The sequence below is a fragment of the Melanerpes formicivorus genome, unplaced genomic scaffold (assembly GCF_026170545.1).
Source record: "Melanerpes formicivorus ecotype bairdi unplaced genomic scaffold, bMelFor1.0.p_v2 SCAF_20, whole genome shotgun sequence".
NCBI classification, from domain to species: Eukaryota; Metazoa; Chordata; class Aves; order Piciformes; family Picidae; genus Melanerpes; species Melanerpes formicivorus.
In genome coordinates, this window is record NW_027142372.1 from 10,827,285 (window position 1) to 10,943,738 (window position 116,454).

Consider the following 116,454-nt stretch of genomic DNA (forward strand, 5'->3'; position numbering starts at 1 on the left):
TTTCTTTCTTTCTTTCTTTCTTCTTTCTTTCTTTCTTTCTTTCTCTCTCTCTCTCTCTCTCCCCCTGTGAAATAGGGCATTCTTATTTATTTATCTATTTATTTGCAATCACTTTGCTGTGTTTCCCCTCCAGCATCTTTGGGCACCCCCAGGAGCTGCCTGCAGTTTGCGAGGTCCTGCAGAGCCCTTCTGCTAGTGCCAAAACCCCCATCCTCCTCTGTGGACGGTGGTCTACTGAGTTGAGAAGCTCTTGAATTGCATCTCCTGTCTGGGCTCAAGGAGGCCAGCACACCATCCCTCCTCCTCCTCCTCCTCTCCCCATCCTCTGTAGTGACTCACGGGGCCAAATTCCCAGAAAAAAGCTGCCCACCTCCTTGGAATGCTGGGGATGTTTTTCTGGCAGCTGCACTTTTGGAGATACATCCCACTGGTCTCATGCTGAGGATGCAGCAGCAGTGTGGATTCCTCCAGCTAATCCTCTCTCTCCCTTTGCTCTGTGGCAGGTTTGTTTCTTCTCTTTCTGAAGCAGAGCCAAGCTTCCCAGCAGTTTCCCAGGGAAGGCTGGGTCTCCCAATGCCCTGCTCTTGTCTTTCTGGACCACCTCTGTACAGCAAACCCCCACTGCCTTCATCTCTATCCCTCCCTGAACTGCTCCATTGTGCCCCAGATTTCTGCATGCAGGGACAGGATGGGCTCCACCAGAAATCTCTGCTTTCCCACCATCCTTTTTGTCTTCAACTCACACCACAGAGGCATGTGGCTTTTATTCTCTATGCTTTGCATGGCTCCAACTGCCCAATGCTATTTTGTCTTCTCCCATCCATGCTCAGTCACTTACCAGAAGCTAATTTGCTTTTGATTGTATATTTTTCGGAATCATTATTCCCTTTTCTCAAACACTGCCTCACTCCCCTCATCCACTCAGGCTCCAGTTTATTAAAAACACAACCTGACAGTGCCATCTAACACCACTTGTACCCTTCGTGGAGATGTCTGCAGGATTAGCTGAAATCCCTCTGCTGAGCCCAGTTTTGGCCCCAGCATGACAGCACCTGTGGAGGTCACCACCAGCAGCAAGAACATCATCCAGAGGGAAAAACCCAGTCCCATCCAGGTCTGGTGTGAAACCTAATCTGGAATTTCCTCTCCCTCAACCTCCCCTACGTCAGCAGCACCGAGGAAATATGACCTGGTCTGGAAAGGACTCCCCAGGGCAGTAAATACTGCAGATGATTTGGGCATGACTTTTGCTTTAAAACTAAATCATAGAATCACAGAATCATAGAATCAATAAGGTTGGAAGAGACCTCAAAGATCATCGAGTCCAACCTGTCAACCAACACCTCATGACTAGACAATGGCACCAAGTGCCACGTCCAATCCCCTCTTGAACACCTCCAGGGATGGTGACTCCACCACCTCCCTGGGCAGCACATTCCAATGGCTAACAACTCTCTCTGCAAAGAAATTTCTCCTCACCTGGAGCCTAAACTTCCCCTGGTGCAGCTTGAGACTGGATTAAGTCTAGGAAAACCAGATTTATTTGGGTATAGGCTCAGGGACAGCAGTGTGGCTGCCTTGGGGTAGGCTGTCATGTCAGTATCACCCTGGGGCCGCTAATCATCTATCCAGCCCTTTCATCTGGTATTCCCACAGTCTTCTTTTTTAGCTGCCAAGGTAGATGTTGGCAATTTTTGGAGCCTCCTGAGCCAAGGTGGTTCTCTTTCAAGAAGGCCAATGCATCCTGGCCTGTATCAGGAATAGTGTGGCCATCAGTGAGCAGGGAAGTCATTCTGCCCCTGTGGGAGAGGCTGAGGGAGCTGGGATTGCTTAGCCTGGAGAAGAGGAGGCTCAGGGAGACCTTCTTGCTCTCTACAACTACCTGAAGGGAAGTTGTAGTCAGGTGGGGGTTGGTCTCTTCTCCCAGGCAACCAGCACCAGAACAAGAGGACACAGTCTCAAGCTGCACCAGGGGAGGTTTAGGCTGGATGTTAGGAAGGTGTTCTTCACAGAAAGAGAGATTGGCCATTGGAATGGGCTGCCCAGGGAGGTGGTGGAGTCACCATCACTGGAGGTGTTTAGGAAGAGACTGGATGGGGGTGCTTGGTGTCATGATTTAGTTGATTAGGTGGGGTTGGATGATGGGTTGGACATGATGATATCAAAGGTCTTTTCCAACCTGGTTAATTCTATTCTATTCTAGTCTAGTCTAGTCTAGTCTAGTCTATGCTATTCTATGCTATTCTATTCTATTTTATGCTATGCTATGCTATGCTATGCTATACTGTTCTGTTCTATTCTGTTTACTGTATCTTCCACTCCAGCCACAGGGCAGGAAAACAGGCTATAGGCACACTACAAAGCCTAAATGAGGTCACAAGGAGAAGATTGCTTGTAGTGATATCTCTGTCCCCAGGTCCCATTAAACATGCTGTTATTTCAGACCCCTCTTTTATGAGGAGCAGCATCCTACCTTGGTTGAAGGTGTATCACTCCTTGGGGTGCGTTCAGGGCTTGCCCTCTAGTCTCTACACCCAGTTAAACTCCACAGAAGGAAGAGTTGGCCATAAATTGGCATGACAATTAACATGTAAAACTACTAGAACTGTGTAAAAACACTGAGAAAACCACAGAAGGAGGATGGAATGCCTTTTTTTCCCCCCCCCACCAACATTTTTCTATGAGTTGAAGCAGCTTCAGTTGTAGAGTTTTTCCTTGGAAACTTTTGGGGTTTCCAACCAAAGCCTCTCTCCATGAATGAAAAATGGGAGTTGGCTGTTGCCAAAAAAAAAATGCAGTACCTGAAGGGTGGGAATCTTTGGACACCCCCCCAGACTTTCCAAAGTATGATGAGGACAGTGCTTGCATTCCTGAGGGACTCAGTGTAGTTTGAAAAGGCATTTTTCAACTGACAGTGGGAAAACTTCCACCCATTCTGGTTGCATCTCTGCCCCTCTGCCCTCCAGCTCAGAGAGAGAGGAAAGTATTCACCTGGACAAGGCTGTTGATGTCTTTCAATGGATGGACAGTAAAATACATTGGGGGGGGGGGGGGGGGCTGGAAATGGAAAGATGAAGCCTGAAGAAACTTCCTAATAGGAGGGCAAGTGAGTCAAGTACTGAGTGCAGCTGTGCCTTCCAGTGGGGTCCATGTGCCTAAACCCCACAGTTCTGCATCACAGGGCTTCATACAGCTCATTTATTTGTTTATTTTCGCTTGGAGTCCTGGCTGAGCCAGATCTTGAATCCAAGTGGATAGTCCTGGCTCAAAACAAGCTCTCCAGTAACAGCAGAGGTGATGGCAGGATGCAAACACGAGCCAGTGCGCTACCGGAGAGTTTGGGGAAGCAGCTTGCTTGCCTACAGCTCCCAGATTCTGCTTTACAGGCACTTGTCAGCAGCTTTTTAATTGTTCTTAAGCAGAGCTCCCCCTTTAATACTTGTGCATTAACACACTGGTGTGGTAACATAAATATCTCTGTGTGTGTGTGTGTGTGATGCAACCATTTGGCACGTTTAGAAGCAAGGCGAAGCGTGGCAGGACCAGGACCCTGCGTACTCTGGAGGCACAAAGCCAGGCTGGGTGATGGTTTCACATCTTCAGCCATCCCAGGAGTGAAAAAACAAAGCCTAAGTGAATGTATGGATAAGCTTGGCAAGCTCCTTCTGCTGTTGTGCCTTTTTCCTGATGGATAGGAAGGACCCTGATGAGATGCTCTGTGCTGGAAGGGAGGGATGAAGGTTCAGGGCAGCCCAGCCCAGCCCAGCCCAGCCTTGCTGTCATAAACCCCGAGCGACAGCCACGGCCTTTCCATGAATAAATAATCGGTGTTGCAGTTGCAGTGTTGCTGGAGCAAAGTCTGCCCAGAGATTTGGCGTTGGTGGAGCTGAACGAGGTGTCTGGCCCTTTCCCATCGTCTGTTCCCCTCCTCAACCTCCACCCCCACCCACCTGCAAATGGAGCCTGGCAGGGGACGGCAGTCGGGAAAAAGATGGGAATGGGGGGGAGGGAGATAAAAGGATAAACAAAAAACCGGGGACCACCTCAGTGAGGTCCCATCGTTTGTATCCACCACCACTCACCCACCCAACCACCTGCAAACGGGGGCTGGAAGAAGACAGCAGCAGGACAGTTATGGGAATGGGGTTGGGGGAGATGAAGGGATAAATAAAAAATCAGGGAGCGTCCCAGTGGGGCTGCTGGGGGCTGCGGGCCTGCTGGGGTGGGAAGTGAAGGCGACGCAGTTCCTGTCTCTTTAAATCCACCCTGAGCCAGGAGCAGGGAGATGAGGCAGAGCAGAAAGCCCAGGATCATTAATAAGCAGGATTTATTCCCGTAGGGAGCCGGGAAAAAGGAAGAGGGGGGTGGGGGGGTGGGGAGGACGCCCCTCTACCCGACCCTCAGCCCCTCGCCGCAGCATCCAAACCTCCCTCCGAGCATCCTCCGGCAAAAGATGCGGGATCCGCTGGGCGAGGCGAGCGGGTCCTCCCGGGAGTGAGGTTTGCTGGAGGAGGGGAGAACGGTGGTGTTGTTGTTGGGGGGGGGAGGAATGTGGCTAACGGAGGCGATGGCGGGTTTTTAGGGCGCGGGGGTGGCGTGGGAGAGGTTGGGGGAGCCGAGCGGGAGGGCGGCGGAGGCATCACCGCATTGCTGCTGCTGCTGCTGCTACCGCTGCCTCTGCCGGTGCCGCCGGTGCTGTCGGTGCTGAGCCTCCCGGCCGGCCCCGCCATGCCACCGCGCCCGCCGCCCCCCCCGGCCCCCCGCCCGAGCCAGCTTGGCCGGCCGGGGCAGCCCGAGCTGGAGGGCAGCGAGGAGGGGGCTCGGAGCTGAGCGACCCACCGCCCCTCCGGGCTGTACCGGGCGACTGCTCCGCTTCCGTTTCCTTCCTGCTCTTAGCGTTTGGCCTCTTTTTTACCTAGGGGTTTTTCCCCCCCCTTTTTCCCCCCTTTTTTCTTTCTCTCTTTCCCCCCCCCCCCTTCTTTTTCTTCTTCTTTTTATTTTCTTTTCCCTTCCCCCCTTTCCACCTTTTATTTCCCTTCGCCCCCCTCCTTTTTCCCCCTTTTATTTTCCTTTCATTTCCCCGTTTTTCATTCTTCCCCTCCCTTTTTCCCCCCTTTTATTTCTCCCTTCCTTTCCCCCCTCTCTCCCCTTTATTTTCCTCCTTTCTTTTTCTTTTCTCCTCTTCCCCCTCCCTTTTCCTTTTCCCTTATTCATTTTTCCCCCTTTTATTTTTTCCTCCCTTTTTATTTTCCCCTCTTTCCTTCCCCCCTCCCCATTTTTTCTTTCCCCTCTTTTTATCATTCCTTTCTTTTTTTTTTTACCCCCTCTTCTCCTTCTCCCCCACCCCCGTTCCCAGCCTCGGATGGTTTTTAGGTGGAGTCGTTTGCACCAAAACCCAATAGCTGCTGCTGTTCTTGCTGCTATTCCTCCCCCCCCCCCATCCCCCCCCCCTTTTCTTTCCTTTTTTTTTTCTTTTCTTCCTTTTTTTTTTGGTTTTTTTTTTTTTTAATGATACTGTTTCCACAGCAGAGGAAGAGCGAACTGAGCCTCCACATACTCCCCGAGAATGAATAATCACGAGAAACTGGCTTAGAAAGCAGCTCCTTGGATCTGGTGCATGATTTCAATTGAGCTTGATTTGCTTTGAGATTATTTTTTAAGACCTATCTATATCTATATTATATTTTTTTCATTATTAATTCTAATTTTTTTTTCCCCAAGTCATCCTTCTTGTTTCATTTTCTGCCTTTTTTTTTTTCCACCCCCCCTTCTCCCTTCCCCCTCCCCCTCCCCATCCCCTCCCCCCTTTTTTTTCCCCCCCTTTCTTTTTGTTTTTCCTCCTTTTTTCTGTCTCTTCTGTTTTTTTTTCACCTTTTGGGGGATTTGCAAACCGAATTACATGCATGTCCAGTGGGGGAAGGTTTAATTTTGACGATGGAGGGTCGTACTGTGGAGGCTGGGAGGACGGAAAGGCTCATGGCCACGGAATCTGTACCGGCCCCAAGGGTCAAGGTGAATATTCGGGCTCCTGGAGTCACGGCTTTGAGGTCTTGGGGGTCTACACTTGGCCCAGCGGCAACACTTACCAGGGCACCTGGGCGCAGGGCAAGCGCCATGGCATTGGCATGGAGAGCAAAGGGAAGTGGGTGTACAAAGGAGAGTGGACCCATGGATTTAAGGGACGGTATGGGGTCCGAGAATGCACTGGAAACGGGGCCAAGTACGAAGGCACCTGGAGCAATGGATTACAGGATGGCTACGGGACAGAGACCTACTCGGATGGAGGTAGGTGCTGCTGCATTGATACCTTCTTGGCTGGGGTGGGTGGTGGTGTTGGGGGTACAGCCTCGGAATGGAGGGGCCTCTTGCTTTGGTCTGTGAGTTTGCAGCCTGCTAGCTTGAAGTGAAGGATGCTCGTACCCTGCAGGAGATAAGGAACCAGCCCAGCACGGCATCGGTCCAACCCCTTGCCACAGGTAGCCCCATATGTTCAACGGGTCGCTGGGCGCTGGGTCCTACCTCCTGGCCCCTCCTTGACCAGGCTTTCTGGGGAAGGGACTGGGCTGCACTGGTGAAGAGACATTCAATTCTGGCTCAGGGGAGTGGGAGGATGAGGTGGGCCAAGGCGTTGGGAGACAACCCAAGTTGCACATGGGATTCACAGTTGTGACCGCACCACTGGAACCTGTAGATTTGCACTGAAGCAACCCAGGGCAGAGGGGAAGTGAGATTTGGTGGCGGGGGGAGACAGGGCAGAAGGCTCCTGCTAATGCTACCAATGAGAGGCTGGGGGCTTTGCATGCCCAGCAGCCCTTCCAAAGGCAGCCCCATGCTTGATCATAGCAGGCACAGGACTTTAATTCAGACAAGAGTCTTACATTCCTAGTTTACGGCTTAATGCTTAACGTTGGGGCTCAGAGGGATCACCAAAGCTCTTCTCTGCCGTCAACACGGCTTAAACGAGATGTGGAGGGGAAACTGGGATCAGATTAAAACCAAAACAAAACAAAAACCATGAAAACCCAATTGGAACAAAAAAACAAAAACCAAACCCCAAACAAACAAAAAATTGCTGGGCTAACAAGCTTAAAAGCCAAACTGAGGGGAACAGCTGGTGCTGTGCTGTAAGTGGCTGTATCATCCCCTCGCTCGTGTTCTGTGGCCACTTCCATCTGAATTCCCACCATAATCCGAGGCAGGCCTACCTGCCTGCTGGCAGCTGGGGGTTTTTGGTGGCCCTGCCTGCCTGGTTTTGCTGCTGAATGCCTCCATCCAAAGCAGGCTCACTGATTTTAGGTATGGTGTTTTTCTTTTTAAGCTGTTGTGGGTTTCCAGGATGGGCCCTGGAGGGAAATGGCAGCGTTGGTGGGCTCCGTGGCAGCCTTCCTGAAAGGTGCTGCAAGACCTTTCTGTGCAAACCCCAGTTTGCTGCTTTGTGGATTACACAGGGAGGGAAGCATGCAGAATCCCAGCACGGCAGAGGTTGAAAGGGACCTCTGGAGATTGTCCAGTCCGATTAAACCTCACCTGCAGCTGCTTTTTTATGCTCTTGAGGGGAGAGGTGGAACGAGCTCTTGATTTTGAATGATAATCTTGTGCTGGTGGCTTTCTCCTCTGGGAAAACAGAGCTGCAACCTTTTGTTTCAGCTGCCTGGAATAATGCTGGGCTCTGAGCTGGAATCTGCTGGGTGTGTGTTTGCAAAGCCATCAATAAATCCCAGCAGCTCTCTAGATGAGAATAAACCTTGCTCAGAGAATAAGCACAGTCTCCCATGTTCAGAGCAGTCTGGGAGGGATGTGGGGGGGGGTTCTGTGTGCTCCCAACATGGATGCCATCACCCCACTCCTCTCCTGGCACCCAGCCCCTGACAGGGAGGTTTGCAGGCGGGCAGACAGAAGTGTTCACAAACCACAGGTCTCTGGGGGTTGGGTGTTGCAGGGCTGGTCTCGTCCTCAGCCACACATGTGCCCACACCCCATCATGCTTCCCCCTCAACTGCAGTGCAGCAGTTCTGGAGGAACCCGAGAAGCATCTCCCCACTGGGGTCCCTGACCACTGGTTTCACACTTTCTGAGAACCTACCAGAAGCAAAGAGCTTTTTCTTCCATTTTGTCAGGCCAGGCTGGCTTCTTAAGTGTTTGGGGACCAAAGAGCTGTATTGCTTGTTTGTCGCTCGAGGAGGAGGAGGCAAGAGGAGGAGGAGGAGGAGGAGACAAGGACAGGGGCTGTGACACAACGCTCCCCACTAGGGACCCTCCAAATTGTCCTGGCAGGAGAGGACAGCCATGCTGGAGAGTGATAGTAACTGTGGCCAAGCCCATCCTGCTACTGGAGCGGGGACAGGCCCTGCACACCCCAACCAGGCTCCTCCACACCAGCTTTCCCCCCATTTTGGTTGGACAGTCCTCCTGGAGTGACTGGACCCATGTAAAACTGCATTTCCACTCACTCAGTTGCAAGTCCCTAGAGGCCATGACCCCTCCTCAGTTGCCTATCTCCGTTCTGGGTGGAAAACACCAAACTTGGGCATCTTGAGCCTTTTGGACACCAAACCTTAATGAGCTCTGGATGCAAGAAGCTGGTGTGTGGAGGAGCTCAACTGGAAGGGTGGCTACGTAGCTCTGGCACAGGGGAAGCAATGGTTAGGAAGGATGTTTCTCATTAATCTGTTCAAGTTATTACCTCCATCAAACTGAAGTATCCTAGAGCCTTCGCCCCAGCATCTGTCACTTGCCACCCACAGATAAATATTCATCCCTTGCATATATATATTTCTTTCTTTTTTGGAGCACATCAAGCTAGCCTAGGGGCTGGGTCTCTAAGTGCACAGCGAGGCTCAGGAAGCAAAGTGCCCCAGAATTCATGGGTTTCACCCCAGCTTTACCATTCCCTTACAAAACAGCAGGGAAGGGCAAATCTCAGCGTTCCACCCACCAGCTCTGTCTTGGGGAGAGATACTTTGTGTGGCTCCCGAGCACGTGGTGATGCGCTGGGCTCGGACGTGGGGTACGGCATGTGGTGACCTCAAGTTGTATTGCCACCACCCCCTCTGCCATGCCGGCTCTGCTCGCAGCCCCAGGTGCCATCTCCCCTCAGCAGCAGCAGCAGCAGCAGCACAGGCTGGGGGCTCACACGTGCAGGCTGATTCCCCCACACGCAGCTTGCAGAGCTCACACCTCCCACGCGACACGCTCATTGCCATGCACACACACCTCTCCTCCTCCCCACACGCCTCTCCTCTCCTCCCCACACGCCTCTCCTCTCTTCCCCACACACCTCCCCTTCTCCCCACACTTCTCCTCCTCCCCCCACGGGTCTCCTCCCCACGCCCAGACACCGCCCAGCCCCTCCGCTCCCCTACCCACGGGCACATGCTCTGCCCCCATGCCCTCAGCACAGCGCCAGCCCTCCCTGACCCACGCACAGGCCCCATGAATGCCAGCTGGATTCCTCAAGCTGTGCAGATCCCTGTTCATCAACTCGAGCCTGTGTGCAGGCACAGCTTTGAAGCCCACACTGCCGAATTACCCTGGCACTGCTGCGTGCCAAACCCGTGGTCCTGCACCTGTGGCACACCAGCCTGTCTTTCCCCTCCTCTTGGACCCCCTCTCGAACCACGCTGCTGCTGCCATGTCCTTCCTTTGCTGCTCCAAATCCCTGCTACCTCCTGCCCCCAGCCACCAACACCCTGATATTACATAAACCACACTGCTGAGGATTGCTTCAGTCAGATGCTAGAGTTGCACCACTTGTTTGCTGTGCCCAGTTCCAGAGCAAGGAGTGGGATTGCTCCCTTGATCCGGGCAAAAGGGGATGAATCCACCTGGATCAGCACCTGTGTGAGCCCAGGTCACAGCTGTGGTCCATGCTGGAAGTGGTGGAACCTCTGAAGCAGAGGATTGGACACCTCCTCCCATTGAAAACTGTCTGAGCAGGACTGGTGATCAGGAGACATCTCAGGTGGTTCCTGCTTTTCTGGAACTCCTTGGGTATTTTGGGAATATTCAGGGACTTTACCCTGAGGAGAGTTTGAGTTGTATCTGCAGGACTGGCATGGAATCCTAGGGCTGTGCATTGGGTTTGGGCTTAGCTGCTGGAAGCATAGTTGTAGATCAGATGAGCTGAAGTCAATGGGCTGGGTGAGGTGAATAGTGTTGGTTTGACAGTTGGACTCAATGATCTTAAAGGTCTTTTCCAACCAAAAAAAAACCCAAAACACCAAAAAATAGTTGTGTCATTCTGTGATTCTCAGAAGGCCTCAAATCTGCTTATCTGCTCCTGCCAAAGCTCCTTTTCCTTCTCCCTCTGCCCCTCCCCAGCTGAGCATTTGGCATCTGAGACAGGACAGAGGGGCTCAAAGAGGGGCTCAGCCCCTCTCCCAAGTCTCTACTGCCCAGCCAGCCCTCACAGTGGTTCCCTGGGCTGGAGGTATCCAGAGTGCATCGAGGCCATGCCAGATCCCTCCTGCAGCCACCCCCTCACCCCATCCTGGGTGCCCACATGCTCCACACAGCCTTGGTTCTTGGGAGGGCTACCCCAAAAGGGACAGGCGGTCGCATCGCTGTCTTCATCTTGTGTAATCCTTTGTGCCCACTCACCTACATGAATCATCCCTTTGATAGGTGAGTGAAATATAATTAGTGTTTTCATTGTTAGCACCGTGTGAGTAGGCAGGTGGGCTTTCTTGGCCCGGGTTTGGAAGCGTTCATGCCTTGGGAGCAGTGGGGAGAGGGAAGCGGTGCATTGGGAACTGCTGGTGTGGGTTCTCCCACAGCCTGACCTACCTGGGAAGGAGCTGTGGCAGCTCCATGCCCCACTTTCCCCACCTCTGTGATGGCATTGGTGACACCTCCTGCTGCTCCCTGAGCAGGTGCAATCGGGAGCTACCAACCCAATGATTTTGAAATGGCTGAGGAGATGAAAAACCTGAACTGTTTTGCAACATCAAGCTCCTTGCCAGCATCAGTGCTTTCTCCAGGAGGATGGACTGGGGATGCTGTGGGGGTACCTGCCTGCCTGCCTGCCATGGGGCTGCACCACCCTTGCTGAGCAAGGAAGTAGTTCTGAACGAAGCACCATGACCAGGGCCGCTAAGGGCAGCAACATCGCCGAGGGTTGCCTCATGCCTTGCTCCACACCAGGGCTTTTAATGGGTTCCTCTCCAGCTGCAGGGAACCAAGCAGGGAGGGCAAATTTCCGTGCTGTCTATTCATAGCACGGATGTCAGAGTTACCTTAAAAGTATCAGCTCTCCTCTTATTTTGCTGCCAGGAAGGAATTGTTGATGCACTTCAAATAGTGGGTGGCAAGAAGCAAATACAAACGCGCCCTGATCCCCGGATCCTCCCAGTTCCTGCAGCATCCAGCCAGAGCCTGAGCTGCTGCTGACAACCCCCCTGAGAACCTGCTAATTATTATTATTAATAATAATAATAATAATAATAGTAATAGTAAATCCCACCAAGTCAGCAGGAACTTTGTTTACGAAGCATCTCGCTGCACAGGTTTGGTACAGACGATGCTTTGCAGTGTGACAGCGGCTTACAGGAGAGCAAGAAGGGAACCATCAGGACCTGCTCCACATAGGAAAATGAATCAAAATACTAAATGAAGCTTCTGACCAGCCTCATTAAAAATAAATGATATGAACTCATGGTAATTACTTCGCTCCCTGGAACATGCTGCTTAGTTTCAGGTACAGCTCAGGACAGAGGAAGAAGGATTTCTAACCCCGGGGGAAAAGTACATGAGAGAGAAATTGGCAGACAGGCTCAGACCCTCACTCTGTCTTCTCCACCTTTATCCAGCAGGTGATGCTCCAGGGGATGATGTAAGACCCCAGCCTTGGGCCAATCTGACCCAAAATAGAGGGGGACTAAAAACCTGAAGCCCCACAATAATATCCTCTCACTGGGTGGGTTTCTCATGGCTTTTCATGCAAGTCTCAGGACATTTGCATGTGATTTGATATCCCATGGGGCTCCTCGTGGTTGGGTGACATCTGCTCCTGTAGCTGAACGTTTGGTTTGTTGTGTTTTTGGGTGTTTGGGTTTTTTTTTTCCCCTTGAAGCTCCAGCTTGTGGAATCATGTGATTTTTGCAAGGTTTTCAGCTTCAGTTTTGAAGCAAGGTTTCCACCCAGACTCTTGCAGAAAAGTCATTCTCCCAGGCTTGGAAACCAGCAGATGAGAGCTAAAAATGCCTTCTCTTTAACAAAAAAAAAAAAAGAAAAGCCTTGATTTTTCAAATGAACCTGATGAATTTTACATGCTTTGAGCCAGGTAATGCTGACAACGATGAATGAGCTGTATTAACGCAGGCATGGCTTGAAGATGCAGCAGCTGGGCGGGATGGGCTTGGGGATGACCTTATAGGGCCCAGCGCTGTGGTTTTGCATCTGTCTCCTGAGATTCTGTAGGTTTTGTCTGTTTGGGGTCTGGCTTTGGCATCTTTGGCACTGGTTGAAGTCCTGAGCGAGAAAGGGGTTGTTGGGTTTTGGCTGTTGGGGTGTTTTTTTTGCAAGCTATTGCAATAGTTGCAGGAAAGCCTTGCTGCTGGCTTGCCCTTGCAATAAGCTGGTTAACTTGTGAATAAGTATTGAATGACTTGACTCAATGATCTTGAAGGTCTTTCCTAACCTAAATGATTCTATGATTCTAGACCTTACTGCTCTCTACAACTACCTGAAGGGAGGTTGTAGCCGGGGGGAGGTTGGTCTCTTCTCCCAGACAACCACCCACAGAACAAGAGGACACAGTCTCAAGCTGTGCCAGGGGAGGTTCAGGCTGGATGTTAGGAAGAAATTCTTCACAGAGAGAGTGATTGGCCATTGGAATGGGCTGCCCAGGGAGGTGGTGGAGTCACCGTCATTGGAGGTGTTCAGGAGGAGACTTGATGGGGTGCTTGGTTGCATAGTTTAGTTGATTAGGTGGTGTTGGATGATGGGTTGGATGCAATGATCTTGAAGGTCTCTTCCAACCTGGTCTGGTCTATTCTATTCTATTCTATTCTATTCTATTCTATTCTATTCTATTCTATTCTACTCTACTCTACTCTACTCTACTCTACTCTACTCTGATTCTATTCTATTCTATTCTATTCTATTCTATTCTATTCTATTCTATTCTATGTTAACAAAAAGGGGGAGCTTGGAGAAAAACCAAACCAAACCAAAACCTGAGTGGCAAGTGTTTGTAATTTGGGGCTTGATTTTGGCTTTTCAAAGACAGATTCTGGCCTTTGAATCAAAAATCCTTAAAAATTGCCCTTGATGCAGGAGCATTCCCTTAGAACAGCCACTCTTTCCCTCATATCATTCCCTGAAGAGGTTCTTAACATACAGCGGAGCATCATGAATTTTCATGAATGAGTGAACAGCCAGAGCAAGGTCCCAAAGTTTTTGGATATCTCACCAAGATGATGACTGTAAAGACACAATTTCCTGCTCAGAGCATCATGTGTCCAGTTCTGGGCCACTCAATGTAAGGACATTGAGACTCTTGAACGTGTCCAGAGAAGGACAATGAGGCTGGGGTGAGGCCTTGAGTGCAAGCCCTACGGGGAGAGGCTGAGGGAGCTGGGATTGTTTAGCCTGGAGAGGAGGAGGCTCAGGGGAGACCTTATTGCTCTCTACAACTACCTGAAGGGAGGTTGTAGCCAGGAAGAGGTTGGTCTCTTCTCCCAGGCAACCACCACCAGAACAAGAGGACACAGTCTCAAGCTGCCCCAGGGGAAGTTTAGGCTGGAGGTGAGGAGTAAGTTCTTCACAGAGTTGTTAGCCATTGGAATGTGCTGCCCAGGGAGGTGGTGGAGTCACCACCCCTGGAGGTGTTCAAGAGGGGATTGGACCTGGCACTTGGTGCCATGTCTTAGTAGTCATGAGGTCTTGGGTGACAGGTTGGACTTGATGATCTTTGAGGTCTTTTCCAACCTTATTGATTCTATGATTCTATGATTTTGGACCTGCAAACTGATTCCATGGACTAAACAAGGGACTGATCATTTATTTCACAGGGAATAAATAAACCCTGTTCTTGCCTCATCTTGTCCTGTGCCATCCCCACTCCTGATCCAGACTCGTATCCTGAGGCCATGGGGAGCTCAGCATCTCCCACGCCTCACATGAGGTGCAGCCCCCCAAAACCTGATGCTGGCACACAGCACCATTTGTGAGTGCTGGAGAATTAGCCCTTACTCCTGTGAGCTCTGCTGAGAAATGGGGTGAGATCAGAGAGTTTGTGATAAGGATTAGAGTGCTGGGGGATTAATGGGCTAAGCATTAGCCTGATTTCACTCTGCTTTGTGAAAGGAGCACATTAGCTGGAATAAAGGTGGTGAGTGACACATTAATGTATCCCACACCCCTTGTGCTAAAGCCTCATCCTGGTTCTGACCCCAGACAGTGGCCAACCCCAGGAGGATTCAACTGTGCTAGGCAAAATGAGGCACCCCGTTTCACCAAGGTACTGATGCTCATTCAGCTTTCCCTCTTCTCCAGCAAACCCAGCAAGACTGGAAATTTCTTTAGTACTTTCCTCTTGAAAAGCTCTATTTCCCCTGACTCCAGGACCTGCTGCTTTAAGAAAACTGCCCTGAGATGCATTATGTGTCCCCTCAGAGTTAGTGATTTGATTGTCATTGTAATGGGCTGAAGCGTTCCTCCAAACGCTGGCTGCAAAAAGCAATTACTAATGAACTCGGGGAAGCAGCAGACAGAGAAGGGGGAGGGGATGGTCAGGATGGGCTTGTGTTTTCCTGTGCTTGGTGGAGAGCAAATTGAGTTTTTCCCCCTTGGAAGCCAAGCCTTGCCATGGGTGTGTGGGGATGTTCCTCTGACAGATGTTATCTGAGCTGAATCTCCACCTGTGAGTTTTCTGGAATGGCTTCTCCTTACCACCATAAGGTCACTTATTCATCACTGTCCATCCCCTGTGGGAAATGGCTTCATCCCTGCAGCTTGGCTTATCTTCAGAGGTAGGACATCAGCTTTGGGTTTTGCCCCATTCCCTGTCCTGCTGTAGGTTTGCTGTAGGTGGTGCCCACAGCAGGAGTCACAGACCTCATTTTGTTGGAGGACCTCATCCTCCATCTTGCTTTGTGCTTCAGTTTCCCATCTGCAGGTGCAAATATCCAGAGTCTTTGCAATACCATGCTGCAGATCAATGTCTGCCAGTGAGGGAAGTGGCTTCATTCTGCTGATCTCCTGGTTGCAAAGTGTCATAGGGCTGGGCATCACGGCAATGAGAATATAAAGGACTCTCATGCTTTGGATGAGGCTCATACTGCCCAGATGAGCATTCTCTCCACATGTGAACCTGCCTTTCAGATGGTTTTCCCTGTGGAGCACAGCTGAGCAATCCCTGTTCTGTGCTATTTCAGCCAGACTTACTTTATGTTGTTATTTGCATCCACAAAGGAGGAGGCAGATTCCCAGGCTGTGGCATGAGGCTGGATAAATCCATCTCCTTTCTCCAACCCCCAGTTCTTGCTCCCACAAAGGTGCCTAGCAAGGCACCTGTCTCTACCTGCTTGCAAGGTGGTCTCCTACATCACATCATCCAAACCCAGCCAACCTCACTGGTTTGGATGGAGGGTCCCTACGCTTTAGCTGTCAAAACCATGCTGATAGGAGGCGCAGATTTGCAGGGATGTATTTATTTACCGAGCCCCAGCAACAGACTTAATGCTACAGAGCACCCAAGCAAAGCAGCCCATGCCAGCTCTGCTCCAGTCATCCTCTTCTCCTCTCTGCTCTGCTCTTTTCTCTTTTCCTAGCTGCCTTTCTCTCCTCCACAGATGCCCAGACCTCGCTGTGCCCATCGTGCCTCTCTGTACCCAGCCCCGCATTCAGCGATATGACTAACATCCATCACGTGTTCCTGCCTGCAAGATTATATTTGCATACTCAAAAATCCATACTTTATTTCTTCCCCTGTGTAAGCAGTTACCAGAGCATATTTTTGGCAAATTAGCAGCCCCAGCAGAAGCATCTGACTGTGTTTTCAGCATGGCTTGGTGATGGTCAGAGCCATGGAGAGCCTCGGAAGGGCTGTGGGGGAGATAATTTGCTGCTGGAGCGGTATCTGTGTGGCACTGCACACATGCACCAGCACTGATTCCCACCTTTTGTCATGGGCAATGCAGCTGGCAAGTCCTAGCCCTCAAAACCATGTCAGTGTGGGATCTAGGTGAGCATCTGAGGGACAACTGCTGCTCTCCAACCAGCAACTTGGGACAGGGCAGGGAATGCAGTTTATGCTCTTTGCTCCTTGTCCTATTGCTGGGAACAAACTAAGAAGAGTCTGGCCCCATCCTTTTGCTCTCCACCCTTTAGCTCCTGCTGAGCATTGAGCAGATCCCCTCTCAGGCTGCTCTTCTCCAGGCTCAACAGCCCCAGGTCTCTCAGCCTTTCTTCCTTACAGAGGTGCTCCAAGTCCCCTCAGCATCTGCACGGCCTTCACTGCACTCTCTCCAGTAGTTGCAAGTCAATATTGAACTAGGGGAGCCCAGAACTGGACCCAGTATTCCAGATGTGGCCTCAGTAGTGCAGAGGAGAGGTGGAGGATTCCTCTCATACATCTTCTCTTTGGGATGGATGCTTCTGAGGTGCTACACAAAATCAGTGCCTGAATCCTTCCTGGGCTCAAAAGTGGTATCTGTAGAACAGGCTCCTCCTGGTGTATCACAAAATACCAGCCTAATTACTGCCACTGAACATCCCTAATTAACATGCTGCAGAGTTCAGAGATAAGAGATCTGGGGCAGGGAGCATACCAGGAAGGACCCTTCAAAAGATGGACAAGCAATTTGCAAGGCTTAATTACTCTGGCTGGGTTTGGAAAACTGGACAGGCATGTTGGACACCTCAGCCCTCGTTCCCAGATTTCACTGAGTGGCAAAAGCAAGCTGGGAGGTTCAGCTATCGCTGCCAAACACAGCCACCATAACAGGTGGATCTGGCTGTGCTTCAAGGATGGGACAAAGCCTCCAGAGAAACCTGCCTTTTGAAGCCTGCTGCTCTCTGGAAGCCTGTTCCCATGTCACTGATTATTTATCTAACCTGGGAAGACCTTGTGTTTACCTATGACAGGGGGTTAGCTGGGGAGTTCTTCAGTGGGAGAGATGGATAAGGAGTATTTTCCTAAGCACTTGACTTTTCTTTTTGAGGCCATGTTGTGATAATCATAGTATCAGTGTGTCCATAGGGCCTCAGAATGCTTTACAGCATCCTAAAGAACCACTTCAATTTCTCCATATGAGAAGCTGAAGTAGAGAAAGGCAGAGCAGGGCTGTGCAAAGCTCCCTGTGTGCTTCACCCCCTGTGCTTGCCAAAAGTTTCATCCTACAGGACACAAAATTGGCTGTCTTGGTTTGTGAGCTGCCTGCAGTCCCTAAAGCTTTGTACTTCATGGTGTGCCTGGGCCCAAGCCAAAGGGGTCAGCAGCCTGCAAAATGCCAGATCCTTGGGTACAGGGAGAGGGAGGGAAGAAAATGCAGCTGTTTCAACATCCCAAATCCTGACCTGTCTCCTTCCAACGCTATGAAGAAGATGGGTCAAGTCTGTATTCAGGTGCATGATCCCACCTTGGGCCAAGGGAAGCCCCATGCATGTTGCTGGGCTGTGAGCAGATCATCCACATCCCTTGGGGCTTCCTTCTGGTATCCTCAATCCACCTGCTGCTCCAGTGAGCCCTAAGGAAAACCCTAAGATGTCTCACCACCCTCAGTGTAAACCATTTCTTCCTTCTCTCCAGTCTAAATCTCCCTCTATTAGTTCAAATCCATCACCCCTCATCCTGTCACAACAGGCTTGGCTAAGAAGTCTGTTCCCAGCTTTCTTCTCAGCCCCTTTAAGTACTTAAAGGCCACAAGAAGGTCTCCCTAGAGCCTTCTCTTTCCCAGGCTGTACAACACCAACCCTCTCACTTTTTCTTCATAAGAGAGATGTTCCAGCCCTCCATCTGGGCCAGAAAGGCCATTTTCTAGATGTCCCAGGTCTCCTTTCCCTCTCCATCACTCTCTTATGTACAAAAGGCACCTGGTATGGAGCCAAATGACATCAATGTAGTGACTCTTCTCAGCCTGGTGTGCTGTGTGTGGGAAGAGCAATCCATAAGCTGATTGCCTCTTCCCAGACATGAGGAAGGCCTTATCTGGGAGAGCAAGAAGCTCTCTCTGTGGTCCTGGGCCCATGAGCCCCACCACAGTGGCTGTATCCTGGGGAGATGGTGATGATGGAGATGTAGAAGATGGAGATAAATGGAGGTGGAGGTCATCTTTCTCTGCTCCCCAGGAAAATCACCCAAAACTCTTTGGCAAAACCAAGGAAATGAATGGAAACTTGTCAGTGTTCCTGGTCTCTGTAATGCCTCAGATCCTCCTGAAGCACTTTGCAAACAGGAGCTAATTAGCTTTCCTAATACCCAGCTGAATTGCTAGAGTGCCACCACATGATCCCTCTTTCCAGCCAGGAGCATGGAGGTGCAGAACTTGCACCAAACCATCTCATCACCAGCTCTGCACAAGGTCCCACTCACATCTGCAAGGTGCAAACCAGGGTGAACCCTGATTTGGTGGATTTGGGGGACAACAGCAGCAGCCCCTGCAGACTCCCTGCTCTCTTCCCAGAATGGATTTCAGCCTCCTGAGCCAAATGCTGAGGAAGTGCTGAATAATGGCAGCAAATGAGATTACTTTGTGGTGCTTGTCATTTCTCAAAACAGATGCTGGAGCATCAGAGATGATGCTTTGGAGGCCAGGGACTTCCTGACTTCTGCTTTCAGTCTGACTGGCTCCAGCCAAGAATGGGGCTCCACCTGGTCCTCAAGGCAACAGAAATTCCTGCAGGGGTTTTAAAAGCTATTTGGAAACAAGCCAGCCTTGCTCCAAGGGGAGCAAGACAGAATACCCCTCCCATAACAAGGGAAAGTGACCAGCAACCACGTCAGTCATTTTCTTCTCTCCATCTGTCCATCCCATCCTGGCTTTCCTCATTTTCCCACTGCCCCATTCCCTTTCTCACTCTCCACCTACTGTTTCCAAAAGAGGAATATTCTCACTCATCCATCCTTTGGGATGACTTCAGTTATTTTCTCCCAGCCTCAGGCTGTGCCTGCCCCTTATCTTGGCATCACCTTTATCTTGACCAAATCCTACTGGAGCAATCACACCGGGAGTCAAGAAATCTTCCCTGTGGTGAGCAGAAGCACAACCTGCTTATTCCTTGCAGCAGATTTCCCATTCCCAGGGCAGGATCAGGCCACCCTTTCAGCAGGAACCTGGTGGTGGCTGAAATTTCATGGCTAGACTGTCTGGTGCTCTCCTGTCATGGATCTGCTTTTGTCCACAGCTTCCACCCAACCCTACACTTGTCTGCAGCTGCTTGTGTGGTGGTGCCCTGACCACCTCATGGCTGCTGCATTTTTCCTGATGGGATCACTCCATTAATCTCATGCAATTAATGCTTCAGGAAGCATTTGGCAAATATGGAGAGTAAGGAAAGAGCTATGAAGCAGAAATGGCTGATGCTTCCCTTCTGTACCATAGCAAGTCACAAATTACCAGCTCAGGAGGATTTTCATTCCACATTCAAGACTTTCTTGCTGCTCTTTGTCTTGCATTCATGAGAGTGACCTGCATGGCTAGAAGTTGGCACAGGCTGCCCAGGACTGCAATGCCCAGGCAGACTGGGAATCTCCACAGCCTTTCTGGGCAGCCTGCTCCAGGACATCAGCACCCTCACAGCAAAGAGGTTTCTTCTCCCCTTCTGATGGAACAACCTGGCTTCCAGTTTGTGCCTGTTGCCCCTTGTCCTGTTGCTGGGCACCAGTGAAAAGAGTCTAGCCCCATCCTCTTGCCTTCTGCCCCTACCTTTAGCTCTTGCTGAGCATTGAGCAGATCCCCTCTCAGGCTGCTCTTCTGCAGGCTAAACAGCTCCAGATCCCTCAACCTTTCCTCCTCGGATGCTCCAGGGGTCAAGGCTGGACAATGCCATCAGTTTGTGACCACGATTGCAGTGGTGTTGGTTTGCTCCTTGCTTCCCATGTCCATGGAGGCATGTTTCATTCTTGCACACAGTTAGAGAGGACATCTCCTCCAGAGTGCTCAGCACTCTGAAGTCCTTGAGAACCTCCATTCAGCACCTCAGCAGATCAGCCTGGGGCTATTTCACATCAGAGCTGCTTGTCCCATTAAACTCAGCCCCATGCTATGGTCCTCACTGCAAGGACTTCCTGTTGCACACTCCCTAGCTCTGAGGCAGTTGTAGATGCTCCATCCTGGCATGCCAAGTGTAAAACCATAAAGTTCTGTTCCTCTGCAGGGAGAAGCAGTCTCCCAGCTCCTTGTGAGATTAAGCTTTGTGCATATATCTGCAAATGTTAGGGAGCAGAGGTTAAACTGAGCAGTGCAAGGGGAGGTGGTGATGGTGCTTAGCAATGCAGATCAGATGGCTCTGAGACCTTCCTGTACTCATGGACAAATCCTGGACTGTTCAGGGGTTTAAAATGTGATGAAGTCAGATGAAGGAAGAAGTGCTCTTTGAGTGAGAAAGGATGGATGAGTTCCACTCCTCAGAAGGAAGCTCTTTGATCTGCTGGTGGCCAACAAGGTGACCAGATCTTTTGGTGACCATCAAAGACCAATCCCCAGAGGCAATTCATGCTACAGCATCCAGCAGAGAAGCAACCAGGAGAGCAGCAATACCATGCAAGCAGACCTGGGGGGTTGAGGTTTGCTCTCTGCTGAGCATTTCTTCATGGCTGAGGCCACATCTGGAGTACTGAGGGTACTGGAGGACTGTGTTCAGTTGGGCTCCCCAGTTCAAGAGTGACTCAGAACTACTGGAGAAAGTCCAAAAGAGGCTAAAAAGCTGATGAGGAGATTGGAGCAGGTCTGTGAGGAGGAAAGGCTGAGAAACCTGGGGCTGTTTATCCTGGAGAAGAGCAGCCTGGGAGGGGATCTGCTCAATGCTCAGCAAGAGCTAAAGAATGGAGGGCAAGAGGATGGGGACAGACTCTTCTCAGCAGTGGCCAGTGACAGGGCAAGGGGCAACAGGAACAAACTGGAACCCAGAAGGTTCTATCTGGACATTAGGAGAGAATTCTTTGCTGTGAGGGCGCTGGAGCCCTGGAGCAGGCTGTCCAGAGAGGCTGTGGAGTCTGCTTCTCTGAAGAGATTCCAAACCTGCCTGGACATTGGGATCCTGGGCAAGCTGCTGTGGGTGGCCTTGCTTTAGAAGGGGGGCTGGACTAAATGATGTCCAGAGGTCCCTTCCAACCCCCATCATTCTGGGATTCTGGGATACTGGGAGGGAAGAAGCAGGACAGCCTGGCTGGCTGGGGTGGCTCCTCAAGTCCTTGCATCCTCTGCTTAGAAAGATCAGCTTTGCCAAGGAGATGCAGAGATGACTTCTGGCACCTGTGCAGATCTAGGAGTAGACTTCTAGGCCATTCAAAGATGACAGCTTCCCAGGAGCCTCTGCCATACTGGGGACAGCACAGGCACTGGCTGCAGCTGTCACCTGCTGAGACCAATTTGCCATCTCTGTTCCAGCTCAGACATGGTCACGTCTGCTCCAAGAGCCCTTTCTTCTGCTCTTTGCTGCTGTCCCTGGTTTCCAGCAAGGGCTGTACTTGCTTTGTGGTGCTTCTGTTTAATCTGCTTGGGGTTTTTTTCAGCTGCAGATTTGCTAGGAGATGGGGAGGTCAAGGGATCTGCCTGAGGGCAGGGATCGAGTCAAGAGGTTCAGCCAAGGGACAGGGATTCCAGGATTTGGGCAGAGCAGATTGTGATGAATCTCATGCAGGATCTTTCCTTCCTGTCCTTTTGCCCACACTGGCATCTTTCTCTGAAACCCATTGGATCCATCTCTAGGAGAAACAAGAGGTTGAACACAGGCTGAGGAGCCAGCTTGCAGGTTCCCTTTGCACAGATGCTCAGGATGTTGGAGGCTATCTCCCTCATCCAGCTGCCACGCATCACCCCCAAGAGGTTATCATGCTGAGATACTCTGGGATGGAGCCAGAAAGAGGAATGACAGTCTTCTGAAGGGCAGCTGGGAGAACTGGGGTTGTTCAGTCTGGAGAAAAGGAGGCTGAAAGGAGACCACCTGTCTCTCTGCAACTCTCTGAAAGGAGGTTGGACTTAGGTGGGAGTCGGTATCTTCTCCCAGGGAGCAAGGCATATGACAAGAACAAATAGCCTCAAGTTGTGCCAGGGGAAGTTTAGGCTGGACGTGAGGAACAATTTTTCCCGTTGAGGGTTGTCAAGGCCTGGGCCAGGCTGCCCAAGGCCCTGGTGGAGTCCCCATCTTTGGAGGGGTTTCAAAGCAATGGAGAGATTGCTAAGGGACATGCTTTAATGGTGACTTGGCAGTGCTGGGCTGATGGTTGGATCTGATGATCTTAAAGGTCTCTTCCAACCAAAACAATGCTATGACTCTGTGCTTTCACAGTGCCAGGTCTGCAAGGATGGCCAGATGGCTTGATGGGCTCTCTCCTGCCACAGACACCATTCCAGTTTGCTGCTGGGCACAGGAAGAGCCGTGGGTGTAGATCATCAATCGTTACCCGTTCTTTAGGACACCAAAGTGGGCTGCAGTAGGGCAAACCAGGATCACTGCTCAAATTCAACCACAAGACATGCCAAGCTGTTTGCCATCCATCCTGATGATTGTCCCCCATCCTTCTCCCCACCAGCACTGCCACTACCTCCTCACTCTGCCCACCAGCGCCTGACATAATCCCAGTGCTTGCCTCCCTCCCCCATGCTAATCCTATAAACCCTCGGTAAATCCTTCCCTCCTGGCCCTGCCTCTCCATGTCCCTTCTCTGAAACAGTCATGGTGGGGTCCCTCAGCTTGAGGCTGGCATGTTTTTGGGGTGTTACAAGGCTGCCACCCAGATAATGTAGCACCTTGGGGGACTGCCTGCATCGGAGCGCTGAGAAGGGTGATGGAGCCCTGAGGGATTTGTGCAAAGCACTGGGAGCCATTAGATAACAGCTGATGCACCCTAAAATGCACCCTAAGACATGACAGGTGCTGGTTTCTTACCCCTGGGAAGCAGTTCCCTTGCTCAGCATGAGCTGCTCCAACCTGTATCTGTATCCAGAGCAATCACTGAGCTATGGGGACTGGGTGGTGGAAAGCTCTAAGGAAATTCTGGAGGGTAGGATGGGGATGGAGAATTCAATGGAGTAGAAGGATGAGTAGGGTTGGGATGACAAGAGGAGGGCTCCTCTGGGTTTGGGGAGAGGCATGGCCAGCACAACTCATTTTAATAATACCTTCTGCTGTGCTGCTGCTAAGTGGTGAGAGAGAAAATGCTGCAGCAAGGCAGACAGGTCTCAGGGAACAGTATTTTTGCAGTTCAGGTGGACCTGATGGGTTGCTTATGTCTCCAAATCCTGGCCTGTTTGCAAAGGCCAAAGGGCATCTTGTGCAAAAGGGCTGTAAAACTCTATCAGATGGAGCCAGCAACCACCATCCAGGCTGTTTTCATCATTCCAGTGTGACTCTCACAGGCTTCACTGTTTCAGCAAGGCTGTTTTAAGACTCCCTTGGTGTGCAAGAGCAGGACTGGGGTGAAGGGAGGCCCCAGTGCTTCAAGGTGCTTCCTGCTCCCATCCTTGCTCTTTGCATCTCCAGGGCTGGGAGAGAGCAGGGCAGCCTGGGGTTGGGATCAACCACAGCATCCCAGCAACACCAGTGCCAGGCAAGGACACATCCTCAGTCTGACCAATCCACCCTGAGAGGGTTTTGGTGAGCAGTGAATTCATAGAATCATAGACTTGTTTTGGCTGGGAAGGAGCTCTAAGTTCATTGAGTCCAACCATCAACCCATGCCCACCAAACCGTGTCCCAAAGTGCCATGCCTACACGTTTTTTGAACCCCTCAGGAATGGTGACTCCACCACCTCCCTGGGCAGCCTGTTCCAATGCCTGACCACTCTTTCAGCAATGGCATTTTTCCCAATATCCAGTCTAAAATGGATGCATCTTGAGCTAGTCCAGAAAAGATTAACTGACCTAAGAATCAGGACAAGCCCCACAGGTCACTGGGCTGGGATAAAAGGCAAAAGGGTGTCAATCCCAGGAGGAGAAGGGATTATAAAGCACTGCAGTTTATGGCCACACTTTGTGCTCCACTTGCACACCCCAGGCTGGATGGATTTCTTGATGCTTCCATTCCCAGTACTGTGGAGAGGTCCTGTGTGTGTTTTGTCCTGCTAAAGACCAGTGAAGCCAATCCAGTGTGAGCCCACACAGATGTAGGAGTGCAAGCAGGGGCACATTCCTGAGGAGAATCTCCAAATGGATCTCTCTCTGTGAGGCCTTGATTCCTACAGAGCTGATCCCTTCTGCTCCATGCCAGATGAGCAGCTCTACGAACAGAAACAAACACCACAGCGGACAACCACTGCCAGCCCTGCCAGCAGCATAGGCAGCAATGGGATCTGATCCCTCATAACAATTCCCTACCCCATCTCCCTGTTCCCTTCCCTTTCAAGGTAGGGGTTGATCTAAGGGACACTACCTTGAAGCGAAGTGATGTCTTAGCCAGCTTCTGACATTTCCATTCTGCACCTGGAGAACATGCCTGCAATGATCTAACCAAGATGTTATTTTGTCCTCCTGTAATGTGAGATTCCAGTCCGTGTCACACAGGGAGGCAGAGCTGCACCTTGCTGCTCCTGCTAAGGAACAGGCTAGCAGAGGAGTTTGGTGCTGTTAGTCACACAATTCCAGCATGGTGGAGTTTGGAAGGGACCTCTGGAGATCATGTCCAAGCAGGGTCACCCACAGCAGGTTGCCCAAGATCACAATGTCCATTGGGGTTTGGATGTCTGCAGAGATTCCATAGCCTCTCTGGGCAGCCTGCACCAGGGCTCTGGCACCCTCACAGCAAAGCATTTTCTCCTCCTCTTCAGAAACAACCTCCTGGGTTCCAGTTTGTGTCTGTTGCCCCTTGTCCTGCTGCTGGACACCACTGACAAGAGTCTGGCCCCATCATCTTGGTCCCCACCTTTAGCTATTTTGGAGCACTGATCAGATCCCCTCTCAGGCTGCCCTTCTCCAGGCTAACCAGCCCCAGCCTTTGCTCCTCACAGAGATGCTCCAGGCCCCTCAGCACCTTCATAACCTCCACTGTGCTCCTTCCAATGTGCTCCAATGAGGAGATTGGAGCAGGTCTGTGAGGAGGAAAGGCTGAGAAACCTGGGGCTGTTTATCCTGGAGAAGAGCAGCCTGGGAGGGGATCTGCTCAATGCTCAGCAAGAGCTAAAGAATGGAGGGCAAGAGGATGGGGACAGACTCTTCTCAGCAGTGGCCAGTGACAGGGCAAGGGGCAACAGGAACAAACTGGAACCCAGAAGGTTCTATCTGGACATTAGGAGAGAATTCTTTGCTGTGAGGGCGCTGGAGCCCTGGAGCAGGCTGTCCAGAGAGGCTGTGGAGTCTGCTTCTCTGAAGAGATTCCAAACCTGCCTGGACATTGGGATCCTGGGCAAGCTGCTGTGGGTGGCCTTGCTTTAGAAGGGGGGCTGGACTAAATGATGTCCAGAGGTCCCTTCCAACCCCCATCATTCTGGGATTCTGGGATACTGGGAGGGAAGAAGCAGGACAGCCTGGCTGGCTGGGGTGGCTCCTCAAGTCCTTGCATCCTCTGCTTAGAAAGATCAGCTTTGCCAAGGAGATGCAGAGATGACTTCTGGCACCTGTGCAGATCTAGGAGTAGACTTCTAGGCCATTCAAAGATGACAGCTTCCCAGGAGCCTCTGCCATACTGGGGACAGCACAGGCACTGGCTGCAGCTGTCACCTGCTGAGACCAATTTGCCATCTCTGTTCCAGCTCAGACATGGTCACGTCTGCTCCAAGAGCCCTTTCTTCTGCTCTTTGCTGCTGTCCCTGGTTTCCAGCAAGGGCTGTACTTGCTTTGTGGTGCTTCTGTTTAATCTGCTTGGGGTTTTTTTCAGCTGCAGATTTGCTAGGAGATGGGGAGGTCAAGGGATCTGCCTGAGGGCAGGGATCGAGTCAAGAGGTTCAGCCAAGGGACAGGGATTCCAGGATTTGGGCAGAGCAGATTGTGATGAATCTCATGCAGGATCTTTCCTTCCTGTCCTTTTGCCCACACTGGCATCTTTCTCTGAAACCCATTGGATCCATCTCTAGGAGAAACAAGAGGTTGAACACAGGCTGAGGAGCCAGCTTGCAGGTTCCCTTTGCACAGATGCTCAGGATGTTGGAGGCTATCTCCCTCATCCAGCTGCCACGCATCACCCCCAAGAGGTTATCATGCTGAGATACTCTGGGATGGAGCCAGAAAGAGGAATGACAGTCTTCTGAAGGGCAGCTGGGAGAACTGGGGTTGTTCAGTCTGGAGAAAAGGAGGCTGAAAGGAGACCACCTGTCTCTCTGCAACTCTCTGAAAGGAGGTTGGACTTAGGTGGGAGTCGGTATCTTCTCCCAGGGAGCAAGGCATATGACAAGAACAAATAGCCTCAAGTTGTGCCAGGGGAAGTTTAGGCTGGACGTGAGGAACAATTTTTCCCGTTGAGGGTTGTCAAGGCCTGGGCCAGGCTGCCCAAGGCCCTGGTGGAGTCCCCATCTTTGGAGGGGTTTCAAAGCAATGGAGAGATTGCTAAGGGACATGCTTTAATGGTGACTTGGCAGTGCTGGGCTGATGGTTGGATCTGATGATCTTAAAGGTCTCTTCCAACCAAAACAATGCTATGACTCTGTGCTTTCACAGTGCCAGGTCTGCAAGGATGGCCAGATGGCTTGATGGGCTCTCTCCTGCCACAGACACCATTCCAGTTTGCTGCTGGGCACAGGAAGAGCCGTGGGTGTAGATCATCAATCGTTACCCGTTCTTTAGGACACCAAAGTGGGCTGCAGTAGGGCAAACCAGGATCACTGCTCAAATTCAACCACAAGACATGCCAAGCTGTTTGCCATCCATCCTGATGATTGTCCCCCATCCTTCTCCCCACCAGCACTGCCACTACCTCCTCACTCTGCCCACCAGCGCCTGACATAATCCCAGTGCTTGCCTCCCTCCCCCATGCTAATCCTATAAACCCTCGGTAAATCCTTCCCTCCTGGCCCTGCCTCTCCATGTCCCTTCTCTGAAACAGTCATGGTGGGGTCCCTCAGCTTGAGGCTGGCATGTTTTTGGGGTGTTACAAGGCTGCCACCCAGATAATGTAGCACCTTGGGGGACTGCCTGCATCGGAGCGCTGAGAAGGGTGATGGAGCCCTGAGGGATTTGTGCAAAGCACTGGGAGCCATTAGATAACAGCTGATGCACCCTAAAATGCACCCTAAGACATGACAGGTGCTGGTTTCTTACCCCTGGGAAGCAGTTCCCTTGCTCAGCATGAGCTGCTCCAACCTGTATCTGTATCCAGAGCAATCACTGAGCTATGGGGACTGGGTGGTGGAAAGCTCTAAGGAAATTCTGGAGGGTAGGATGGGGATGGAGAATTCAATGGAGTAGAAGGATGAGTAGGGTTGGGATGACAAGAGGAGGGCTCCTCTGGGTTTGGGGAGAGGCATGGCCAGCACAACTCATTTTAATAATACCTTCTGCTGTGCTGCTGCTAAGTGGTGAGAGAGAAAATGCTGCAGCAAGGCAGACAGGTCTCAGGGAACAGTATTTTTGCAGTTCAGGTGGACCTGATGGGTTGCTTATGTCTCCAAATCCTGGCCTGTTTGCAAAGGCCAAAGGGCATCTTGTGCAAAAGGGCTGTAAAACTCTATCAGATGGAGCCAGCAACCACCATCCAGGCTGTTTTCATCATTCCAGTGTGACTCTCACAGGCTTCACTGTTTCAGCAAGGCTGTTTTAAGACTCCCTTGGTGTGCAAGAGCAGGACTGGGGTGAAGGGAGGCCCCAGTGCTTCAAGGTGCTTCCTGCTCCCATCCTTGCTCTTTGCATCTCCAGGGCTGGGAGAGAGCAGGGCAGCCTGGGGTTGGGATCAACCACAGCATCCCAGCAACACCAGTGCCAGGCAAGGACACATCCTCAGTCTGACCAATCCACCCTGAGAGGGTTTTGGTGAGCAGTGAATTCATAGAATCATAGACTTGTTTTGGCTGGGAAGGAGCTCTAAGTTCATTGAGTCCAACCATCAACCCATGCCCACCAAACCGTGTCCCAAAGTGCCATGCCTACACGTTTTTTGAACCCCTCAGGAATGGTGACTCCACCACCTCCCTGGGCAGCCTGTTCCAATGCCTGACCACTCTTTCAGCAATGGCATTTTTCCCAATATCCAGTCTAAAATGGATGCATCTTGAGCTAGTCCAGAAAAGATTAACTGACCTAAGAATCAGGACAAGCCCCACAGGTCACTGGGCTGGGATAAAAGGCAAAAGGGTGTCAATCCCAGGAGGAGAAGGGATTATAAAGCACTGCAGTTTATGGCCACACTTTGTGCTCCACTTGCACACCCCAGGCTGGATGGATTTCTTGATGCTTCCATTCCCAGTACTGTGGAGAGGTCCTGTGTGTGTTTTGTCCTGCTAAAGACCAGTGAAGCCAATCCAGTGTGAGCCCACACAGATGTAGGAGTGCAAGCAGGGGCACATTCCTGAGGAGAATCTCCAAATGGATCTCTCTCTGTGAGGCCTTGATTCCTACAGAGCTGATCCCTTCTGCTCCATGCCAGATGAGCAGCTCTACGAACAGAAACAAACACCACAGCGGACAACCACTGCCAGCCCTGCCAGCAGCATAGGCAGCAATGGGATCTGATCCCTCATAACAATTCCCTACCCCATCTCCCTGTTCCCTTCCCTTTCAAGGTAGGGGTTGATCTAAGGGACACTACCTTGAAGCGAAGTGATGTCTTAGCCAGCTTCTGACATTTCCATTCTGCACCTGGAGAACATGCCTGCAATGATCTAACCAAGATGTTATTTTGTCCTCCTGTAATGTGAGATTCCAGTCCGTGTCACACAGGGAGGCAGAGCTGCACCTTGCTGCTCCTGCTAAGGAACAGGCTAGCAGAGGAGTTTGGTGCTGTTAGTCACACAATTCCAGCATGGTGGAGTTTGGAAGGGACCTCTGGAGATCATGTCCAAGCAGGGTCACCCACAGCAGGTTGCCCAAGATCACAATGTCCATTGGGGTTTGGATGTCTGCAGAGATTCCATAGCCTCTCTGGGCAGCCTGCACCAGGGCTCTGGCACCCTCACAGCAAAGCATTTTCTCCTCCTCTTCAGAAACAACCTCCTGGGTTCCAGTTTGTGTCTGTTGCCCCTTGTCCTGCTGCTGGACACCACTGACAAGAGTCTGGCCCCATCATCTTGGTCCCCACCTTTAGCTATTTTGGAGCACTGATCAGATCCCCTCTCAGGCTGCCCTTCTCCAGGCTAACCAGCCCCAGCCTTTGCTCCTCACAGAGATGCTCCAGGCCCCTCAGCACCTTCATAACCTCCACTGTGCTCCTTCCAATAGTTCCCTGTCTCTCCCACGGTCCATAGGATGCCGTGTCATGAAACCCCTCTTTGCTTTTGTCTCCTCCTCCTAGGGACATACCAGGGCCAGTGGGTCGGAGGGATGCGCCAGGGTTACGGCGTGCGGCAGAGCGTTCCCTACGGCATGGCTGCGGTTATCAGGTCACCCCTGAGGACATCCATCAACTCCCTGCGCAGCGAGCACACCAATGGCACGGCGCTCCACCCCGACTCCTCGCCGGCGGTGGCCGGGAGCCCCGCGGTCTCCCGGGGAGGCTTCGTCCTCATGGCCCACAGCGATGCCGAGATCCTCAAGAGCAAGAAGAAGGGCATCTTCCGGCGGTCGCTGCTGAGCGGGCTCAAGCTCCGCAAGTCTGAGTCCAAGAGCTCCTTGGCCAGCCAGCGGAGCAAGCAGAGCTCTTTCCGGAGCGAGGCCGGGATGAGCACGGTCAGCTCCACCGCCAGCGACATCAACTCCACCATCAGCTTGGGCGAGGGCGAAGCCGAGCTCTCCGTCATCGAAGACGACATCGACGCCACCACCACTGAGATCTACGTGGGCGAGTGGAAGAACGACAAGAGGTCAGGCTTCGGGGTGAGCCAGCGCTCGGACGGGCTGAAGTACGAAGGAGAATGGGCCAACAACAAGCGCCACGGCTACGGCTGCATGACCTTCCCCGACGGCACCAAGGAGGAGGGCAAGTACAAGCAGAACATCCTGGTCAGCGGCAAGAGGAAGAACCTCATCCCGCTGCGGGCCAGCAAGATCCGCGAGAAGGTGGATCGAGCCGTGGAGGCTGCCGAGCGGGCGGCCACCATCGCCAAGCAGAAAGCGGAGATCGCGGCCTCCAGGTAAGGTGCTCCCCGGCCCGAGGTGGCTGCGGCTGGGTGGAAGAACTGGGATAAGACTTTTTGTGGTAGCAGGTGCTGGAGGGGTAGGTATTTTACGTGAGCTGCTGGGAGCAGGCAAGCCTTGTGGTGGGCATCTGCTAGCATAGGCAGTGGTCAGTGCTATCTGAACCCTAAAGCAGGGGTGAGCGGCATCCTGGAGAGCCAAGCTGCTGGCCTTGCCCAGGCCTCATGGGTGGTGTTCAGAAGAAGGTAGATCCAAGCTGAATTGTCCCTCTGCTAACTCTGAGTGGCCTTTGTGAACCAGCCAGCGTGGACATGTGAGGCCATCCAGAGCAGTGGTTGCACCTCAATGGGACTGCACTGCATAGAATGATAGCTGTCACTCAGGAGGTGCTGAGTCTTCTGCTCTGTTTCTGCCTAGCCTCTTTAGTAAGCAGGATGATGATGCCCTTAGCGGCAGAGCTCCTGAGATGCTGCTCGCCCATATCATCTGTCTGACTTACCGCCAAGGGGAACCATCCCTGGGTTGGCCTGTGCTGGGAGGATTCCCAGCTATTTGTGTTCCCAAAAGAGGTTTTGAGTGGAAAAGCAGTCAAATCGCTGGCTGCAGCTGGTGGATGCTTGGGGAGAGTTTGCCCTGCCTGAGGCTCTGCTAGAAAGCAGCAGATCTAGGTACCCAAATAATCCCTGCAAGCCTCAGGGAGCCCCTGCTCCCCGGGATGTCTGTAGCCATCATGGAACTGCTCAGTGATTCAGAGCTGGGACCTGATCTGGATGAAAACCAGAAGGATGGAGAAGGGAAAGGGGTCAAGTCTAATTTAGGTTGAAATAGGGACAGACTCCAAGCTCATGGCCAGCTCAAACACCTTCTAGTAGGCTCCCAAAATGCACCTGGAACTTCTTGACTTGCAGTGAGATCCCAGACAATAGGTGAGTGGAGGAGGAAAGGCTCCTCTGCCAAATTCTGGACTCTTTGTCTCACTTTTAAGGGTTGGTTTGACAGAGCATTGTCATTCCTCTCTGGTTTCTGAGCTACTGCTGCATACAGCAGCCAGGCTGGGGTTAGGGGACAAACCTAGGTACCTCCTCCTCAGTCACTTGTGCTGGGTTAATTGCTGACTCTGGATCATTGGTATGCAGAGTCACACTCAAAATCTTTATCAGCATGTCTGCTGATGACTTATCTGCAATGTGAATGAGGCTCCCAGGCTTGCTTTTGGGAGTGTATTTGGGTTTGATGACATTTTTGAGTTGATATTGTACCCAATTGTTGTCAAAGCTTTGGGTTAAAAATGAGAAATCCCACTAGACTGCCAGGTAGGAAGCAGACTGCAGAGCAGCAGAAAGGTCAGATCTTTTCCTGGGATCTGGGGATGTGAACACCTCAGTACAAAAGCCTGAATCATGGAAACATGGAATTGTGATCTACTGTGAAGTGACAGATCTGAGAGCCTGAGCATTCTCCATCACCAGGTGGTTATGGTCCTGGTGCACTGAGGTGGGATTTGGAAGAGATATGATCCCCTCGTGGTGGAAATGCTTGATGAGCCATTGACATGTAATGGCCCACCTTCTCATTATGAGAAAGAAGAAGAAAATCAAATCTGATAAGAAAGCCATGGTATGAATAACTTCATCTCCTGTACTGGCTGGGGTGACATGGTCCTGAGCTCTGCAGGAGAGCTGGGAGGATGAAGCCCATGACCACATGTGCACAAGGAAGAGGAGAAAATATATGGGATTTGGGGACCACTCAGAGCCCACTTCAGTCATCAGTGAGGATGCAAAGAAATAAATGAATGGAAGTGCAGACAGTCCATCAGATACTCAACACAGTCCCATTAGGAAGTGCTCCATGAGCAGCCTGGCATCTCCATCCCACAGCTTGGCTTCTTCCACCATTTGTGTTTGGTCTTAACTAGTCTGTCCTTGACTAGACACACGGGGGAGAAAGCATCACCAGGAACCCAGGGCTTGGCTCTTTCTATGTCACAGCCACTGCCTCCAGAGCACAAGGGCTGCTGGGATGTTGAAAAGCCCTTTATTGATCTTCTGTGTAGCTCATCCCTAGGGCCGGGCAGACTTCGATTTGACTCGTGCTGTGCATTAGTGCAGGGTTACCAACCACAAGTGACATCTATCCCAGGAGCTTTTTACTGCCTGTGTTGATGGTTTGTGTTGAGATCACAAAACCTACCAGCAAAGAGCCAAACCATTTGGGTGGGATTGCAGGATTTAGGCTTTACCAGGCACATGGAGCAGGTGGCATGGGATTAGTTTCGCTCAGCCCCAAGGAGCATGTGTTGGGTTTGCGATTTGACTGCACACAGAGGAGGCCTGAGGACCTGACCATGCAAGTGAGGAGAACCTGATTTGTGTGAAATCCATGAGCATTCATCTTGAGGTTTTTCCTTTTATAAGGGATAGGATAGGATAGGATAGGATAGGATAGGATAGGATAGGATAGGATAGGATAGGATAGGATAGGATAGGATAGGATAGGATGGGATGGGATGGGATGGGATGGGATGGGATGGGATAGAATAGAATAGGATAGAATAGAATAGGATGGAATAGAATAGAATAGAATAGAATAGAATAGAATAGAATAGAATAGAATAGAATAGAATAGAATAGAATAGAATAGAATAGAATAGAATAGAATAGAATAGGAATTAACCAGGTTGGAAGAAACCTTTGTTCTTGCAGTCTTTCAGTGTGCATCACAGAAACATGGAATCATATAATATTGGGATCATGGAATTAGGGAATCACAGAGCCACAGAATCATAGAAACATGGAATGATAGATTCATAGAAGCACAGAATCACAGTATCACAGACCCATAGAATCATGGAATCCTAGAACCATGGAATCATAGAACCACAGCATCATTTTGATTGGAAGAGATCCTTAAGTTCATCATGTCCAACCATTACCCCAACACTGCCAGGTCACCACTAGACCAGAAGCAGAAGACAGCAAGGTTTTACAAGCCTACAACCAGCTAAGAAGTCTTCCATATATTTAGCCTGATTAATTGTAAAGCTTCTAAACGAGTAAACACTCCCCTGCAGCGCCCACACCAAACTGCATCATCCAAACGCAGAGAAATGCTCCACACCGCCAGTGGGTGCATTGGTGGAGGCCTCCTGGTGCTCATTTTGGTGGCTTTGGGGCTCAGGGGGGCAATTTTCCCCCCCCCCAGCACCAACATGAGCTCGGGTTTACCGCCGCCTGGGGATGCGATGACAGCACCGGTGTGTGTCTATCCGTGCGTGCGAGTGTGGCGTTCCCTTCTGTCTAATAATCCGGCTGAGTTCACGCTGCAGCCTTTCCCTTGGTGGGGGAAAATCTGTGCCCACCCACGGATTTCATTAAATTTGTAGGAATCCAAGTATTTTTGAAATCTCTGCCTCTCTGTCAGAGTCAGTTGGAATTGGCCAACACGTTCAAAAGTTATTAGTGTGGGAGTGATGGCACAGAGATACATAAACAGCACAATCACAGAAGTGAGCCCCATTTCCTGAGGAAAGCAGGCTAAAAACAGTGTACTGGAGACAAGGAAATTGGATCCTCAAAGTCGTTTGAGTCTGAGCACGGAGCGGCGTTAGCCGTGGCACAGAGAAGGAAGCTCTTCTAAGGAGCAGTTTTTAGGTTCAGGAGCTGACTCTCCTGGTTTGCTTTTTCTTTTCCTTCGTAGAAGTGAAAATGAAAATGCAGAAATGGAAATGAAAACACTTTCTCTCCCCCTCTGTCTGGCTGAAATAGCTTGTGCAGAGTCAATGGGCAAGGAGGGGGATGAATCAGGTCTGAAAACCTGCTGTTGATATCAGCTCTTGGTTTTTTTGGAGGTAGCCAGGGAGCCTTTTCCCAACCTGTTTAAATTAAGGGGAGCAGTGTCCTCTCTGTGCTATGGGATGCTTCATTCCCTTCTCCTATCAGCCAAGAGCCATCACTCTTTCTGCTGCTACCCTGGAAGGATGAAGGATGCCCTGGAGACACTGACTCCCATCTCATTGGTGCTAATGTTCATAGGTTCATGGAATGGTTTAGGTTGAAAGGGACCTTAAAGATTATCTAGTTCCAACCCACCCTGCCATCAACAGGGACACCTTCTAGTAGAGCAGGTTGCTCAAGGCCCCATCCAACCTGGATTTGAACACTTCTAGGCTCAGGGCCTCCACAGCTTCTCTGGGCAACCTGTTCCTGTGCCTTGCCATCCTCATGGGGGAGAATTTATTCCTACTGTCTCATCTAAATCCATCTTCTTCCAGTGCGAAACCATTACACCTTGCCCTGTTGTTCCATGCCTTTATAACAAGTCCCTCTCCAGCTCTCCTGTAGCCCTCCTTTAAGTACTGGAAGGCTGCCCTAAGGTCTCCCTGGAGCTTTCTTTTCTGCAGGCTGAGTAACCCCAGCTATCTCAGCCTGTCCTCATAGGAGGGGTGCTCCAGCCCTCAGATCATCTTTGTGGCCTCCTCTGTCCCTCCTTCTGCTTCATACCTCAGGCAAATAGTCCATAGGCACTGGTGTGTCATGGTATACTAAAATATAATGTCCAGGCAAGTGAGCTGGGCCACAAAGCTCATCCTCTCCCCTTGACTTTCAGCATAGCTGCTGGACATGCAGGATGAAAGCATGTGGAGCATCGTGGAGTGCTCAGGACCAACTCCAGCTCACTGAGATGTATGATTATAGCTTTAACACAAAGCAGGCAGTCCTCCATTCTCTCCAGGGCTTCCTTCTGCTACCACAGTTCAAGGTTTTGTAATTACTGGCTGGACTATTTATGAGAGGACGGGATGTCACTGCTGCTGGATATAGGAGTCCCAGAGATGGGCAGCATTTGGCAAGTGTTCAGCTCTTCTCTAGTGCAGGCTTCGTGGGACAGCACCTGAAATAACAGCTCCTTGGAGCAGCCTGTCCCCAGCACCCTGGAGGAGATGCTGTCCTCAGGTTAGTCCTAACTAATGCTTTTGCAGGCATAATTATAGCCAAGCCCTTCACCAACGATGAGAAAAATATAATTAAGCTCCATAGTCTCAGGAGGAGTCAGGCTACAAATTAGCACAGTGTCATTCAACTTCAGAAGGGGAAACTGGGGAGGTAAAGGAAAAGGAGGTGGACAAAGACAACCCAGCAGTGAGGATGAGTGAAGGGAAATGTTTGGACTCAGTATGGATGCTCCTTCAGACCTTATCACTCTCCACAACTACCTGAAGGGAGGTTGTCATGAGGTGGGTGTTGATCTCTCCTCCCTAGTGAGAGAACAAGAAGGCAGGACCTCAAGCTGCACTCGGGGAGGTCTAGGCTGGATATTAGGAAACAATTTTCATTGAAAGAGTTGTTGGGCATTGGACCAAGCTGCCCAGGGAGGTGGGTGAGTCACCATCCCTGCATGTGATGAGCTGTGTAAATGTGGTGCTTGGGGACATGCCTGAATGGTGGACTTGGTAGAGTAGGGCTAATAGTTGGACTTGATGATCTTGAAGGTCTATCCCAACCTGAATGATTCTATGATTCTGTGATGCTGCAGTGAGGGCAAAGCATCCATCCAGCCTTCGACACACAACGGGGAGCAGGAAGGCAAGAAAAACCCAGGAGAGCTGAACAGCAAAGTGCAGAAGGTTGCTGGGGCCGAGCAGGTGTTTGTTGTTTCAGAGAATGGAAATGCAGCCTAAGCAACACCCGGCGGGAAGAAGGGATTCTGCAGCCCTGCTCCCAGGGGCTCTGAGCTGCGGTAATGTCACTGCCGGCAGTACGCCCAGCCGGAATAATGCTGCTTAATGCTCTCGCAGGCCTCTGCCTCCAGCTTCCCAATTGTACTCGGCTGCCTTTGATTTCGGGTTTCTGCTGGCTTCTCCCATGCCTGCAGGAGGTGGCTGCGGGGCTCCCGCATTAGTCTCACCCTAGTCCCCGCCTCGTCCTGCCGGCGGGGCTTTCACTGCGGATGGGGAGCGAGGGGGGGCGTGGGGGGTGTGTAAGGGGAACACCGTGGTCCCAAACGGTTGTGTGACCTCTTCCTTGGGTCAAGATAGGAAGCAAAGAGGATGAGAAGGGATGGAGGGTGTAAGGGCAATGCTTTGGTCCCCAGAGAGTTGTGTGTCTGCTTTATTGGGTCAGGATGGCAAGGATGAACTGGCAGTGGGTGAGCTGAAACGTTCCACAACTGAACTGGGACTGAGCAAATGTTTCAGGGATCAGACCAAGCCTGTCAGTGTCTCCCACCACCTAGTCCATCCCCTCTTTGGGCACTGCATGGTTCAGGATGGGGTTCCTCTGCCTAGGACCCCTTGGAGAAGTCCTGTCCCATTTTCCCTCTCCAGCCATCTGGAGCTTGGGGCTGTCAGGAGCCACCTCTACCCATTCTCTGGGAACTGATGGGTTCACTGATGGCATCACACTGGGTCTGGTGCATGGAGAGCATGCCCTGTCCTTCCCTTCCCAGCAAAGAGACAGAGAGAAAAGCACAGAGAGGATGGCTGGAGGTGACTCAAAGGGTGGAATCAGCTGGGGCAGGAGGTAATTCTCGTTAGGGCAGCATTATCCTCCTCCTTCCTGCCCTCTCTCCCCCCAACAGTCCCTGTGCAATGCAGACAGGAACAAACCCCGGGGCTGGCAGCCTCCAGCAAGCTTCCCCGTGGATGGGGAGTGGAGCTGAGCTGCAGCAGGGCACTCAGACTTTCCCTCCTGCCAGCTCCTTCCCTCTGCCCCCTCCTTCCCCTCCTCCTGCCTGGGCACAAGCTCCAGCATGTTGACAGGGGCCAGGTGATCTCGTGGCAGCAGAGATGAGCATCAGCTGTTATTGCTCCCGTCCCTGCGTTGCTGTCAGCTGGGATGACACAAGGACCTCTGACTCATGGCAAGCACAATTCCAACCTCCAGTTCAGGACACGGTGGCAGATCCTGGGATGGCATCCCAGGACATGGCATCCTTACCCACTGCCAGCTCTCGCAGGATCTGCTGTCTGCACCTTGACTCTTTAAGTCTTCCTGCAATACCAATTTAGTAGCTTCCTGCTCAGACAGGACTTAGGGCATTAAGCCCTTCTCTGGCCATGCCAAACGTCAAGAGCAGCCTCACGCTCACGCAGGGCCAGCTCTGTGTGTCCCCAGATGCCACCCCACTGCCTGCACTGCCATGCAGAGGTGGAGAGGTGCATAGGCACCAACAGGTTAGGAAATTCAGTGTCTGTCATGCACTGGAAGGAATTATGCTTTACAAAATAATCCAGCAGGGTCTTTTTCAGATTCTAGGAAAGCAGCTCAGTGCAGGTTTTGTTAGCCACTCTCCTTTCATTGCTCTCCCATCCTTCAGCCACGGTGGTTGCTCCCATTCTGGCGTTTCCCACCATCTTCCCTCTCTGCTGAGCTGAATATGAACTAAAGCACCCCAGCTCCCTGTCCTAGGGTGTGATGTGGGTTCATAAAATCATTTCTAACAGAGTGGGCTGAGGGCAGAGTCACACAGCCCTTTGGACTCACCCTGCTGCCAACCAGCTCTTCCCTTCTCCCTGAACTCATCAGGGAAGATCTCCAAAATCCATATGCTCCTGGCAGACATAGTTTGTGCTGCAGCTGGAGGGGGTGGTTTTGCTGTGGAATGAAGCAGGAGAGGGCTCTTGGGATGCAGGAGGAAGCAAAACACCCAGTGGCAGAGCCAGGATGGGAGAGCTGTGTTGTTGTTGGGGTGTGATGTGCTGGTGCCTGCTCCATGGTGGCTTTTGCAGCAGAACCAGAAGGAAACAAGCAGGGATGGCACTGGCTGGCATGAGGCAGGAAGGATGGAAGGGTGATTCACTCCTGGCAGCCACCATTTCCATAGGAAGGGGCTGCCCCAGAGAGCTGGGCAGGAGGCTGGGGCAACATGGGGGCCAAAGGGGAGGTTGCCTCCTCCTCCTCCTCTCCAGCATCACACAGCAGCCCATCACAACCCAGATCATCTGCCTGGTTTCTAATCCAAGCCTTTTACCAATTAGCACATGAGCTGAGCAGCCAGTGCTGCTGTCCTGCTGCAGACCTGGCCCTTCTCAAGAGATGGCACAGGATGGTTTCAGCCCCTTGAGTTGTGCTAGATCCATCCACTAAGACAACAACCTCCTGCCTGCCCTGATGGCCTGTGCAAGACAGGGAAGGAGAGAATGGAGAAGAAGCAGCTGAGGAGAGATCAGTAGTAGGGAGGTGGGGGTTGATCTCTTCTCCCAAGTAACAAATGATAAGAGGAAATGGCTTTAAGTTTTGCTAGGAGAGGTTTAGATTGGGTAGCAGGAAACATGTATTCACTGAAAGAATGGTCAAGCCCAGGAAAAGACTGCCCAGGGAAGTGGTGGAGTCCCCATCCTTGGAGGTGTTCATAAAGCATGTAGACATGGCACTTCAGGACATGTTTCAGTGAGCATGGTGGTGTTGGGTAGGTGATTGGACTTGGTGATCTTTTCCAACCTTCATGATTATGATTCTGTGGTGAAACCTCATCTTCTCCACGCTGATGCCTGCAGGAGGGGAGTGGGCTGCTGTCACCCACTAGCTTTTGGGGGGGGAGGGGGGAAAGAAAGAGGAAAAGCCAACAACAACAAAACCCCAGCCCCTGATTTTTCCATTCTGCTGCTTTTCCTATTCAATGAGCAGAAACTGCAGCATTGCTTTTCTCAGCAATCTTCAGGAGGGAAGGGATCCATTCCCCCCGCAGCCTGTGCAGCTGCCTGCCAGCCAGGCTGGCTCACAGCCCCACCGCTCTCCTCCGTCCTCCGTGGGGTGCAAGGAGACTGGTGAGGGTACACACAAGCCCTAGGTGTGGAGGATGCTGACTATGCCATCCCAGCCCCCTGCCACCATGTCCCACCACCTAAAACCCACAAGATGTGTCAGTGGGAGCTATGGTGCTATGTCCCTTCTCGCTCTGGTGCTGCACCATGGTGACGCTGCACATCAAAGCTTGGATAGCAGAGGAGAACCAAGGGGGAGGTTTGGGGTCCCTACACTACAGCTGTGCTGCCTTCCCATCTCCTGACACAGGTCTGAGTGCTTTTTCCTTCTCCCAACTCCCATCTTGGGTTTCCTGGCATGCATTCTTCCAGCTGCACTGCTCCCACCCCAGCTGCCCACCCACTGACTACCCTGCAGCTACAGCCCTAACACCCCCATGCTCCTGTACTCCCACTAAGCCTCTTTTTCCCTGGAGAGAGCTGAAATCAATATCAGGAGGTGAAAATGCAGAGCTGAGCAAAAATGTTGAGTATTTTCCTTGCTGATGTTCACTAGCATCATATCCTACCACAGCCAGGGATGAGGATGCTGGGGGGACAGGCACTGCTGGGAGGGGAGCACAGCAGCTGGACTGGAGACTGCCGGTGTCTCAGTGTTCTTGCAGTTAGTTTGAAAAGCCTTGAGCAGTGAGGTTTCTGTGGCATCCTCCATGCAGGACAAATGACAAGCTGCCCTGCCTTCCTAATCCAGGAAATTAAAGGATTTGACTATAGACCCTGCTAAGCAAATTTCCCCCCTGAAAATCCCAGGGGGATTTAACCCATGGATCCGACTGATTATCCCTTTAAAGTTGCAACTAAGAAAGGTCCCAATTCTTCAGGGTGCTGAGCACCCTAAAATCTCATCATGACAGCTCAACTTGCCACCCAGTAAGACCTTCTTTTCAGTTTTATCCCACTTCCACCACCCCTTTACCAGGGTGGGCAGCAGCCCTTTGCTGCCAACTGAGATAACTGCAACTACAACCTGAATCCATCTCCTCCTGCCCCCGTGTGTCACCCCACAAGGATATGGCTCATTATTAGGGACTCTTGGTTTTCCCAGGGATAAGATATTTAGAGAGGAAAGAGGTATGGGGCTGGAGTCAGGCAGGGGCTGGTAGCCCTCCAGCTCCCCTAAATGGCCTCTCTGTGGACAGAGGCTGCAGCCTTCTCTCTGTTATCTGGCTGTGTCTCTCTGTCTGATTGGTCTCCCAGCACCATAACACGGAGGTGAAGCATAAATAATTAAAAGCCCAGATTCTCTCCTGGCAGAACCACCCTCTGAATCCCTTTCCCTGTTGTGCTGCTGGCTACTTAAGTGGAAATTTTCACAGGCTTTGCCTTGGAGGCACTGCAGACCTGAAAACCCAGGGCTGTCTGCAGGCCTCAGGGCATGTCAGCATTTGTGGACTAGAAAGGTCACTCACTTGCCCCATCACCTTCCCGGTGGCAGCATTCCACCCAGGGGACCCCATGGGATGTTGAGGGTGTGCTGGGATGAGCAGCACCACCAGCTGAGGATCAAAGCTGGGTGCAGGTAGGCACTGCAGACCCAGCAGCTCCTGCATGGCCCCCCTGTCTTGAGATGCCTCATGAGAATCACAGAATCATTTTGGTTGAAAGAGACCTTGACGATCATCAAGGCCAACCCTTAACCCAGCACTGCCAGGTCACCACTAAGTCATATTCCTCAGCACCACATCTACACAGCATTGAAGCCCCTCCACTACTGCCCTGGGCAGCCTGTTCCAAGCTGTGACAACCCTTTGGGGAAGGAAGTTGTTCCTCACCTCCAGCCTAAACCTCCCCTTGTGCATCTTGAGGAAGAGGGATCTTTGGGGGTCCAGGCTGGTTTGTGGGCTCCTGGGTGCTCAAAAACCCTGAGGTGTCAGGGAGGAGAAACCCATGCAGGCATCAGGGGGTGAGGAAAGTAGCTCCTTCCAGGTGAACTCTGAGGCAGGTAGGAGCTGCTCATTGCTGTGGCAACTGGAATGATACATGCATGTTCCACACTGCCCCTCCACCTCTGTCAGCAGGGCTGTGGCCAATCCTGGCACTTCAGAGCAGTCTGCCCACCCCAGGCTGGCCACCCAAGACTGAGCACAGCCTCACAGGCACCCACAACCCCTCTCCCTCCTGTCTGTACCCATCAGGGCTGCGGAGGATTGGGGGAAACGTGTGCCACAGGACCAGGTAATCACCAAACACTCCTGTCCCCTCCACCCCTCCCCATGGGGACTGGAGCTGCAGAGACTGGTGACAGCAGCCTGGCAGTAGATGCATTTCTGCAGCACTTTAGCACTTGATGTTGCTTTTAGTAGGGCAGGTTTGCTGGGTACTGTTTACAGCTGAGATTTCTGTGCAGGTCTGTGTCCAACCAAACTCCATGCAGGGCTTGGTTGTGCTAGTGGATGGTGGTACCCAGGACACAGCCAAGCAATGTCCTCATCCCCACTTGGCACCTTCCAGGATGGTGTTAAGCAGTGGGGTTAAGGGGATGTGTCTGTGGAATGCTGTCCTTGGGGAGCATTTTCACTCTGGGTTGGCATTTTGACATTTTCTCATCATTCCTGGAGCTTGTTGCTGTGCAGACACGGAAGCTGAACGTGGTAGTGGGGGATGGAGGTGATGCTTCCATGCCCCACATGTGGCTGTCTCCAACCAGCTGCTTTGGGTCCTGTGACCCCTTACAGCAGAGAGAAGCTTCACTGTTACTACCAGGTCCATCCTGGTGAGGCTGAATGTGAGAAGAGGTGGGTGGACAAAAGGGTGTCCAGCACCAACATCTTGCTTCAGGCCCAGAATCAGCCTCCTCCAAGCTGTCTGGAGCAAATCACGGCTGCATTTGCTTTCCTAGAATCTCTGGTGGTAGAAATTAATTCTTCTGTCACTCAGAGGATGGGATCATTTTAACCCATCCCTTAGAGCTCTGTTACATCATCCAGAGAAATGTCTTGTCTCCTACTCCTCAATGCTGGAGGCAGCAGAGAAGTCCTAGAGGGTGAGGCTGGATACCAACCATCTCTCCTCTGACAGCTGGAGAGCATCCATCCACACTCCTGAGGCCATTTCGGCTCCATGTCTTGGCCTGAGCCCAGCCTGTGCTGGAAGTGAAATATCAAATTCAGTTAAATGAGTTTGTTGTTGACTCTGGACAAGGCTCTTTTGCAGTTTGCTCTGAACTGGGGTGGCTTTGGCTGTTGGGTGTTGGCTGGTTAAAATGGTGCGTGGCCAGAGGTACATCAGGGATCATCATGGTCCATGAGCCCATCACCAGGGGAAAGGAGAACCATGAGCTCACTATCACACTGACTCTTTCCAGCTTTTGTGGCTCCAACAGCAGGGGGTGGGGAAAAATATTGCCTGGAAAGTTCATTTGCTAAATGTCTGATTTGCTTTGGGTGACCAAAACTTGTGAAAGTGCCAGAGTGTTTCAGCCAAACCCAGAAGGGGTGAAGGGTCAGGAGAGGGAAAAAAGACTTTGCCTTGCGGTTCTGTCGTGTTTTGCTTCAGAGTTTGGTTTGACTCATTCTTTCTCAGGCATCAAAATGAAATTGACATTAAATGCGCAGGTCTCCTTTGCTTCCTTGCCCTCTCTTCCCTCACCTGGAGTTTTTTTGCTTGAAGTCTCCAAATTCTCTTCTTCTGAGTGCTTTTCCCTTGGCTGCTGGGCAAAGCCCCAGACAGTTCCCAATGGGTTAGGCTGTGCTGATGGCTCCTCTAAGGGATTTGAGGGCTTCCCTGGAGGCAGGCCAGAGGCTCCCTTGGCTTACTTTGCCTGGTTGAGGTTCTCTGTGCTGCATTTTGGGGTTGTTCAGCCTGGAGAAGAGAAGGGTCCAGAGAGATGTTGCATCTTTACAGTGCTTAAAGGGGCCGATCAGAAAGCTGGAGACAGATTTCTTAGCAGGGCCTGTGTGACAGGATGAGGGGTGATGGCTTGAGGCTAAAAAGAGGGAGATTCAGACCAGACAGAAAGGACATTTTCAGTCTGAGGTTGGAGAAAGCTTGGCCCAGGTTGCCCAGAGATGTAGGAGATGCCCCACCCCTGGAACCATTCCAGATCAGGTTGTCTGGGTCTCTGAGCAACTTGCTCTAGCTGCAGATGTCTCTGCTGACTGCAGGGGAGGTGGACTCGATGAGCTTTAAAGGTCCCTCCCTTTCCATCAAAACCATTCTATGATCCCACAAAGACTGCTCCAAATTTGTGGCTGGACTGGGGATGACTGTGTCCAGACCAAATCTTTACCCACCTCTCCTCCACAAATCCAGGAGGACAGGTAGTTACACCCAGCCACCTATGGCAGACCCACCACAGCCACACCTCCCACCAAAGCCCTGCCATCTCCTGGGTGCAAGACTCAGTGCTGGGCTCAGGAGAGTTTTGGCAGTTCCCCTTTTAGAGTCAGCTCTGCCTGGAGACAGAGCGATGCAACCGGAATGCAGGATCCAGCCTGAAGTCATTCCCCTCAGCAGCAGCCACAGCCAAACTCAAGGCTCCACATGTCCAGGCAGGCTGAGTTATGGCTGCTTGGGGAGCTAGAACTTGGCTTGTGGTGCATTTCAGAATCCCCACCCGACTGCAGCACTGATGAAGGGCTTTTCTGCTGCTCTCTCTTTGATTTCAGCAGGAGGGGATAGATCTGCAGTGTGTGGATGATCCAGCAGGTTCCTTGGAGATTTTTGTGCCTTTGCTTGCTATTTCCTGGGCTTTTTCCTCCTCTTCTTTTTTTTTCCCTCCCCTTTCCCAGGGTTGTTGGTGATTTCTTCTGACCTGTTTTGCCTGCTGGTGGAAGGCTCGTTTCTAATGCACTATTTTTGCACAAGGGTTAGGGAAGCTTTTTGTGCCTCTGGGATGTGTGTAGGGAGGGCTGTCTGCTGGCAGTCAGGGAGAGCAGGAACTGAAGAGGGAGGCATCAGTGTTTCCCATCTCCATTATGGACATTTTCTGTGATGTACAGGACAATTACCCAGTAAAATCATGGAAACCTGCCCCATCCAAACCATGACAGCTGGACAGCATTCCTCCCTGCTTGCCCCTTTCCCTTCCTGGAAGATAACTCTTCCCAAACCCTTCTCCAAGTGGGTTCCTGCAGGTTTTTCATCACCACCCACCACTTTCCAGAAGATAAGGATGCTCCCAGCGTTTCTGCAATTGTCTCATGCTTTCCAAACTGACAAGAAAATGGGAAACTCCATCCCTGGAGCTGGAATTTGCTCTTGCTGCCTCCATGTCTTATTTGGGGTGGCAGTTCATTGCTGCCCATCACTGACGTGTTTGAGCTAGCAAAGAGCTGGAGTAATGCCAAATCCTCCTCCTGTGGTCAGTCAGGCTGGGACAGCAGTGGGGACAACAGCATCAAATCTGTCTTTTTTCCACAAGAAAGCCTTGCTCCTGCTCTGGCAGGCACCAAAACACTAGGATGGACAGGTACTGTCTGGCCACATTGCTCACTGTAGCATCCTCTGTAGCTTCATGTGACAGATGGCAGGAGATGAGACTCCCTCTCCAGATGTTAATTATCTTGCAAGCTGTAAATAACATCTCAAGGCAGCTCATGCATCGTCTCTGGTACGAAAGATCCATCAGCTTTGCCCTTGCTGGGGGGCAAACAATTAAAAGGCAGGAAGGAAAGCCACCGGGAGGGCAAGGCATGAGTCTGTGCGGCTCTGCTTAATCTGTTTGTCCCTTGGTCAGAGGGACATGCTGGCAGCGTGCTGGCAGATGTGCTTGCAGGTCCCAACTCCACCTGGCCCAGCCCTTTGAAGTCAATGGAGTTGGATTTTCTTGTGCCTGGGCTGGATTTTGTTATCTGTCTGTTTAGCAACAATAGGGATGAATGAAATCATTCTAAGCAATCCCATGACCAGTTTGGGGTGATGGCAATAAGGTGAGATGGAAACCATTGTGCTGCTATGGCACTTTGGTGATTCTCACCCTTCTCTACTGGGAAGGACACAGTTCAGAGACCTGAGGGATGGGACATGGGCAAGATGCAGCTCGCTGCCTGCTGTGTGCTGTGGTGTGGGCCACGTTTCTCCTAGGATTTCGGGGGTGTGATGTTTGGCTGTGGCTCATCCCTGTCCCCCAAACCACTTTGTGACTTGGCATGATTCCATGTCGTGAATTTGGTTTCCCAGCACAACTCATCTTGCCTGCATGTTCCTGAAAGGCATGGAACAGAGGAGACTTTATTGCTGTCTACAACTACCTGAAGGGAGGTTGTAGCCAGGTGGGGGTTGGCCTGTTCTCCTAGGAAACCAGCACCAGAACAAGAGGACACAGTCTCACGCTGTGCCAGGGGAGGTTTAGACTGGATGTTAGGAAGAAGTTCTTCCCAGAAGGAGTGATAGGTCATTGGAATGTGCTGCCCAGGGAGGTGGTGGAGTCACCATCACTGGAGGTGTTTAGGAAGAGACTGGATGGGGTGCTTGGTGCCTTGGTTTAGATGATTAGATGGTGTTGGGTGATAGGTTGGACTCAGTGATCTCAAAGGTGTTTTCCAACCTGGTCTGTTCTATTCTATTCTATTCTATTCTATTCTATTCTATTCTATTCTATTCTATTCTATTCTAACAGAAGGACACAGGCCAGGGTATCTAGGTTAGGCATTTAACAGGTTGCCCAGAGACATGGGAGATTCCACATCCCTGGAAACATTTCTGGTCAAGTTGTTTGGGGCACTGAGTGACCTGATCTAGTTGAAGACATCCCTGCTGACTGCAGAGAGGTTGGACTAGGTAAGCTTTAAAGGGCCTTTCCAACCCAAACCAGTCTCTGATTCTAGGATTCTCTGGGTTGTTTTTTTTTCCTTACACAGATGTACAGAAAAATGTGTTTCAGAGAAAAATGGCAAATGAGGCCTTGGTGAGTTTGCTCTCTGAAAATATGAAAGTAGAGGAGGATCTGGCACAGGTGCCTGGAGCAATGAGCTCAATGGGAACTGGCTCCATGAATTTTGGAGACCTCCTGTATGCCATACCCCAGCTGAGACATGGCCACCTGCTCCCCATGAGGTCTCTCAGCTGGCTTAGGAATGGTTTCCCCATGCTAAATGACATTTCCCAGTGTAAAACCAGGAAAACTCAGATTTGGCCTTCTGACCACACCATTTTCCACACCTCTCTGTATTTCCCTTCATTGGGCAATAACAAACACACTCACAGAGGTATTTTTTTCCTCAAGATTAATGAGATTTACTCTTTATGCCTTTTCAATTCAAACCTAGAGTCTTGAAATGTGACTTCCTGAGCAATTTTTTCAGAGCCTGCAATAACCACCCCTTCACTCCATGCCATTCCAGCCACCCCCAACCCTTCTCTCTTGCTGTCTCACTGATGGGAGGTTTCCCACTCCTTCACCCAGTCCTCATTGCTAGTACACAGAGCTCAAGGAGGGGTGCTCCATCCTCCCACCCCCCCAGAAATCTCCATCCAGAGCTGGGAAATCTGGAAGCAGGCAGAGGGAGAATAGCTTTTTCTCTTTGCTATGCACAGCACCTGCTTTCTGTCTGGCTGCAAAGAGCCAGAGCAGACGTTTTTGGCTGCATTACATCATGTCAGAGGTCACATTAGAAGCTTTTTTCTCTTGATTAAGAATTCCAGTGCTGGGGGGGTGGGGGAAAGTGGGGGAAAAAGCAGACAGAGGAAGTGGGCAAGGCAAATATGCCTGTGATAAGCAGGTAAATGGGAATTTATGCACAGATAGCTAATTGGTGTGTCTAATATTCCACCCCCTGAGCACCAGTACTGTATTACTGCCTTCACAAATCACTCAAGGCAAGCCTAGTGCGGTAACAACCAAGCCAGGAGAGCTGTGGAAAGAGGCAAGCTGAAATTAAGAGTGGGTTTTATCGGGGCAATAAATGCCAGATAGGGAAAATAACAAACAGGTTGTTAATTGCTGCCACCTCCTCACTCCCCGAAGGAAACGTCTAGACAGGGTCGTGCCTACCCCAGCCCTCGCAGCCAGGTTGTTCCACCTGTCTTTTGGGACCAGAGGGGTGCAGGATGTGGGATGCTGCTGAGCATCCTGATGAAGGCTGTTGAGCTGAAGCCCATGCTGGGGGCAGAAGGAGGCAGAATGGACACTGCAGCTCTCCCCAGCTCTGCCCTAAATCAGAGATGCTCCCGCAGAGGTAGAAGCCAGACAGTCTGCAGCGGCTATTAATAATTCAGTCCCAATTTGTCCCATCTAGGAGAGCATGAAGACCAGCCAAGCCTCCCCTCCTTTCAGGCAGGGTTTGAGACACTGCCCTGAGCAGGCAGAGCCTCTTCCCAACTCCCCATCCCTCCCTAGTGCTGGTTGCAGCTATCGAGCCCATGCCGGCAGGGTTGGGAGCTGAAGCACGTCGCCTTGCGTGCGGGAGTGAGCAGGTAGCCATGGGAGACGGTTGCATCAGCATTGCTGCTCTCACCTCAGCTCTGGGCTTTGGTTACCAGCATCCATCAACTGGGGACTTGTGCTTTGTGTTTCTTGGAGCATCTTGGCAATCAGGGCCAGATTCTGCTCTCTGTTGTGCCGGGAGGAGCATAAAATAGCCCTGGGTGAGTCAACACAGTTGAGGGACTCAGCCTGGTTTTTGGCACATGGGGTGGCTGGACTCAACGGCTCCTTTTCCTTGCCTCCTCTTTCCATCCCTTCCCAGGACAAAGTGCATCCACCTCATCCAGCCATCCCTTCCCAGGATGAAGTGACCCCAACACTTCCCTGGCCAAGCAAAGCACTGAGTCTTCGGTGCCCCCTCTGAACAGTTCCTGGTGTCTTTTCTTGCACCTGGCCTCTGTTTTAATTGAATTTTGCCATTTGAAAAATAGATGAAGCCCTGTAATGGAGGGAGGAAACCTTCCTCCTGGAGGAAGATAAAGATGCATTAAAAAAAAACAACAAGGAGACAACCCCCAAAGCTGCCTGATTACATATTGACCTGTGAGACAAAGTGTATCCAGTGGAGCCAGCCTAGCCCCTTAGGAGAACTTGAGGCTGTTCATTATGAGCTCATGAGCTGGTTAACTCCATCCTCACCACTTGTGAGGGCCAAGAGCAAGCAGTGCTCAGCTGCTGAAGCGAAGCCTTCAGCCCCTGGTGGTTTTCCATGTTTTCCAGGAAAATATGGACCTGTCAGACGGTAGGAGTTAAAAAAGCTGCATGGAAGAACCTTTTCATAATAGATTCTCCTTTGATCTCATCTTTCTTAGTTCATTTGTAAGGCCTGGAATGTGAGAATAGCCTTTCCATCACTCCTGCCCCTTCATCTGAGCTATGAAATGAAAAATAAAGGGGAGAAGATGATGAATCCCTCTGTAGTTACCAGGAGCTGGGATTTTTGAGCTCCCTTGCAGGTGGGTTGATTTGTACAGGCAATATAGAAAAGACCTACTCATAGACTCATGGAAATGTTTTGGCTGGCAAAGGTCTTTCAGATCACCAAGTCCAACTGTTTAACCCAGCACTGCCAGGTCACCACTAAACCATGTCCCTCAGCACTGCATCTCCACAGCTTTGAGAGCCCTCAATGGTCTGTGCTAACAGACATGCTGCTTAGAACCCAGCTCCAGTCAGAAATATTTCTGGTGCTCTGTAAACTTATTTTACCTCCCAACCCAGTTTTTAAGCAGTTTCATAGAATCCCAGCACGGTGGGGGTTGGGAGGGAGCTCTGGAGATCATCTAGTCCGGCCTCTCTGCTAAATCAGGGTCACCCACAGCAGCTTGCCCAGGATCACAATGTCCAGGTGGGTTTTGGCATCTCTCCAGAGAAGGAGACTCCACAACCTCTACGGCCAGCCTCCAGGACTCCAGCATCCTCACAGCAAATAATTTTCTCCTCCTGTTCAGAAAGAACCTCCTGGGTTCCAGTTTGTGCCCCTTGTTCCTTGTCCTGTTGCTGAGCACTGCTGAGAAGAGTCTGGCCCCATCCTCTTGCCCCCTGAGCTTTATCTCTTGCTGAGCATTAAGAACATCCCCTCTCAGGCTGCTCTTCCCCAGGCTAAACATCCCCAGGTCTCTCAGCCTTTCCTCTTCACAGAGATGCTCCAGGCCCCTCAGCATCTTTCACCGGACACTCGTGAACAAGGGAAGATCTAGCCTTGTTTTGACTGTGGTTTCCAGGATGGCTTCTCTGTCTAGGATGGTAGAGTGCCCATCCTCGGAGGGGATGTAGTGCTGAGGGACATGGTTTGGTGGCGACCTGGCAGTGTTGGGTTAACAGCTGGGACTTGTTACACTGAAAGGTCTCTTTCAACCAGAACAATGCTGCGATTCTATGATCCTAAGATTTATGACAGCACTCGGGGCAGGAGGAGAAGAGTGATCAGATCAGGCCTGGGAGAAATACCTGCCTTCCTGGGAAATAAACTCCAGCAATTAACTGGGGGATTAAGATTGAGTGCAGGCTCCGAGCAGCAGGCGTGTGCGAAGGAGACAGCTGTTAAATTCCCTGTGTGACACAGTCCTGCGAGCACTAACGGGATTACTTGCATTTATTTGGGGATGCTCATGTATTTTATTATGCCACCTATAGATCACCATAATTCTGCTTTTCACTCCCAGGACGTCTCTCCTCCAAGCATCTTAGGCAGCATTACAAACAATTAAGCCTCCCTGCGCCTCTGCCTTCTATCCGCTTTGTAGGCACTGAGTGGAGTTTAGATGGGAGATGGCTTCATTAATGGCATTGATTTGTCACAGAATCACAGCATGGTGGGAGAGAGAATAGCATAGCATAGCATAGCATAGCATAGCATAGCATAGACCAAAGCAGGTTGGAAAAGACCTTCGAGATCATCAAGTCCAACTTATCACCCAACACCATCTAATCAACTAAACCATGGCACCAAGCACCCCATCCAGTCTCTTCTTAAACACCTCCAGTGATGGGGACTCCACCACATCCCTGGCCAATCACTCTTTCTGTGAAGAACTTCCTCCTAACATCCAGCCTAAACTTCCCCTGGCACATCTTGAGACTGTGTCCTCTTGTTCTGATGCTGGTTGCCTGGGAGAAGTGACCAACCCTTTCCTGGCTACAACCTCCCTTCAGGTAGTTGTGGAGAGCAATAAGGTCTCCTCTGAGCCTCCTCTTCTCCAGGTTAAGCAACCCCAGCTCTCTCAACCTCTCCTCATAGAGCTTGTGCTCCAAACCCCTCCCCAGCTTTGTTGCCCTTCTCTGGACACCTTCCAGCAACTCAACATCTTTCCTAAACTGAGGGCCATCAAGTCCAGCCCCCCCTGCAGCTTGCCCAGGATCATAACATCCAGGTGGGATTGGAATCTCTCCAGAGAAGGAGACTCCACAGCCTTTCTGTGCAGCCTGCTGTAGGACTCCAGCACCCTCACAGCAAAGAATTTTCTCCTCATGTTCAGATGGAACCTCCTGGGATCCAGTTTGTGCTCATTGCCCCTTGTCCTGCTGCTGGCTACCACTGGAGAGATTCTGGCCCCATCCTCTTGCCCCCTGCTGTTTAGCTGTTGTTGAGCTTTGGTCAGATCCTCTCTCAGATCCCCTCTGAGGCTGCCCTTCCCCAGACTAAACAGCCCCAGGTCACTCAACTTTTCCTCATATGAGAGATGTTGCAGTCCCCTCAGCATCATTTACTGGACTCTCTCCAGTAGTTCTCTCTTGCACTGGGGAGCCCAGAACTAGCCACAATACTCCAGCTGTGCCCTCACTAGGGCAGAGTGGAGGGGGAGGAGAATGTCCCTTCACCTGCTGGCCACACTCTTCTTCACACATCCCAGGGGACTTTCCCTTTTTGGCCACAAGGACACTTTTTTGCCTGGAGAGAGTTTTCCAGAGATGGAAGACCATCCATTCCCCAGGGATGGTGATTTTGTCCCATTTTGGTGAAAAAAAAAGGGAGGTGATGATTGTTCAGGAGGAGAGCAGGGCTTAGCTGGTGGCTCCACATATGCTCTTCCAGCATAACCTCCTGCTCTGCAGACAGCATTGTATGTCCTCAGGACCCTTGGATGTGGCACAAGCTGCTCCTCAGCACTTCCAGCCTCCTTCCCTGGCAAGAAGCGACAGATAAGTGCCTCCAGTGGCATCTCCAGGGAGGAGTTTAGGGAGGCAGTGTGTAATCCTGCCTGCTGAGTTTGGTCCAGACACTCTCAGACGTTATTAATCCTCCCTATCAAGCCAGTGGGGACCCAGGCTGCTGTCACTGTGCTGCACTACAGGAGGGTGGTCTCTTCCCCAGACAGTTTTCAGTCCGAGGAGATGGCAGAGAGATAGATGGATGAAGGATCTTTGTGAGCCAACATCCAGACCATTAAGAAGATCCCATGGAGGATGCCAGACCTTTCAACAACATCAGAGAGCCAGCATGTGAATTCTAAGCCTCAGATGGCTCTGTCCTTGGCACTGGGGTGGTTTAATTGGCAGGTTTGATGCTCCAGCCTTTCCCACTGACCATGTTTGTGCCAAAACAAGTGATTGTACCTCTGTACTCAGCACTGGTGAGGGCACACCTAGACTACTGGGTTTAGTTTGGGGCCCCTCATTCCAAGAAGGATATTGAGGTCCTAGAGTGGGTCCAGAAAAGGGCAACTAAGCTGGTAAAGGGTCTGGAGAACAAGTCTTTTGAGGAGTGGCTGAGGGAACTGGGGATGTGCAACCTGGAGAAATGGAGGCTGAGGGAAGACCTTCTGTCTCTCTGCAACTCCCTGAAAGACTGGAGCCAGGTGAGGGTTGGTTTCTTCTCCCTAGTAACAAATGACAGGATGAGAAGAACCATCCTCAAATTGCCCCAGGGGAATTTTAGGTTGGATATGAGGAACTATTTCTTCACCTTCAGGGTTGTAAAGGCCTGGATCAGGCTGCCTGGGGCAGTGGTGGAATCCCCACTCCTGGAGGAGTCCTGAGGGACATGGCTTAGTGTTGTTCTGGCAGTGCTGGGTCAATGGTTGCACTTGATCTTAAAGATATCTTCCAAACAGAACAATTCTGTAATTCCCTAAAATACAAAAGCAGTTTGTGTCTCCTTTCCCATGAATTTGCTGCAGCTCCTGCTCAAAGCACCCCTGCTCCTCCTAAGAGAGCTGAATCCCCCTGCTGTGGCAGCAGGGTTGGGCTCGATGATCTCTGGAGGGCCCTCCCAACCCCCTAGCACTCTGTAATTCTGTGAACTGGGATACCTACCATGCTTGTCTACTCCTCCAACCCTGCCTGAGTGTTGAGCAGAGTGAGCACTGAACCCAGGAAAGAAAATAATGTAAATCCCATTTTTAGTTGCATTGCTCACAGAGGAACACTGCATCCCCTTCACCACCTTCAACAGCTAGAAGGGAAGAGGTTGGATTTGCTCCCTCAGCTACTCCAGAGCATCCAGTTTATGTAATAAAGCATTTATTAGAGCAAAGACAACTTGTGCTGCACAATGCCACGCTGGGCAGGCTATTGGCCCCTGTTTTCCATCTCTAGGAGCCTGTCAGCAGTGACACTCCTCCTCGAGCAGATGTCAAGAAATTAGAGGGAATTCAGCAAGTGACAGGGAAAAAAACAAACCAAAAACAAACCAACATGATTAAAGGAGATGGAGAGCCTGGTTTTGGAGGGAAATCAGGGGAGCTATTTATAGCCCTGCCTGCACCAGGGTGGGTGAATACAGGCGTTCCGTTAAAATGAGATTTAACAAGACCAAGTACTGGGTTCTGCATTTTGGTCACAACAACCCCATGCAACACCACAGGCCTGGTGGAGAGTGGCTGGAAGTAGCCCAGTAGAAAAGGATGCGAGCATGCTAGAGGACAGCTGGCTGAGCACAAGCCAGCAGTGTGCCCCGACGATCAAGAAGGCCAACAGCATCCTGGCCTGCATCAAAACAGCATGTCCAGCAGGAGCAGGGAAGTGATTGTGGCCCTGCACTCAGCCCTAGCAAGGTCACAGATTGAGTAGTGTGTTCAGTTCTGGGTGCCACAGTATAAGAAAGACATCGAGGTTGTGGAGTGTGTCCAGAGAAGAGCAATCAGCAGAGCTATTCATAGCCTTGCCTGCACCAGGGTGGGTGAAAGCAGGCATCTTGTTCAAATGCCTCCATAAGGTCCCTCACAATTTTGGGGCCTTCACTACAAGAAGGACACTGAGGTGCTGGAGTGGGTCCAGAGAAGGGCAACAAAGCTGGTGAAAAGTCTGGAGAACAGGTTCTGTAAGGAGCAGCTGAAGGAACTGGGAGTGCTCAGCCTGGAGAAAAGGAGGCTGAGGAGAGACCTTCTGGCTCTCTGTAACTCCCTCACAGGAGGCTGGAGCGAGGTGGGGTTCAGTCTGCTCTCCCTAGTAACAAGTGATAAGACAAGAAAAAACATCCTTACCTTGTACCAGGAGAGGCCTAGTTTCAACACTACAGGAAACTTCTCCCCAACACTGGAACAGGCTCCTCAGGAAGGTAGTTGAAATCCCCATCCATGGAGGTGTTTAAAAGACACAGAGATGTGGTGCTGAGGGGCATGGCTTAGCACCAGACTTGCTAGAACTAGATAATGGTTGGACTCAATGAGCTTAAAAGTCTATTCCAACAAAAACAGTTCTATGATTCCATGATTTTGTGATTCCATGAGTCTGTGATTCCATGATCTCTCAACCCAGGGAAAGGGGCAAACCACCCTCTGGAGGATGCTCACAGGAACACTGTGGAGGGGCTGTATGAAGGTGTCAGTCCTGAGAGATGGGATGAAGCACCATCAAACGCAATTGTCTTGGGAGTCAGTGGTAATGGGTGAGTGCAGGTGACCACTGCTCATCCAGAGTGGAGAATAGCCCTGAAAAAGGTGTGCTGGGGGTGGTAGAGGCAGTACTGATGGCTCCTCAGCTACTTCTGCTCTCGTTGACCTATTGCACTTGTATTCACATCCAGTGTTCTGCACGAAACATATGGTGAGGGTGGAAATCTTCACTTTTTCATCCAACAGCAAATGGTTTTGGTTAAAAAAAGCTTGTTGACTTTCACTTTAGGCCTTCAGCCCCAGAGACTGGCAGGTGATGCATGCAGAGGTTGCTGTAGATGTCTGCTGGGCTGTGGTCTATGACAGATGCGGGACGGAGGTGACCAGCCTGCTTTGGGGTGATCCTTCTCTGGGGAAGCAAAGCACCCAGCCCCTATTTCCAAATTTCCTGGGTGATTTGCAGACTGAGAAGCAGTTTGTGGAGATACTGTTGATGTAGCATCAGCCATTCCCCAAGGAGTCCCCACTCCCGATGGCAGCTCCTCCGTCACAACCAAGAAGGCTTGGAGTGAAGGGATTTCATAGAGGTAATTTGGGGTTCTCCACGCCTTGGTCTGCAGAGGGAAGGTTGTTGATGTGGTCTTTGTCTTTCTGGTTGCCTTGCAGGACCTCTCACTCCAGGGCCAAGGCGGAGGCGGCTGTGACAGCGGCGCAGAAAGCTCAGGAGGAAGCGCGGATCGCCAGGATCACTGCCAAAGAGTTTTCGCCTTCCTTCCAGCACAGGGAGAACGGTCAGTGCCTGGTGCTGTGCTGCCCAGCACCACAGATGTGGCTTCCACTCCCCATCTCTCTCTGCTCCACTCTGCAGAGACCCAAACCCATCAAAACCAAGCCCTTTGCAGCTCAGTCTGTGCTCACATCTTCCAGTCCTCACTGGGACTCCTGGGGTGGGATACGGCCCTCTTACACCAGTTTTGGGGAGTTTTAGCACAAGGCCTTCAGTAGTCAGTGCTCCCATCCTGTGCAGTCCTGTCGTTAGCACAAGGCCTTCAGTATTCAGTGCTCCCATCCTGTGCAGTTCTGTCATTACCAGGATGTCCTTTTTTTCCACACCAAACCACCTCTGTTTCTTTAATTCATAGCCCTTGATGGCTGCAGAGAAGAAAACAAAACAAGAGCTCTGACAGCAAAACTGCAAACACAAATGGTCCCAGAGGTGGTCACTGATTTTATCCCCATGGCTCTTATGGTTCATGATTTCTTTGAACATACTTTTGGGCTTGCAGAACTGGGCAACACGTTGGTACCTAAGTTGGGTGTGCAAAGGTGTTAGGGAAATGCACATTTGAAGTTTGCCCAGTGGCTCTTCCTTCCATCATCATCATCATCATCATCATCATCATCATCATCATCATCATCATCATCATCATCATCATCTTCCACCTTTCTTGCTGGTTTGCCCCAATTTTTGCTCATTGAAAAGAGGCTCAGGCTCAGCAAAAGTTCAGGCAGGAGGAAGGCAAAAAGTGGTTGAGCAGGGGTCTGCAGCTGGTGGGTGCATGAGGAGGAGTCACCCCATGAATGCTGTGCCCATCCAGGAGCAAGAAGGGCTCTGTTCGTGGGAGTGGAAAGCTCCAGGTCCCCACAGCAATAATTAACATAGTAATTAATAGATGTGAATGGTTTTATTCAAAACTTTTCCTGCACTGAATCCTCATTAGGAGGCTTCTATCATTATTCTCTCCCCCTTCCAGTTCTCTAGCTGAAGATTACTCATTCAGTTTAATTGCTCCAGGGGCTGGTGCTGATGACTCACGTTGACGGTGCTGTTCCCTGAGGCGAGGGGAAAAGGGATCCTCGGATCTTTTGGACCAGCCAGCCCATGCACGAGTCCCCACTTAACTGAGGCACGGAGGCTGTGGGGGTGGCTGGGGGCATCCCACAGCTCAGCAGTGATGAGCCAGACAGGCTTTGAGGTCTGGCTCCAGTCATGAAGCTGCCCGGGCTGGAGTGATGTGCACGGCGAACCCTCACCCGAGACATGGCCACGTGTCGATGGGCATTTCAGGGGGCAAGGCAGGCACAGCCCCGGCAGGCACAGCCCCGGCAGCCGAAGCCCCTGCTCGCTGGAAGAAGGCACAGCCCTGTTGTTCAAACAGCTCTCGGTGCTTCTCCTCTTGCAGAGGCCCAATTTGTGTAGCAGAGATCTGAGCTTTTTCACAGGGCTGCGTGGTCCCAGGGGCTTCTTCAGCCCTGAGATATTCCTCATCTCCATTTCCTCTCGCCGAGAGATTTTGCTGGTTTAAAGCACCTCTTGAAAAGATATTTTTAGGTAATGCATTTTTTACTAGCTTCTAGACGGGGACATGGTGCTCGACTTGTGTTGGGGCTCGTCTTTCTGGTGCTCACGCTCTGGGTGGGTTGTGTGTGAGTGAAGGGCGGGGGGGGAAGGAAGGAGCTTCCACTCAGAGCACATTAAAAAACAAACACAGCATCCAAGATGTGTTGAGGAACCTGGGAGCGCCCGCGGAGCAAGTCAGGCAGATAAATGCTGCGAGCGGCCGCCGCACCCCACAGACCCTGGAACCTCAGGCTGCAAGCTGCTGGCTGGCTGGGGAGAGCAGCAGCAGGGACGCAGTGAGCTGCTGCTGCCACACTGCACGGTGTCATGGGTGCTGCGTGTGCCTGCCTCGCACAGTGTCGTGGTGCTGGATGTGCCCTTCTTGGACAGCAGCACGGGTGCTCTGTGTGCCCACCTTGCACAGTGTGGTAGGTGCTGGACATGCCCACCTTGTAGGGTGCTGTGGGTGCTGTGTGCCACCCACCTTGCACAGGACTATGGGTGCTATATGCCACCCACTTTGTACAGCATCATGGGTGCTGGATGTACCCACCCTGCAGGGTGCCATGGGTGCTGTGTGCCACCTACCTTGACAGCATTCCAGGAGGTTTTGTGCCCACCTCACTGCCAGCCCCATAAGCATCCTGGCCCATTGCACCCACTCAGCAGAGCCCCTGTTTTGACAGACACAGACTCCAGGCCTGCGGGCACCAGCTCCTGCTCCAGCAAGCCCAAACACACTATGACAGCACCACAAAGTCTTCAGCTGGAAAACCAAAACACATCCCTGCTCAGGACCCTGCATCACCCTCTCCACTGTGGTTTTCCAACCATGGTGGTTTCTCACCATGGTGGTGAGACCCTCCATGGCCCCATCTCACTCACTGTGTTTGTCCCTCAACAGTTCCTGGCACACAATCTGGATGGTGCTGGTGAATTGACTCCCCCAGGGTGATGACAGCACCTTGGTGTTGAAGGCAGGAGCTCAGCACCACTCCTGAATCCCACACATGGCTCCTCAGGGGCACGGAAGCAGCTGGGGGACACACGCTTGCCTTTGAAGGTGCCACAACTGGGCCCAGCTGCCTCAATGCTGCTGGAATTCCAGATTTGGTGCTGCACATCCTCTTTCACGCTCTCACAACCGTTCTTCCAGGAACACCACGTGCTCCCTGACTAATTTTAGCTCAGAATAATTGTTGCACATCCTCGGGTGTCAAAAGCCGGCAAGACGGCACCGTGCATCTGTCGAGTCCCTCCACAAGGAAATGCCTGCATCCCCATGAGCTCCAGGGCTGGAGGGGCATCACCTGCCTCTGCTCATCCCTGAGCCCAGCCAGGAGCTGCAAAACTCCAGGAATTAACCCATGGAGAGGAAGAAATCTCTCATTTTAGGTCTGGAAGGGGAAGATTTAGGACAAGATGCTTAACAATGTAGCCTTCAGTGTGGGTCTCCAGGGTGAGGATGCTGGAGCACCACTGGGCTTTTTCACATCCATCATGGGGCTCAGGAGACCAGAGAAGACTGGGGCTGGAGCTAAGGTGCAGAAGCAGAGGGTGTAGTGGGGCTGTGGCTGGTTGTGACATTGGGTTGTCAGAGCTGCTGGGAAGCATTCAAGCCCCTGTAATTCCTGCAAGACCCCTGGAGACCAAATTGAGGAAGATCAGTCAAAGCCTGAGATGAACAGGGACACCCAAAGCCTTGGGTGGGGCTGTTCCCATAGCTGGATTTGCAGCTTTCTCACAGGAAGCCAGTTCCCACCCTTCCTCAGTTCCCACACTGAAATGGGAACATCTCAGCAACAGCCACAACATCATTCTGCATTTGTCCCCACTGACATTTGAGAACACAGCTGGGGAGCTCCACCTTTCTCCTTCACACAGCACTATCCCACCAGTACAAGGATTGCTCAGGGGCCCCAGTTAAATCCCAGGAGGTTCAGTCTTCCACAGATAAAGAGAGACCCAGGGAATGAACTAATGCTGAACTATCTGGGTGTTGTCCCAAACCACACAGAGAAATTTTGGTGGCAGATACCACCAGATTTGACAGTCACTAGAGAGAATTTCCCATTGAGAAATCGCTTCAGCAGGACACTTCCAAGCAGCCTCATAACTGTTTACCCTGTAAGGGCATCCCCATGTTTCCAGCACCCCCTTCATACACCCAGTCCACGGTGTGGTGGGACACAGGGAGGGCTGTGGGCAAAGGCAGGTCCCAGCAGCAGCTCCTCAAGATGATGCAATAAGAGAAAATTACTCAGCAGAAGTGAGGAGATTAGAGCAAGAGCTTCAGAGGGTTGTTTTGTTGCTGGTTTTTTAAAGCATGGGGAGAAATTGAGTTTTTCCTTTTGCAGACTCTTTTCTCTCATGTCTAGCCATGGCAATTGCAATTAGATGCATTTCAGGGGCATTAGGCAGTTAATATATTTATCAAATTATTCATGTTAATTGAGCATGGCGTTAGCTGGGAGCAGCTATGCCTTGAGAGGGTAAAATGAGAATTAACCACTGTGAGCTCGCTCCCCCTTGAAATAATTTGGTGTTCCATCAAGGATTAATAAGTTACAGTTTTTTTAATGAGTGTCCAGACAAGCAACATGTGTCTTGACAGCTGGTCTCCAGCAGAAGATGCTCAACTGCTCTTGAAGCCCCTGTCCCCAGGGAGATGTCATCTTGGCTGTCCTCTGGGTTCTGAGGGATCAAGTGCAGTCAGTATGGTAAAGATCTGATCTGGCCTTTAAAGAAGAAATTCTTCACTGTGAGGGTGGTGAGACACTGGCACAAGTTGCCCAGAGAAGTTGTGGATGTCCCATCCCTGGAAGTGTTCAAAGCCAGGCTGGATGGGGCTTTCGACAACCTGGTCTTGTTGAAGATGCCCCTGCTCACTGCAATAGAGTTGGACCTAGGTGATCTTTAAGGTCCCTTTCTACCCAAACTATTCTATGACTCTGTGATTGTGTATTGCACTGCTGTAGCTCTGAATGTGCTACTTTGTTCCTGCCCAAATATCTGAGGCATGACCACCTGTGTGCTCTCCAAGCATGCCCAGCAGGGAGGGTTGAGTGGGGAAATGTTCTTGTCTGTATGGGACTGGAGTCTGCATGTCTCCAAGGAAGGAAGGTGTCCAGGGACAGTGAAAGCTGCAGGCACCAAAGGAGCAGCCACCATTGAGCCTGTCTGAACTAGAATCAGAGAATCTCAGAATCCCAGCACGGTGAGGGTTGGAAGTGAGCTCTGGAGATCATCTAGTCTAACCCCATTGCTAAAGCAGGGTCACCCAGAACAGTTTGCCCAGGAGAACAATGTCCAGGTGGGTTTGGAATATCTCCAGACAAGGAGAATCAGCTGGAAATGACAGTCATGGGGGTACCAGATGGTTTCTAACAGGGTCAGTAGCCCTTGGGTTTACAGCCATGGAGAACTCCAGCTCCGTGGAGAACCCCATGACAGCACAGAGCTCTGTCATGACAAGGCAGGCAAGTGATCCCGAACTGTTTCCCATGCTGGGCTGCAGCTGCTCCCTCTACACTGCTCTGGAGACACTGGAGGTGATGATAGGTTTGGTGTAAAACCAGCTACGCCCTTTCCCATGGTCTAGTAGCAGAAGCTGTTTTATTGTGCCACGCTGCTGTCCTGGTCTTGTCCCGAGGTTCCCCCACTCTCCAACACGCTCAGCTCTATTCTTTGACCTGAAAAACCCTGTGGGTGCCCACAGAATAGAAATAATCCTGTTGCCTTTCTCTCCCCCTCTGTCTGTTCTCTTGATGGCTACACAAAAAGGGCTTGAATGCCAGCGGCCGAAGCGCCAGAACTCGAGCGACGACATTGAGGTCCTCTCCACCGGGACACCGCTCCAGCAAGAGAGCCCCGAGCTGTACCGCAAGGGCACCACCCCCTCCGACCTGACTCCTGATGACAGCCCGCTGCAGAGCTTCCCTGCCAGTCCTTCCTCCACCCCACCCCTGGGGCCTTCCTGCAGGAACAAGAGCGCTCACTTCTCCAGGCAGGTGTCGGTGGACGAAGAAAGGGGTGGGGAGATCCAGATGTTGCTGGAGGGACGCGGTGGGGACTACTTGCGACCCAACAGCTGGAGCGAAGAGAAGGTCAGTGGGACACGCGGTGTGAGAAGCGGGACCCTGCGCAGCACTCAGCTGGGGTCAGCCTCGGTCCCTGAAGACTACAGAGGTCGGAGCGGAGGACATAAACATTCGGCCTCCAACCACAAGCAAAGAGAGAGGTGGACAGATTCCCCAGCCACAGTTTCATGGACTTCCCACCACAGATCCCATAACCACAGCTCAGGGAGCTCCAAGCTGCTTGAGCTGGATGAGGAGAAGATGAGCAATTACGAGATGGAAATGAAGCCCCTCATGAGGATGGATTCTTATATGCAAGAGATTCACACCCAAAAAAGACACTATAGCAAAGGAGGACCCTGCAGGAGCATGTCCGATGACCACCGCGGGGAAGAACGGGGCTTTGGGGTTCAGAGACTAAGGTCTAAGTCCCAGAACAAAGAGAATTTCAGGCCAGCTTCCTCTGCCGAGCCCACGGTGCAGAAACTGGAAAACCTGAGATTCGGGGACAAAGCTGAGCCTCGGCTACTAAGGTGGGACTTAACTTTCTCCCCACCACAGAAATCTTTACCTGTTGCACTAGAATCTGAAGAGGACAGTGGGGATGCGCTCAAATCCAGTACGGTAAGTAGGTGAAATGGTGTGGTGGAGGGTGACTGAGACACCCAGTGCGGTGCCGCTGTGGTGCTGCAGCGGAGCAGAAAGGGAGGTTGCTCTGCCTGCAGAGCTGACCCCCAGATTATGATGGGTTTGTGCCATGAATCCTGCCTCCTCCCTTCTCCCATCCTCCATAACAGCATGTGTTGGACCCTGGTAGGGGGCTTTCTCTGCAGCTTGCCTTGGTGGGAACAGCAGGTTTTTCGCTGGAGGTTGTGAGCAGCAAGCTTTGAGTTTTGTTTTGCAGCTCAGGGCCAGCAATAAAAATACATAATGGCTGGGACTGTGAGTGGTCACCTGGTGGGAAAGCTGCAGGAGTAGGCAAGGTGTTGGAGAGGCTTCCTTGTGGTTATGGCAGCATCATGCTGGCCTAAGAGTGTGGTGGATCCTTGTTGCAACATCAGTGCTCAAATCCAGGGAGCTGGAGGTTACGACAACCTGCAGCAGTTCTCTGTCGCTCCACCACTATGTGGTGGCACTGGAGCAGTGGCCTGGTCACCACATTGTACTGGAGATCTGACCCAGGTGGAGGAAAGAAACATGGTCATGGAGAGAAGGGGACCATGGTCATGGAGAAGGGGACATTACAGAGGGGTTGCATTCCTAAGCTGCGCACTGATCTGCAGGTTGTGACACAGCTCAGGGTCTTCGGTGTGTGGATACTGCTGAGCCAGGAGGGGGTACAAGGACCTCAGTGGGGTTGCAGTGCCAGAAGGTATCAGCAAACTGGAAACAAGAAGGGCATAGTGGTGTTGGGTTCATGACTGGACTAGATGAGCTTAGAGGCTTTTCCAGCTGTAATGATTCTGTGAACTAAACTCTAGATCTGCCACAGTTTCCCTGCTGTGGATAAATCTCCCCCACGCTCAGCCCTGTAGCTTTCTGGCTTCCTGTTCACCTCACAAGCTTCAGCACAGGCTTGAGAGCAACCACAGGGCATGGAAGAAGGGCTGAACACGGTTGTGTTTGCTGGTGAACTGCACCCTAGGACACATCTCACCGAGTCTGAGCACACACCAGTGAGCACACAAGCAGGTGCCAGGCTGTCCTTAGCTCCTAGCAGAGATGCCTGTGCAGCACTAGAGAGATGACAGGCAGCATTAGAAACCTGACAGGCTTTCAGAAGGGAGAAGCAGCAGCAGTAATTGCATGGGCATCAACCTTGTTGAAGTCTGTGGGGCTCACAGATGGTCCAGCACTGTTGATAATGTGACCTCAAGTGGTGGCAGAGAGCTGGGAGGGACACATGTTCCAAAGGAGTTAGGAGGAATGAAATCACCATTTCTCCTTTCTGACAGACAGAGGTTCCTCAGATAGATTGCTGGCACAAGCAGTCCTTTCCCTACCCAGCTCAAGTCAGACTTGGACATCAACTCTGTTGAAGTCTGGGGGGCTCACAGATGGTCCAGCACCATCGATAACATGACCTCACATGGTGGTAGGGAGCTGGAAGAGACACAGGTCCCAAAGGAGAGATGAAACCACCATTAAGTTCTTTACTATGAGGGTGGTAGAACACTAGGAACAGGTTTCCCAGGGAGGTGGTGGAGGCCCCAACCCTTTGACATTCAAGGTCAGGCTTCACTGGACTCTGAGCAACCTCCTCTAGCTAAAGATGTCCCTGCTGACTGCAAGAGGGGGTGGACTAGAAGATGACCTCTAGAGGTCCCTTCCAAGCCATTACATTCCACGATTCTGTGATTTCATGTTGCTGACAGCCACAGCCACTCACAGATGGTCCAGCACCTTTGATAACATGACCTCACATGGTGACAAGGAGCTGGGAGGAATGAAACCGCCATTGCTCCTTGCTGACAGCCACACGTTCTTTGGGTAGATCGCTGGCACAAGCAGTCCTGCTGTCTCTCCCCACCCAGCTCAAGTTAGACTCGGCTCCCACCTCGCAGCCTGCCCGCTGGTGCCATCCTACACAAACCTCCTGCCCAGGAGGAGCGTTGGAGCTAACGCTGGAGGCAAACAGCCACTAATCCACCATTCATGGCTCTTCCCAGTGAATGCTGGGCACTAAGGAAGGGGCACAGCCTGCATGGAAAGGCACACAGAAGAGCCATTAGGATGCACATCATCCTTTGGAAGTGCTGGAGCTGTGAAGCAGCATGTTCAGTTTTCTCACATTCATAACCGAGGGTGGAACAGATGGCGAAGGTTTGGGAGGAAGCTAATGTAATACAGAGGAAGAGATAATATGTGGATTTAAATAACCCACAATGCCAGCAACAATTTGTTCTAGCAAGAGTTGCACTGTGCTGGAAGGGTTTATGTTTCAGTGGCCTGGCAGGGAGGTGGTCAGAAAGGAGCAGGGGAAGGAGGTGTAGGAGAGGAATAGGAGCTGCAGTGATTTGTGTTCCAGCCTCCTGCCTAACACCATGGCCTTGCCTGCGTCTTCCATCAAGGTTCTCAAAGTACATCATGGTGGTTGAATCCCTATCCCTGTAGTGCTGAGGGACATGGTGTAGCAGTGGACTTGGTAGAGTTAAATAATGGCTGGGCTTGAACTTAAAGGTCTTTTCCAAACAAAATGATTCTCTGATTCTAAATTCTGGATTCCTTCCCTGTCTGTGCAGATCAGTGAGCATCTTCCCTTAGGTCTTGGGCTTGTTAAAGGGAAAAGTGTCTTTTCCAACTATGGTTCTTCTATGGTTCTATGAATCTATGACCCTATGACTCTGATTTCATGGTTCCACAATTCTATGATTCTAAGAATTTATGATTCCATGACTATAATTCCATAATTCTAGGAGTCTGACTCCATGATTCTATGATTCTATGAGTTCAAACTTCTATGAACACAGTGAATCCCTGAGGAAGAGGAGAGCATGGGTAAGGGGGAAGGATTTATCTCATGGTCCCCACATCCACCTCACCCAGTGCCACGGTGCATTCACACACACAGTCCTGCCCCAAATCACTGCATCCTGCTCACACTCCAGATCTCTTCACACAAACTGACAGTTCCCCAGCTTCCCCAATTTCTCCTGCTAGCCTGAAGCATCCTTCTCCTTCTGGCTCACCCAGCAGCTCGCCCCCAGCATGCCGGCTGGCGGGCAGGGCGGGCTGTGCGCACGCGTGTGCGTGCCCGCGGGGAGTGCCCACGCCACTTCAGCTTGCCTGACAGCCTGCTTCCCTGTGATCCACAGCGCTGCCATCTGTGAAGCTGCTCACTGAAAAGGGCATTTCTCATCTCCCAGACAGCTGGGCTGCTTCAGAAAGGTGTCTGCCAACCAATGGGAAAGATGCTCTTAGCTGCAGAGGGCGATTTTTGCCCTACCTGGAGTATTTCTGCACAGGGCTGAGGCCACCCTTGTGGGTTAGCTTGCTTTAAAAATAAGCTGCCCTAAACCAGCTTCAGACATCCTATTGATGAGCCCAGTGGCTTGGCTCTGCACTGGAGTGTCAGCTCCAGCTTGAGAGCAAGCCCACCTCTGGTGGTGCTCATGGGAATGGGATAGCGACGCAGGCCTTGCAAAAATCCAGCCCTAAAAGGTTTAGGTTGGATATTAGAAGAAACAACTTCACCAAAAAGGCTATCAAACACTGCACCAAGCTGCCCAGGAAGGTGGTGGAGTCTCCTTCTCTGGAGGAGGTCAGAAAACCTGTAGACATAGCACTTGGAGACATGCTTTAATAGCCATGGTTGTGTTGGGCTGCTCCTCTCAAGACTTGTTCTCCAGACCCTTCACCAGCTTCCTAGCCCTTTGCCTGCACCACCTCAATGTGCTTCTTAGAGTGAGAGTTCTGAACCCAGAACTCAAGATGTGGCCTCACCAGTGCTCAGTACTGGGTAACAATCCCTTCCCTAGTCCTGCTTGAGCAGCCCCCTTCACTGGGGCTGCACATTAGTAACTGGAAGTTGCTCTTATAAAGATCATTTCTTGAGGCCACCATTCAATAACATGGATGCAGTTCAGTGCTGCTTGATGCTCTCTATCAGGGTACTATGGGGTTTCAGGGTCATCAAGCCTCTGCCACAGTCACAGAAACGCTTTAAAATGACATTTCAAGCCAGCTGCTCTTTCAGTGCCTGTGTGTGCAGTGAGCCCTGCACATCCAGAACAAACTCCCAGCAATTGTCACCACTCGGGCAGATGAAGACGGACGCCGATGCGCCAGGACTCGTGGCGGTGTCTGCCGGATTAAGGGACTTACATGAACGTCACCATCCTTGCTGGCCTTAAAGACCCACGAGGCACAAAGCTCAGCCCTGTGCCTGAATGGTTCACAGGATCCTGGAGCCTTTGAGATGATCTAAAATGGGAAAGGTAAAAAAGGAACTGTTGAGACACTGGAAAAGGAAAGAGGTTGTCTCAGATGCCAGCAACTCTTTTATCCATCGGCACGAAACACATCACATTTTTAGGGGTGGGGGGAAAAAAAGAATACATCTCCTCTTTCTGCAGGTGCTGAACATCTGCAGCTTCTAAAAGGGGAAAGAAGTGTTTTAAGCACAGAGGTCCTCAGCATGCCTGCAAGAAGGGCCAGTGTTCAGGCACAAATGGAGCCTGATTCATCTGCCTGTCCTCATTTAGCAGGAGCAATCACGGACGTTTAGATGAAGACTTCTAGGGACACGTTGTGGTCTTCTTAAAGGCACCCTGGAGATGTGAGTAGGCTCAGAACTTGGCCCTTCAAAATCCCCCTGTCTCATCTCATCCAGAAAGCCTGGTGGTAGGGCAGCAGCCCTCCCCAAAAAATAAATAAATACATTCAAAGCCACCCCAGCCACCCCTGGCATTTTCTTTCCTTGTCACTTGCTGTTGGATAAGATCTCAGTGGGCTCCACTGTTTGCTGCTGGTTCTGCTTCTTACTGCAAACAAAGCAAGGACAAACAGTTGCAGTAAAAGGAATTTGCAAGACATCAGCTGGGTTAGGGATCTCCAAGAGACCCCCTTGTCCCCTCCAGGTACCCCCTGGGAAGGGATTCCAGCAGCTGCAGCATCTTCCTTCCTCGCTCCCCGCACAAGGGGCGGATTTTCCATCCAGATATTCTGAGCAGGTTTTGCTGTCGCTAGGGAAAGTGAGGAGGAGGCAGCCAATCTGCAGCCAGCACCGGGCTCTGCTGGAGCATTCTGTGCTGCCAGAGACAAGGATGAGGGAGGGGACCCGGGCAGGGGGCTCAGCCCAGGATGAGGGAGCAAGGTGGGGAGGAAGAAGCGTGGCAATTTGCCCCAGGAATGCCTGATGATGTTCCTTTTTCCAGAGGCTGTGGGGTTAATCTTGAAGACACTGACCCCGGGGTGGAGTGCTCTCATCAGCAAAGTTTGGCACCTTTAACTCAAAAGGCTGTAGAATGAGATAAGAACAAGAGCTGGTTCTTCCTTCTGTCCCAAACAGGCACCTGCTGTTTGCATGGTGAATCTTCACCTGCACCTCAGACCTAACACTTTTATCTGCCTTTGGAGTCTGCTGGGAAAGAGTCCTGGGGACCTTTTTGTGCTTATCCTCCTTGGGTCTAAACCCTGTGGCTTACCCCTGTGGTCCTCTCAGTCCTCCCACTTCAGGCTTTTCCATTCTTTTCATTTCTTAATCCCTTCCCCAGGTCTCCTAACATAGGCACGTCTGGGTTTTCCTTGTTTCTCTCCTCTCAACCAAACAGGTTGAAACCCCAATCCCACATGGACACATCCATACAATTTTGGGCTATAATTACATGGGAATAAGGAGGAGGATCAGTGCCACTTGTCACCACACCTCTTGAGATGAGCCTGGTCTGAGCGTTGCTGCGGGGGCTGCAGTGTGCATGGGAAGAGGTGTCGCAAGCACAAAGCAAATGGGTTTGGGGGGGAGTTAAAACAAATAATCATGAGAAACTGTTCTCCTCTAATCTCTTTTATGTGCAGACATTGCAGGCATTCTTGTAACAACACGAGGTAACTCATCTTCAGAGAGAGATGTGAGGTTTAGCTTGGCAGGGTCCTTTTAAAACCCTTTTAATCTCAGGGACCCTTTGATGTAACTGAAGTGAGGACCTTGCTGACTTTGCTCCTGTCATCCAGCATTCATGTCAAGGTTTTCAGCCCAACTCCTGTTTTCCTGCTTTGAAAAAGTTGGGGTCAAATACCAGCTTTTGACCAGGCAAGAACCAAAATCATTTAAAACATACCTATAGCTCCAAACAACATCCTGGCCTGGATCAGGAAGAGTGGGGCCACAGGACCAGGGAAGTGATTGTCCCCTTGTGGTGAGCACTGGTGAGGCCACACCTTGAGTACTATGCTCAGTTTTGGGCCCCTTACTCCAAGTGCGTCCAGAGAAGGGCAAGGAAGCTGATGAGGGCTCTGAAGAACAGGTATGGTGAGGAGCAGCTGAGGGAACTGGAGTTGTTCAGCCTGAAGAGGCTGAGGGGAGACCTTCTGGCTCTCTACAATTCCCTGAAAGGAGGTTGGAGCCAGGTGGAGGTTGGTGTCTTCTCCCTAGTGTCAAGTGATATGACAACAGGAAATGGCCTCAAGTTAGAATGTCAGGGGCTGGAAGAGACCTTGAAAGATCAACTGAAGTTGCACCAGAGAAGGTTTAGTTTGAACATTAGGAAAAATTTGTTTACTGAAAGAGTGGTCAGGCTGCCCAGGGAGATGATGGAGTCACCATCCCTGGAGGTGTCCAAAAGCTATGGTGGTATTGAGTTGATGGCTGGATTTGATGATCTTAGAGGTCCAACCAAAACAATCCTATGTTCTGTGAAACCTACAGCTTGCTCCCAGCTCCACAGGCACCTGTGACAGGAGGTTTGAAGCAGAGGTGACAAAACAGTTCAGTTATGAGACACCACTGTGTCCAGTTCTGGGCCTCTCAGTTTAAGAAGGACACTGAGACACTTGAATGTGTCCAGAGAAGGGCAACAAGGCTGGGGAGTGGCCTCGAGTACAAGCCCTATGAGGAGAGGCTGAGGGAGCTGGGGTTGCTTAGCCTGGAGAAGAGGAGGCTTGGGGAGACTTTATTGATGTCTACAACTACCTGAAGGGAGGTTGTAGCCAGGAGGGGGTTGGTCTCTTCTCCCAGGCAACCAGCACCAGAACAAGAGGACACAGTCTCAAGCTGTGCCAGGGGAAGTTTAGGCTGGAGGTGAGGAGAAAGTTCTTCACTGAGAGAGTTGTTAGCCATGGGAATGTGCTGCCCAGGGAGGTGGTGGAGTCACCGTCCCTGGAGGTGTTCAAGAGGGGATTGGATGTAGCACTTGGTGCCATGGTTTAGTCATGAGGTCTGTGGTGACAGGTTGGACTTGGTGATCTTTGAGGTCTCTTCCAGCCTGGGTGATTCTGTGATAAATCCTTGCATTCACATCAGCCACTTTTCTGCAGAAGCAGGTCCTTCCTGGTGGCACACTGGTATCAAGTGCCTGTTCCTCTTACACAGACACATTCAGCATCTCCTGGGCTCCCTTCCTCAAGTCACAGGAGATGCTGCAATACACTGGAGAAAGCAAACCCAATCCCTTCTGTTTCTTTTGCTAAATGCTCCTTAACCATTCCGCAGCAGCCCGTCCCTGGCAGTTATGTGAGGATCCAGCACAAGTGTCACAGAGCTGCTATGTTCCCAGCCCTTTCCAGGGTGCTGAGGCTAGAAAGCAATGCACATGCATTTCTTTGAGTCTTTTCTTTTTTTTCCCCTTCCTGCTGATCCAAGTCCTTAGTAATTACACTTAATAGATCCCAGAGGGATTCCTAGGTAACCTGCACTATGGTTTCCATGGCAGAGAGGCAGAGCTTGCACCCCGCGATAACAGATAATAATGGATTGTTAATGCCTAAATTAATTATGCTGCAATTGTATTTGTAAACCAGCTGTCCCTTCTATTCCCAGTAAGCCTCTGGAGTTGCTACACAACAGTCAAAAAGGATAAAAACAAACAAGACAGAGGGGCAGGGATGGTGGAGGTTGGCCACAGCCGCCATCACAGGTGCTGGCTTCATTCATTACTTCGACAGGAGATCTTCAGCCCGTCACTCTTTACCTCCAGAGTGCTTCTTCCCAGGCCACAACAAGGGTTTATTCATATTTTGGGGTTTCCATGGCTCTGAGGCTATGTTCCTGCTATCTAAACTTCCACAGAGTTGTCAGGGTTGGAAAGGACCTCAAGGATCCTCTACTTCCAACCCTCCTGCCATGGGCAGGGACACTTTCCACTAGATCAGGTGGACCAGAGCCACATCCAGCCAGGCCTTAAAAACCTCCAGGGATGGGACCTCCACCACCTCCCTGGGCAGCCTGTTCCAGTGTCTCACCACCCTCATGGTGAAGAACTTCTTCCTAATGTCCAATTTAAATCTCCCCTCCCCTAGATTGGATCCATTCCCCCTAGTCCTATCACTACCTGACACCCTAAAAAGTCCCTTCTCTTCTCCAAACTGAGCAACCCCAACTCTCTCAGCCTGTCTTCATAGGAGAGGTGCTCCAGCCCTCTGATCATCCTTGTGGCCCTTCTCTGGGCACATTCCAGCACGTCCAGACCTTTCTTGTAACAGGGGCTCCAGGTGAGGTCTCACAAGGGTGGCATAGAGGGAGAGAATTGACCTGCTGGCCACACTGCTCTTGATGCAGCCCAGGATCTGGCTGGCTCTGGGCTGCAAGCGTACACTGGCAGCTCATCACAGTGTCACAGTATCACAGTATAACTAAGGTTGGAAGAGACCTCGAGGATCATTGAGTCCAACCTGTCATCACAGACCTCATGACTAGACCATGGCACCAAGTGCCACATCCAGTCCCCTCTTGAACACCTCCAGGGATGGTGACTCCACCACCTCCCTGGGCAGCACATTCTAATGGTGAACGACTCTCTCTGTGAAGAACTTTCTCCTCATATCGAGCTTCTCATCCACCAGCACCCCTGAGTCCCTCTCTTCAGGGCTGCACTCAAGCCAGTCCTTGCCCAGCCTGTATCAGTGCCTGGGATTGCCCCAGCCTAGATACAGGATCCTGCATTTGGTCTGTTCCTGTGCTGGAGCCCAGGCTGGTAACCATTCTGGGTGGCATTCTTCACACATGACTTGGTCTACAGACAGCCTGGCTAGTTAGCACAGGCTAGATGTCTAACATTTAGACAGCTAAAACTGGGTGAGAGGACGCTGCCAGCTGGCATCTGCTTCCCAGTAAAGCAGGTTCTGGACTTGTGGGCACCATGTTGGGAGGCAGGAGGGGGGTTTGCAGTGGAGCCCCATCTCCTGAATGATAGGCAAAGGCAGTTTGATCAGCTCTCTGTAGCTATTTATCACAGCTGTTTCAGGGGACAATCTCCTTTTAAAAACATATAAATAAATAAAGAAAAGCTTTGCCAGCTGCTCACTCTCTGTGACACACAAACCCCAGGCTTGGAAAAGTCAGCTCCAACTCTGGCTTTCTAGCACCCCAGAACCTGCCACACTGCTGGCCTTGGGGACTTCTTGGGGCTTTCCTAAGTCTCAACAGGACCAAACATGAGATGAAGCATGGCCAGACTACTAAAGCAATATGCAAGGCTGCCTGTCTTCCTCCTAGAGGTGGGTGGCTCACATGAGAGGGCTGGCATGTAGTGTGAAGGGCTGGAAAAACTGCTGGTTCTCAAACACTGGCTGCAGCTCCAGGAAGAGGCAGTTCACTGACCTATGGCCAGGCTGGGCTCAGCAAAACATCTCTTCCAAAGCACAAACCCAGCAGTGATTCATCTTCTGCCTGGGCACCAAGCAGGAATCAGTTCTTAGAAACAGATGACCCACATCCCAGGACACCCTTGCCATCAAAGGGGAGAAGGGAAGCATTTCCTCTGAGCAGAGGTTAAGGCACAAAGACCTTACAAGTTAGAAATAAGCCAGACATAAGCATTTAGAAGTGCAGCAGGATTCATAATTAGAGTTGAAACAGAAGCTCCAGAGGAGCAAAGCTGCTTATCCACCAGCTGCCACCAGCAGGAATCCAGCCCCTGCCAAGACACGTTGGTGTCTCACCGTGGGGAGCAGCCCATACCTGCACTTGCTGTGTGGAGAGCCCTTGTTGGGGTTAGCACAGAGAAGAGGGTGTTAGAAAGTGAGAGCTGTAACAAGGCAGCAGAATTTGTGGGTTGTCAGACAGCTGGATTTGAGCCGTTCGGTTTGCAGAGACCCCACCCCTCCCCTCCCCTCCCCTCCCTGGTCATCTGATTTCTGGCATGGTTTTGCTGGCAAACGTGGAAGATCCCATCTCTACAGTGGCAGAGCAAGCGTTTTCTCCTGCCTCTGCACTGAACAGGGGATGCAAGATGCAAATAGATACAGACTGAGCCAGGGAGCTGAGCAAAACATTCCTGCACAGGAATCCAGTTGCTGCTGATGCAGCTGGGTAGGTGCACGTTGGTCAGTTTGGTGACTCCCCTCGTTTTTCTGGGTGAGAGCAGGACTGTGATGTACTGGGGGTAGAAACAAAGGGTGTGCTCCCTCCTCAGACACCACCGAAGGGTTGTGATCTCAGTCAGTCCAATAGATCCATGCCAAAGTGTCTGTGTTTGTGAGGGTAAAGCTCAAACACCAGGGAATTAAGAGGCAGCTGGTCCTCCCCTGTACCTTCTGTCAGGAGAAAACAGCCTCCAGATTATCCCGGGCTCACCTCAGCTGCTCTACAACTTCACCTCCTTGATGGTACTGGAATGATCTAGCAATCTGAGAGGAGCAGGGGCAGAAATGGTGTCTGACTTTGGCAGGGGAAACCAAACAGCGAGCGGACCAAGGCTAACGCAAGTGTGAGAGCCGTTAAATCCTCTCCTGGCTGCGAGGTGGAGGCAACCAAATGCATTTTGTGCCTGCCAACAGAAACAATGACAGCGATAATCGCTGGCAATCTGTTATTCTATTAACACCAGCTCAGAAATGGTCAAACCCAATAATCTTTTGAAATGAAGCTTAAACCCCCCGACTGCAAAGACGGCGCCGCAGCGCTTGGCAGCGGCGAGGCTAGGGTGGAGGAGTGGCAACAGGGGGGCGGTTTCAGCCTTTGAAAGATTTTGCGTGGTGCAGGAGGAGAGATTTGCTGGGAAGCAGTCAGGCGTGGATACCTGGCTGCCAGGAGAGGCTCTCTGCAATCCCTCCCTTTGCTTGGCTTCCTTTGACCCTGTTGCTAAGCTACAAATATGCCTTTCCAGCAAGCTCCAGCATCCTCGCTCCCGCCCACTCCCAAATGCGAACTGAATCAGCCTGTTCCAACGAGATCTCTGGCCAGCCAGCAGCTTTTGCTTTTGCTTTTCCCCCCCCCCACACCCCCTTTTATTTTTTTACTTTTCTCCCCAGCAGCTCTGTGCAGTGGTACAAGGCCTGGCTCAGAAAGGGTGCCCACCCCTGCCCCCTGCCAACTCAACGGGCACAGCAGCTCTGTTAGGAGGGCAGGAGCACAAAGGGTTTGTGCCATCCCAGGCGACTGAAGCTGGCACAGCTCTGTTGCAGCAAGAATAGACAAGGATACCAGCTACCCAAGAAATAGCTACCACCTACCTGCACCCAGGCTTGCTCACCCTGATGCCAGCCACGTTAACACTTCAGGACAGCAAATGTTTGGTGGCAGGGATGAGGTGGCAGGGTAGATGTTTCTCTGACCGATGTTCTGCAGAAGGATGCGTTGGAGGGTTGTTTGCAGTCCTGACACCGAGTGGTCTCTCTCTACCCAGCATTCCTGGCATGCTAATAGGGTCCAACAGCCACCTCGGGTCCAACACCAGTTGTCTAGGCTGCCTTTGTGCTCAGCAGGAAGTCATGGATGCTTCTGGGGTGGGCTTCAACTCAGGCTGCGCTGGGTGTGTGACACAGGCTGGCTGGGGTGGGGACGCTGGTTAATGACACAAGGACAGAGGTAATAGATCTGGGTTTAGTCTCTGCTTGTGCTGTTTGCTCACCTCTGAGGGGGAGATCTTTATTCCCACCTGCCTCACTACCAGGTGCTTTGGGATGGTTGGCTGGAGGGTGTAAATCTGCTCTGCCTTGTCCGCTCATATAGTATCATAGTATCATAGTATCATAGTATCAGTCAGGGTTGGAAGGGACCACAAGGATCATCTACTTCCAACCCCGCTGCCATGGGCAGGGACACCCCACACTAGATCAGGCTGGACAGAGCCACATCCAGCCTGGTCTTAAACATCTCCAGGGACGGGGCCTCAACCACCTCCCTGGACAACCCATTCCAGGGTTTCACCACTCTCATCTTGCAGACCTGCCTGCCCTGCAGCCTCCCGGGCCCCCCTCAACAAGACAACCCTGGGGACCAACTTTCACCACGCCTTCTAACTCTTCTCCTTCTCTTTCTCTTCCAGGGCTCAGCTCCCATCTTGGTAGTCATGGTGATCTTACTAAACATTGGAGTCGCCATTTTGTTTATTAACTTTTTCATCTGACTCAAGACTGTCTCGTTTGCAAAACTAACAGTTACATGTATGAATGGGGGAAGAAAAAACACAACCAACCAACAAACCAACCAACCAAACAAACAAAAAAGGGGAAAAAAAACCCCACAAACAAATCCTAACTTGAACTGTCCTAGGACAATTTCCAAGTCTTTTCACAGAAGAACAACAACCGATCGAGTCTCACTCACAGTTTGCCTTTTTTTCCTGGGTAATGTTTTTTGGATTTTAGCCAAAATTCTTTGCTTGTATAACACTATGCTGTGTGGCATGGCAAAAATGCTATCAACACTCTGCCCCCCCAACACTGGAAAGGATGAGAAGGAAGTCCCAACGAAATAAAACCTCGTTTCCCCCTTCCCCTCACCCCTTCCCCTCCCCTCCACCCCCCCCCCGACAACAAATAATTAACATTAGAATTGTAACAATAGGAATGAACCCAAAAATGGAGACCAGGTGAGGGGACCATGGGGAGAGTTTGTCTGATGTTATGTACAGGTCCTGGGATGCTCCAGGCTGAGTTTCCCAGGAAAAAACCACAACAGCTTTAATGATAAATGGGAGAGGAAAAGCAAACCCAGGCTTTTCTTCCCTCTCCTTTTGCAGACAGAAGAATGTTGCTGTGAGAAGGAGGAGAGAAGGAGCATGGGGAAGGCAGAACCCTGTCTAGATGGGAAAGATGGGAGAAGGGCAGTGGGCCCCATCTTGCTATTTGTTTCTATAACAAAGCAGCAATTGGCATTTGGCTAAATTTCTTGGGGGGGTGGGGGGTGGATAGGGAACACAAGGTGTGAGCAGCAGCCCCACCACCCTCCTGCCTTCAATCCTCCTCCCCAGGCTGCTTCCTGCCATGGCAAGGCTGGAAAATTACCCAGAGCTACTTTAAATTCACAGCAAATTTCTCTTTGGTAAAAATGTGTACCCAGATTCAACCCCCCCAAAAAAATCCTGCAGGCACCTTTGGCAGCACAAATTGAGTAGCTGCTGGACATTGTGCCGTGCTCATAAGGAGTATCCCATCCCAAACCTGTGCATCCATGGAGATGTCAGGGAGCAGACTGCTGGGGAGGGACTGGGGAGAGAGGGTTCAATTCTGATCCTCTTAGGATAAGAACAAACCAAAATGAAGCAAAACAAAACCATTTCTCAAAGGCATCTGGGGAGGAGCAGTGGAGCATGTCCCAGAGAGGAGGGGAGAGGGTGGTGGGTTTGTCTCTTACATCTTGCTGTGGACTGTTTCAGACATCATGCTTGGGCTCTGAGCATGTAGTATTTTGCACTTTGTAATGCAGGATGTATATTCCAGCTTCCAACATGTCCCTGTAAAGAAAAAAAAAAGAAAAAGAAAAAAAGGAAAAAGAAATAGAAAAAAAGGAAAAAGAAAAAAAGGAAAAAGAAAAAAGGAAAAAGAAAAAAGGAAAAAGAAAAAGAAAAAAGGAAAAAGAAAAAAAAAGAAAAAGAAAAAAAAGGAAAAAGAAAAAAAGGGAAAAAGGAAAAAAAAAGGAAAAAAGGGAAAAAAAAAGACAAATAAGGAAAAAAAAAAAGGAGAAAAGAGAAAAAAGAAAAAAAAACACAAAAAAAAGAAACCCAGAAACCCATCATTGGCAATGGCAGCCTCTAAGGATGTATTCTTTTCTGTTCTTTTCTTTTCTATGTCACTGAATTTGTTGGTTTCTACCATCCATCTTTGTACTATGCCTGCCTTGATTTTCTCCCCTCCCCTCTCCCCACTGATAAGATGCATACTCATTAAAGATGCCGTATCCCTGTTCTGAGCTGGTATGGTCCCGGTCCCAAGGGTGGTGTGGTCTTAGCTCAAGTGCTTGGGAATGGCTCTGAAGTCCCCTCGCTGCTCAGAAGTGACTGCCCTGATCCCTCCCCTCCCCACGTCGCCGTGCCCCGCCGTGGGGGTCGGTGTTGCCGCTGATCCACCACCGCCACCACCAGGTACAGAGCAAACGGTTTGTCTGGGATTTGGTACATCCAGGGACCAAATTCCACCCTCAGTTCTACCCACTGCAGCTCCACTCACCGGGAGAAGGGGTGCAAGTGTGGCAGCAACCCGAGGGTGGGATGAAACCCACACGCAGATATATTTTGGGGTGGGAAAGGAGGGAAAAAACCAAAATCTTCCTCGACATTTCACATACAGAGTTGTTGGGTACAGCCCTGACTTGTGGACTCAGCTTTGCTTTGCTTCTGTTTTAGCTGTTTCTCTGCTACCTTTTCAGCAGATTTCTTATTACACTGCACTGGATTGCTATATTTTTAACCAGAAATAAACTAAGGATTAGAGCATGTGCCAGTTAAATTCAGTTCTTTTCCTTACATGGTCTTATTCCCTCCTGTCGCAGTTTTTCTTCCTCTTTTCCTTCCTCCTCCTTTTTCTCCCTTTTCCTTTTCCAAGCTATGGGTGGACAGGGTAAATGATAACTGAAGGCAGCAAGACCCCCAGCAACTTTTGAATTTCATTTTCCACAGCAGAATCATAGAATCAGTAAGGTTGGAAAAGACCTCAGAGATCATCGAGTCCAACCTGTCACCTCCTGACTACTAAACCATGGCACCAAGTGCCACATCCAATCCCCTCTTGAACACCTCCAGGGATGGGGACTCCACCACCTCCCTGGGCAGCACATTCAATGGCCAAAAAACTCTCTCTGTGAACTTTCTCCTCACCTCAAGCCTAAACCTCCCCTGGTGCAGCTTGAGACTGTGTCCTCTTGTTCTGGTGCTGCTTGCCTGGGAGAAGAGACCAATCCCCACCTGGCTACAACCTCCCTTCAGGTAGTTGTAGACAGCAAGAAGATCTCCCCTGAGCCTCCTCTTCTCCAGGCTAAGCAACCCCAGCTCCCTCAGCCTCTCCTCACAGGGCTGTACTCAAGGCCTCTCCCCAGCTTTGTTGCCCTTCTCTGGACACCTTCCAGCAGCAAAACATCTTTCCTAAACTGAGGGGCCCAGAACTGGACACAGGACTCAAGGTGTGGCCTAACCAGTGCTGAGTCCAGAGGTACAATGACTTCCCTGCTCCTGCTGGCCACACTATTCCTGTTGCAGGCCAGAATGCCATTGGCCTTCTTGGCCACCTGGGCACACTGCTGGCTCATGTTCAGCCAACTATCAACCAGTACCCCCAGGTCCCTTTCTGCCTGCTGTTCTCCAGCCACTCCAACCCCAGCCTGTAGCACTGCATGGGGTTGTCGTGACCAAAACTCTAACAACCTTTTTAGTTTTCCTTTTGGCTCCTCAGTCATCTCTCCCTTTTTTTTTTTCCACTCTTGAGTGGTTGCTGCATACTCAAACTGAACCAATTAGCAGCATACAGAGATCACAGCCCTAGCAACTCACCCCTGTGTTTTGTCATCCTGGTTACAACTCTTTGTAAAGACTTTTGAGGACTTTTATTCCTTTTTGCACACAAAGGTCCCCCCTGGAGCAGGTTAAACAGTGACCTGCAACCCCAGTATGCTATTTACCACAGTATCACAGTATAACTAAGGTTGGAAGAGACCTCGAGGATCATCAAGTCCAGCCTATCAACACAGACCCCATGACTAGACCATGGCACCAAGTGCCACATCCAATCCCCTCTTGAACACCTCCAGGGACGCTGACTCCACCACCTCCCTGGGCAGCACATTCCAATGACGAACGACTCGCTCGGTGAAGAACTTTCTCCTCACCTCAAGTCTAAACCTCCCCTGGTGCAGCTTGAGACTGTGTCCCCTTAGGAACAAGTTCTTTACCATGAGGATGGAGGAACACCAGAACAGGTTGCCCAGGGAGGTGGTTGAGGCCCCATCCCTGGATATCCTCAAGGTGAGGCTTGAGAGGGCTCTGGGCAACCTGATCTAGTTGAGAGTGTCCCTGCTTACTGCAGAGGAGGTTGGACTAGATGACCTTTGGAGGTTCCTTCCAACCCAGAGCATTCTATGATTCTATGGTATCTAGATGTACATAAACCAGCACAAAGCCAGCTCTCAGTTTCCATCAAATAAAAAGCACCAACCAGTGATTTCCTGAGTGGCTTTTCCACCCTGGTAACTGACCAGTTATCCCCGCCCTTGCCCACGTCCCAGCAGTTACCTACAAGCATAAATGCAGCTCAGATTTTTCATCTCTTTGTTCCACAGGGTTAAAAAAAATAAATCCTGTGGTTTCTTCAGCAGGAAAGAGCCAGAGACTCATATTAATTGGCTCCCAAACCATGTGTTTAAAAATAACGATCCCTTTATTAATCACAGGGAGCTGAGCAATTTGTCTTAGTTCTGGGCTTTTTCTGCCCAAGGCCAGAAATATTCTTGAGAAGTAGCCCAGAGAGAGAGGTAATTCAGTGTGTTTCCCTGTCTTAGGAGCCCTGGATTCATGTGTATCTACCTAGGGCACATTAAACTGCCTGTCATGGTGGCACATAAATCCATGTAAATCATCCATCCCTGCTGCTTGATGTCCATACTGGCAGAGCAAACAGCTGAAGGTGCAGATCATTTGTTTTCAGGCTGCAATGGTGTTTTTATGTTCCTGCAGCAGAACAGGCAGCACCTGAAGCACAAGGAGGGGCTGGGGCTCAAGGAACCAGCTCACCCCCTGCCATTGCAGTGAGGTGATGGGAAAAGGGTGCCTGTCCCTCCCCAGGGAGACCCAGATCATCTGGCCAGACCCCACCTGTGTGAGCAACGAGCTGGTTTGACACCACATCCTTGGGGAAGGCAAGAAGGGAGGAATACAAACCCCCTCCACCTGCTCGCGCCACGTCAGCTTCTCACCAGCCCATCTGGCGTCTGGTTTGCTTCTACCCGAGACCCAGATTCTCCAAGAGCCCTGGGACTCTCCAGGGCCTGATTTCTGAGACACCAACCTCCTGCTGCATCTGTTTACCTTGGGCAGGGTTATGAAGCACTGCTGGAGGATGAGAGAATCCAGACTGCAACAGAAGGGGAGGGGTGAGAGGAGAAATAATGCCATGGAATCCCAGAATCTCAGCATGGTGGGGGTTGGAAAGGACCTCTGGACATCAACCCCCCTGCTACAGCAGGGTCACCTACAGCAGGTGGCCCAGGATCCCAGTGTCCAGGTGGCCTTGGAATCACTCCCCAGGAGACTCCACAACCTCTCTGGACAGCCTGCTGCAGGGCTCCAGCACCCCAAAAGCAAAGAAGTTTCTCCTCATAGTCAGATGGAACCTCCTGGGTTCTAGTTTGTGCCTGTTGGTCCCCTGTCCTGTCACTGGGCACCACTAAGAAAAGTCTGGCCCCATCCTCTTTCTCCCCACCCTTTAGCTGTTGCTGACCATTGATCAGATCCCCTCTCAAGCTGCTCTTCTGCAGGCTAAGCAGCCCCAGGTCTCCTCACAGAGATGCTCCAGGCCTCTCAGAATCTTGAAGGTCTGATTTGAAAGCCAAGGACTAATTCTATGTCCTGAGAGGCCTTGGCAGGTTAGGGGAGGATGGAAAATCAGGAATGTTTAAAAACTGTCATAGGGTGAGGCTGGCTCCAGAGATTTGTGCTAAGGCAGAACAGAGCAGAGGCCAGGCAGATCTCCTGCCCATGCTGCACAGCTCTGCTGCACATGAGCAAGTTGTGCACACAGAAGATGGGCTTTGCAGACCCTTGAGATGGTGGCAGGTTGTCCTGGTGTAGAGAAACAGGTTAACTCCTCACAGTCTCCCAATTAACTCCATCAGTCATGTTGTTGTCACTGACCTTCATGGCAAGGCTTCCTGCATGGAGCCCAATGCCTGAACCACTTCTGAAGACAACTGAACACAGCAAGCACCAGACATGCCTTTTGAGTAACAGATCCACCAGGGCTGTGCCTCCCTCTGAGGCATCTCAAGCTCTGGAGTTGTTTATTGGTCTGTTCCAACTGATCTCAAGCCACAGGCACTTAGCCCCAGCATTACCACCAACCTGTTTTTCCAGGCTCTGTGTAATCACCTAATTACCATGCCAAGCAAGGGAGCTTCACCAGGCAATGAGCCCCCGTGGCTACTAACCTCTGCCCAAAGCTCTGAAGATGTATCTCAGCTACATTGTGAACTGTGTCCCTTCCCTCCAGGCATCTCAGAGATCCTGCTCTGCCATGGCAAAGCAGAACTTCACTCTCTGCAAGCTGAGAGATGCTGGGTGTCACCCAGAAGTTTTTTGTTGGACATCTGGCTTAAAAAGGCTGTGGTGTGCTGCATGTTCCTCATCTGGAGGTGTCAATGGCACTGCCTGGGGGCTTTCAGCCGATGCTCAAGAGGAGCAAGGCATCATCACAGTTTGATATCAAACTATCACAGTTTACATGTCTTAAGACCTTAGCAGAGCCCATCACATCCTGCCTCCTCTGCAGGCATTTAATATAGCACTAATAATCAATCAGTCCTGCTTGGGTGAGAGGTTTTACCTTTTCTCAGTGGTGTTATTTGCTCAACCAACCTGGGGCAGCTTCCATGGCTTCCAGAGTTACACCAAGAGAAGGGCTGGGGCGGCCGGACAGGGCTTTGGGCCCTGCAGCCAGCCACAGCCAAGGGACCTCTGCATTTGCCTGGTTCCTTCTGCTGAGCAGCAACTGATGCACCACAATCAATTTCTGTTGCCAGCCCTATAGCTGCAGATGCTCCAGTGAGTGGACACTGGGCTGGTTTGTCCCCATGCAGGCTGCTCCAGATACAGTGCTACAGCCTCCTTTTGTCAGAGCTGGCAACTATGCCTCTGCTGTCAGGCCAGGGCAATTTGGTGTGGAAGCAAACCTCTTATCACACAACCTAAGGATGGCCACCAGAGCCTCCTGAACCATACAACCACCCACAGTCTGTGCTGGCTCACCCAACCCCCCAGCTCTGGGAAGAACTGAACCTGCATGCCCAGGTCAGCCCAACCTCCAGCAGAGCAATGACAGCCTTGGAAGCCAACATCTCCCCTGGAACTCATCCCAAAGCCTCCTCTCTCACAGCCACATGAATATGCTGCTGTGCCTCTCACACCAGCGGGACAGTTGGCCCACCCTGACTCACAGGTTCCTTGAAGGTGTCTCCTCCAGTCTATGGCTTCTCCAGTCATACTCAGCTTGGCACAGAGCACAACTAGGACTACACTGCAGAGCCCCTGAGGAAAAGATGAAAGGAAAAAGCTCAGCTTATCATTGCAGACACTCCAGCTCATCTGATGCATCTAGTTCCCTCATCCAGCAGCCTCTCTACCAGAGCAAGGGGGAGGGAGAATCTTTTCTTGTGGCTGCAGCAGCACTGTACAAAACAATCCTTCATCCTTGGCACTGCTGCCAAACAGCTTCAGCTCCAGGAAAAAAAATGTTTTGGGGTGGTCCTCTGTACTTGAAAAGGGGAAAATGATAAAGTGTGTTTGGCAGAGTGTGTCCTTTCCCTATCTGCTTGGGCCTTTGGGATGGGGTCCTGTGCACAGGTGCTGGCCTTTTACACCCTGAATCTGCACATGCAGGTGTCCCAGAACTCTGCACAGAGAGCCATGGGTGTCACCTACACACAAAGGATCAAATGTCAACAGGATCAAGGCCTTGTAAACTAATCCAAGAGACAGACAACAGGGCAATTGATGCTATTAGGCAAGCAAGTGCAATGCATCTTTCCTAGCTTATCACTAACTGGTTTGTTTCTACCTCTTGCCTGTTACCCTGCATGGAAAGTACTCCTGCCTGTCAAACATGGCCCCATCCTGACAATTAAACCATGCTGGCAGCCTGCTCTATTTAATCTTGATGACATTCTAATTAGCCTTGCAGAACCTAGCACTGTTCTCCTGAGAGCCAACTCCCCAGTGATGCCCCTGCCAAAACAATACCCATGGCACCCTGGATTTCTCTGCACAAGGACAGCCAGTGCCTTCTGGTGTCAGCTCAAGTCAGCAGTTGTTTGCTGCAACAGACACACTTGTATCCATCTGTTGTCCCCACAGACCACAGCACTGCTCTGCTGGAAAGAAAGTGATGCCTTGAGGAGGGGCTGAGTCAGGAAGCAGGGGGTAAAAACAAAACAAAACCCACAAAATGTTTTGAGAGTGTCAGCCCACTCCCTCCTGTCCTCAATGTGCCATCAGGTCTCATAGTAGGACACTTCACTGGTCATAGTGAGTTCACTTGGCCATCTGCCTTCTTGGCCAGCAAGTGAGAAACTGAACCGGGGGACACCACAAGCAAAGGCAAAACTTGCAATGGCTAACATTAAAAAGAGATTCCTGCTGTTACCTGTATCAGGGCTTACAGTGTCTCTCCCACAGACAAGCTATGAAAGGATTCCCAGGTTCCTCCAGGCAGTGCAGCCTGTAACCACCTACCTGCACGTTCCACATAAGGAAGAGATCTTCCACAGCAGGAGAAAAAGAAGTAGAAAAGCTAGGATGGGATTAACTGAGAAAGCCAAGATGATGTAACCAAAGTAGTTTATTGCAGAAACCCTTGGAGCACATTCTGGCCCCAGCTGGGGTAGGGAATTTTGGACCAGTGAGCCACTGTGATGTGCAGTTTGAGTTTACAGAGTCCAAACAACTTTTGAACCCAAGTATGGCAATATTGTACATAGCAGCCTCGGCAGAACAAGTGCTTGGACAGCAATCCTGCTCTTCAAGACCCTCCCATGACCTCCAGGGCAATAACAACACATCCAGAGCATTGCTCAAATGGGCATATTGAGACTGGTCAGCCCAGAGGCACTCACAGGTGGAGCATCAGGACACCTTCCAGACATGCTGACTGCCTGGCGCACCAGGCTGAGGTCAGTGGCTCTAACCACTGCTCCCAGTACCTTTCTGCACTCATGGAACAGCCTCAACTGAATCTTCATAGACAGTCTTTGCCATGGCATGTGCCACTTTTACCACCTTCTTCTCCTTGGCATCTGGGCCCATGTTGCTGCGGGCCAGTTTGATCCAGTACTGCTCCGTCCTGGAGAGGTAGTCTGCGTGCTTCTCACCAGGCTGAACAGATGGGTGCTGCTCCTCCCCTGGGACACAGAGAGAGGGAGACAGAAAGAAGGGTCACCAACAGCTAATGAAGGCAATCTGCTCCTCCATGTGTCAACCCAGGCAAGACTGCTCTTCAGCTTATGTCTTTAAATGTAAGAGGCTAAGAACCTCTCAGCAACCAAGGAAATGTCTCTTCTAGCCTGAGAGCAGCACTTTGCTCCTGCTGGAAAGCTCACCTGGATGCCAGTGAGGCCTCTACTAAACCCCACTTGATGTTAGTCTGAAAGCAACATTCATCTTAACTGGTACCTTCCTCATCTTCACTCTCCTCTTCAGAGCTCTCCTCTCCTTCTTCCCCTCCTTCTGCACCTTCCATATCATCATCCTCTTCATCTGACTCAGACTCTTCCAGCCATTCTTGTGTTTCTTTGATGGGAAATGGAAGAGAAGTAGTAAGTTACAAGCTTCTTCCCACTCCTGCACCCAGAACTGTCGTGGAGGACACCAGGGCAAGGTCAGACAGATGTGCTCCTTAAGAGCCCCACTGTATTCCACCCACTGTACATGGCCTGGCTCTGATGGGGGGCAGTGGGAGGAGAGGAAACAGTCAGGAGAAACTGAACAGCACAGAAGAGCTGTGGAGAAGCTGATTTGTGCTGATGGTCAACTCTCCTCCCTGGCACTTCACAGTTCCATGATCAGGAGCTCCAGGGCAGGGACACCCTGTTTTAATGTCTCTCTACAATGCCTAAGACATGACTTAGGCACCACCATAAGAGATACAGTGCTCACCACCACCCCTTGAGGAAGCTCCACAGTTGGTTGTCTTCCCCCCCCACACATTGTAGTGTTGCAACACTAAAGGCAAGAAAGAGATCTCACTGTCAGAACTTACTTGGATCCATCTCCACTAGCACCTTCCATTCTTCCATCTTGTGCAGGTCAATACTGTAGAGGTCACTGAGGGTGAACTGGCGATCACCCACCTCAAACATGCCCCCATAGACATAGAGAACCCCGTGCTTCACTGCCAGCATGGCGTTCGACCGCGGGCACGGCTCCACTTGCTGCCCCAAGGCTCCAGCTTCCTCCTCCTCCTCTGACTCAGACCTCTCCTTCTCATCTGCAGGTCCAGAGATCACCTGCTTGATTGTCATGACAGTTCCATCTTCTGCCACCACCTCTTTGACTATCTCCACTGGGCCTTGAGGAGGTTGCTTCTCCATCTCCTCATCTCCACCATCCTCTGCCTCAGCTTGTCTGCCACGTCTTCGCTTCTTCTTCTCTGATTTTGGTCCCTGTTGGCAGGAACAAGGAACAGGAGACTGTGTGAATTAACTGCTATACCTGCTACTAGGTGCACATAATACAAACACTCTGGATTCTGCTGGGAGGGAAGGGGGCGAATTCAGTTACTTTTCACTGCAATTGTAAGCCTCAAGTGATAGCTGCCACCTCCCACTCAGCAGGAACTTCCAGCAGCCAAAAAACCAAGGAGCAATGAAACTACTGGAGAACCCACAGTGTGGAGTTGTTTCCTCTATTAACAGCAGCATGTGCTGAAGAGACAGAAAACAGCTTTTTTGGCTCTCCACCTTGCAGGTGCACACAAACACACACAGGGCCCACCAGTCTGTGACAAGAGCAAGAGAAAATAACCCACCATTTTGTGGAAGCAAACTAGTTGCTGGGTGCTAAATTACAGTGCATTATCAAGAAGCACTCCAGGTCTTCCAGGTACTCTAGGAAAGGGCTGGGAAACAGTCAGCTAGGAAGGCAGAAGCAAACATCTGATTGCATGTTTGCCTGTTATTTGGTGATTGACTTCCTTTGAAAGCAAAGCCAGAAACAGTTGGGGTGGAAAGAAGGAAGCTCAGCCAGGTCAATTGTACCTCACTTGCCCCTTGAGAGTGGTTCAAACAAAATCAAAGATCTGAGCTGAAAGCCACATTTATGAGGTTCTTACAAGCCAAGGTTAGTATTTCACCTCTTCCAGTAGCTCATCAACACTGGTGAAAATAGGGAGGTTTATTGATCCCAGCACAACACAAAAGCTCTTCAGCTTTTACTGAACTATCTCATGTGAGACTCACACATCTGACCTGAAAGTGGCCTCCAGTAAAACACCATCAGGCTGCTTTGCTTCCTTTTGCATTACACAACAATGGGGCACATGCAGCCTGGCTCTTGGAAGAGGAAGATTGCCTCCTGAACCACTCTCACTTTGTGCCCAACCATCAGGGCTCTCAGGCTTCTTCTCTACCCCAGAAAGGTGACAAATCTGCACCACACTGGAAGCAGGGTGTAGAGAGCACAAGGAGCCATGTGGCAGGGAAGGAGAGGGGCAGCATGAAGTCAGAGAATTCAGCTGGTTTGAGAGCAAAGCCTGCTGGAGCAGGCCCAGCTTCAGCTCTACAGCCTCTCCACAGTCAGTGGGTAAGAAATCAAAGCAGCAGCCACATGTGGTGGCTCAGTCTTTGGAATAGCCTGGGGTTTTGAGAAAATAGCCTGCTGCACACTGCAGGAAAGCTGCATGGGGCTAAAAAAAGGTCCAAAGGACAGGTGTCAAATGAACAAGGAGAGTGAGCTGAAAAGATCTGTGTTGTTTTTCAAATGGGACCTTCAGCTGCCCAGGAAACCAGCGGTTCTTCCCCATGTCGTAGAAATAAACATCGTTGAAGAAGTCTCCCTCGATGCTCTCCTCCTCCTCTTCGTCATGCACACCTCCAAACAGCAGGGAGCGGTTGTTGGGAGCAACTGCCACCGAGAAGCCAGACCTGGGGGTGGGCTTCACTCCGGAGGGGTTGAGCCGACTCCACGCCCACTTGTCTGCTAACGGAGAACAGCAAACGTCAGCAGCGGCAAAGGAGGATGCTGATCCTTTCCTATCTCCCAAGGCCCCCCACTACTCCAGCAGCTAACTCAAGGACCCATTTTAGACTGCACAGTGTCCTCAACAACAGCATGAAGCAGAACCACTTGACAGATGGACAGTGTCCAAGGGCATGAGATTTATCACATCTAAGTGCCAAGTTCTGCACACTGGCCACAGCAACCCCATGCAGTGCTACAGGCTGGGGTCAGAGTGGCTGGAGAGCAGCCAAGCAGAAAGGGACCTGGGGGTACTGGTTGATAGCTGGCTGAACATGAGCCAGCAGTGTGCCCAGGTGGCCAAGAAGGCCAATGGCATCCTGGCCATAGTGTGGCCAGCAGGAGCAGGGAAGTCATTGTGCCCCTGGACTCAGCACAGGACTCAGCACCTTGAGTCCTGTGTCCAGTTCTGGGCCTCTCAGTTTAGGAAAGATGTTGAGTTGCTGGAAGGTGTCCAGAGAAGGGCAACGAAGCTGGGGAGGGGTTTGGAGCACAGCCCTGTGAGGAGAGGCTGAGGGAGCTGGGGTTGCTTAGCCTGGAGAAGAGGAGGCTCAGGGGAGACCTTCTTGCTGTCTACAACTACCTGAAGGGAGGTTGTAGCCAGGAGGGGGTTGGTCTCTTCTCCCAGGCAACCAGCACCAGAACAAGAGGACATAGTCTCAAGCTGTGCCAGGGGAGGTTTAGGCTGGATGTTAGGAAGAAGTTCTTCACAGAGATTGCCCCTTGGAATGGGCTGCCCAGGGAGGTGGTGGAGTCACCATCACTGGAGATGTTTAGGAACAGACTGGATGGGGTGCTTGGTGCCATGGTTTAGTTGATTAGATGGTGCTGGATGATGGGTGGACTTGATGATCTCAAAGTTCTTTTCCAACCTGGTTAATTCTATTCTATTTTATTCTATTTTCCACACTTCCATCCCTTCTGCCCTCAGAAAGCTGCTGTGTCTTCAGCAAATGCAAAGGTAGATCTTCACATAAGACAAAAGTCTTAGGAAGAGCAGCTGAGGGAACTGGGATTGTTTAGTTTGAGAAAGAGGCTGAGGAGAGACCTTATCACCCTTTACAACTACCTGAAAAATCAATACAGAGGTAGGTGCTGGTGTCTTCTCACAGGTAATTAGGAAAATTAGGAAACAGTTTCTCACTGAAAGAGTGGTCAAGCATTGAACAGACTGCCCAGGGAGGTGGTTGAGTCACCATCCCTGGAGGTGTGTAAAGGTCATTCAGATGTAGCACTAAGCGCTATGGTTTAGCGGTGAACTTGGTAGAGTAGGATCAATGGCTGGATCTGATGACATCAAGAGTCTTTTCCAACCTGCATGGTTCTATGAGTCTATGATTCAGGGTGTGCTTTCTGGGGCAAGGAGCTTCTTGAAAGATGTGTATACCTTTACAGGAGGATGGACTTCAAACAAGGCCTGACTTCCCTTGAGTACCAAGAAGATGCACCTCAGGTATTCCACGGAGCCCATCCTACATAATCTCTCTCCAGGGGACCTTATCTGCTAACTTGCACCACTGCCTGAACCCCAAGAGTAAGAAGAGTTCAGTGTATGGAGACCCAACCACACTTTAAGCAGCAGCAGAAGGCTTGTGCTCTAAATCTTCCAATCCTTTCTACTCTGGATTTAGAGCAAATCCCTACAGTGCAGGCTGGGAGAAGCCTGTGCACTGGGCTAGGCACTGGAGGAACCACGATTTCACCAAGATGAACTATAAATAAGACATAATGCAAGCAGGGTCTGGAAGCCAGACAGTATGAGACCAACCCTCCTCCCCAGATCCCACTTTAAGAGGGTCAGGTTTCAGGAAATCAATCACAATCTTAACATTGGGGAAATTCAGCTCAAAAGAAGACTGTCCCTTGCCATGAGTCAAGGACAAAACACACCTCAGAAAGTGATGGAATTCCTATTTCTGGGGACATGGAGAGGTAAAACAACCAACCAACACCCACTCTTGAGAGCATCCCTGCAGTAGGTAATCTCATGAGATCACCCCCAATCTTCTCTCTTAAAGAGCCTCTGAGACACCACTTCAAAGAGAGCTTGTCAAAACAGGAAGAATTCTGGTTTACAGCAGAAAGTTGTTGGGATTTCAGAAGAGCAGTGACCAAAACGTCCCAGAGAAGAGGAATTGCAAAATGTTGTTTTCATTCCCTCCCACATACAAACCAAAAGAAAAAAACAATCCCTGAAACATCTTTTCTAGCCATTCTTCTAGAAGCTGCCTGTGCAGGCCAGAGCTTCTCACAGTTATGCAAGGAGCCTGGAGCCCATCTCAGACTACCAAAACATAGAGGACATAATTCCTCCCATATCCCCCCCACCCTGTTTCCTTCACCCAGCCCCTTTCTTTTTCAGCTACTCACACAAATGCACTTAAGCTACCCCTGGGATGAAGAAATGTTTGTATCAACTCATCTGCTGTGTTTAGCCCCAAAGCAAACACTGGGGCTTAGCACTTGTCATTAAGAGAGAAATTTTGTGCTAAGCTTGGGGTTTTGGGGTCTGATAATCAAAGGAAGAGAGAGGATTTTCATGCAGAAGCCTGCAGCATCACTTCCAGCACAACCCTGTGAGCTGCAGCGGTAGCTTACCTTCCTCCTTGCCCACACCTTCAGTCTTCAGCAGGAACATATCTGTGTGCAGGGTGCCTTTGTCAACATCTTTCTTCACTTTCTGCAGAGGAAGGAAAGAGAGGGATGCTCAGTGAAACAGTTTCAGTACCCCAAAACACAGGGGGTCCAACTTCTGGAGGCCTAGAAACGTGGGTATGTGCCATTCTGAACTCACCACCCCACAGGCAGGCCTGACCACAGCCTGAATCTGTACATGAGAAGATAAGCACTGTGACAGGGCAAGGAGAAACCACACCAGTGGTCACACTGTGCCTCTGGGCACCACAGTGTTCAGACCAGGCTGCTTCCTGGGATGAGCCACAACCAACTGCTGCCCCGACAACCAGGCAGGGCTCTGAAGGCTGCAAGACAAGAGATTAAAACTGATTGTTTTGGGGAGGGAAAGCCAAGGGAAGGAGGGAAAACCAAGGGAAGGAGGGAGGGAAGTGAGGAAAACCAAGGATAGGAAGGCAGGAGAGGTGGAAAATCAAGGGAAGGAAGAAGGGAGTGGGGGGAAAAACCAAGGGAAGGAAGGAGGGAGCAGGGGGAAAAACCAAGGGAAGGAAGGAGGGAGTAGGGGGAAAAAACCAAGGGAAGGAAGGAGGGAGTAGGGGGAAAAAACCAAGGGAAGGAAGGAGGGAGTAGGGGGAAAAAACCAAGGGAAGGAAGGAAGGAGTAGGGGGAAAAAACCAAGGGAAGGAAGGAAGGAGTAGGGGGAAAAAACCAAGGGAAGGAAGGAGGGAGTAGGGGGAAAAAAACAAGGGAAGGAAGGAAGGAGTAGGGGGAAAAAACCAAGGGAAGGAAGGAAGGAGTAGGGGGAAAAACCAAGGGAAGGAAGGAAGGAGTAGGGGGAAAAACCAAGGGAAGGAAGGAAGGAGTAGGGGGAAAAACCAAGGGAAGGAAGGAAGGAGTAGGGGGAAAAACCAAGGGAAGGAAGGAGGGAGTGGGGGGAAAAACCAAGGGAAGGAAGGAGGGAGTGGGGGGAAAAACCAAGGGAAGGAAGGAGGGAGTGGGGGGAAAAACAAGGGAAGGAAGAAGGGAATGAAAGAGCAGCACCAAGGAAAGAGGAGACCCACAGCCCTATATTTTACTCTGCCACAGTATCAGTGTTCCTGAGGGACTCACTTCCCATCCATGCTCCTGCTTCTCCAGCTGCAAAGGAGAGCAGATACCTGCTCCACCAACTACTTTGCACAGCAAGGCCCTCTGGGATTCTGCCCTTGAATGCTGAGTAGCTCAAGAGAGTCTGTGCTGCATCATTTGCAAGATCCAAGTTTAAATACAGACCTGTGACTAGCAAGAACTCAAAGTCTGTCTGTCCCACTGCAAGAGCAGCAGAGGTGACAGTTCTCTCTCTGCATCACAGCCCAACTCCAGTTGTCATTTTTAGTATTCAGGGCCCCACAGGGCCTTGGGCAATAGTTTGTTCATTTTTTTTTCTCCTAAACAGAAATAGAACAGCAAGGCAACAGCAAGAGCAAGATCAAGCCTCAGTTGAGGCCATCATATGTAATGCTGCTTTCCCTTGCTCCTGTAAGCCCCTGTGCTCCAGAGCTCCTGGCAACATGCAGCACTTGAAAGCAGCACTGTGCAACACCACTGGAGTAGGGCTTTTATTAATGTCATTATCCACCCATCCTTCATGCAGAGCTCCTACATCCTCCTATTTCCCTTCCTCCTGGGAGTGATGGCATAGCTAGGGAACTGCTTCCAGCAGAAGCTGGGAGGGTTGGCTCTAATCCTCAGTAAGAGGAGCAGGGCTTGGGCACATCTGAGCAGGCAACAGCACAGTGCTGTCCTGCTCTTGCTGCACATCTCCAACCCTGTGCCTTGCACCTGACAGCTTTTGTTGCTGCAGGGTGTGTTGTGTACTGCATGTACCCCAGTTTGAAGGGCCAATATTCCATTCTCAGAAAGGTAAAAGAAAGTGTGCCTGAGAGCACTGGACACCACCACTGTAACTTGGACAATGCTGAGGAGCCCCAGTGAAGGCTGATAATAAAGTGCTAGAGGAAACAGAACTCTGCTCACAGTGTAGCAAAAAGGCAGCTTCAGTTAATACAAAGATCAAGGTCTGTCTGTAGGGCTGTCTTGGAAAATCTGTTCATTTGGGGATGTGGCTCAGATGTTTTCTTGTTCTCCACATGCACCTAAGCTTGTCCATTAGCCAAATGAAAGGCACACACTCTTCCAGACAGTGTATCTACACTGAGTTTCATAGTTTCATAGTTTCATTCAGGGTTGGAAGGGACCACAAGGATCATCTAGTTCCAACCCCCCTGCCATGGGCAGGGACACCCCACACTAGATCAGGCTGGACAGAGCCTCATCCAGCCTGCTCTTAAACACCCCCAGGGACGGGGCCTCGACCACCTCCCTGGACAACCCATTCCAGGGTTTCACCACTCTCATGGTGAAGAACCTCCTCCTCACATCTAGCCTGAATCTCCCCACCTCCAGCTTCATTCCATTCCCCCTAGTCCTATCACTACCTGATATCCTGAGAAGTCCTTCCCCAGCCTTCCTGTAGGCCCCCTTCAGATACTGGAAGGCGACAATTAGGTCACCTCGGAGCCTTCTCTTCTGCAGACTGAACAGCCCCAACTCCTTCAGTCTGTCCTCATAGGAGAGGTGCTCCAGCCCTCTGATCATCCTCGTGGCCCTTCTCTGGACACGTTCCAGCACCTCCACATCCCTCTTGTAATAGGGGCTCCAGAACTGGACACAGTACTCCAGGTGGGGTCTCACCAGGGCTGAGTAGAGGGGGAGGATCACCTCCCTCGACCTGCTAGCCACACTTCTCCTGATGCAGCCCAGGATCTGATTGGCTTTGCGGGCTGCAAGTGCACACTGAGAGCTCATGTTGAGCTTTTTGTCCACCAGCACCCCCAAGTCTCTCTCCTCAGGGCTATCCTCCAGCCAGTCACTGCCCAGCCTGTATTTGTGCCTGGGATTGCCTCGACCCAGATGCAGGACCCTGCACTTGCTCTTATTGAACTTCATGAGGTTGGCCTGTGCCCACCTCTCCAGCCTGTCAAGGTCCCTCTGGATGGCCTCCCTTCCCTCCAGCGTGTCTGCTGCACCACACAGCTTGGTGTCATCAGCAAACTTGCTGAGGGTGCACTCAATGCCACTGTCCATGTCCCCCACAAAGATGTTGAATAAGACAGGTCCCAGGACTGATCCCTGAGGGACTCCACTTGTCACTGGCCTCCACTGGGACATGGAGCCATTGACAGCCACTCTTTGGGTGCGGCCATCAAGCCAGTTCCTTATCCATCTAGTGGTCCACCAATCAAACCCATGTGTCACCAGTTTGGAGACCAGGATGTGGTGTGGGACAGTGTCAAAGGCTTTGCTCAGGTCCAGGTAAACGACATCAGTTGCTCGCCCCTCATCTATTAATTTTGTCACCTGCTCATAGAAGGCCACCAGGTTGGTCAGGCAGGATTTGCCCTTGGCAAAGCCATGCTGACTGTTCCCAATCACCTCTTCACTATTCTTTTGAGCGAGTAGTGACTCCAGGAGGATCTGTTCCATGATCTTTCCAGGCACAGAGGTGAGACTGACTGGCCTGTAGTTCCCTGGTTCCTCCTTCTTGCCCTTTTTGAAGATGGGGGCAATGTTTCCCCTTTTCCAGTCTGTGGGGACTTCACCAGACTGCCAGGACTTTTGAAATATAATAGAGAGGGGTTTAGCAACCTCATCTGCCAGTTCTCTCAGTACCCGTGGGTGTAACCCGTCGGGTCCCATGGACTTGAACACTTTCAGGTTCTTCAGATGATCACGAACCTGATCTGCACTTACAATGGGCAGTTCTTCCTCCCTGTCCCTGGCTTTGACTTCCATAACATCAGGAGTGTGGCTAGAGGCCCTTGCAGTGAAGACTGAGGTAAAGAAGTTATTAAGTACCTCAGCCTTTTCCTCATCACAGGTGACCATGTCACCATTTTCTTTTCTGAGGGGGCCCACACCTTCCCTAGTCTTCTTCTTCTGGGCAGCCACTTCAGAGAAGTCAACAACTGCACTATTCCACCTGCTGTCCTCAAGCAACAGAACATGAAGCACACAAGGGACAGGAAGCCTGCAGGAACAAGCATCAGTGACAGCCCTGTTTTCTCAAGAAGAGGTTTTACAGCAAGGACTCCTTCAGCCCCTGCAAGTCCTCCAGCAAGTGGAAAACAAACAAGTTTTTGTATTGATGAGTGGTTATGAGGCATAGCTGGAGGAGATGTGGTGCTGGAGATGTGGTTGGAGGGGCTGGCAGCAGGCAGCACTTTCAACAGACCCTTGAGAGAGAGCTGTCAGGGCAGGAAGGGAAAGAAATGCCTTCGAGGAAAGGCGTTGTTAAGTATGGAGTATGCCTGGTGGTGCCTTTATTGTGGCATCTACAGCAGCAGCTCTCAAGTTCAAAGAGCTGTGAGTCACTGTGCCAAGGCAAGTGCCATCCCCTGGCAACGTCACATGCCGCTGTCACACCGGTCCAGAGCAGCAGAAGTCACCAATGTGTTGCAGGCTGAGGGCAACTGAGACACAAACAAACTTTTTTGGTCTATCACCTTAACACTGCATGCTTCTAAGCCTCACCTGAGCAAAGAGCTGGCATGGATGGGCAGAGGGAATGGAAAAGGAAGAGAGGGGAGGGAAAGGAAAGGAAAAAAAGAGGAGAGGGAGGGGAGGGAAAGGAACAGAAAAAAGAGGGGAGGAAGGGGAGGGAAAGAAAAGGAAAGGAAGAGAAAAAAGAGGAGAGGGAGGGGAGGGAAAGGAGAGGGAATGGAGGGAATGGAGCCTTCACACCTTCCAGCACTGAAGTGCACCCCAGTGCCTGCCAAATGCCCGTGTGCTGACAGGAATTGTGGTTATTTCCTTCTCAGTCCCAGGCAGGCTGCACTTTGTCCTTAAACGCTAGCCAGAGCACACATCCACATGTGTGGGGGACACAAAGGCTGAAGAAGGAACACAGTGAGATGTGCACTCTGCATGCAAGAGGGGTGGGAAACAGCAGACACTGGAAGAGCAGCTGCTTTGCCACCGCCCAAGCTGCGCACAGTAAGTGCATTATTTGCCTCCTGAAAGCCACACGGCTCCCTGTAGTAAACACGCTGCCTGTGCGCCGTGACAAAGCTTCTCGGGCTGAGAAAACCCCAATGAGGCAGAGTGGGAGTTAGTTATTTGTTGTCAAAGAGATGCCTGTTTTCCCCAACTCACACTGGCTTAAAAGCAGGCAGCAGTACACTGCCACTGGAGAGATCAACCCCCTCACACTCAGAGCACCAGCTTGCCCTGAGCAAATCACTCTGTCCATCACTAAGAGGCTCCTGTTGCCCTCCACTGTCCTTCTTCCCTTCAAGTTCCAGGTGTTTGCTTTCAAGCACAACATTGGCTTGGAACTCTGCAACCTATTGTTTGCACATGCAGGTAAACCAGAAGGTTGCAAGGGCTTTACAGGTATTAGCTAAGAAAACAAACCCCCCAGCTCCACTGACAGAGAGCAAGGTGCCTGTTTGTCTCCCTTCAAAAGGAAACTGAGGCACAGAGACCTGCTCTTGAGAAGGGAAATCAGGATTCCCCATCTCTAATGTGCTAAACAGACTCATAGAAGGTTGGAGGGGAGTGACAGTGGCAAAATACACCAAATCAGCAGAAGGCTTTAGCAGGCACAGCTACAGAGGGAACCAGTCCCACCAGACCTTGCAATTCAAGAAAACACTTCAGCCCTGCCACAAGCAGTTTCCCAGCAGAATCCAACTTGGCCTTGTAAAGCTTTTCACTAAAAAAAAAGCCCAAACCACCCCACAAGCCAAAAGAGCACCACATGCCAGTCTTCTTTGGCATCCAATAGCCCTGCACATGTGTAAGGCCAGCCCTCCCATGGCTTGTAGGCTGCTTGCACCTGCAAGGTAGAGCAGCCTTAGCCTCCAACACTTCCTGGCTTCACTTCAGAGCCAGTCAGGCACAGAGCACTCAGGTTGCCTAGCAATAGAGAGGTCTCCTTGCTTTGCATAGCCCAAAAATGCAGCTTGATGCAGTGAGACCCATCCTCAGCATGAGAAACAGGTGAGGACATCTTTAAGATCAGCAGGAGAGCAAATCTGAGCTCCTTGAGGGATTGTGAGGTACATTTTAGGCAAAGCTGACAACATCCCCTTCTGCAAGGGACTGCAGCAGTTGCCTTCATCATTTTAAGGTTGAGAATGAAAGAGATGAATACAGGGGCACCACTGTGCCAGAAATTGTGCATTTTAGAGTATCAGCCACACTCTTTATCAGTTTGTACACTGACATCTCAAGCTAGTTGCACTGAAGGTTGTAAAGCTCCTTTCTCACCATCTGCATCCTGGTTGTTCACCACTTAGCCAGCAAAATCTAGTGGCTGGCACAGGCAAAGCCTTGTCTGGGTAGCAAGGATCTTGTCCTGGCTCTGGATGCAAGTACTGGAGTGCCTCAGACAAGTCACCCGAGATTTTCTGCCCCTGTTTCCCCAGCCATGAACAAGGTTTTCCCATTCAGGTCATATGAAGGGAACTGAGCAACACAGCCTGGACTGATGTGACTGGAAAGTGACCCTCCAGGCTCAGCTCTGCATCCAAGTCCAGGAAATCAAAGCAGGGACAACTCTCTGCTTCTGCCTTCCCAGCTCACAACATCTGCTGACCAGAGTAAGGACAGGCAGATTGATCACTCCATCAGGGCAACAGCCCCAGCTGCAAGCTGAGAGTGCTGCTCAGGCTTTATAGAGCCCCAGCAACCAGCTGGGTACAAAAGATGTCTACAGTTCCACCAATAACCATGAACCTCCGGGGCTTACATCTCTTTTTGCCCTAGGCAACGTGCATTATACCAGACCACACAGCTATTTTGGTACAGTACTTCAAAGCAGACTTACAAGGGCTCAGGGGACCACAGGATAGAATGCATCCAACTGCCCGTCGCAGGAAAGCAGCCCTGCCACATCGCAGCTCTGCTCAGGCAGTGTGACAGCCGGATCGTGCTGATGCTGCAACACAGCAGCTACCTCCATTTCCACCCCTCTTCATAGTATCAGTCAGGGTTGGAAGGGACCACAAGGATCATCCAGTTCCAACCCCCCTGCCATGGGCAGGGGCACCCCACACTAGATCAGGCTGGACAGAGCCTCATCCAGCCTGGGCTTAAACACCTCCAGGGACGGGGCCTCAACCACCTCCCTGGACAACCCATTCCAGGGTTTCACCACTCTCATGGGGAAGAACCTCCTCCTCACATCTAGCCTGAATCTCCCCACCTCCAGTTTCACTCCATTCCCCCTAGTCCTATCACTACCTGAGATCCTGAGAAGTCCTTCCCCAGCCTTCCTGTAGGCCCCCTTCAGATCCTGGAAGGCCACAATTAGGTCACCTCAGAGCCTTCTCTTCTGCAGACTGAACAGCCTCAACTCCTTCAGTCTGTCCTCATAGAAGAGGTGCTCCAGCCCTCTGATCATCCTTGTGGCCCTCCAAACCAATTCACAACATCTACGTGCTTGGGAGCAGCTCTGGCCTTAGGAGGCCTCCACACAAATCTACCCTGGGTTTTTTTTTCACAGCACACATACAACTTAGTCCTGTCTTTTAGTAAAAGAGAAGTCTCTGTGACTTGGTGAATGACTGGACACTTGGCATATGTAAATATGTCTTCATACAGCCAAAAATGTCTTCAGAGCACTCCTAAGTATAGCACCTGCCTCTCTAATTGGAGACAAGGAATAGGTCTTCTTCTGTGCCTGCCCAGCACCAACTAACTATTGTTTCCTCCCCCATCCACCTCTGAAGAGTACCTCAGCCAATGGCTTTGGGGGGAGTACACAAGCCAAACACACTCTTCACATCCAAGTAAACCCAGAGAGACTCAGAATCAGCTATAGGCAATGATATGAGGAGAATTAAATGGCCACACATTAATGAAGTTGTGTTTCTCCTAGAGGGGCTAAATCTTGCTGAACTACAGTTTCAGAAGTGTGCTATATGTTTGTTGCTTTGCATCTCAAGAAAGCTGCAGAGAAAATTCTGTTCAGTGCTTTGGTCCTGCCTGAAAGTTCACCTGTGTGTTCTGTAGCACAAGTGAAGTCTCTGCTAGGAATGGCAGATCAGAGAGAGGTAGACTCAGCTTTCTGTATTATAAACAAAGTGGTGGTTCTAATCTAAAAACCATTCTCCAAGCTGAAAAGGAACTGGACCCAGCTCTTACCCTTGCTCAGTGCCCTGCATGAATAGGATAGGATAGGATAGGATAGGATAGGATAGGATAGGATAGGATAGGATAGGATAGGATAGGATAGGATAGGATAGGATAGGATAGGATAGGATAGGATAGGATAGGATAGGATAGGATAGACCGGAAGAGACTTTCAAGATCATCATGTCCAACCCATCGACCAATCCAACCCACCTAATCAACTAAACCATGGCACCAAGCACCCCATCAAGTCTCCTCCTGAACACCTCCAATGATGGTGACTCCACCACCTCCCCAGGCAGCCCATTCCAATGGGCAATCACTCTCCCTGAAGGCAGCTTGGCATTCTACTGTATTAGCTCAAAACACAGAGCAGTGTGACAGAGCCCACCCTTGTAAAGTGGAATGGAACAGAGCCAACTGCAAACATGCATCAACTTTTGCATTTCCATGGGGCTCAGTGTGCTCTTGGAACACAGCTGCTTTCAGCAGCGACCAGAGATCCACATGAAGCATAGCATGTAGGCTCAGGCTTCCTTCCCACCCTCAAGAGTGAGGCAACAGGATAGGGAAAGAAAAGAGGACAAAGCCCTTTTGGGTGGAAAATGCCTCTGTATTGTTAGTGCTATTTAATCAAATGCACATCTGATGAGCTAGAGCCCTGAGCGCAGGCCGTGAGGAGGCACAAATGCTTCTAAATATATAGCTGGACTATCTTCCCTCTCCTTTCCCTGCTTTTCTTCTTTGTTCATTTATTCACATCAGAAGAACAACGTGTCCTCCTCCCCCAGCGACGCGCTGCTGGGAGCGATGCCTCTCCACTGAGGCAGCAGCAGCAGGATCCAGCTCTTCTGTCTGCATTCACAACATTAAAAGCTTTTGCAGGAGCCTTTTGCTCAATGAAATATTTACTTCCTCCTGCCCAGCACGGAGACATGGATACTTGGTCAGTCAGGACATGCGGTCTAAAGGGCTACCCAGTATAAATTACCATGGTTAACAGAGCCAGGAGCAGAGCAGAGGAAGCCTGGTGCTCATCAAAACTCTTCTTGGGCTTATTGAGTAGTGCTGCTCCCTTAACCCTTTCGCTGATGCAAGGAAACACAAGTCTCCTGGCAGCTGCTGCTATTAACCTGCAAGCATTGGAACACAGATGAGTACTACCTGGCAGTCACCACCACTGCTGCTAAAAAAGGTCATTTCTCCCAGCTGCTTATCCCTACCTCCCTGACATCATCCCCTCATACTGGGTTAGATTAGCAAGGAAAATACAGAATTCCTTTTAAGCAAGAGAAGGTCCTCAATCAGCACACAATCACATGAAGAAAGCCACAATGAGAAGACCAGATGGCTCCTGGTCCACAGCAGCCTGAACCACCCCATGTCTGAACAACCCAAGGGCACAAGTGCACCTTCACTCCAAGCTGGCATAAGAGCAGGCAAAAATACACCTTGGCTACCAGTGGTTTCAGACATCTGGCAGCTGCTTGACGTGTGGAAACATCATCAGCAGAGCAGCAGGCAGTTAAGTGATGAGATCACCACATCTTGCACTGGGGACAAGGCTTGTGAAACTCAGCAGTGGAAGCTCTCCCAAGCTCTAAAACCTACTGGCCTCTCCAAGCAGTAAAAATACAGGCCATCACAGCCAACACTGGCCATGACAATTGAATTGGCCCCAGTTAGGCAACCTGAGTTTGCCAGGTTTAGTTTTCACTTTACCCCCCTAGCTTTTCCATCAACTATTCAGTTTAGATGCAGGAAGCAGAGCACTGTCTTACCACAAAGTCCCTCTTACCTGTTTGGAGTAGCCTCCATAGATGATTATGCTGCCCTCAGGAGTGGTAGCCATTTGACACCCAGATCTTGGAGCAGGCCCAATCCCCGAAGGAGCCAGCTTGCTCCAGGTGAAGGAGTCCAGGTTGAAGGCATAGACATCATTGTAATAGATGTAATCTCTAGGGAGAGGAAATTGGCACACCACAGGTTTTTTGACAGTCACCATTTAGGAGAGGATAAACTATCACCAGGAACCTCTGAGGAGGTGCAATGCCCTATTCAGCTCCTTACATTTATGGCTTTTCTTCTTCCACACCAACACAGAGATTTGTCTGGATGAAGATTACTGTAACAATCTGCACTTGACATCAAGTTCCTTTAAGCAAGACCTCCCTGGGTTCTTTTTCACCCCTGTCATTCCTTACTACAACTGAGGTTTCAACTCTTTTCAGTTAACATGGTCCAAGGTAACTTCAACCAGAACACGAAAGATCAAAACAGATTCAATTTATGGCTGTCTAGGAGGGTGGGAAAAATATCCCTAATGTCCTGCTCTCCTTCTGCTCGCCAGCTCACATGCTGCTAGAGGAAAATGCTCTTGGCCACAGCCAAGTCTGGGGCAGGCTCTGCACTCCCAGGGACTCCAGTGATGCTGTGCCTTGTCTGAGACCATCCACAGCTCAGCTCTCTTCACAGTCCCCATGACAGTGTAGCTGTGATCTCATGTAGGCTGTTAAGAGTCTACTGGAGAAGATGTTTCTAGAAAGACAAGGCTCTTTGACAACATTCAGAAGCCCAAGATGATGTGCTGAGCTTGAGCTACAAGGGTAAGTAGCTACTTCAGTGATAAGCTAAGTGGTACAATGGTTTCTCAAACATCTGAAGACTAACTCAAGATCACTTGTCTAACATAAAACTAGTTCAGCAACAGTACTGTTGAGGATAACCCTTCCAGTAAAGCACAGCTTTCTGTGACTGGTGAAATTCTGCTGTCCTTTTCACAGAGGACTCAATACCATCCTGCAGTAACCCACCTTGCACTCTCATGGAAACCTCCAAAGACTATCAGCTGCCTTTTGCAAGCGACCATTCGATGTCCACTTCGTCCAGAGGGACCTCCTGATGCCCTGAAATGCAAACAAATTCCACTTGTCAGCAAAATTCCCTTTGCTATTTGCATGTCAGTCCATGTTTGTTGAACTCATTGGCAGCTGGGCTGATTGAGTTCAGCTTCTGTTCTCCCAGCACTGGAACCACACAGAACTTTGTTGCCTTAATATATCTGTATGCTTTCCTTCTCTAACTCTTGGTATTTACAACACAAGCACTGTGCATGAACAGTTTTATTCCTAGTGATAAAGGTCTAGTACCTAACAGTTCCCAAAGCCTTCAAGTCTCTTCTGCTATGAGTCAAGAGGTAATTTTTCAGGGTGGTTTAATGAATAGCAGTTAACAAGAAAGGCACTTCAGACAGAGATGTTTTCTCCTAGTACCAAGAGCCAGAGCCTGCCTCTGCCATCCCCTCTCCTTCAGTGCCTTAGGAAATCACATACCTATGCTGTCCTCACTCATCCACCTGCAGATAGGATACCACATCAAACCACTGAGAAGACTTTGTAAATTACATTTCCCCCCAGCACAGAGGCACTGCAGCAAAACAAATCCTCATTATTACCTTGCACATTAAAAAGCAGCTACACATCTCTCTTCTGCTCTTTCAAGCCTCCCTGACCTTTCAGTTAAATATGCCACTTCCACTTCCAGGAACAATCAACAGCACCCCATCTGTCACATCCAAAAGCTTCATGCAAAGCCAAGCAGCTGGCAATGACATTCCTGAGAGGGAATGAAGGTACACCTTCCTTCATGTTCACCCACAGACTGAGCATCAGATGGGAGAGAACAAAAACAACTTCAAGAACTCTCAAAACAAAGGCAACTTCAGGCCAAAATGCTGAGAAGACAGGGTTTGCTTTGTGTGTTCTCTGTAACCTATGGATTGATCCATCAGGTTTTCACTCTCACTGAGGAGCCTCCCAAAGCACACATGGTTGGCAGCACTGAACTCAGCAAGCTTTCTCAAATAGGCAACGTTCACATCTGTGAAGTGGTTGCAGAATCAGCCTAAAGAGAAAGCTGCTCACCTATGAAAACAACAGCAAAACCTAGACCCACAGCCCTGCTGCCACACCTGAACTGGCAGCAGGTACCTGTGAAGTGTGATAATAGATTTCTGTGGAGAGAGAAAATGAGGGAGGGTCCTTGTTCCCCATCAAAAATGACAACCCTGCACCAGTCATCATGAAAAACTCCAAGCAGAACAGCAGTATTTGGGGAAGACTCAATTAATATTGATTGTCTGGACTTTTTCTTCTGAGAGACTTGGGTTTTCTAAGCATTTACTGGATTTTTAAGTGTCACCCTGCAGAACAGCATCCCTGGTATTAATCAAGATCTGAAATCACTATTTTCTCTTCTCTAACCCAGCTCCCATGTTATTATCCCAAAGGAAGCAATTTCTTTTCCTAAAGGAAAGAAGGAATTAAAAATCAACAACAGAATCCTGTCCTCAGAGAGTATCTTCTGCCTTCCTTCTCAGACAGGTTGCCTCCAAGTCAGGAATCAATTCTGAACAACAAAAGTGTATTCATTGATGTGTGTTTTAGTAAACAAGTTCCCACATGTGTACAATTAACTCAAAGTCACAAAGAACACCCAGTCTGGGGCTTGATCTGAATTCAGAGAAGTCTCACTGGCACCAGCAGCATTTGCTTCCAGTCATAAAGCTGTTTACTCCTTTCTTTAGCTTAGCAACACAAGATGCTGAAACGTGGTTCCAGGAGGTCTGCACAGCATTGTATCATCTCAACTTCTTTGGCCTTGCTAATGGCCTTGCTAATGCTACACATCACAGGAAGCAGATGTAGAAGAAAGTTGACAGCTTTTGACGTAAGGACATACCCTCCTAAACTTGCAGCAACTGCTCTTTGGAAGTAGTTTCACATGGAATTATTCAGTCAATGGCCTTCATCCCCAGCCTCCAAACATGACACTGGGGAAAACCAAATGGCATGGTCAGGTAGGAATGGCAATACTTATAACCATGGTGTCACTCCAGAAGGCACCTGCTGCAAGCTCCAAAGCTTGTTTCCCAGATCCAGGCTGTGTCCTTTTACCTGTGTCATTGCTCGTGGTCCAAAGCAAGCATTTTGGAAATGGTTTCACAGGCTTTATGATTAATACTCCACTTCATGGGGTTGACACCAGGAAGCAGACATGTGGGAGGGAGCTGTAAATTCTCCAGACATTTTTTTTTTTAAAAATAGATGAAAAGATGAGTCTGGGTAAGGACTGGCTCTCCACATGTACAGCATGAGTCTGATCAGAACTGCTCCAGAAGGAATCTGCTTTTGCTTGTGGAGTTACTCTGGGAGTTCTAGTAACATAACAGACCTGAAGTCAGCCCCCAGATTCAGAAATTAAAGACAGTGGCTGCAGGCTGCACAAGTGAGTTACCTTTTCATTCACCCCTTCATTCAGAGGAAGGAATCTGAGGATGAATCTTGGAGCCTTTCCATAACAGTAGAAGTGGTAGAACATCAGTGTGACATTTCAGGACAAAGCACTTATCCCCCAGCATTCAGAGCAGGTGAAGCCCAGATACTTTGTGTCCCGTTTTACATCTCAGGCTCAGGAAGGCCAACAAGGGGTCTGGTCAGTAGCACACACACAGCTAGTGCACCCAGGTGTTTGGATAGTCAGGAAGCACATAAGCAAACACACAATTGTAGCGAGGCACAACCCCCCCACCCCCCCCAATCCCTTGCGATGTCCACCAATAGTTGTACGTTTGGACCCTGATCTACCAAAGAATAAGCTCACAAGGGTCACTTCTGGGCTGACAGAGGAAGTCCACTCAGTGGTACACCAAAATACCCTCCTTTAAGCACCAGTGCACCTTTCCACCTTGTGCTGCAGGACCTGATGTTTGCAGCGACAGAGAGCACATGAGAGAGCAGAGCTGTCAATTAGAAACAAACCTGTGCTGACAGGCGTCCCGCCCGACAGTGACTGCTCCAGTTCTCTCTGTAAACAGCGTTAAACAGATGCTTGTGAAACCTTCCCCTGCAGTATTTATAGCACCACATCTCAGAGCTGCCATGGGAATGATCATTAACATTCCAGCATTAAAAGGAGCTACACAGGCTCCAAAGCAAGACAAAAAGCTACATGGAGGAGGGATCTGCCACTTCCCAAGCACAGCCCCCAATCCTGATGCTCTCCTGTCTCTCTTTGAGGAGTGCATTGGGCCAGAGAGAGCTGAATGTAATAATTCCTCTCTAGAAAGGAATGAGGCAATTAGGTTAAAACATGGCTTAGCTCTAAGGTAGTGTAACAACCAGTTCATGCACTGAGAAAACCTTGTGCATCACACACATGACAAGGTGGTTCCAATAAGTCCAAGTCAGTTGCTGGCAAGTCTTCTGACAGGCTGAGATTTGCTGTATTTAGACCATTTTGGTGCATGCAAAATGCAAGTAAACATAGCTAAATATTGCTAAATGTAGCAGGTTTGAACTCTGCCAAGCAGACTGGCACCACTGTGCTAGGAGATAATGGAGACCCACCTCCCCAGCAGCCTTTGCAGACACAGCACAAGGATGTTATTCACAGGGATGAGTTGAATTCAATGTTTTATTGTCAAAACTGTGTTCTAGTCATGCCTCTTACTGCACCAAGATGGTCTGGGGCATGAAGTGTGGGCCAGGAAGGACAACACAAGGGTCTGAAACTGAAGCTAGGAGGCTGCAATAAACTAAATTTCCTAGAAGTCCAAGTTCAGAACACAGCAGGGTCATCTTAGCTATTCAATCCACACTAACTAATACACTCACACTCACCTGAAAAGGGCCACATGGGATTCTTCCCATGTAGAAGAGGCAGAAGCTTTCTCTCTTTTGGCCAGACTGTTATTATATTTATGTGCACTAAAATGATGTCTTCCAAATCCAGCTGAGTTGACTCAGTACCAGTTTGTACCCCAGATGTCTTATCTCCAGACACTTCCCCAGGTAACACTGCTACCAGAGTGGACACATGGCATTACTGGGCTGCTGTGTGAAGGCTTCTTGTACTTGGGCTGGTGCCTCACCACAACCCAACAAACCTACACAATCTGCCCCTTCCATCTAGTCTTCCCAGACATGTTCACTCTCTCAGTAGCCCCTGAGCCTAACCCCACTGCCACCAGTCAGCCAAACCAGTAAATGGCAAACCAAAGTATGATAGGAGCCTGACTTCAGACAGACATGAGGAACATATGTGGAAAAATGAGAGCAGCAATGGGGTTCTATGGGGGTGGGGGGGAAGCATAATGCTGAAGGAAGTGAAATGCAGCAAGTGTTATGATCATAATTTTCCAAGAAGTAGGAAAAGAAGTCCCTCGTGCGACGCAACAATCATCCCTGCCCTTTCCTCTGCCCCTTTCCAGGCAGTCTGTAATCAAGATGCCATATGGAAAAAGCACAGAGGCAGCAGAAACTTGATTTCCACACTCAGTCAGGTTAGCATTAAAACAAAGACGTCCCCTCCCAGCCTCCTCCACCAGATGCCTCATTAATGCAGCTCCTGGAGCTCTGCCCAAGGATGAGGAGGAGATGCACTTTGTTTTATTCCAACACCGGGACCAGGACACAGGCACTTGCAAAATTCCAGCAAGGCTCAAAGACAGACATCCCCCCAGACATATCAGGAAGGTCTAATGGAGTGGGTCTTACATGGGGCTGGGAGAGAGAAAAGATCATCTCAGGGCACTTCCACCCATAATTCACAAGCCTCAGTTAGAAAATGTCTATCCTGTCATCTATTAAGAAAGTATGAAGCATCAGTGTCTCCAAATGCATCCTCCCACTGTGGCATGGCAACCTAGGTGACATGTGAAAACCAGTTCCTAGGGACAGAGACTAGCTCTGGGTGGTTTGAAGAGTGTGGACCTAGAACTTGCTCCTTAGGTGGGAAGAGGAACTAAACTTAACAGTCTGACTCCCTCCTAAGTGACTGTAACAAGCCATCACAACAAAAACTCTTGCCTTGCTTTTAGCTCACTTGGGACCTGGTACTGCTGGGGACATCCTGCAACTCACAGCACATGCAAACTTCATGCTCAGCACCAGGGAAGGAAACAGAATGTTTTGGGTTGGAAAGAATCTTAAAGATCATCTAGTTCCACCCCCGCTGCCATGGGCAGACAGGTCTTGCTATGGCAAGCTGCTCAAGGTCCCATCCAACCAGGCTTTGAATGCTTCCAGACCCAAAGCCTCCAGAACTTCTCTGGGCAACCTGTTCCAGTGCCCCATCACCCTCATGGGGAAGAATTTCTTCCTGCTGTCTAATCTAAATGCAGCTCCTTCCAGTTTGAAGCTGTCATCCCTCATCCTGTCACTCCAGGCCTTTGTAGAAAGTCTCTTTCCAGCTCTCCTGTAAGCCCCCTTCAAATACTGGAAGGCTGCAATAAGGTCTCCCCAGAGGCTTCTCCAAGCTGAACTCCAGCCTTCTCAGCCCTTTGATCATCTTTGTGGCCTCCTCTGGACAGTTGCATGTCCTTGTGTTGAGGGATCCAGAGCTGGACACAGTACTCCAGGTGGGATCTCATGAGGGCAGAGGGGGAGAATCCACTCCCTCGACCTGCTGCCCACACTGCTTCTGATGCAGCCCTAGAGATGGGTTTTTTTGCAGTGTAGGTTACACTCGGCATCCCCACTGCTGCTGTCCCATGTGGGATAAGATGCAGGATGAGTAGAGCCTCACAACCACCTCATTTCTTCCTCCCAGGCAGGTCAGGCACCACAGCATTTGTTTTGGGAGTGGAAAATCCCAAATCAGCACTACAGCAACACATCAGCAAACCCACGAGAGGACAGCTTGCACCAGCAGTGGTGGAGCTAAGGAAGCTTCCTCTGGATTCTCCAACGGCTCACAAAACCCAGACTCCCTCCCTCGCTCTCCCTGCAGCTGGGTGTTCACACTGTTTGCTGGTGAGGATTATTTCAACCAGGAGCTTGGTTTAAATGCCAACACTTCTTCAACTCTGGTGAGCATCTCCACCTCCCCCCCTCTCCTACATGGAAGTCATTGGGATAAGAGACATTTGAGTTCATCCCCTTTATTTGGCTGAGAGTGAGCAAAGGATTCAGGAGTTATTTTGGGGGAGCTGGGAGGGGTACAGTCACAGTCATTACATCAGCTTCTGCCTTAACAACAATAGGCAGATCAGCTTGCACACTGACAGAGCTTTTCAATCCTTGCACCTCTTAAAGAGCCCTCCATCATTTTGGAGGGTTTCTCAGTGACCAGCAGGACTCACTACAGCAAACCTAGCTTCCTGTAACACAACAGATTACAGCTGTTAGCAAACTAACACTGCCAGGTCTGGAGCCAAGAACCACACTGGTGGGCAGGAAACAGTCACTTATGAATCAAACATATTTTCCTCAGCCTCCCAGAGCCACTCACAAGGACAATCCCTGGATTCTCAAAGAGCTGTCAGGATCCTATGCTGTAAAGCATCCTTTCAGCCCAGCCAGTTTTGGAATCCTTGGGAGTTTTGAACATTGCCTCCGTATTTCCACCTGCACCTTCCACATGAGCAAGTATTCAAAGCTGCTGCTTTCCCCAGTGCCACCTCAATGGTCAGTGGTACTGGAGTTCCAGCCCACCCAAAGATGTGCTCTGACTAATCCCACAGCCAAGACAATTCCAAAGTCTGAGAGAAAGTTTATGTCAAAGCCAGACCCAAAGCCACGCCTCCTGCCTCTCAATCCACTGGATGACTCACCAGACCTTCTTCCCTCATGCAAATATAAACACGAGCAGCAAAAAAAACAAGCCAAAGGTTACGAAAACATTAGGAGAGACCTTCAGGCCAGATCCACAGAAGGTATTTTGACACCTTAATCCACGTCAAAAACTCCCAGGGCTTTTGGCACTGATTTACTTTGACAGGTCTGAATTATTGGCTTGTTTATCCCAAGGAATCTTGAGGCAGCAGATGCCAATTATCAGGAGTGAAGTTGGCTCTGTGGGTAGATACAAGCTGTCTTTCCAAGCAATGGTAAAATGGGAGATCCTCACACTAGTCTTGCACAACCCAGCCTGAAGGAGCCCGCCCCTCTATACTCAGGGGAGAGGAGAGATGAGCAGATAGCTGGGAAATCACAGCACTGTACCAGGAATTAACTACAGATCATACTGGCACAGTTCCTTGTGAGGTCAACATCACTGACTTCAGAACACACCACCCAATTACAGAATCCCAGCTCAGAAGGGACCTCAAGGATCACAGTACCATAGTACCAGTCAGGGTTGGAAGGGACCACAAGGATCATCTAGTTCCAACCCCCCTGCCATGGGCAGGATCATCTAGTCCAATCTTTCTTGGCAAAGGCACAGCCTAGACAAAATGGTTCACCACTTACTTGATCTGCTCCCAGGTCTTGGTAGCCAAATGCAGGACCCAGAGATCCTTGTAGTGATAGAACTGTTCCCCATTGGGAGATGCAAACTCCCCGCCAAACACCCAGAGCTGCCCACCGGCTGTGGGCACCACTGCTGCCTGCCAGGAAAAGAAGGAAGAGCTGGATCAGGTGAGAGTTCAGGAACTAGACAGGAGAACTTTGCCAGTCAGATGTGGCAGCCTCCTCCAAATACCAGAGAGCAGACAAGTGACAACAGCAGCTCTCTGGGAATGAAGGAAGAGGAAACTTTAAATCAAGCTAGGCATTGTTTAGCAGACCTTCCCTATAGCAAGGGGAAGCTGGCCATGGAGTTGGGCTCTCCCACCTCCTGGCATCTTGAGTTCCAGCTCTACAAATTCAAAGCTCACTCTAAAAACATCTTTGGGATTTAGCTTAACAACTGTTGAAATCTCTCTGTTCACCAAGACCTAAGGCTCAGCAGCATTTCACTCACACTTCAGTGACATAAAAAGCATCCTGCAGAAGACAAACTGGGAATCCATGGGAGGAAGAGAGACACTTCCTGCCCCCAAAATATACCTAACAGCACGAGGCAGGCAGGGTAACACAGGGAAAAATCTTTCTGGAAGAGGCCATTAACAGCACACAACTGCCCTTTGAAGTTTTTATTGATTATAAACAATAAACAGTAGAGAAGCCAAGCTGCAGCACAAGTCCAAACCTTACACTCTGTCAAGGCCTAAAAACCATTACTGCTCCCTCTGAAAAAAACAAAACAAAACCACACAAAGCCCAAAATCCCAACCATAAAAAGCCCAACCATGAAGGAAATGTGCAGTGCTTGGAAAAGAGGAGCCTGTTACTGCTTTGATTACAACAAGTAGCAGAGGAGAGCATCAAAGGGGTTTGTTTGGATTTTTTTTGCACAGAGCAGCACCGAAACACTGGAAGCTGACACTTAAAAGCAGAGAGAAAAGAGCAAGACTCTACCTCATTAAAATTACCTGCCTAAGAACTCAGGAAGAAACCTCAAAAGGAAACTATGTGACTGTGCAAATTTCTTCCTTGCCTGGGACTTCCTGGGTTCTTTATGCTATAAGCAAATTCTTCCATGGTATTTTTTCCAGGGTACCCATCACAGATCAACACTGGGACAATGACCTCCTCCTCCAGAAGGGCTTCAATACCTGCCTGTCCTTCCCAGCAAAGATGACTTTTTTAGCATCAGACACATGACCATGCCCTGACATCAACCAGCCCACACATGCAACAATCAAACACATGAGGCAAGATGGGGTGTGTCTGCAAGCAGGATTTGTGGGAGCATGAAGCTACCTAAGCAAAGTGGTATCTACTGCTTAAAAGCTTAAGGAGAAGGTAGGTACAACAGTCTACTCATATTTGTGTGTGATCTTTTGAAGAGCTGGCTTGGAAGTCACTCTACAGCCAAACCTTTTCCTTAACTGACAACACCCATCCATGGTTACTCTCACCTCAGCTCTGTTTGAATTGATGTCATGAAGCCAGGGTAAGTCAGAGGACCATGTGCCAGGGACAAGAAGTAAGATTGAAAACGTGCACACACTAACCCAGAGACATGTTTCTGTTCACCTCTGAGCTAATGCAAACAATGAATTCAAAACAAAGTCACAGGGAAGACACCAAACTGGTGAACTAATGAGGCTGAACTGTTTCCTGTGTGACTGTAATTATCAGACAGAAAATGCTGTTGAAGCAGGACTCCTCAGGCAGGATTCTCATTTTCTTTCTGTTGTGATCCAGTGGCAGTTCCCCGAGGCACAGCCTGCCTGCTCAGCTCACATTCAGCTGCTAGACAGCCACCTGCTGGCTACTAACACCCCAAACAAGCACCTCTCAACTCCACACCCACCAAGCAATCTCCTTTTTGCCCAAGGTATTTGAATCCCCTTATGGAATTTAGGCTCTGAAATCGAGTTCTATATCAAGCACCACAAAAATCAAGACAGAACCTTTTGGTTCAAGGAAGATCACACAGCTCAGAGCAAGACTAGCATTTAGGGTGTAGCAAAATGAAGGTAAATGAACCTAACTAGGGTATTGGATCTTACCAGGAAGCTCTGAAGAGCTTTGGCCATGGGGAGGAAAATAACATTCGCATCCTGTGTGGCAGCTTTTGAACTGTACCAGTCACCCAGCCACTTGCTGCAACAGGTAAGATAATCTACCAGGCTGGCAAGGGCCAAAGACCTGCAAAAAACACAAGTCTTTGGACCAGCTTCTAGGGTGCAGGTGTTCACATCAGAGTAAACAAACCCAAATCCTTCATCATCACAACCAGCCAGTGATCTTAATGATACAGGCACCAGAGAGGTGAATTCCGAGGAGGTATCATCATACCCCAGAGAAAATTTAGACAACTTTCTTGCCTTTTCAGACAACAGAAAACCAGCCCATCCGCCAAGGGAAAAAGGAAACTGCAAACCAAAGGCAGGACACAGTCAGTGCTAGTGGTCCATCATACAGCTGGGACACTGGGCAAAGCCCAACTGCCACCTGTTAACAGAGACATCCTAAAGGAATGGGTGAGGCTTTCACACTGCTGGAGTGTCAGGGTCTGTAATGCCTGTGGGCATTAAGGAAATCATCATGCACAGCAACCTGGTCATTCAGAGCATTTAGGTCAAGTTCAAAGCTATACCCTGACCAGCATTTTGCAAGTTCAGTGCCATCCTAGGATTAGGGATGTCTGAGCTGGTCCCTACAAACTGCAGCAAAGAGACTTATTCAGAAGGAGACAGTCTCCCCCATAAGTCCTGCTTGAGTTCTGCTGACCCAACAGATACAACCTCCAATCTTCATTCCACACTGAACATTTCCAGAGGTCAGTGATCAGACAGCACAAGCACCTTGGAGTGGCATGTACAGGCCCACTCAGCAGAAGAGGTGAAGTGACACCACTGGCACCCCACTACCAGATGAATACACAGAAGCCAGAAACCCACAGGGGTGAAAAACCAAAACCCAGATGAACTCACATCCACGTTCAGAACAGTGTCAGAACCACCCCAGCTGCTGCTCTGGCAGTCAGAACTTTACCTGGTGAGCACATCGCCTCGGCGGTGGGTTGGGGATCTCTACTTTAGCCCAGCTGCCCTTCCGGATGTTGTAAACATAGAGGTCATTATACAGGTATGTCTGGTAGAGGGGAAGAGAAAACACACATCACCACAGCTCTGCTTTGGATGGGGTCAGTTTGTCCAAGCACAGCAACCCCTGAGGGTTAGCTGTGAGTATGGGATAGAAGAACAGCAACAGCTTTGCACAGCACCAGCTCACCTGCCTCACCAGGCAGGGTAGGAGGACGACATCCTCCTTTATTAGGCTGGGAGTCATCAACTTGTTCAGTGATCCACTGGATTGGACTGTTCTCTCCCAAACCCTTGGTTAAGACTTTGACAGCTCAAGGTATGAGGACTTAAGAAGTTGGAGCTTAACACAACTGTGCAGGTTAAAGTTGCCCAAACTGCTGCTCACCTCCAGAGAGAGGAACAGCTTGAGGTAGTGAAGCAGTCAGAATTTAGCACATCACACTGGGTGATCCTAACGCAGCCAAGGATCACTGGCAGGCTCAAGTTTTCAAGCTATAGCACATACAACTTCTTAAGAGTTATCAAGACCAGTTTGTTTCCAGAAAGCACCATTTCTTTCCAGGAGCACAACAAACACTTGCAGAAATTCAGTCTGTTACAAACATTTGCTGCTGTAGCCCTCTCCAAGGCAGGCAGAGCCTTGCCAGCAGCAAAACTGCCGAAGTATCTTGTTTTGAAAGATGGAACAGACGAGATTCTTCAACAGTTCTCAAAAGATGAAGGGCAGATATGGGTACAAGTGAGGCTGGAGAAATTATGAAGCCCTGAAATATTGATGCTGAGACAATCACTCTGACTCCTTAATGGGTTCTAACATGTCTCCTTCCTGCCAACTCTTCAGGCATGAGACAGTATCACGGCAGAATTAAAAGGCTATTTTGCTCTCATTCAGGGACAAATGCATATTTTATGACTTCTGCCTCGAATTTCACTTCAAATGAGACTCATGCAAATTACAGCAAAAGGCAGGGAGAGAGCAGGAGAAAGAAGAAAAAATAAAATGGAAGTATACATTACTTTTTGGCCATTGAAATATTCACCTCCAAAAAGGATCAACTCGTCTTTCTCAGGGTGAGCAGAGAGGGAGCCATTGAGCCTGTGAAACAAAGAGGGATGGCCAAAAAAAAAGCAGATGTGCAAGAGCCCTTCTAAAACTCGGAAGCTTCCAGCCTTTAATTCACATTAGCACCTCTGCCCCCTAGCCACAAAGGTCTCTCCATCATCTGCCAAATTACGAGGCTGCGATATTCCCCCCGGGGCTAAAAAACTTCTCCAAGAAATTAACTTCTTGCAAACTTCTGGCAAGATTGATTTGGCAGTGTCTGAATTCCTCTCCTATTTCAGGAGCACACGTCCCACCCTCATTAAGCACGCCTTTTGACGTGAGCTCTTCAATTTTAATGCTGGCGGTGTCAGGAACAGGAATTAGCTTTATGAGGGCACGTAACAACGGGCAGAACTGTCTCAGATCCACTGATCTGCGTCATTACTCTGCAGTCACCACTGGTCACTGCTCGTCTGCAGCCCACCTAAGGGTTCTGCACCACCCAGAGACAGGTCTCTGACACTCCCAAGGAGGAACTAAGTGACCACTCTAACAACCCTGTGAAATTAACAGTAGGATATTGACCAAGAGGGCCAATGGCATCCTGGACTGCATCAGGAACAGTGTGGCCAGCAGGAGCAGGGAGGTCATTTTGCCCCTGTACACTGCACTGGTTAGGCCACACCTCCAGTACTGTGTCCAGTTCTGGACCCCTCAATTTAGGAAGGAGGTTGACTTGCTGGAAGGTGTCCAGGGAAGGGCAACGAAGCTGGGGAGGGGTTTGGAACACAGCCCTGTGAGGAGAGGCTGAGGGAGCTGGGGTTGCTTAGCCTGGAGAGGAGGAGACTCAGGGGTGACCTTATTGCTCTCTACAACTCCCTGAAGGAGGTTGTAGACAGGTGGATGCTGGTCTCTTCTCCCAGGCAGCCAGTACCAGAACAAGAGGACACAATCTCAGGCTGCACCAGGGGAGGTTTAGATTAGATGTTAGGAAGAAGTTCTACACAGAGAGAGTGATTGCCCATTGGAATGGGCTGCCTGGGGAGGTGGTGGAGTCACCATCACTGGAGGTGTTCAGGAGGAGACTTGATGGGGTGCTTGGTGCCATGGGTTAGTTGTTTGGGTGGGTTGGATTGGTTGATGGGTTGGACACGATGATCTTGAAGGTCTCTTCCACCCTGGTCTATTCTATTCTATTCTATTCTATTCTATGTATTCTAAAGTGTCTAACATCTCATTGCACATCCTTCTGCCTCTTCAGTCTCTTCAGCTTTCTAGTCTGAACTGTTTTGCCTCCTTTGTGCTGATGGGATGATTTTAACAGTGGATTTTAAGGCCAAATAAAGCTTTTAGTTCCCTTTTTAACCAGAGATAGAACACACCAGCTATTTTATAGCTTCAGATACCAGCTATGGCAAATATTATGCCTTGCATTCTCAGGAAATAACTTTAAATAAATAAATGTCATCATAAGCATCATCAGCCACTATTTAAATGATAACCAAAGCCTCAGCCTCTTACCTGGGTGAGGGGGGTGGGCAGGATGACTCAACTACTTGGGTCTTTTTAGCATCTAAACTCTGGAATTCTGCTATCAGGGCTTCAAGATCCTCCTGAAAACAAAAAGCCAGACATGAGTTCCTTGACATTCACAAAGCAACCTGCACACCACATGAAACCAGAAGGCACTCTTGTGATTTCCCTCTTTTAAACAAGTTGTCTGCCTAGCATCCCTTCATTCAGTTACAAGAAATGGATGTTGAGTACTTCCATAGATACCCCAAAGATTAGTCTCCCCTAAAACATTAGGTTGCTCAAAAGAGTCCTAAAAGAATAGCATGTAAAGTGCATTTAGTGCACACCTGCTATTCCTCCAGCAGAATCACTGCACAAATCAGCAAGTAGATGCAAATCACTTAAACCCTAACAGAATTACAGGCAACTGTGTGCTACAGCCCAGCTGGTCCTCTTGTCTGCAATGGAAAAATGACTAAATGGCACTGGAAACTCTCTTCTATTCAGCTGAAAAGAAAGCTGAACGCAATTTTTATTCCCTTTCAACTTCTGTCAAACAAAAACGAAGCCTGCCTCCAAAACCACCGACACACCACGCTGCAAGGGCAGAAGCAGGGATTTTCTGAGCCACCATCTCTCCCACAACTCCTATTGCTCACCACCTCCCTTCAGTCAATCTCTCTGAAGGTGTGGTCAAAGCAGAGATTTCCAGAACCTGGGGACTGTGCCCTTGCAGCGCAGCATCAGCTCCATCAGCTCTCCCTGCAGCTGCACACGGGGTCTTTCTATGTCTGAAGTTTTGCATTACGCTGGTGACATCACACTTGGACCATATAAAAGCAGCTGGTTTGAGGCCTAAATACAAACGCTCACTCTAGCAGCGAGGGAAACAAACACTGACATTTGGGTTTATGTCCAGCACTAAAGGAGGGGAGGGGGAGAGATAGAAGAAGGACCCCTAAACTGCACTTACTGTCCTTTTTCTTGTCGTCCTTTTACACCTGCGGTCACACGCTGCACCTAGGTGTGACCTACATGGCAGCAGTTCTCTCTTCACCCCTTGCCCTCTTTCCCGAGTGGCCTGGCACACGCACACAGACAGACAGACACACACAGACAGACACACACAGACAGACACACACACACAGAGACAGACACACACATGCACAGACACACGCACAGACAGACACACGCACAGACAGACACACGCACAGACACACACAGACAGACACACACAGACAGACACACACAGACAGACACACACACAGACAGACACACGCATGCACAGACACACGCACAGACACACGCACAGACACACGCACAGACACACGCACAGACACACACAGACAGACACACACAGACAGACACACACACACAGACAGACAGACACACGCACGCACAGACAGACACACGCACAGACAGACACACGCACAGACAGACACACGCACAGACACACGCACAGACAGAGGTGCTGACCCGCAGGCCTGACCACAAGCACCCCTTTTCCCCCTTTTTCCACCAGGACTGCCCTAAACTAACCCTGACACTTTCACGAGATAGACACTGACCTCAAAACCCCTCTGCCTGCACCTCTTCTACCCAGCTGCTGGCCTGCGAGCCCCTAAGCCACTTCACCAAGTTACAGCTGCTTGCCTCTGCATAAATTCCCTTGACTTTCAACTGGAAATACCTCTGCCGCCAAAGCACTCCGCCAGCCTCCCTATGCCTCCTTCTCTACCCCTCAGATTCCGTTTCACAAACGCCCCGAGACCGGCGAAGCGTCATGGGGAGGCCCAAGACGCGCGGGCTGGGGCGACCAGAGCCCCCCCGCTCCCACCCCTCACCTCCTCCTTCTTGGCTCTGCGGGACACCTTCTTCTCCATCTTAGCAGCTGTCTTCTCGGCCCCTTTCCCCTTCTTCTCCCGCTTCCCTTTCTTCCCCATGGCTGCGAGGCCGCGCTAGGCCGCTGGGGCAGCACCGCGCTCGCCGCGCCGCCCCGGCCGCCCCAAGCGCACCGCCAAGCGGGCAGCGGCGCGGGTTTGGGCCCGGCGCCGCCAGGCCGCGGTCCGCCTCCTGGCCGAGCAGCCGTGCCGCGCGCGCCCTCTGCAGGCGCGGAGGAATCGGTGCGGCCGCTCCCCACGCGCCCGCCCTCCCGCGGTTTGCCCAGCTCCGGGCCGAGGCTGAGGGACTGCTGCGGGCAGGGACGGGACGGGACTGGCCTGGCCCCGCCCGGTCCTGTGATACCCGCGAGGCTGGGGAGAAGGCCTTCTCACAGCGCCTGTCACCCCCCGTCAGAGTCCACGCTGCTGTTGACACGTTGCCGCTTATCCGTGCCCTGAGGAGATTGTTGAGCCCACAAAATGGCCCCCTGCCCTCACACAAAATGGCCCCTCCCGGGGCACTGACGCACCTAGGGGGGCCCACCTGCAGGCATGAGGCAGGCCTGGGGCAGGCTCCACACAGAACGGAAAGTGAACCACGTCCTGAATAGTGTGTCCAGTTTTGGGCCCCTCAGTTCAAGAAGGACATTGAGACTCTTGAAGGTGTCCAGAGAAGGGCAACGAGGCTGGGGAGAGGCCTTGAGCACAGCCCTGTGAGGAGAGGCTGAGGGAGCTGGGGTTGTTTAGCCTGGAGAAGAGGAGGCTCAGGGGAGACCTTATTGCTCTCTACAACTACCTGAAAGGAGGTTGTAGCCAGGAGGGGTTGGTCTCTTCTCCCAGGCAACCAGCACCAGAACAAGAGGACACAGTCTCAAGCTGCACCAGGGCAAGTTTAGGCTGGAGGTGAGGAGAAAGTTCTTCACAGAGAGAGTTGTTAGCCACTGGGATGTGCTGCCCAGGGAGGTGGTGGAGTCCCCATCCCTGGAGGTGTTCAAGAGGGGATTGGATGTGGCACTTGGTGCCATGGTTTAGTAGTCATGAGGTGTTGGGTGACAGGTTGGACTTGATCTCTGAGGTCTTTTCCAACCTTATTGATTCTGTGATTCTATGAATACCTCGGGGGCTCAGTGCTGTGCAAGCATTTTTGCAGGCAAAGTTCTGGGTTTATCAGGGCCAGCCCCAGAGACCTGAGGTGCTGGGGAGCTGAATGACATGGTGGGCACTGCGGGGTGAGGGCCAGGCAGCTGCCTTCTGCCACAGATACTGGGGAAAGAATAACAATGACTGGATTTTTTTCCATGGTATTTCAGTCAGATGCTGATCCCATGTAAAATTTCAGGGAGAACAGCTGCTTTGAACACCTCACCAGCTTGTACATTGTCAATGTGAGTTCAAACACAGTTCTGAGCTGTGAGTTGCCTTTCATCCTCCGATGCTGTGAAAAGAGGAGGCTCAGGGGTGACCTCATGGCTCTCTACAACTACCTGAAAGGTGGTTGTAGCCAGGAAGGGGTTGGTCTCTTCTCTCTAGCAACCAGCACCAGAACAAGGGGACACAGTCTCAAGCTGTGCCAGGGGAGGTTTAGGCTGGAGGTGAGGAGAAAGTTCTTCATGGAGAAAGTTGTTAGCCATTGGAATGTGCTGCCCAGGGAGGTGGTGGAGTCCCCATCCCTGGAGGTGTTCAAGAGGGGACTGGATGTGGCACTTGGTGCCATGGTCTAGTCAGGAGGTCTGTGGTGACAGGTTGCACTTGATGATCTTTGAGGTCTCTTCCAACCTTGGTGATACTGTGTGAACGCAGTACTCAAGATGTGGCCTCACCAGCGCTGAGTACACTTAACAAGCTGTTCTTTTCCCTTGGGTCCTGCCTACTTTTGCATGCATTTCACATTGCAAATGTCATGGGGTCTGTGCTGATAGGTTGGACTCGATGATCCCCGAGGTCCTTTCCAACCTAAGTTATACTGTGATACTGTGATACTTCAAAATTGCCTTGGTGATTGTTTCTCACTCCCAGGGAAGAAGTCCAATTGTTCTAATTTTCACTGAATTCCCACAAAACCTCACATTGCCTGGAAGCAGGGTGATTTTCATCACTGTCCAACCCACCCCCTAACCACAGATCAGTGAGGATAACCACTGAGGGTACAGCTCAGTGCCCACCAAGTTAACCCAAACATCCAGTACGAGCTGTGGAAATTGCAGGATGGATCCTGTGCTTTGAATGTCCGCCTACACTGGAACCTCAGGTCTTGGAAAACACAGCCCCAAAGCGTAAAGGGAAGAGCTGGGAAAATATTTTAAGGTTGCAGACAAAGTACATCCTGAGCAGGCTTTTGTTTGGCTGGTGGTTCTGAAAACATTGCAGCTCTAACTAAAGCTGCAGAGTGTCAATGTTTATGTGTAGGAAGCAAACAAAAAGCTAGGGGGAGAGACCGGGTCAAGTGAAAGGGGCAATTTCTCAGCCAACATAAGATGCAGAAACTCTGCTGAGTTCTCTGGCACTACACATAGGCTAGGAAGTTTCCCTGCTGCTTCCTGGGCTTGAACCTTAGAAAGACACCAGTGTGTGAAACTACATCCCCTCCTGATGTCTACAGGAGTGTGGTCACCAATTCCTCTAGGGCTTGATCTTCTACTGACTCTTTTTAGGAAGGCTTGAAGTGAAAAAGGCTGAATCTTCATGAAACTCACTTTAGAAGCCTTCACCAGGCAACAGCATACTGGGAGTATTTCACCCCTTGCACACTCCCCTCCACCTGTCCCCATTGCATCGACCTTAGTGCTGCATTATTCAAGATTATTTCCACAACTGAGCATGCAGAGATCCTTTGCTCTTTGAGCTCAAAATGTATTCTCATAACTTTGTTT

At 50.6% G+C, this 116,454-nt stretch overlaps 2 protein-coding genes across 4 annotated transcripts; one reads left to right on the plus strand and one right to left on the minus strand.

Moving 5' to 3' along the window:
* Positions 1-4,291: 4,291 nt before the first annotated feature.
* Positions 4,292-75,453, plus strand: JPH3 (junctophilin 3). Its single transcript, XM_068150810.1, has 5 exons — positions 4,292-6,285; positions 29,537-30,314; positions 54,389-54,513; positions 59,847-60,766; positions 73,066-75,453. The coding sequence occupies exons 1-5, from the start codon at positions 5,904-5,906 to the stop codon at positions 73,144-73,146; spliced, it is 2,286 nt and encodes a 761-aa protein (XP_068006911.1). The 5' UTR covers positions 4,292-5,903; the 3' UTR covers positions 73,147-75,453.
* A 6,088-nt stretch (positions 75,454-81,541) lies between these two features.
* Positions 81,542-113,752, minus strand: KLHDC4 (kelch domain containing 4). 3 transcript variants are annotated; one of them, XM_068150808.1, is made up of 12 exons: positions 113,549-113,752; positions 111,711-111,802; positions 110,162-110,240; positions 109,092-109,190; positions 106,014-106,150; positions 98,574-98,666; positions 97,559-97,718; positions 87,547-87,628; positions 84,698-84,906; positions 82,973-83,375; positions 82,387-82,503; positions 81,542-82,115 (listed from the first exon to the last, which is right to left on the minus strand). In XM_068150808.1, the coding sequence occupies exons 1-12, from the start codon at positions 113,645-113,647 to the stop codon at positions 81,928-81,930; spliced, it is 1,758 nt and encodes a 585-aa protein (XP_068006909.1). In that variant the 5' UTR covers positions 113,648-113,752; the 3' UTR covers positions 81,542-81,927. The 3 variants fall into 3 exon arrangements, with proteins under 3 accessions (XP_068006909.1, XP_068006908.1, XP_068006910.1); XM_068150807.1 differs by having other exon boundaries at positions 84,698-84,909; XM_068150809.1 differs by lacking the exons at positions 109,092-109,190; positions 110,162-110,240; positions 111,711-111,802; positions 113,549-113,752 and adding an exon at positions 108,104-108,187 and having other exon boundaries at positions 84,698-84,909.
* Between the last annotated feature and the right edge of the window lie 2,702 nt (positions 113,753-116,454).

Bases quoted from the DNA above. Each gene is read 5' to 3' on its own strand.
- JPH3 (XM_068150810.1), top strand. From the start codon at position 5,904: ATGTCCAGTGGGGGAAGGTTTAATTTTGACGATGGAGGGTCGTACTGT. The intron at 6,286-29,536 runs GTAGGTGCTGCT...TCCTCCTCCTAG, and splicing joins AGAGACCTACTCGGATGGAG to GGACATACCAGGGCCAGTGG. The intron at 60,767-73,065 runs GTAAGTAGGTGA...TTTCTCTTCCAG, and splicing joins ATGCGCTCAAATCCAGTACG to GGCTCAGCTCCCATCTTGGT.
- KLHDC4 (XM_068150807.1), bottom strand. From the start codon at position 113,647: ATGGGGAAGAAAGGGAAGCGGGAGAAGAAGGGGAAAGGGGCCGAGAAG. The intron at 87,629-97,558 runs GTAAGAGGGACT...CTTCCTCTGCAG, and splicing joins ATGGAGGCTACTCCAAACAG to AAAGTGAAGAAAGATGTTGA. The intron at 84,910-87,546 runs GTAAGCTACCGC...GTTCTCCGTTAG, and splicing joins AGGTGTGGGCAAGGAGGAAG to CAGACAAGTGGGCGTGGAGT.